The 144179-nt window shown below is 42.2% G+C and overlaps 5 protein-coding genes across 7 annotated transcripts; 4 read left to right on the plus strand and 1 right to left on the minus strand.

Annotated features, from left to right (window-relative positions):
* Positions 1 to 8364: 8364 nt before the first annotated feature.
* LOC144716145 (phenylalanyl-tRNA synthetase, putative / phenylalanine-tRNA ligase) lies at positions 8365 to 20348 on the plus strand. The gene is made up of 18 exons (XM_078591204.1): positions 8365 to 8587; positions 8675 to 8797; positions 8876 to 8968; positions 9738 to 9794; positions 14980 to 15035; positions 15233 to 15325; positions 15479 to 15569; positions 16168 to 16205; positions 16337 to 16375; positions 16608 to 16684; positions 16779 to 16863; positions 16936 to 17032; positions 17838 to 17934; positions 17994 to 18065; positions 18697 to 18763; positions 18861 to 18986; positions 19948 to 20002; positions 20093 to 20348. The coding sequence occupies exons 1-18, from the start codon at positions 8435 to 8437 to the stop codon at positions 20144 to 20146; spliced, it is 1473 nt and encodes a 490-aa protein (XP_078447330.1). The 5' UTR covers positions 8365 to 8434; the 3' UTR covers positions 20147 to 20348.
* Positions 20349 to 30236: 9888 nt separating this feature from the next.
* Positions 30237 to 33753, plus strand: LOC144716230 (cytochrome b5-like). The gene is made up of 3 exons (XM_078591327.1): positions 30237 to 30676; positions 32376 to 32442; positions 33338 to 33753. Exons 1-3 carry the CDS (start codon positions 30578 to 30580, stop codon positions 33586 to 33588), a joined length of 417 nt encoding a protein of 138 aa, XP_078447453.1. The 5' UTR covers positions 30237 to 30577; the 3' UTR covers positions 33589 to 33753.
* A 13887-nt stretch (positions 33754 to 47640) lies between these two features.
* On the plus strand, positions 47641 to 115641 carry LOC144715978 (NADH dehydrogenase ubiquinone complex I, assembly factor-like protein (DUF185)). Its single transcript, XM_078590942.1, has 14 exons — positions 47641 to 47974; positions 48106 to 48217; positions 57368 to 57450; positions 66478 to 66543; positions 82254 to 82354; positions 82616 to 82734; positions 88293 to 88333; positions 99796 to 99884; positions 101593 to 101761; positions 102539 to 102655; positions 108643 to 108687; positions 114743 to 114871; positions 115020 to 115193; positions 115324 to 115641. Exons 1-13 carry the CDS (start codon positions 47741 to 47743, stop codon positions 115152 to 115154), a joined length of 1440 nt encoding a protein of 479 aa, XP_078447068.1. The 5' UTR covers positions 47641 to 47740; the 3' UTR covers positions 115155 to 115193; positions 115324 to 115641.
* A 4708-nt stretch (positions 115642 to 120349) lies between these two features.
* On the plus strand, positions 120350 to 124907 carry LOC144716151 (Pentatricopeptide repeat (PPR-like) superfamily protein). Of its 3 annotated transcripts, XM_078591211.1 has the most exons (4): positions 120350 to 120524; positions 121070 to 123992; positions 124236 to 124310; positions 124456 to 124907. In XM_078591211.1, the coding sequence occupies exon 2, from the start codon at positions 121455 to 121457 to the stop codon at positions 122811 to 122813; it is 1359 nt and encodes a 452-aa protein (XP_078447337.1). In that variant the 5' UTR covers positions 120350 to 120524; positions 121070 to 121454; the 3' UTR covers positions 122814 to 123992; positions 124236 to 124310; positions 124456 to 124907. The 3 variants fall into 3 exon arrangements, with proteins under 3 accessions (XP_078447337.1, XP_078447336.1, XP_078447338.1); XM_078591210.1 differs by lacking the exon at positions 124456 to 124907 and having other exon boundaries at positions 124236 to 124420; XM_078591212.1 differs by lacking the exon at positions 124456 to 124907 and having other exon boundaries at positions 124248 to 124420.
* A 7075-nt stretch (positions 124908 to 131982) lies between these two features.
* LOC144716218 (uncharacterized) lies at positions 131983 to 143246 on the minus strand. Its single transcript, XM_078591311.1, has 4 exons — positions 142846 to 143246; positions 132595 to 132729; positions 132388 to 132474; positions 131983 to 132286 (listed from the first exon to the last, which is right to left on the minus strand). Exons 1-4 carry the CDS (start codon positions 142972 to 142974, stop codon positions 132071 to 132073), a joined length of 567 nt encoding a protein of 188 aa, XP_078447437.1. The 5' UTR covers positions 142975 to 143246; the 3' UTR covers positions 131983 to 132070.
* Positions 143247 to 144179: the final 933 nt, after the last annotated feature.

Below are 144179 nucleotides of genomic sequence, written 5' to 3' on the forward strand. Positions count from 1 at the left end.
GAAGAGAGGAGAGAGGGACAATTAGAGAGCAATAGGGGGTCGGAGAGAAGAGAGGGAGAGATGGAACTGTAAGTCAAAAAATTTCAGAGCGTGAGGGAGAATGAGAGAGAGATAGATAGAATTAGATTGTGGGAGAAAATGAGAGAGTGAGAGGGAGAATTGTAGAGTAAGGGAGAATGAGAGAGGGAGAAGAGAGAATTACAGAGTAAGGGAGAATGTGTGTGAGAGAGAGAAGAGAGGAGAGAGGGAGAATTTGAGAGTAATGGAGGGTGGGAGAAGAGAGGGAGAGGTGGAACTGTAAGTCAAAAAAAATCAGGGCATGAGGGATAATGAGAGAGAGAGATAGAATTAGATTGTAAGAGAAAATGGGAGAGGGAGAATTGTAGAGTAAGGGAGAATGAGAAAGGGAGAAGAGAGAATTACAGAGTAAGGGAGAATGTGTGTGAGAGAGAGAAGAGAGGAGAGAGGGACAATTAGAGAGTAATAGAGGGTGGGAGAAGAGAGGGAGAGATGGAACTGTAAGTCAAAAAATTTCAGAGCGTGAGGGAGAGTGAGAGAGAGAGAGAATTAGATTGTGGGAGAAAATGATAGAGTGAGAGGGAGAATTGTAGAGTAAGGGAGAATGAGAGGTAGAGGGAGATTTATATAGTAATAGAGGGTGAGAGAGGTAGAGGGAGATTTTGGGCGAAAAATATGAGAATGTTACAGAGCTTGAGGGAGAATGAGAGAGAGAGAGAGATAGAATTAGAGTGTAAGAGGGAATGAGAGAGGGAGAGGGAGACTTAAAAAGTAAGTTAGGATGAGAGAAAGGAAGATTTAGAGTGTAAGAGAGGGTGAGAGAGAATGAGGGAGATTTTGGGCGAAAAATATGAGAATGTTACAGAGCTTGAGGGAGAATGAGAGAGAGATAGAATTAGATTAAAAGATAAAATGAGAGAGGGAGAGGGAGCCTTAAAAAGTAAGTTAGAATGAGAGAAAGAGGGAGATTTAGAGAGTAAGAGAGGGTGAGAGAGAATGATGGAGATTTTGAGGTAAAAATATGAAAATGTTACATAGCGTGAGGGAGAATGCGAGAGAGAGAGAGAGAGAGAATTAGAGTGTAAGACGAAATGAGAGAGGGAGAGGGAGATTTGTAGAGTAAGAGAGAATGAGAGAGAGAGGGAGATTTATAGAGTAAGAGAGGGTGAGAGAGAATGATGGAGATTTTGTGCAAAAAATATGAGAACGTTACAGAGCTTGAGGGAGAATGAGAGAGAGATATAGAATTAGAGTGTAAGAGGGAATGAGAGAGGGAGAGGGAGACTTAAAAAGTAAGTTAGGATGAGAGCAAAAGGAAGATTTAGAGTGTAAGAGAGGGTGAGAGAGAATGAGGGAGATTTTGGGCGAAAAATATGAGAATGTTACAGAGCTCGAGGGAGAATGAGAGAGAGATAGAATTAGATTAAAAGATAAAATGAGAGAGGGAGAGGGAGCCTTAAAAAGTAAGTTAGAATGAGAGAAAGAGGGAGATTTAAAGAGTAAGCAAGGGTGAGAGAGAATGAGGGAGATTTTGAGGTAAAAAGATGAAAATGTTACATAGCGTGAGGGAGAATGCCAGAGAGAGAGAGAGAGAATTAGATTGTAAGACGAAATGAGAGAGGGAGAGGGAGAATTATAGAGTAAGGGAAAATGAGAGAGAGAGAGAGGGAGATTTAGAGAGTAAGAGGGGTTGGGAGAGAATGAGAGAGAATTTGCGGTAAAAATATGAAAATGTTACAGAGTTTGAGGGAGAATGAGAGAGAGATAGAATTAGATTGTAAGAGGAAATGAGAAAGGGAGAGGGACAATTATAGAGTAAGTTAGGATGAGAGAGAGAGGGTGATTTATATAGTAAGAGAGGGCGAGAGGGAATGAGGGAGAATTTAAGGTAAAAAGATAAAAATGTTACAGCGCGTGAGGATGAATGAGAGAGAGAGAATTAGATTGTCAGAGAAAATGAGAGAGGGAGAGGGAGACTTAAAAAGTAAGTTAGAATGAGGGAAAGAGGAAGATTTAGAGAATAAGAGAGGGTGAGAGAGAATGAGGGAGATTTGGAGCTAAAAATATAAAAATGTTACAGAGCTTGAAGGAGGATGAGAGAGAGAGAGATAGAATTAGATTGTAAGAGGAAATGAGAGAGGGAGATGGGAAATTATAGATCAAGGGAGAATGAGAGAGGGAGAAGAGAGAATTATAGAGTAAGAGAGGGTGAGAGAGAATGAGGGAGAATTTGATGTAAAAATATGAAATGTTACATAGCTTGATGGAGAATGAGAGAGAGAGATAGAATTAGAGTGTAAGAGGAAATGAGAGAGGGAGACTGAGAATTATATAGTAAGTTAGAATGAGAGAGAGAGGAAGATTTATAGAGTAAGAGAGGGGAGAGAGAATGAGGGAGAATTTGAGGTAAAAATATGAGAATGTTACAGAGCTTGAGGGAGAATGAGAGAGAGAGAGATAGAATTAGAGTGTAAGAGGAAATGGGAGAGGGAGAGGGAGAATAACAGGGTAAGTTAGAATGAGAGAGAGAGAGAAGAGAGAATAATAGAGTAAGGGAGAATGAGAGAGGGAGAGGAGAGGAGAGAGGGAGAATTAGAGAGTAATAGAAGGTGAGAGAAGAGAGGGAGAGATGGAACTGTAAGTTAAAAATTTTCAGAGCGTGAGGGAGAATGAGAGAGAGAGAGTTAGAATGTAAGAGAAAATGAGAGGAGGGGGAGAATTATAGTTTCAGTTAGAATGAGAGAGAGAGAGAGAAGAGAGGAGTGAGGGAGAATTAGAGAGTAATAAAGGGTGAGAGAAGAGAGGGAGAATGATTGAGATTGAGAGATAGAGTAAGGGAGAGAGAATGAGAGATAGAGCGTGAAAGAGAATGAGTGATAGAAAATGGAGAATTGGATTGTAAGAGAGGCAGAGAGAAGGAAAGGGAGAATTATAGAGTAAGGGAGAATGATCGAGGGCGAAAAGAGGGGCCATGGAGAATTGGAGAGTGGAGAGTAGGAGAGAATGAGAGGAGAGAAGGAGACTTAGAGGTAAACCGGGGAAAAAGATTGAGAGAGTAAGAATTAGAGATAAAAAACGTAGAAGAATCCGCGAATGAATGAAATAACTTCTTTAATGATCTCTGCAAATAACATCTTTTAATATCACTATAGCATTGGGATACAATGCTATAGTCATTTTAACTACAATTCGATTGTTGAGCAGATGAATTAGGAACAGAAAACAAAGATACGAGACTTAAATGGCATAGTCTAAGATTAAAACCGACAAAAAATACGAGTCTCAAATGGACGAAAATGATGGAACGTACCCGCGTAGTGTTCGCCCAACGATTCCGCCGATGCCGCCTTCTGCCAACGCCAAACATCCACCGTCCGCCGACCGCTGTCCACCTATTTCGCCGTCCGCTACCTTCAGCTGATCAGCTCTCTTTCCCTCTTTTGTGTATTTTTTATTCAAATTTTTGAATAAAAAATACACAAAAATTATTAACTAATTAATTTAATGAAATTCGATGTGGATATCAAAAATTGATATCCACACCCTATATCCGGTACCGTCATCCTTCCCCCTGAGACGGAGATGGATGCCGACATCGAGAAGGATATCGGTATCAGATATCGGCACTGTAGCAACCGATATTCGATACCGATATCCGATATCCGGATATCAAAAAAACGAATACCGAAAATTCCATTTCCAGTATCCGATACAACATCCGTCCCGATACCGGCATCCGGTACCGGTGTCGGGACAGGCAAACACTAGTCAAGATGAGATCATCCGCCCTCGGTATAAGAGGAGATTGACTCAAGGACGATGATGCAACAAAACTCTGGATAGGGTAGTGAGGATATTAGAGAAGGAGTTCTCTAATGATCCCCATTACGCATCAATTCTAATCGAATGACGGATTAGAGTTTGATGATCAACCATACCCTAAGTCATTCAAGAGTCTCGCGCGAATGATGGATTAAACATATACAGTAACCGACAAGGGTAAAGGTTCAATGAGAGAGTTCAAACACTAATCGGTATCTTCTTGAGCACGAGTTGTATCTTGGCACCCCACGGACTGGAAACTTAACGTATCAATTGAGTTAAATTGATCCTTAGTTAATTAGTCTATATGTTGATATAGTTAATTGATAAGGTTGGTTAATAATTTTTATTGGGCCACTAAAGTTATTAACTAGAATGACACATTAGATCATTGGGGCATTGGTAAATATATTTTACTTTATGGGTTTTTTGAGAAAAACTTAAGTAAAATATAAATAGGGAAGGGGCACTCATTCAAGCACCCAAGCAAGCCTGATTTGAGAGCCCCCTTTCTCCACTCTGCTCTCTTTTGCGCTCAACCAAGCAGGGTGTCTTTATGGTGAGAAGATCTTCAAGATTTTCAAGGAGAGTTGAAGAAGAAGAGGTAGAGATCCAAGGCCAACGTCATAGTGTGGATACTTCTAGAGGCCAGACACGTGAACGCCTTTAGAACAATCTCAGAGCGGAAAAGTCAAGGGTGGAACAAGTTCCAGATAAGGTACATATGATGTATTGATTTTATAGATCGATTGTGAATCAATTCACACACTTTCACATCATGGAATTATGTTTTTCATGGATGAACCACGACAGAGAACCCAATACTTCCCCGAGGAGTCTCATGTTCCCTGATACCTACTGAGCCATTGTCAACACGAGGCAATGTTGTATAAAGCTAGGGTGACTAGCCAAGGGATAGCCGTAAGCCAAGAATCATACTTAGGACTAATCGTGTCGTGGCCAACTATCCTACAAATCACTGGGGACATGTCTAGCCAGTGGTATTCCAAGTTAGTGTTTGTCCAACCGATATCTGTCCGATATCCGGAATCGGAGAACCAATATCTGATATCTGGAAAAAAACTGGGATGGTGTATGATATTGGATATCGAATATCAGATGATATTCGTCTGTTAAGTGCAGACGAATATCCAAGACGAATGCCAGAGGGGTAAGGGCGCTCTGGATATCGGATACCAGATATCGGATTTCGATATCTGGGTATCGGAACCTGTATCCGGATATCGATATCCGGTAGCGAGATAAAAAATTATACTATTCATCACCTTAAATGATTTATTTAAATTCAATGGCATAAGTTTTTGATATGTTATCAACCTCGGTAAATATATACAGTGCAATATTTTTATTTTCTTCCATATGGGATAACAGGACTTGGAGTTTAATGTAAACTCCAAATCCTGTTATCCCATATGGAAGAAAGTAGAAATCGTGTGATGTATATATTAAACGATATATTAATATAAATTGGTATATTTTAAGCTGGTTATATATATAATAAATTTAAGATATTAATAACTCATCCAATGAATAGAGCCCGGAATCTCTATTTTCTTCCATATGGGATAAAGGATTTGCAGTTTGATGTTAAACTCGGAATCCTGTTTTTATCCCATATGGGAGCAAAAAACATTTCGAGCTCTATATATTAAACGTGCCACTTAATAATTAAAAAGCTCCCAACTATCCTCTTCCACGCGATGATTCGTCTAACTTCTATTTAATAATGTTTAAAATATATTTGTATACAACCCTTCTAAGTTGGATATCAGAATCCAATATCCAACACCCATATCCGATGTCGTCATCCTCCCCCTGAGACGGAGGCGGATGACGACATCAAGATGGATATCGATATCGGATATTGGCACTGTAGCAACCGATACCTGATATCCGAATATCGAAAAAAGTGGATATCGGAAATTCCCTTTCTGGTATCCCATACAACATCTGTCCTGATACCATCATCTAGTACCGGTATCAGGATGGACGAACACTATTCCAAGTACACCATCACCTTCAATATCAAACGTATAATGAGCCACCTCACTTTGGCTGATATAAAGAGGCTCATGGGGTGGCTGATACACATGTCACCTCACTAGCTTATTTTGAAGTATGGCTTGGATGGCCTAAGGATGCATGATCTATAGATCCCCCCTAGTCTATCTATTGATATGCTTTTTTCCAATAGATATAGTGATGGAAGTGGGTTTGCTCTTGTTGACCCGACTGCATAAAGTGCACACAAAGGTGCTCCACAAATCTAAGAATTATGATGGGTACTCAGTGCATCACTACAATATGTAGTGGGATGCTCGTGAGGATGTGACATACCATTTTCATGGGCTCCCTAGGGGCTAGAAAATGAAGTTTCTATTGTTCAAGTTTCTTTCTCATATTCTCTAACATGACATCTAAATAATTGTACAATGTGGGATCGAGAAAGGTGGGACATCCGATATAGTCGAAAGATAGGCATCCTAATGAGTACCACGTGTAATGCTAGAAAATATGAGTGCATTCTAGAGTACTAGAGATGTCCAAAGGACCTCTCGTATAAACTAAATATAATGATAAGCCCCTTAATGGATTGTTTAGATCGAATAAGGAAGAGGATCACATATATGGGAATAGAGAATCCGATATGATTGGGTAGCTCCTTTTGAGAAATATAGTTGGATGAGACCCCCAACGATTGCTTGGGTGCGTGATCAGTTGAGGACCTCTTTTAGAAAGACGAAAAGATGGGTGGGATATGGTTACCTACCTGTAGACCTCATGTCATAGTGCAGGAGTAAGTAGAGTATCCATCCATCAAGAGAGAAATGATTCTTTTTAATACAAATGTCGCCGAGGTCGATAAACACATTAGTGAAAGCGAAATGCATTGAAACAATATGTTAGGAAAGTTCATTTGACTCTATCATAGGCCTTCTTCATTTCAAGTTTGATAATCACGCTCGATCCAACAATATGGTACTCTACATACTCTACTAATTTGTGAGCTAACATAATATTGTCATAGATATGTTGATCCTTGAAATAGTAGCGCTGGTAAGGATAGACGAGTCTATCGAGGAAACTACCAATTTGATTATTAATGACTTTAAATACACTTTGTAGCTAGATTATAAAGGCTGATGGGTAGAAAGCCTAAAAATTAGACTATATTATCCATTTTCGGGAGAAGTGCAAGGAAACTGGAATTCCCCCTTCTTGGTAAGCCGTTGCATATGAACATCTTTGACTCTTTGATATTATATTGGGTTATTTAATTTTATTTTTTAAAATGAATTAGTTAAAATAGTTTATTCAGGCATTTCTTTGAACACTTTGTGATGTTCCTTATTTCCAATTTTTATTACATACTTTCGCTAAAATTTTGTTTCAATCCTATCTCAAAACATTAAAAAAATATAAAGACCTAACCTGCTTATCTTAACCCTAATGTCACCCAAAAGAAAGTTATGAAACTGCAGCTTAATGGCACTATCTGGCCGAAAGCCCATCTCGTCGGCCCAATCCTCTCATCTGACACATAACATCCATCATATGACCTAAACCTCTTTCCTAGTTAAAAACCTGATTTCAGGGTCCACCAACATTCCTTCATTCGTTTCGTCTTCCCTTGCCCTATCCTTGCCTTCTATATCTTCCCCTTGAACAAAATGAAAGTTACAAAACTTCAGACTTGGTGATGGATGTCTAACCCAATCCCATAAGTTATCCATCACCCATCATCCCCTCACCCGTCGTCAATCATATGTCATCCCATCAGTAATCAACCGTCATCAATCATAGGTCATCCTGTCATTAACCACCCATCATCACATCATTCATCTTCAGTCATCCGTCATCAAACACCCATCATCACATCATTCGTCATCAGTCATCCATCATCGAACACCCATCATAACATCATTCGTCATCAGTCATCTGTCATCAGTCACCCACCATCACATCATCCGTCATCAATCATATGTCATACTGTCATCAACCACCCATCATCACATCATTCATCATCAGTCATCCGTCATCAAACACCCATCATCACATCATTCGTCATCAGTCATCCATCATCAAACAACCATCATAACATCATTCGGCATCAGTCATCAGTCATCCATCATCACATCATCCGTCATCAATCACCCATCATCACGTCACTATTCATCAATCATCAATCATCAATCATCAAACATCCATCATCAAACATCCATCATCCATCATCAATCATCAATCATCAATCATCAATTATCAGTAATCAATCATCCGTCATCGAACATCAATCATCAATCATCGGTAATCAATCATCTGTCATCAAACATCCATATTTAATCATCAATCATCAGTAATCAATCATCCATCATCCGTCATCCATCATCAATCATCCGTCATCCGTCCCCAACATGTTCTCCAGTTCAAAACGAGACTCCAGCATGCAATTAGAAGAGGGGTTTTGCGCTATTAATTAAGCGAACGCGCTAAATATCACATTTTTTTCACTACCCATCGGTTGATTTGGGCAGAGTTTGCTCTTCATCGCGCCGCCAGAGACGAAGGTTGAGAGATGTCGCGCGCGGAGGAAGCGTTGCTGGAGTTCCTACAATCCAATGAAGAAATTCCAGACTCGCATCAGTTCGCGACCGACTCTGGATTCTTGCATTCCGAGCTCGAAAACGTCATCAAGAGCCTCCACGGCTTCCAACTAGTCGTCGCCCAGGTACTACAATCCTCTCTTTGATTCAAGTTCAGGAATTCTCTTGTGGGTTTTGAAGGGTTTTTCGTTTGATTGATTGTAATCGCGCAGGATGTGAAGAGGGAGAATTGGGTGTTGACCGAAGAGGGTGCGGCTTACGCTTCTTCTGGGTCTCCTGAAGCGCGGTTACTTGAACAAGTGCCTTCGGAGGGAATTTCTACTGAAGAACTGAAGGTTGGGGGCTTGTTTGTGTTCTATTTTTTTAGGATTTGAAGGTGAGGACATTGTTCTTACTGTAAGATGGTCGTGCAGAGGAAATTGGGTGATGGGGTTTTCAAGATAGGTTCTGCTCAGGCCAGGAAGAACGGCTGGATTGACATCGGTAAACTGGGAGTAACGAGGAAGGTAAGTTTGCTCAGCTGATGTTAATAGGTGCGGGTGTTAGAAAAATGTATTCTTTAATTTGATATGAACTTAATCTATGCTTTTATGTTTCTTTCTAATATTTTGTTTTAATTCCTAAGGGATTAGGCCCCGTTTGAAGCATATAAATGCCAATTGAGAGGGTGGTGATTATGTTTACCCACTACATTGTCGAATCAGTATTTAGATACGACGAAATACTATTTTGATTTTTAATCTAAAATGGTGAATTAGCTAATATTCTGAAGGGTGGAATTAGAGAAACCTGTCCTCTTTGATTCGATGTGATTTTATTATGTGCTCTTATTTTCTATCTAACGGGTTGAGTTAAGTCTTAAGTGACTCGGCACTTAGTGTGAAGCATATAAATGCCAATTAGAGTGTGGTAATTTTGTGTACGCAGTACAGTGTGGAATCACTAAGAAGGTATGATAGAAAAATAATTAGCTATTTAATTTGAATAAATTACTAAATCACCCCTAAATAACTAGCCAGTGTTATGAGAAAATGATGTTTGCAAGGATTAGGGATCTCTTACCATGAATCTTATAGAAAACATTATCATCTTCTTTATCTCTCAATACATAGAAATCTTTCTTTTGGGGGAGGAGATGTTTGTTCATAGTTTGTGCCAGCATGATAACTAACTATTTTTCTTCATCTGTCAACTTTGTGCTACTCTTTGAGCCTTTTTAGGCCTAGATTTAAGCCAAGCCAGTTCTGATTTGTATATTTATTTTGGGTGGAACAGGTCGAACACATAGAAGATCGGGTCAAAGATTTGCTGAATAAAATAAAAATAGGAGAGGTGAGTTCTTCTTAATTGATGCCATCGATCTTGTTGTATTATTTTCATAGTTTTGTGATCTAGTCGTGTTCAGACCATCCTTCCGTTCCCTTTTTTCCTCTGCCAGTTATTGAGATTCATTTTTCGGGTCAAACTAAGAGCTATATGGATCTTATTCTCAAAATTTCCCAACGTTCTACTCTTGCTCCTTGATAAGTAGTAATGGTTTTTTGCTTTTTAATCGAGGACCAATGGAATAAAACCCATTTTCAAGAGATGGTATGAAACTTGATTTTCCAGGATGGTCATCATTTGTGTTATGGCTAGTTCATGTAGATCAAATCAAGTGCAACTAAAAATGGATTAGAAAGTGTTAAGATCCTGGTTGAGAACCGAAATCTAACTAGAAATCCTGGAAATAATCTCTTCAAGAACTTTCCAAAGGTTGCAATAACTGTCAGAATACAATCCGAAGAATTGCGTCTTGAAGGAGTGAAGGAATACTGAAGAGAGAAAGATGATAGAAGGCTGAATTCAAGGATTGAGAGAATCTCTCTCCTTCGTCCAGGAAGTTGCGGATCCAAGATCTTGAAATAACAGACATGCTTCCCTCGACCCTCCCTGATCTTCTTTATAAGCTTCCGCTTCCGCCAAACTTAGTTGAGCTTGTCATGTGTCTGTTAGGTCAGACATGTATGTTGATGCATCTTTTTTCTTGGCACCATGATAAATCCTTCTGGTTAGCAACCATGATAAGATCATGTAGATGAACTTATCCTTCTGAACATGATAAGTCCTTCTGGTTAGCAACCATGTTAAGTCCTTCTGAACGTGGGAAATGAAATAAGAGTGTGATTGTATATTGTTGATCTCTGGGGACATTTCGAAATTCTGAGCTTCAGAATACGAGAACTGACTGTTAGCGTCATGGATATGATGCTAACCCTAAAACTGTATGCTAACCCTAAAACTGACTGTTGATAGAAGATGACACGGATATGATGGTGCAGTGAAGATTCTCCGTACTAGCTTTGGCCTCCTGTGCTAGTTGCAGCACTGCCGAAGAGTTTCTGTAGTTTTTGATAAGGGAGCAGTGTTTTGACAAATTATTCTCATACTACAATAATTACGTCTTTATTATATCAAGCTCTGGTGTGTCCCTCTATTAGTGTCTCACATTCTCTGATTTACTCTCCCTCTGGTTGGCTTTTGATGAAGACCTTGATGTTGGTCTCCGTTGAGGGCAGACTTTTGATTGGAAGAGAGAGAATTTTAGAACTGTACAACAAGAAAATAGAAGATACTAAACTAAAAGTGGCGGCCGCAGACCCGGATCAGCACCTGTACTTTTCTAGGAAGCATCTCCTGTGCCAGATCAGTCCCTTTCTTCTGCATGTCCTGTTTCGTTCCTCGCCAAATAAGTCTACATCTTCTTGCCTGAGCTCCTTCAGGGAGGGCTACTTCTATATTAAGGGAATCTATCCTTTTTGCAAATGAATAAAATACACCTGACATAGGTTGGGATTCATAAACCTAAGGTTGTGTATAGTCTTTATGTTATTGGCATGATATTTCTTCTAGCCTCGAAAGCATAGAACTCTGGACATTTGACCTTGCTGATAGATCTTCTATACTTGATGCTAATTAGTCCAACCGAGAAGAATAGCAAGGCAATTATGTTCTTTGTGTAATGGGTATGAAACTGTGTCGCCATTAGATTGTTGTGAAGATGTTTCGGGCCTTTGATGTTCCATGGCCACCACAGAGTTGACCCTATATTTTTATTTTTATTTTTTGAATGCTAAAAGGCGGTCACCCAAAAAGATCGGTAACCACCCAGCGAATACATGACTCAAGCCCTAAGGCTCATTTACATGGGTATTTATCCTCTTCCCTCTCCGATCCCGGCTCTGGGGAACCATGCCGCCATAAGTCCCTCCACCTCGTGGATTAGCCCGTCCGTGTAGGCTGTTCCACCTCGAAATACCACTTCGTTCCTGTGGCGCTAAAGTCCCCAGAGCAGTGTCAACGCTCTGCCCCCCTCTTCATTTTGTCTGGTTCCAAGTCTCTGCATGGAGTCCCAGAAGGCCTCTTCTGATGTCGTGGTCACCACTGCCTGAGTTCGTGTGGCCCACAACGTTCGAGCAAAAGGTCATCCAAAAAATAGATGGTTACAGTCCTCGTCTCCTCCTGTGTACAGTACACATTCCGTTGGTGCGTCAGGGTACATTTTCCTCCGGAAAACTCGGGTCGCCAGTCTATTGCGAAGTAGGGGCCACCCAAAGATCTTCACTTTCAAAGGGATCTTTAGGCGCCATATCATCCGGCATGCCCGGACAGTCTCTAAATTTTCTGTGTTTCCCTGGCAAATCTCCTTGTAGGCTTTCCTCACTTTAAAAGGGGCATTGGTCCTGTCCCACCCATCTTTTTTGTCGTAAATGGGGCAAAGCTGGTTCAAAGCTTGTTGCATCTCCAAGAGGTCTGCCGCTCTTCTGTCTGATAGGGCGCCCACGAACCTCGTGTTCCATGTGCCGTCCCACTCCCCCACTGTGATCTCGGGGCGTTGCGCTAGCGCAAATAGCTGCGGAAGTGCTATTTTCAGGGGGCCATGTGACGACCAGTGGTCTGTCCAGAAGCGAAATACCGAGCCATCGCCTAGTCAGGCTGAGTAGAAATCTCGAACTCTGGGGAATATTTGTCTGAGACCTTGCCAAAAAGGTGACGCCCCCCTAACCAGAGCCGTTTTCTCTGCCAGTTAAGCCCTTGCCGTAGTTGTCTCTCAAGATTTGGATGACTTGGTCCTTGCTAGGTTGCATGATCCTTGTTACCCATTTCACTAATAGGGCTGTATTCATGCTTTGGATGCGCAGCACACCCAAGCCTCCCAGCTTGAGGGGTTTGCAAATGGTATCCCATGCGACCAGTGTTAGTCCTCAGCTCTGGTCATTAGCGGGTCCCTTCCAGAAAAAGCATCTCATCAAGCCCTCCAGTCTCTGGCTGATCCCTGCTGGCAGCTTGTAAACGGAAAGATGAAAGATAGGAATAGATGACAGTACTGATCTCAGGAGCACCAGCCGGCCGCCTCTGGATAGCACTTTAGCTTGCCATCCTTCCAGCCGCCGCTCAACTTTCTCTATCACCAGCTTCCAGTCCGCCTTAGTCATCCAACCTCGGGTCAGCGGCAGTCCCAAATACCTCATAGGAAGGCTGCCAATCGGTGTACCCAATGCCTCGGTACATTGTGTCACCTCCTCTTGGGGAAGATTCAGACTCACAAATGCTGATTTGGCCCGATTTATACGTAAGCCCGAAAAGTCTGCAAACAGGTCGAGATGCGTGGACAGATTTTTTGCCTCTTCCACCGAACCTTCGATAAAGAAAACGGTATCATCTGCGTACTGCAGTAACGGAATTCCCTCGGGGTGGCTCTGCATTTGGAAGCCCCTCAAGAGACTGTGTGATCCTATATTTTTATAAATGCACAAATTGTATGTCAGCATAGTCCCCTTGATCCATAGAAGAAATAGGACGCCAGAAGTTTCATCTGTGTACGACAGCATAGTTGTCTACAGATAATAAGATACCGGGTATGTGACAACATCCCATGGTCGGAATGGATCCAGGCTAGATGGGATGAATTTTCTTCTCAACAGACCTTCAAAATGTACTTTAATTCAAGTGGAAATCACCACAATCCTTCAATTTCCAAAGGGGACAAAGGAATCAATGGAGCGATGGAACTGGAACAGGGCAGAAAAGTATGACCAGAGAGGATGCCGCTGTGATCCAAAGAAGAGAGGGAATATGCATTAGCTTGGAGAAAAGAAAGAGAGTCCGCCGCAACCAGGGAAAGAGGAAAGACTGGGAAATGGGTGAACACTATTCTTCTCTATGTTCCTTAACCGAGGGCCACATCTACTTAAATGTTGAACAAACTGGAGAAAAGGACAGTATGTTGCTGGACTTAATTTTTGGCCAGTCAGCTGCTATATTAAATATTCTGAGGGAGAACTTCCTTACCCTATGGATTGTCCTGGAGATGCAAACAGTTTTCCATTTGAAGAAGAAGGTTCCAGCTAATTCGTTGAATTTTGTATAACCACTTAAGTAGGTCCCTTGTTAGTTGATAACTTCTATTCCCGGAAATACCAAAGAAGGAAGAAGCCAAGGTCGGGTCAACTGACCGTTGACCAAGACTAGAGAACAAGATGAGGGAAGGACCTTCCCCACCCTATAAATAAAGACCCCCCTCAGGTGGGGGATTCGTGTTTTTCTAATTCTTGAAGGAATACCCGATTGGTTCAAATCGGGAAAGGCCAGGAAGTGGGCGGGAGATCTCATCTGACTGACCGGAGGGAGGAGCTTGCCATCGAGGGAGCTGCCTGGAGGGAAGATCTCGTCTGACGGAGCTGGAGTCGTCTTGCTCGAGGAGAAGGAGCTCCCGAGAGGAGTCGTCTCGTCGTAAGAGGAGGAGCGTCCTGGAGATGCAAACAGTTTTCCATTTGAAGAAGAAGGTTCCAGCTAATTCGTTGAATTTTGTATAACCACTTAAAGTAGGTCCCTTGTTAGTCTAGTAACAACATTACTAATGATAATGCTTGCAATATGAGGTTGTAAACTCGATTAAAATCATAAGTGGGTATCATGACACTATGAGAGATTCGTTTAATCCTTGGCTTCAACATAAGCACCGTTATGCTTCGATTACCTGTCATTGTTTTTATGTCGATTTTAGTCATTCAATTTTTTAAAATTTTGCAAATATTTATGTTTCAATTTTGACGAACTTCTTTAATTTTCTTTATCATTCTTTTCTATTATTGTTGAATTATTGTATTAGACTATTATAAAGCGCAGACCAGCAAAAATCTATCGTTTGGGTCAAACGTAAAGTTTTTTGTTGCGGAAGTTTGTTCAAGGGGCATTTATATAGTACTGGGATGGAGGTTATTGAGGAAATGAGATAGAAGGATCTCGACAAAGGAAACAGGATGAAGTGAAGCTATGTTTTTTGACAGTTTCCACTATTGCATGCAAATTTCTTTCCAAAAAAAAAGTATCACATGCGAATCTTAATGAAATATAAACGCAGTCAAGTTTATGAATGTGTTAGCATAAAAAAACTAATGTTTCTATTTTTTTACAATTCCGATTTTTTATCTTTTGTGTCCCTACAAAACTGACGTGTTTGATTCTGTTTCACCAGGCCGTCAGTGATGGGGATGTTGCTGACTTGAAGAAAAGAAAGCTCATAGATCGACAGTAAAACTCTTTCATATTCTTTACCTTCTTTGTCCCCTCTATATCTCGTTGTCCATGGATTCATGATGTTCTTCGATCAATCTGTGATCTATGATAGAGGAGTGGAGAGCTGTGAAAAACCTACCGAATTTCATGATAGTTGGTGAATCTATTCAATGTATCTCTGACATTTCATCCTTTCTTTGGTTTCTTTGCAGAACTTGGAAAGGATATTCCTTGAAAAAAGGTCCCAATTACACTTTACGACGAAAAAAAGTTGTCACTGATTTGACCAGGGATATTTTGCTGAGGTAATTGCATGCTTTCAGAACCTGACACATTTTTCACGGTTGTGTGTTACTTAATGCTTTGGTGCAGCCATTATTTTTTCATAATTTACCGTGACTCATTTCAGCTTGTGGCAGTATTTCCTAAGGATACATTTTTTGTTTATTGAATTAAAGGGGTGACTGGAAGGACCTTGAGTTCAAGGAGTATAACTTGAACGCTGGAGCACGGCCTATCGAATATGGTTGTGACCATCCTCTTTTGAAGGTGGGGGAAATAGTGTGTAAAATCTTTCCAAAACATTTCATTCGTATCCTTGAGAGCGTCATTCATGGTTCTGCACGAATAGACTCCTAAACTTAAATCCCTGTAAATTAATTTGATAATGTTGGGCTAACGCTGGATGTATAGCAAGACAGAAATGGTAGGGGAGAACAGGGGGACAGAGAGAGAGAGAGAGGAAGGGAGGGAAGGATGAATTCTCCTATGCAACAAAATTTGTGCAGAAACACTTTTAAAGCTGTTATGAGTCCCTTAACTTTTAAAGCTTCAGCAGTCTGTCATCCTCTTCATCAAATACCCTAAAGCTATTCTGTCACTCCTGCCTAACCGAAGTTGACACAGCTATGGCCTGCTTTAGTCGTATCATTCTAGTCATCCCTCGAAGTTTTGGATCAGATCAGGTTGCACAAATGCTTCTTTTGTACCCTGAATATTATATGAGAATCTAGGATGAGAACCAAAAAAAAACCCTGGGTCTACCTGGACACTAGATGGCATTTCTAACATAAATAACGTTTATAGGTTATTGGGAAATTTATGGCGTGATGAGGGGTTAGTTATGCTGTTTTCTTTCTTATTTCAGGTCCGAGAGCAATTCCAAAATATCTTCCTTCAAATGGGGTAAAGGATCAGTTGACGCCTTTCATTAAGACCAGGACTGATTATTTTTGCACAATGTCAAAATCTCACGGGAGACCTTCTTGTCATCTCTAAGGCTGATGCTTACGAACTGTGATCTTCTTTTTATGCAGCTTTGCTGAGATGCCTACAAATAAATTTGTTGAAAGCAGGTAATAAGTTGCATATTCATTTTACTTGGTTATAGCATGGGGAAAAACTTTAAAATCTATTTTTTCTGCGATCTAGTCATGAATCAGTCAAGAATTAAAATGAGGTAACCAAATGAAAATTGATTTTCTGGGTCTTCATCATAGAGTGTGGCTACCTCAATTATCTTATTATTTCGTCATTTGCTGCATCGCTATTCTTTCTCACTGCATTAAGCCTTTTTTTTCTTTTCAGCTTTTGGAATTTTGATGCGCTTTTCCAGCCACAGCAGCACCCAGCTCGCGACTCTCACGACACCTTCTTTCTCCGAGGTCCATCTCTGTCTCCTTTTTACAAACTCAATTCATGTTTGATAATTCTTAAATATCACCACGTTGATGGGCACTATTTTTCTAATGAACTTAGCTCCATCGGTGACCCGGCAACTCCCAGAAGAATATGTTGAGAAAGTTAAAAACGTCCACGAATCTGGTGGTTTTGGGTCCAAAGGGTAAGTAAGACAGTCCTAGATTTTAACTATTGTGCACACTTAGCTTTTTCTTTCGAATATTTTCATTTTTAGGTATGGGTACGATTGGAAGAGGCAGGAGGCCAACAAGAACGTGCTTCGAACGCACACAACTGCAGTTTCATCAAGAATGCTCTACTTGCTTGCCCAGGTTTTAGAAATAATGACAAGAGTAGAAAATTTTTTTTTGCAATTAATCCAATTAACATTATAGCGGGTTGATGTATTACCATCCCAAATCATTGCCGTGAAATTCGTAGTCTTACTTGAAATAGTTTTTGCTATACCTTGTTTAATATTAATCAGGATTATCCAAGACATTTCAGATTTTTTATGGTTTTTTGAAAAACAATTTTTTTTTATGGAGAGAAATTAATGTTGTTAATTCCTTGAGATATATGCATCTGTTTGGTTAAATTTTATGGTTCCAGTTATTTCTCTTCGATAGGTGAAATATGTCACTCCTTTTTATTTTGTAATGTAAATAACAAATTAAAACGTATCTCTTTCTCATGTTACTTGGTTGGCCTTTTGAAACTTCGGGGTTGTAGGCTTGGGTTAGTTTCTTCTGAAAAATAAAACATCCATCGTATTCACTAGACTGTGTTGACTATGCTTGCGCCTCACCTGTAATTTTTCTTTTTTAATCGTCCCTTAAATTTCGTTTTTTGATCGATTCAACAGTGCATCCTCTTTTTCCCATCAATTTCTTGTTCCTCAAAGTTAGATTAACCTTTTTTACTAGGCACGATGCTAACTCTATCAAGGTTTTGGGCAAAGTGTTTACTTTTATTTCTTGATTGAATTTAGTTTCCAATGACTATTAAAAGATATCGTCCCATATTGTTATTAGGAAAGACTTTTTACATTTCCTTTAAAGTCGACCTTATTGATTATTATTTGGAGTCGGCTGATTACGCTGAGCTCCTGACCTACGATATCATCTTTGTTCTCAGGAACCCTTCTCGCCGAAGAAATATTTCTCAATTGACAGAGTCTTCCGAAATGAGGCTGTTGACCGGACGCACCTTGCCGAGTTCCACCAGATTGAAGGTCTTAATTTCTTCTTTATACTCATCATTTTCCACGCTTAACCCAGCGTCTGATTACAGGTCTCATATGTGATCGGGGCCTCACCCTTGGTGACCTGAAGGGAGTCTTAAGATGTTTCTTTGCCCGCCTTGGTATAAATCTCTCTCTCTTCTCTATCTCGCTCTCCTCCTAGCTCCGTCTTTCTCTCTCTCTCTCTCTATACATCTCTATCCCTCTCTGTGTATATATCTATATATCTTATCTCCCTCTTTCTCCCTCCCTCCCTCTCTCCCTCTATATATATCTCTACCCCTCTCTGCCCCATCTTTCCCCCCTCTCCCTCTCTGTCTATATATCTATACATCTTATCTCCCTCTCCCCCTTCACTCCATCAATCTATCTAATCTACCCTTCCTTTCTCTCTGTTCATCTCTATAATTTCTCTATCTATCAATCTATCTATCTATCCATCTATCCATCAATCCATCTATCCCCATCCATTCATCCATATGTTGATGCCTTTGTCTGTCCATCCATCCATCCATCTCTCTTTCCATTCATCTATGAATCAGTTGATATATGTATATTTTAATCGATCAATCTATCTAATCTATAGTACCTCCTGCAGTAATACGATTTGCTCTCTCGTGCTTCTTACCCATTCTCTCTCTTTTCCATTGGACCAATCTTTTAGTGCACTGCAGTTTCTCTCTCTTGTCATCCTCTTCATTTGAAGCAGATGACTTTCTCATGGATAGTTTGAAATTCCTTATGGACGTATAGGGATTTCAAAGTTGAGGTTCAAGCCAGCGTACAACCCATACACTGAGCCAAGCATGGAGATCTTCAGGTGAAAACAGCCTTTTCTTTCTTGTTGGTCTTGGGAAAGGAGACTTTAATCTTACTGAGGGTTTTGCGCTCTCTCTCTCGCTCTCGCGGCGGAGCAGCTATCACGATGGGTTGAAGAAGTGGGTGGAAATTGGCAATTCAGGAATGTTCAGACCCGAGATGTTGCTACCAATGGGCCTTCCAGAGGATGTCTCTGTTATCGCCTGGGGGCTTTCTCTTGAAAGGTAAGTAAAGTTTGGGTAGAAGATACCGATAAATGTATTATTCATGTTGATTGTGAGGCTCTTACTTGTGATCTCCATCCTCTTTATACACGTATTCTACAAGGTCTCTCTACATCCTGGTTCCTCTATACCTCTTTTTAAATCAATTTCTCTTCTCTCAACCTCTCTGCCTAATTCTTTTCTCCTCTTCCATTCTTATTCTTTCTCTCGTATTGTCTCTCTCTCTCTCCCTCCCCCTCTTCTCTCAATGTCTCTCTGTCTCTTTCTCTTCACCTATTCCTCTCTCGGTCTCTCTTTCTTGCTCCCTCCCCCTCTTCCTCTTTCTGCGTCTCTTTTCCATTTCTGTCTCTCTCACTTCTCTTCTGTTTTTTTTTCTCTTCCCCTCTTCCTCTTTCTGCGTCTCTTTTCCATTTCTTTCCTCTCTCACTTCTCTTTCAGTTTTTTTTTCTCTTCACCTCTTACTCTTTCATTCTATCTCTCTTTCTCTCTCCGTATTGCTTTCTTTTTCTCTCTTCCTCTCTTGTTCTTTCTCTCTTTGTGGCTCTCTTTCTCTCTCTCTTCCTCTTCCTCTTTGTCTATTTCTATTTCTAACTTCCTCTCTCATTCTTTCACTCTTTCAGTCTCTCTTTCTCTCTCTCCTCTCTTCCTCTCTCATTTTTCACTCTTTCAGACTCATTCGCTCTCCCCCCTCTTCTTCCTCTCTCATTTTTTCACTCTTTGAGTCTTTCTTTCTCTCTCTCTCGCCCCCCTCCCTTCTTTCTCTCTTATTCTTTCACTCTTTCAGTCTCTCTTTTCTCTCTCCCACCCTCTTCCTCTCCCATTCTTTTACTCTTTCGGTCTCTCTTTTTCCCTCCCTCTCTCATCCCTCTATCTATCCCCACCTATTTCCCCCAACGTATATGTTTATATCACCTTTCTTAGGGATCGCCTAAGAATTTTACTGCGTTTTCTTTGGAAATAGGCCTACCATGATCTTGTACGGAATTGACAACATCAGAGATCTCTTTGGGCACAAGGTTCTTGCTCTACCATACGTTTTCTTCATCTCATGGTCGAATTCATTTTTTTAAATTTGTCTGTTTAATCGTTCGCTTATTGTGTTGTAGGTGGATCTAAATCTCATCAAGGAGAATCCAGTTTGCCGACTTGGCATGGCCTAGTCCGTGGTCTCCGGTTCCCAAGTAGGGTTATGAGCATTAGATAGAGTTTTCCCCAAAGTGAGTAATTTTGCTTCTTCTTTCTCCAATTCAAAATTTCCAGTTTTTTATTGATTTTCGGGCAAGAATTCATGGGCACATGGATACAGAGTGCTGTTAGTGTTTGTTTGATAAATTAATTCAATATGAGGTACTATGATTGTTATACTTGAGTCCTTAGTCTCGCTCTTCCCAAGCAGGGGCACGATTTCTGGATGGAAGTTCGCCCAAAAGGGGTAATTTTGCTCCTATCTCCGTTAATTAAAATTTCTCGTGTTCCTTCTCTTTTTGCACGAATTCATTTGTATAAATGGAAGGAGAGATGCGGGCATTTGTTTTATAATCGTGTCCCAATTAGGGACATGATTTGTTCGGTAATGATTGTGCCAGAGTGAAAAAAAAATTCTTCTATCCCAGTGCTAAAATCTCATATGTTCCTTGATTTGTTCGGTAATGATTCCGATGTACTCCCAACATCCAGAAAACGAACTCAGGAACGAAACTCCCTTACTATGAGTAGCCAACGATTCCCAACCAAGATTTGATGAACTCAGCCTCCCTTGATCTCTGTGGATCCCATAGTCTCACTTATATTTGCCGCTCGCGGAGCCCGTCGCCAAATGCAGCTTCACTCCCCTTCTTTTGAAGGTCCTATCGCCAGTGCAATGCTCCCTTCGTCTGCCCCTCATTTCTTATGACTTTCTTCAATTGTCATTCTCTTCTGCACATGGCAATTCATTCCCCCTTCCGATATGAACAGTAGCATGATTTTGAATGCAAAACAGGTAAGCAATTTTGAATGCAAGATCTTCAAGGATTTCCCTGTATAGAAATATAGATCCAATTGTACATACAAAAGAATCGGTAGATACAAATGTTGAAGATGAGACGAGAAGATGTAGAACACCAGGACGAGTCGGTTCGACTCGTCTCTCTGCAAGAATCAAGAGGATCTCCCCCTTCTAGGCTGAGCCGCGGTCCACCCTTTCTTGTAACTGAATTTTCCTCCCTTTTTGATCCAACTCCTGCCCCTTTATTTATAGGCTTCTTTCTTCCACTATCAAAGTGTTTGAGTCAGCACGTTCCTGGACTCGCACACGTGGTGACTGATGCTCCCTTCTCTTCTTCTTTCTATTTTTCAGCCTCCTCATTTGATGTCGTAACAGATTCATGGGTACATAGATAAAAGTAAATATGTGCATTTGTTTGACAAACTAATTGATTATGAGATGTGGTGCTGTGTTGTTCTTGAGTCTGTAGTCTCTCCCTCTTCCCAGTATGGACATGATTTTACGATAGATGGAACTTGTGCCCAATTGAGTAATTTTGCCTTTTCTGCCTCTCATTCTGCATTTTTTTTAGTTTCCCTGGATTTTTTAGCTGGGATTCAAGGGTACTGAGTTGTGAAATGTGAGGTTTGTTTGAGTGCTTATTTTATTATGAGATACTGAGCTGTGTTAGCCTCGAGCCTGTAGTCTCTCCCTCTTCCCAAGCAGGGATACAATTGTTAGTTAGATAGAGTTTTTTCCCCAAATTTTAATTTTCTTATGTTCCCTGGATTTTTGTTAGCCTTTATGGTTTTATAGATGATGGGAGAGGTGGGGGGTTTTATGATAGCTCAACTCATAATGAGACATTCCTTTATGGTTTTAAGAATTCATGAGTACTTAGATACAGAAAGATGTGAGGATTTGTATGAATCAATTCATAATAAGACGTAAAGCTTGAATCACTAGTCTCCCTCTTCCCAAGTAGGGCTATGATTGTTAGATGGAGTTTTTCCCCTACTGATAAATATTGCTTCTTCTATCTCCCATTCCAATTAATCTTATGTTCCCTGGATTTAAGTCAAGATGAAGAAATATGTGGGCATTTGGTTTACAACTCAATTTCATAATAAGCTATTTTATGGTTAGTCTTTTTTCTTAAATGTTTTAAATCTTAATCACCCTATTTTTAATAGGTTCTGAGAGAAACGAAGTAAATAACTGAATGAAATAAGCTCGGAAACAAAATGTACTGAGATAGAGAACTTACATAAAGTCGAGGAACTAAGAAAAAATAAATGGCTTTTTTAAACATAGAGGAAAAATAACAACTCAAAATAGGATAAATTAAAATTAAGTCTGAAAGTTAAATCCAAAATACAGTAATCCTGATATTTTTTGTCTACGATTGAAATAAGTAAACGGAGGGGAAGCATGCTAGTGAAGTGGATGTTTATTATTTATAATGCCATGTTGTCTTTCTTCAGAAAGTTCGTACATTTATTTAGTGTTTATTCCAAATAATAACTTGATTACTGAATCTCCAAAACTATCCATTTTAATGTACATAATGTCGAACATTTATAATATAAATTGTCATTACAAATAATATATGTATAGAATGAAAAATCACATGTTCGAAATTTCTGGTGCTTACAGAAAGTTGTCATTAATATAGATGAAATAAGAGCCTTATTTTTCCATTTCGACATGGCTAAAAGTCTTAGGGACATTTTGATATATTTGATAAAAAAAATTATTTCTACTGCTTTATTTTGAAGATTTTATGTAAATTTTTTATTTATTTATTCTCACTTATGGATCCTAAAGTTGGATTCCCTTTGAGTTGACCACCAAATGTTAGGAATATATACACAGACAAAGAAAGGGAGATACTTAATTTTATCTATATTATTTGGGAAATTTCATTTAACCTTAGTCGTTTGGTTGACTACGACAAGATGGATGGAGATATTTATATACGGACAAAGAGAGGGAGAAATTGAAATTTTACACCACAGTGCTACACCACGAAATGGTTTCTCAATGCTTCTTCTCTTGTGCAGGGATCTTGGCTAATCTACATTTTGGAAAGTAATTTATTTATTATTTTCCCAAAATATGAACTTGCCAAAATCCCATAATCTTTTTAGCGAATGTCAATAAAGATATAATTTTGATGTCAAAAATTTCACTGATGGTGCTGTACTTGTCAGAATGGTAAAATTTATCAGACTAGTATAAAGAAAAAACTTCCTGTTCATTTAACCTCTTGATTCGAAGAAAAAACTTTGACCTAATAACTAGTCTGATTTAGAAAATGTGATTAAACTATAATATAAAAAGTTGATTTTCCATAAAATATGTTTCAGAGGGTATTACAAGAATTTTATAAACATTCTATTCATTAGGATGTTTATACATTCATAAAATGTTATAGATACAAATAATTATGGGTCTCTATTTGGTATTTTATGGTGTTTCCTGATTCAACCTAAAATTCCGTCCAGTCCAGTCATTGATTTGTGTTGTTGTATCTGACCTAATTTTGGTCATGTTGCTAAAAAAATGAATAAAGACCAACAAATTTTGATTTACAGCCAGTCCTCAATAAATTCCACTAATGGAAGAAATTCATACGAATATAATAAAGTAGTAAGGATATGACGATGGAACTAATGTGATTCTAATCTAGCTCATCAGATTTAGACCGAATAATAAAATTTTAAGCCAAGGAAGATATTCGTTTTTAGGGGAGAGAAAAACTATAATATAAGAAGTTGATTTTCCATAAAATATGTTTCAGTGGGTGTTACAAGATGGATTTGAGACAGATAAAAATGGGTACATAATATTTTCTAGGGTCTTTTTCCAGCCTATTGTTTAGGTGAAAAAGATAGAGTTTTATTGTTTAGGTGAAAAAATATGAAGAGAGATAGAGTTTTTGTCCAGTCTACCATCATGAAGTCAATGAGCTTCCGGTTCCCTCTTCACACTCACCAGCATTAAAGGTCTAATCTTGTCCAATCCTCTGTCAAAGTTATAATTTTACTTGATTGAATATCCTTTTATAGTCCTTCCCATCAGATTTAGACAACCTCCAACCTTATAATAATTATTAATTGTTGAGCTAACTGATTTTATATAACGTGTTTCATTTGACATCTCTCTTCATATATAACTGATTTTACGCGTCTGTCTTGTCTCGTGCTTATTTATCCATATTTACATTAGTTACATTTTATCTCTTTTATGTTGAGATTGGTTCTCTCTCTCCCTCTCTCTCCCTCTTTCTCTCTCCTCTTGCATGTCCTTCGGGCAGTAGGTCAAATTAATTATTAGTTTGTTTTCCATTTCTGCAGGATGTCATCTGTTATCCTTATTTTGATTAGCTAGGGACATATTTAAGTCTTCCAATTACTAGCTGACAACCCAAGTATTTTTTCCTTTTCCGATTTTATTTAGTACTATTGCAAACATCAAAATTACCATATTCTTTTTGAATCATTTATCTTATCTGATGGAAGATGAGAAGAAAACCCCATGGGTGCATAATGATTATTTTTCCTGAGCATCAACGATAAAAAACCTACCACAGATCACGTAAAATCCATGCTTGAATAAAAACAGAAAAAATATAAAGTCAGGCTTTCAATTTTCTCCAGATTTGGTAGAGGTAAGTATAGCTTCCTTTATATAGTTTCTAAAGTAATCTGAGAATGAAATAACCTAATTTCTGACAAATACCAATCAAATTCATTAATCTTTCTTTCATGCATTTTCACTTTAGGGAACACATTAATGGAGTATGTGGAAACAAATTGCATATTTTGTCTAAACTTGGATACATTAAAGAGCTTTATTCTCTTACCAAAAAGTTGCGGGTAAACATTTTTAGTTTACCAATTCTATCAAGTTTGATTTTTAAATATAAGAGTAACATTTTTACGTATTTTTCAAATATGTGAATATAAACATGGTAATGCTTTTAAAATGTAAAAAATTGTACCTGATCAGAAGATTTTGGAGCTTAATTCTTTATTGTTATTATTGGACCAAAATTGGAGATCAGAGAAGTATCTTGTTGGAAATATATGTGGCCTAAAAGCCAATCACACATTCATTGATATGATATATATCCACTTTAATGTAAGTGTGATGCTTATAATTGAAGTCCATGAATATATGCAATAATTTAATGAATTATTAATGGGAACATAATATGCAGATCACTAGTATGTAAACATGTGTTCTAAGACGGTCTTATTCAATGGATACTCTAAAAGGATATTGAAATATATATATATATATAAAATATCATTGTTTGGTCCCACTCATATGATGAGTATGCTGATCCCATAACCATTAGTGTGGAGACATTAATGACAGATCGTTGGTGATCTTTCGTAAAGAGTTTAATTAATTGATCTGTAAAAATGCCTAATGGTATTATACCTATTATAAATCAAGTTGATTCATGACATGGTTGTGAAAGTGGCCCTTAGACTGAGACACCAAAGACGCTTTGTTGATGGATGGTTATTGTTTTGTCTGTGCCTATGAGCCTCTAATGAGGGATTCCAAACAGTCTTTAACTCGGATGTAGCAACAAGTCCACAAAGGTTATTGTGTTGCAAGACGAGATTGTCCACCCTCGGTATGAGAGGAGATTGACTCAACGAAGATGATGCACTTAAATCCCTATAAATAGTAGTATAAATATTTGAGAAGTTATTCTCTAGTGATTTCATGACGCATCAGTAATAATTAGAATGACCAATAAGGATTTGGCAGCTAATCATACCCTAAGTCATTTGAGAGTCTTGCATGGATGAGGGATGACACGTACATCACAACTAATGACGATAAAGTTTCCTTGAGAGAGTAGATATTTTATTTTGTATCTTCTAGGCATAAGGTGCCACTTGAAATACCACATGCTAGTAACTTAACCAATCGCTTGGGTTAAATCAATAATTGATTAATTAATCTATATGTGATATAGTTAATTTATTGCAGAATTGGAGTTATTAACTAGGCTGATACATGGGCATGGAGGGTCACAAACACGGTTTTTGGACGTTGGTAGTTACACTAAGTTTGGGTACTTTATTAATTTTTCTCAAGGATAGGAACCATTATACAATTTTTCCTAAATAATATAACTAAGGGGGGGCACCATCATTTGATAACCATGCAAGTCATTTTGAGTGCCTCCCTCTTTCTTCTCTTCCGCTTCCTCGAGTGTTATTTCTATTGGGTTTGGATGGAGAGGTAATCATATTTCTAGCAATAGAGTTTGTGTAAAAAAGAGTAGATTTAGCATTCTGAAGAAACCATGGGTATGTCTAGAGGCTAGGCATATGAACACTTGAAGATTCTCACTTGAGGAACCAATAAATTGCGGACTCAATTCATGCAAAGGTGATGTTTTTGTTTTTCCTATGCTCTTGGTTTTTAGATCCATTTGATATTCTATTGCGCAATCTATTGGGTTCTATGAGCCTTGACATGGATGAACAATTCAAAATATTCCATAGGGAAAGACTTAAATGGAATCATCATGTCATCAATAAAGCCATTGAACGAAGTACATCGGCATGGATCACATCCGTGAATTCTTGGGTCTCCGAGCGAGACGAGTCGAACTACTCAAGTTTGTAGCCTCTAGACATATCCACACGATCATTGGCACATCGAATCTCCTCCTTCTCGTTGATGAGCCCATTCAATCTCCGTAGTCGTCGTCGTTATGCCGTCTAGATTGCATCTGACGTCCCTTCTCGTTGATGAGAAGTCATGGGGAGAAGGGAGAAGAAGGGGAAGGCCCCTAAACAATTCTGACATGGGTGAATTTCGTTCAGAACCTTACCCTATTTATATTAAGTTGGTATTTTTCACAAAAAACAAAAAGCTTAATTATATCTTCCGACGTCCAAAAGACCATTTGCGTATGAACCTCTAGGCCCATGTATTGGTCTATTTAATGACTCAAGAGGCCCAATAACCTTTATTGGCCTTCTAAATTAATTAACTATATCATCATATAGATTAATTAACATTGTATTGATTTAACCCAATCGATAGGTTGAGTCTCCAACACGTGGGGTGCCAAGCTACACCTCATGTTCTAGGAGATACAACGGAGTGTCATCGGCTACCCTGTATGTATAATACCTCATCCACTTGATGATCCTAGAATGACTTAGGGTACGGTGAATTTTCAAACCCTGATCGGTCATCCGAGTTACTACTGATGCATTCAGAAATCATCAGAGAACTCTTCTCTGATATTTCACTACCTTGGCCAAGGATTTCATCGCATCTTCCTTGAGCTGTTACCTCTGATAGCGAGGGTGGACGATCCCATCTTGACCACTCAATTGCCTTCATGAACTTCTTGATGTACCCGAACTAAGACTATTTAGAATCCCTTGATTAGGGACGTGTAGGTCATAGTAAAAGTACAACTGTTTGTCCACAAGACGTCATTGGTGTCTCAAGTCTAAGGACCACTTACACAACCGTGATGTTAATCAATGTGATTGACCGTTTGGTATAATACCATTCAGGGATTCATACAGATCAATTCAGTGAACTATTTCTGTTGGGTTTGGTGCCTTGGTTCATCCATGGAAAACATGTTTCCAAGGAGGTGGAAGCGTGTCGATCGATTCTCAATCGATCTATAACACAACATATTTGTAGTACCTTTTGGGGAACTAGTTCCACCCTTGACTTTGCTGCTTCGAGATCGTTCTGAAGCTGTTCACGTGTCCACGCGATCGCTCGGCGTTTGGATCTCCACGTCTTCTTCTTCACTTCTTCTTGAGAATCTAGAAGATCTCCTCACTATGAAGACACTCTTCCTTAAATGAGTGTAGAAGAGAGTGGAGAAAGGAAGGGCTCTCAAATTTGGCTGGCCTGGGTGCTTAAAATGAGACCCCTTTCCCTCTTTATATTTCACTTAAGGTTTTTCTCAAAAACCCTCCAAAGAAAAATATATCCACCAATGCCCTTATGACCTTGTGCGTGTGACCCTCTAAGCCTATGTATTATTCTAGTTAATAACTTAGTGGCCCAATAACATTTATTGACTAACCTTATCAATTAACTATATCAACATATAGATTAATTAAATCATTATCCATTTAACCTAATCGATAGGTTAAGTTTCCAACCCGTGGGGTGCCAAGCTACACCTTGTGCTCTGGAAGATACCGAGTAGTCTCCAACTCTCTCATGGAACCTTTACAATCATTGATTAACGTCTATGTATAATCCATCATCCGCGCGAGACTCTCGAACGACTTAAGGTATGTTGATCATTAAACTCCAATCCGTCATTGGATTAGTACTGATCCGTAACGGGGATCATTAGAGAATGCATTCTCCAATATCCTCACTACCTTGGAAAGGGATTTGCAGCATCATCTTCCTTGAGTCAATCTAATCTTATATCGAGGGCGGATGATCCCATCTTGACCACTCAATCACCTTAGTAAGTTTCTTACTATATCTGAGCTATGACTTGTTTGAATCCCGTGATTAGAGGCTCGTAAGTTGTAGTCAAATTGTAGTCGTCCATTTACGAGATGTCCTTGGTGTCTCAAGCCAGTGGATCACTTGTACAACCGTGACTTGAATCAACATGATCGACGTTTAGGTATAATACTATATAGGGATTCATACCTATCAATTCAGTGAACTCTTTCTCCAACGAGCACCCATTGTCTATCCTTAGTGTCGCCACACTAATAGCCACATGATCAGCTATACTTATCGTATAAGTAGGATTAGTTAGTGCTATTCTATTCGGATAATTCGATGTCCGTCTCGACTATCCATCGAATAAGAATATTTAGAATACATATTTAAAGACTAGTGATCACTGTATTATGATCTTATCATAATTCACTAAGTCATTGTACGTATTCATGGACTTCAATATAAACATCACACGGAATAATAATGAACGTAAATATTTTATTCAATGAACGTTCTGAAGCTAGTGTGATTAGCTTGCCGGCCACATGTATTTCCATCACAATGAAGTACGGATCTTGTCCATTGATACCCAAAAATTTCCCAACATGTCTATGAAATGGGATTGCAAGAGATAGAGAGAGAATAATAAATACGTTAAAGTGATATATATCGAATGATAAAGGAGCAAGGTTGAGACAACGAGACAAAAGGAGAACGATCAAGAAAAAGAGCGAAGAGTGTAGTATACACAGAGACATATAATCATGTAAACAAAGAATAAATAAATTTAATATACACAAAGATGTATAGAGAGAAAGATAAATAATATTTTACTGAAAGTTTTTACCATATTATTGTGGAAAAATCACTAAAACCCAAAACTGCTGGTAGTTGTTGTTTAAACATTTTTAAAACAGTGGCTATCAAATCATTATAGTTTACTAGCTGCGATGGTGAACAAAACAGATGACATTTTATTGGCCTATAATATATGATACAATTTTATTGGTCTATAATAAAAACTTCAATATATCATGTTACGATAATAAAAACTTCAAAATATCATTTTACGATATTAAAAAACCATTTGGGAGGATGGGCATGTGGTCCTGTTCCATTCCGTTCCAAAAAGTGGACCGACGATCAGGGTACAAAAAAATAATGTATTATTTTCTGGTCAAAATTTTATGGTAAAATAGAGGGATTTTTCAACAAACATGAATGACAGAATTGGGTTTTCCATCCCAGTGTCATCTGGACAAACGTGTTGCCTCGTCCCGTCTGTTCTCTGTCCTGTCTGTCCACAGCAAACACACGGGTTGCATCTGAATTGATTTCATAAAATGAAGATTCATCGACTTCATAACATTCATCTTCATCTTGCGCTGGGTTATTTTCTGGTCAGAATTTTATGGCAAAAAATAAAAATGGTTTTTCTGCAAAAAAAAATTGAGGGAATCAGAGTTTTCGGAACAGACATTATTTGGTTGCGTCCCCTCCAACTTGTTATTTGTGGTTAGAATTTTATGAGTAAATTTAAGAAGGGACTTTTCTGCAAAAAAGAAACACGGAATTGGGAGATTGTTTCTGAGCGTCATCCTAAGAACGAATGATTTCGTCCCGTCCCGTCCAGAATCGGACCGACGGTTTTGGTTCGAGAAACAATAATAATGTGTTTGTTTGGCCACAATGTTATCAAAGAAAATATGACGGGTTTTACTGCAAAATAGTACGACAGAATATTCTCCCCGCCACGCTCTTACGGAGTGTGACAGACAGTCCGCTTTATTTATACGCCTGTTCCTAAACTATTACCTTTCTCGATCCAGAATTTCCGATTTAGCAACCCCAGATTTCGATTCTCGCTGGAACCCATTCGCGATTTCCTTCTTCTGATCAATACCCATTTCTTTAAATTTTCGTTTTCGTGATCTTCTCCTCTACTTTTACACCTCTCGATCGATCTTTCAGATTTAGCAACCCCAGATTTCGATTCTCGCTGGAACCCATTCGCGATTTCCTTCTTCTAATCAATACCCATTTCTTAATTTTTTCGTTTTCGTGATCTTCTCCTCTTCTTTTCTTCTTTTTTTTCTCTCCGCATAGGCTTCTTCTGTTTTCCCCTCTTGGGTAGATCGAAATGGGGAGCACCGATGACGCCAGCGGCGCCGTTTTCACTCTTGCGGACGTTTCCAAGCACAACAGTCGTGAAGACTGCTGGCTCATCATCAATGACAAGGTGAGATGTTCTTTCATTGTTCGTGGGTGTCTTCTCAATCTCTGATCGATGCGCTTAATTCGTTGGTTTTTTTTGTTATCGCGTCTAAATGATCTTCTCCAACTGTTTCTGTGAGTTTGATCTGAAGTTTTTGCTCATTCCTGAGTGATGATTCGTTATTTCCGCGTTGCTTCTTAGCAGTTTGGATTGTTTTTCGTGGATTCTTGTCCATCTAGTGGTTGGCGAGAATATAAAACAGTTTAGCGGAGACTTTAAAAGCCGAGAAGGTCGTGGATGAACTTCTACGGATGATATCGATGATTATTAGTTTCTGAATAGCTTTTTCTCACTTTTTCCGATGAGTTATCAAGTGGTTATACTAATGGGGTCAAGTGAGAGAGAGATCAGTGCATTTTCTTATGTAATGATTATTGAAAAGTCCTGTCAGTTTTTTCTTTGTTAAATAGATGAAGGAACGTTTTATGGAAGCAGTTTAATTTACCCATCTTGTTTCATACTCGTAAAATAAAATTTCACTAGTTGCTGTTCTCTTAGATCAGAGTTTCTGATCCGGTGCTATCCTGACCTTGTTTTTTGAGTGGCTTCTTCTGGTTCTCTCTCCAGTTGGCCAAGTGGATGGCCTTTTGGTTTAATTTCTTGTGCTTCCTCCTTCCTCATCATTTTTGTAGTATGTGAGAATGCTCTTACACTCTGATGACTTGAACAAGGATTTCATCTTGTTTTCCTCTGTAACTGTCCTCTCCTCTACTTTCTTGCTGAAAATAGAGGTCTACTTGAATACTTGTTTCATGATGAGATTTAGCTATCGTATGTAGTCGTTTAGCATATCGTGGCTTGCTGTTGAAATATTTTTACTCTGTGTTCGGATTTCTTATTCCTTTTAAAATGTCATTGTTTATCGTGAGAGTATCAAAATCATTAGTTTCTTTGAAAGAATATAAACTTGTGTATTCCTCATCAAGCGTTCCCTAGTTGGCACTTTGCCTGTCCTTCGACTGATTATCTGTGTCTCTTTTTCCCTCTCTTTCTGTCTGTCCCTCTCAATATCTTTCTCTGTCTGTCTCTCTCTTGCCATGCCTTCGAACGTTGTCTTGCTCTCTCTATCTCTCTGTCTCTGTCTATCTCTCTCTTTATATACATTTTTCTTGTTTTCCTGTCATCTTTCTCTCTCTACATATCTATTTGTCTCAGTATGTTGCCTTTCTCTCGATATATGTCTGTGTTTCTGTCTCTGTCTGTGATACAATCCCCATCGTATCTTTGGGGTATTTTCATCTTTTGCTTCCCAGGCATGTCTTCCCGAAAAATATGGTAGCCATCCCTTTAGAAGGGCAGCCAAGAAGAATCATTTGTATCTCATTTTACGTTTCTTCCTTTTCCTATCTCTCCCTCTTTCTCTCTACAAGTTAGGCTGGAATTGAACAATTCAATCATCAACTATCAAGATTCATTTGAAATTATCAATCGCATTGGTCATCATCAGCCAATACATTTCAAGGACATATCATTCTATCTCTTGATATACATCTTTTTCTGTTTGTCTGTCATTTTTCTTTCCCTAAATCTCTGCCACTGTCTCTCTTTTGTCTCTTCCACTCTCTCCTATTTCTCTTAACTTACTTCTCTCAAGAACCCTGCCTCTGCTCCTCTCGTTGCGTGTCAAACATCATTAACTAAGCCCTCTGATGTTATCTGCCAGGTGTACGATGTGACAAAGTTCCTCGACGACCATCCTGGAGGCGATGAAGTGATGATCAATGCAACTGGTAACCCTAAACATCATCCTTTCATTTCAAGATAAGCATTAGAATCAGATATATCATTGTGATTGAAACTCAGATGAATTGGCCCCTCAGTGGCCAAATTATCAGCGGCTTGTTTGAGTCTTAACCAGTGAATAGACATGTTTAGGCATTCGAGAAATCATAGATAGCGTATCTAGTGTATCATGTCTTAAACTTAATCAGCCCTCGTTCCTCCTTCCCTCTCTATTTAAAATTGGGGAAACGAATTGGGCTGTTATTGTGATTTGCGGTTCATAGGATTCATGTTCCTGCTGCCCTGCTCTCTCTCTCCCCCTCTCTCTCTCTCTCGCCCTGCTCTCTCTCTCTCTCTCTCTTGCCCTGCTCTCTCTCTCTCTCTCCCTGCTCTCTCTTGCCCTGCTCTCTCTCTCGCCCTGCTCTCTCTCTCTCTCTTGCCCTGCTCTCTCTCTCTCTTGCCCTGCTCTCTCTCTCTCTTGCCCTGCTCCCTCTCTCTTGCACTGCTCTCTTTCTCTTGCCCTTCTCTCTCTCTCTCTTGCCCTGCTCTCTCTCTTTCTCTCTTCCCCTGCTATCTCTCTCTCTCTCTCTCTCTCTCTCTCTCTCTCTCTCTCTCTCTCTCTCTCTCTCTTGCTACCCCACGCGTGTGCTCGTCTGCTCACAATCTCTTTCCTGTTAGAGTTCAAAAAATATATAATTTATCTATCGTTTATGAGGGCCCAATTCATCTGGGTACATATACGAGCCCCAACCGATGAAAAGGACGTTCTGGCATTTGAGAATCATATCAAGGGCCTCACTTCCTTTAAAATTGTTCTTTCCCCTTTCTCTCCCAACTCCATTCCTTTCTTTTATGGTTCATAAAGCATTACCAGTGTCCTTACGATAGAACCCAACCTCTCAGGGAAGGATGCGACAGACGATTTCGAAGATGTCGGGCACAGCTCTACCGCAAGAGCAATGCTTAATGAGTACCTCGTAGGAGCCATTGACACATCGACGATAGCGTCCAGGCCCAAAACCACTCAGCTCAAGCAGGCACAGGACAGCCAAGACAAAGGTTCTGACTTATTGATCAGGCTGCTTCAGTTTCTTGTTCCCTTGGCAATTCTAGGCTTGGCAGTTGCAGTCCGCTTCTACACAAAGTCTGCCTAGAGTTGTGCTTTTCTCAATCAGCCAGGGCCAGTAAGTTTCTAATTTGCCTAGTTTTTGGCTGGAATTCATTGAGACTCTGCTGCCTATTTTTTCCTTAATGACAGACTTTTATGTTATTTACTCGTTTGACATTCATGAAAATATAATTTTCAGTTTTTCATGATAGGAGATATTTGCAGTATTTCTGTAGATACCATATTGATGACTTTTGTGTATTCCTCCCAAGTTCTTGGTCATGAGTTTCTTATTCCATGTCTAGTAAGTTCTAATATATTAACTTACAGTCTTCCAAAACCTGCGCAACTTACGTATTGTGTAATTAGTACGTTTTCTTTTTGGTTGAGAGCTGGACTAGTAATTTTAAATCCCAGCTTTTTGAATGACTTCAATAGACATTCAACCGGTTTTGCTTGGTGGGCTGGTAATGCCAGACTTATCAATTTGTCCTGTAAACTACTTGGAGCTCACGTAGCCCATGCTGGATTAATTGTATTTTGGGCCGGAGCAATGAACCTATTTGAAGTGGCTCATTTCGTACCGGAAAAGCCGATGTATGAACAAGGATTGATTTTACTTCCCCATCTTGCTACTTTAGGTTGGGGGGTAGGTCCGGGAGGAGAAGTTATAGATACTTTTCCATACTTTGTGTCTGGAGTACTTCACTTAATTTCCTCTGCAGTCCTAGGCTTTGGCGGCATTTATCATGCGCTTCTGGGACCTGAAACTCTTGAAGAATCTTTTCCATTCTTTGGTTATGTATGGAAAGATAGAAATAAAATGACCACAATTTTAGGTATTCACTTAATTTTGTTAGGTCTAGGTGCTATTCTTTTAGTATTCAAAGTTGTTTATTTTGGTGGTGTGTATGATACCTGGGCTCCAGGAAGGGGAGATGTAAGAAAAATTACCAACTTGACCCTTAGCCCATGTGTTATATTTGGTTATTTACGTAGCAATAGAACCCTAAGGTATGAAATCATATTTTGATTTTATTTTGAGAAAAAATAAAGAATTTATGGCTAGGTGTCCTGCATATTCTTTAAACTCTATTACTTGAATTATTACAAAAAAAACATTCATTATACCCAATTAAACGCCTCATCTAAAATGTCTGTCTTACTTGTCTTCCGCCGCCTCTTATATATAAGATAAGAGTTATGTTTATTAAATATTCTACATAATCCACTTATTTGATGAAGTTTTATATAGTTTCACCTTAAACTCAATTAAATAGATAGTTTAAATTGACATAACTTCATACATTAATCCTTAAGTTTTCGTTAGAAATAGAAGATGATGTAATATTCATTGAAAATTGCCACTGCACAATTTCTATAACTAAATAAAACATTTACCCATATTTGATCTGATAACATATTTACCGAATTTTCTTTATTCCTTATACTTTCCCCATGGTTAAATTTCATTTATAATACAAAACATATAATTTAAATGAAATTTAAAACTGTGGCATATAAAATTAAATTTCCTCGATATATCAAACTGATAAATAGATTCACAGGGGCAAGATTTTTTGTTGATATTTTAATCAGTTCTAATCATCCTTATGCAAAATTACATATCATTTTCAGTCCAAATTTCTTAGCTTACTTTTTTATGCTTTGAACATCGTTGAAAATCCCAACTGAAAAAAATCAGAAATTTTTTGTTGGATCATTCAAAGTGAGCAAGGTAAATGCTAGACAGAGAATTTGGGTGGGGGGTGGGTTTATATAGGAAAATACAATTCATCAAAATAAGTAACATATATGTTCTAAAACCAATATGACTGTGCCCTGCCACTGAATATGGGAAAAAATGAAGGCTTTTTAACCTTCTGATCAAGGGGTTTACTATTATTCGTCCAACCAAATTTCAAAATACACATAGATCCTAAACTCATCGATGTTTGTTTTTGGTATTTTATGTACAAGTGTCTATAAAAAAATAACAGACTTCAAACTATATGTTTATTTTTGAAATTATGATTTATACATTTAAAAATAAACACAAAAACTCACATTAAAATCAGATATATTACATAATACTTAACTCATTTTTTATGTGAGACTACTGTAATAGACTCATATCATATAAAGCTATTTAATTTAATGACAAAATAGAATTATTTAATTTCAAAATTAAAGGGGTAACAATTTCCCTATCTTCTCTCACTTTTAATACAACTTACTGTTTCTTGTCTTTATAACAGTCCGACACAGTTCTCACTTTAGAACCCCATATGTACAGGAAAATTGGGCTACAAGAAACAACGGGAAATATCACCCTTAGAATAATTCTATAGGGTTAATTTGAGTTTCCATTCCACACGAAGATTATCCCTAACCCAAATCCGAATTCATGGGATCCATGATGTAGGATGACTAGGAGTGACACAAAGTGGGTGACTAAGGGTGACCTAGGGTTGGATAAATAAAACAACAAACCAACATGACACTGTGAATCTTTAAATCCACAGAAAATAATGATGGTGCAACCACTTTCCTCATTCAAGGGCGGGAATACTGTCTTACAACCATCTTGGTGGCGACAACGACGTCTAGTACCAATGGCAGCCGTGAAGTACCCCATGCAATTTTGAGGAGGAAATTTCACTTAAAAAAAACCAAATGATCCATATAACAATGACCTATTTATAAGAATTGCAAGATGATGAATATTATGTGGCCATCAAGCCAATCACACCAACGCGTTTATTTAAGTTCATTAAAAACATAGATTCATTATTGTTATCAGAAGATGTTTATACTGATTTTTGTGAATACATGCAATGATCTAGTGAACTATGATGGGATCATATGATAGTGATCACTAGTATTTAGACATGCATTATAAAGATTCTTATCCAATGGATAATCAAGATGGACATCAAACTATTCAGATATAATAACAGTATCTAATCCTACTTGTGTATTAAGTATGATTGATTCTGTGGTCATTAGTGTGGAGACAATAATGACATATGGTACGTGCTCTTTGGAGAAAGATTTCACCAAACTGATCCGTATGAATCCCTGAATGATATTAAACATAAATGTCAATTATGTTGATTCATGTCACAGTTGTATAAGTGATCTATTGAGTTGAGACACCAAGGACATATCGTGGATGGATAAGTATATTTTGACTACAGCTTACGAGTCTCAAATCATTGGGTTCGAATAAGTTTTAGCTAAGATATAGTAAGAAGTATAGAGATGATATTCACTCAAGGAAGACAATGCAGATAATTCCCTGGCAATGGAAGTGAGGATATTGGAGTAGGTGTTCTCCATTTGATCCCCGTTATGCATAAGTCCTGAGTCATATAGGAGTTTTATGTGGAAGAAGGATTATAGATGAATAATAATTGATGACAGAAAGCTTCCATAAGAGAGTTGAAAGACTATTATATATATTTTAGAGCACTAGGTGTAGCTGGGCACCTCACGGGATGGGAACTTAACATATCTATAGGGTTAAATTGATCCTTGATTAATTGATATTTATATTGATATATTTAATTAATAAGGTTGGTTAATAAATTTTTGTGGACCTTCAAAGTTCTTAACTATAATGATATGTGGGCCTAGAGGGTCACACACATAAGACTAAAAGGCTGTTGAAAGATATACTTTATTATAAGTGTTGAAAATTATTAATAATTATAAATCAGGGGGACAACCATTTTAGGTGCTAAATCCAGGCACCCTTCCCTTTATTCTTCCATTATTTCTTCATTCACTCCACAAGCCCTCCTTGATGGTGAGAAGATCCAAAATATCTTCAAGAAGAAGTGATGAAGAAGGAGAGGAGATCTAGAAACCTACAAGTCACGTGGATACTTCTCGATCAAGGCAATTGAACATCTTGAAGGAGCTCTTCTAGGAAGCAAGTGAAGGGGGGAGAAAGTTCCCCACAAAGTACTTCATATGTGATGTGTTTTAGAGATAAATTCTGAGTTGATCTTAAGCTTCCATTGCATTAAAATTCATTTTTCATACACCAAACCATATCCCCAAAACCCAACAGAAGATAGATAAAATAATCCTAATATAAATAAACTTTGGATCCTTGGCCCAGGATTGATGATAAAGGTGTGTCATAACCTGGGTCATCTCCTCCTAAGGTGGCAATGTGGCAATAAGATGGTGGTCATGGTTGTGTCCTTCACCAATCCTGAATCATTTTCATTGGTCAAGGTTTATAGAAGTTACAAGTAAACAAAGTTTACTCTAAAGAAATTATGGGCCCATAGTTATGCTTAACATATGACTTTACACGGGTTTTTACGAACCTTTTCTGAAGTTTCATATCAGAAAAAAGTTTTTATAAAATTGAATATTCCATATAATACAAAGTTATATTGTTTAATGGGGGCATTTAGAAGGAATATCAGTAGGACACAAGGAGGGCGAACACATTATGATGATGTTATCAAGAAGTAAAATGAACGATAAGAGAACTAGAGATAATAATTCATATAGAGAAACATAAGATGATTTGTAGGGAGGTATATTTTACATTTCTATATCAGTTAAGTATTTTATATTTGAGTTCAGGAATTTAATTTCATCCAGAGCATCATATAATATTCATGATGAAGTCATTTTAAACCATCGAAGCATAATTTAAAACCATCGAAGCATAATTTAAAACCATCGAAGCATAATTTCATCCAAAGTATCATCTTATTTGGTTTATAAAAAGTATTCAAGTTTTTGATATGAATGGATATAAGGTTTTGGGGTAAAATCCAAAACATACTCTCAAGTCAAACTCAAAGGATATGTCATTCTGATGTTTGGTGGACAACATTGGGGGGTCTAGGAGGTTAAATTTAAATTTAAATTTATTTTCTCAATATCTATATGTTACCAAGTGGTTTGGATTTTGAAGCACTACACAAACACTTGTTTAAGAAATTTATCAACAACAACTGAATATCCATGGGACAAAGCTAATATCTAGTCTGATCTGTATACAAAATAATGAGCATACCTTACCCTTTTGAAATTTCATAGATAGGAAATACTTAAGTAGTTTAATATCTTGTATTAGACTTATAAACTTTAAAACCTGATTTACCTCCTTCCTAGTTCATACCTTATTCACATAAACCAATATATTTAATTTAAAATGATACCTTGCATACTTTTTATAATAGTTTACTATGAAAATGCCTATGTATTAGGATTTTCATACATGAATTAATTATTTGTTTATATTGTCTCTAAATTTTTGAAAATATTTATAGAACTTCTCTCAACTTTTGATGTAAATTATGCATGGCTATTTTAATTTCTATTTTATTTTTTTTCAATAACTTATTAATGGCATTTGCTATTGAAATGAGAGAGAGATGATGCATTATTGAAAACTTTTCGTCTGTGAAGTTTTTTGTTCTTTTCAATAATGAACACCAAATAAAATAATGTATTGAAAATTAATGTGTTTCAGTATCAGAGTGTTCAAATTTTTGAAAAGTTTTATTATATGAATGTAGGGAATTCCTATCAATAATGGGATTTTTTCCCACTATTTATGATATCAAAAATATTTATAAGTTAACACAATTTTGCCATCAGTAATATAAGGAGTGTGATTTATTTGTGGAAGGACTTGTAGTTACTTTTCAATGCATTAATATAAAAAGGTTATGTTAGCTAATCATGGAACTTTTAGTAAAAATAGTGTAGTCTTATTCATGCTTTTGTTATGACAAAATCCACAACATATTGTATTTGTATAAATTTTCCCTGTAATATTTTATAAAGGTTATGGCCACACTATGGACTGATATTGATAATGACATTGGTAAGGATGGTAATGACAACAGTGATAATAAAGATTGATTTTCTTGAAGTTTCAATGGCAGAAGATTCTAATCATATTTCTTATTGTCAAACTTCCTCACTGGCTCTGCCTGACTAGATGATGATCTATTCGATGATAATAAGACAATTATTTTTATTGTTCTCATTGCTCCTCCACATGAAAATATTATTTCAAACTTACTCTATGGGATGCATACAAAAATACTTTAAGAGTATAATAAACTTTGGTGTAATATGATTAGAGATGTTTTGATATTGATGTGGCAACAAGTGCTGGTTAGTGTATGGAGTATATTTGAAGATTGAAAGACCAGGTAAAGTATGAAGAGATGAAGCCACTATTAAGGTTACTGCATTTAATTCTAAGAATGTTTTACATATTAATTGTTGGGTTCAATCGTGATCTATAATATGAGAGGAGATTCAGACACTTGGAGAAACTATGTATCAAACCAGACCTTGAAAACTAAAATAAAAAACGTTTTGATGGCTAAATCACCTCGCAATGAGTCAAGTTTATAGCGTTTTGTTTATCAAATGAACCAGTTTCTAGACGTACTCACATAGTCTTAAACACATTTAATGTCTGTCTTCTCTTGAGACACCAGAGAGAACCTCATTGCCATTACAGTGAGACTTGGATGAGAGGGTGCTCCAAGGGGAAGGGAGAAGGGAGAAGGTTAGGGTTCCTGAGGAGAAGCTCATACAGGTGTTTATCACTTGAAACTTTATATCCTTCACACTTTTATGATTTTTTTATTAAAACCCTTACACTTTTAAGTATATCTTCCAATGTCTAGTAAACCTTATGGGTGTAACCCTATAACCCATATGTACGAGTCTATTGAATACCTTCATATGTCGAATAACTCTTCAAACGTTAACCTAATAAATTTATAATATATAACAAATTCTAATGCTTAATTCTAGTTCACACACCCATACATATTCTACATTCTAAGTACAACTCATTATATTTTTTTGGGGCACTTGGGGGTCCATGCATAATACACACAAAAGGCAGTTCTTTTACAATGCATCCAAATGGGTAGGATTTGACTTTGTTGGTTATCTAGACTGCATGTTTTTTTTTAATTTTTTGCCTTATCACAGAAATTCTCTAGTACTAATGGTCATGCCCAATATTTTTGAAAAATCTAAGCGGGATATTAACATTAATGTTATTCGTGTTCATTAATGTAGATAAACATTATTTGCTCCCTAAAAATCAATATTTTCTCCATAAGTTTTCATAAAAAAGAATATAATATATATTATTTTAATTTTCCCTAAAAATTATTATTTTCTGCATAATTTCTTAAATTTTTATGAATATCTGATAGATCATAAGCTGAAATTATTTTTTTTACATTAATTATTTTCTATCCGTACCAGTTAAATATAAATTCTAGTTGAGTTCTCTACACTTTATTCTTGTTATTTTTTACATGCTCTACCTAATAAATTCAATTTCCTTCAGTTCGCCTCCTGAAATAGATATATTATGACTCAAATCCATTATAATAATGTGAAAAAAGAGGTTTCGAGGCATTTAGACAAATATTTATTTTCACATCTTGAAGAATCGTTCATGTAGGTGTCTTGTATTAGCAACAAATGTGTATCATAAGCTCACTTTTCTCTCTATCTTCTCTCTATTCTCTCCCTATCTCTATTTTTCTAGTATCTCCATTCTCTCTCTATCTCTATTTCTCTCCTCTCTCTCTATATCTGTATTTCTCTTTTCTCTCCATTCCCTCTTTATCATTATCTCTGTCTTCTCTCCATTCTTTCTGTATCATTATCTCTCTCTTCTCTCCATTCTCTCTCTATTGTTGTCTCTCTCCTTTCTCCATTCTCCCTCTCTATCATTGTCTCTCTCTTCTCCATTCGCTCTTTATCTCTATCTCTCTCCCCATTCTCTATCAACCTTTCTCTTTCTCTCCATTCTCTATCTATCTCTCTCTTTCTCTATCTCCATCTCTTTTTCTCCCCATTCTCTATCTATCTTTCTCTTTCTCTCCATTCTCTATCTATCTCTCTCTTTCTCTCCATTCTCTCCATTCTCTATCTATCTCTCTTTCTCTCCGTTCTCTCTATTCTCTCTCTCTCTTTATCTTTCTCTCTCTTCTCTCCATTCTTTGTATCTCTATTTCTCCTTGTCTTCATTCTCTCTTTTCTATTTATCTCTCTCTCTTTTATCTCCATTCTTTTTATCTCTATCTCTCTATTTTATCTTCATACTCTCTCTATATTTTCTCTCTTACCTATTCTCTCAATCTCTCTCTTCTCTCCATTCACTCTCTCTACACTTTACCTCTCTCTTCTATCCATTCTCTCTATCACTCTTATTTTTTTCTTTCTTTGTTTCTCTCTCTCTCTCTTCTCTTCATTCTCTCTCGAACTCTATCTCTCCTTATTCTCTCCCTATTATCTCCATTCTCTCTCTACCTCTATCTCTCTCTCTTCTCTCTAGTTTCTCTATCTCTCTCTCTTCTCTCCATTCTCTCTCTATGTTTATCTATATTGTCTTTAGATTCTCTCTATATCTTTTTATTTCTCTCTTCTCTGTTCTCTCCTTATTTTTATCTCTCTCTTTCCTCCATTATTTATATATTTATTGCTCTCTCTTCTTTGTCTCAACTCCTTCTCTCCCTCTCTCTCCTTTCTCCATTCTTTATCTCTCTATTTCTCTCTCTCTCTCTCCTCTCTATTTTGTCTCAATTCTTAAGTCCAAGGCCTCCAGCCGGGACAGTCGTCCCACGGCAATAAAAATCATCCCGTTTGTAGAGTCAGACGAATAACGGGACAGAAAATCATCCCTAATACGAATGACGGTACGATTTTCTAGACCTCAAACGAGGTGATGATGGAAGGACGAAAAAGTTTATGTTATTTACTTATTTTTTAGGGATAATTAATTTTTCACTTACGTTGACTTTTGATGAACAAAAATCGTCCCCCTTCTTGTGTGGGAAGAACAAAACTTTCTCTTTATTTTATTTAATGCATTTATTTTATGGATGATTAATTTTATTTTTACGTTGACTTCTTTTCATGAATGATAATTATCCCCTGTCAGGAGATGATGGCCAGTAAGAAAGGATAAAAAAAAGTTTTATTTTATCTTACGTACTTTTTTTTGAGTGATAATCAAATATACATCAAGTTAAATTTACATGGATCTAAGACAAAAAGTGTAAGACCGAAATTTGATACCTCTTGCATCACTTGGTAAATAATGTCACAGCTTCAAACTTGGATTCATTTGTAGATGTCCCAGCTATGGGTTTATATGCATGCATGGATATGATGTCGATTCAAAAGCTAAGGTACCCATAAGTATGATAAGAACCAGAGATTTCTTGTTGTAAAAGATGGGGATAAAGAACTGGAATTAAGATCATTGTCAGGAAAAAGGGGGAGGCAGAAAGCCGAAAAGATCATCGGCAGAGAGGTAGGCGGCATGAAGAGTATCACAATAGGAGATATGAGAACCAACAACTTACACTTATTTATTGGCAACCCTCCTAGAAGGAGAGTTGACCTTTTATAGACGAATTCATGCCAAGAGGAAAATGCTTAAGATACCCCTGAAGGTAAAATAATGAAAATGCATATGATGGGAATCATACCAAAGTACATATAGATGTCATGGTGCTCGTAGAAGTTGTAATCAGTTTCGAGATTAATGTATCCATACTACATATGGATATCATGGGGCTCTTGGAAAGTAATCAGATGTCATATGGATATTACCAATTCCGAAAGTCATGTATCCGCGTGAATATGATCGGATGTTACATAATTATTAAGATGCTATTTTCTTGTGTATACATGGATATCATCAAGTCACTTCGCAAAGTTATATGGACACATTAAACCATGGATGTCAGCTCTGTTCCTATGATTACATAATATCATTACAGATCAAAGTATGATGGGACAGAGACATCAAGAAAAAAAGAACTTTACTAGCCTTTATAAAGCAGACATATTCTTCCCAGGATTATCATGTTTCAATCATGTTTCCAAAAATGTGCAAGTTGAAAAAAATACTCACCAAGATTATTATGATTGACCTATATTACATAGTATTACAACAATAAAGAATAATCCATTATTCAATGCTGAAAACAATATCCAAAAAACTTAAAGAAGCTTGGATAATGAGAAGAAATCATTCTTGAATTCCCTAGATTGGAGTGTTTATAGGAGTCTGACATACTCTATGAGAAGAGTATCTGAGTTGGCACTGGGCTCTTGTGACTCTGGACATGGTGGCGCAAGAGTCAGCGACGTCTCTGAGAGTAACAACAAAATAGAGATAGACGGCGCAAACAAATGCCAAAAGAATGTGCGAAGTTCGACTGTTGACTCAGACTTGAGTGCCCGACTGGGTCAATAACCACAACCCTCAAGAATGACGAGGATAATATCATTGACCACAAATGGTGGAAAGATCAAAGCCAAGAGAATTCCATATGTCGCGGACATTTATCTTAGCTGCAAGCAAGAATATGAAGGAATGATTTACAGGTTTGTGGAGATCATGTTAAGCCAAAGAGAATAGAGAGAGAAGAGAATTGAGATGGATAGAAATTTAAACATCAAAGGATAAGCAATAGATACATAGCTGGAGCGAGTAAGAAAGGAAAATAGAGAGAAGTAGAGAATGTTAGAGTGATATGGAAGGGATGCATATAAAGAGTGAGATGTCTGAGAATACAAATGGAAAGAGTAAGAGAGGAAAATGGATCCAATATGTTAAGACAAAGAGATAAGAAGATAAGCCATGCTAAGTTCTCAAATTCTACTTCTAGGCGGGATCCACAATATGTGATGACGCCTCAACTAATGGAGAAAATTTGGTTCACTGGTGTGCTAGTCGGGTTTACAAAAAGAAATTGAAGTGCAATCTTGGACGACTTTGGAAAGTACCGTGTGCCAACCTCCTTCCACCAACTCAAGGGAGTGTCTTCTTCCTCGCTACATGGGATGTTGATGTAGTTCTCTAGCTCTTGCGTGGGTGTTGAGTGTGATCGATGATGATAGCCCTGTCACATAAAATGATGTGTAGAGGTGACATGATGTGGTGGTCGTCGGCCTTGTAAATATTATCCTTGCTTTGACCCATAGACCCAAGAGTTTGAATCTGATGTATAGTCTGAGTCAACAGTCGAACTACCAAGATAAGAGAGCATATTTTGGTGGCATGACAGGTCCACTACCTCAAATTTTGAAAATGGATCCAATATCGCCACACTAGCAAATGTTTAATTGCGCCAAAGTAACATTGGATACTACATCATTGCATTGCAGATGGTCCATAATGCATCCTTCTGCTCTATTTGCAATAATTCCCCTGAATTCTGTATAGTGTCTGCAAGGTGGGTTGTGAGCACATCGACTAATGTTGTAACTTCAATGATGGTAATTTCTTCATTGAACAAATAAATTCAGAACCGTCGCACAATTGGTGGAGGATGCCCACATTGTTGGGTTCTAGTGGCCAAGATATGGACGAAGACAAGGATTCCATGCAGCGGAAAATTCATTATGGAATCCTAACGACATTGATAAAATAATTGAATTGAAGTACCTTTGCACGGATGACATCTGTGATTTCTTGGATCCCTGGAGCGAGATGAGTCCAGCTGCTCAAGTGTGCAGTATCTAGACGTATCCACACAGTCCTCGGCATGTTGGATCTCCTCCTCGTTGACGAGCCTTTTACACTCTTCATCGTTGTTGTTACGTTATCCTGATCGCATCGAGAGTGGAGAAGTGGTGTGGGGAGGCAGGAGAGGACGTGGAAAGCCCCTGAAAATTTATGGCCTGGGTGAATTTCATTCAGGGCCTTCAGCTATTTATACTAAGTGGGTACTTTTCATAAAAACACTCAAAACTTGAGTATATATTCCGACGTCCAAAAGACCTTTTGCGTGTGACCCTCTAGGCCCATGTATTAGTCTAGTTAACGACTCTAGCGGCCCAATAACATATATTGGCCTTCCAAATTAATTAACTATATCATCATATATATTAATTAATGTCATATTGATTTAACCTGATCGATAGGTCGAGTCTCCAACACGTGGGGTGCCAAGCTACATCTCGTGCTCTGGAAGATACAAAGGAGTGTGTATTGACTCACTAATGGAACCTGTTCATCATCGGTTACCGTGTATGTATAGTCCCTCATCCACTTGACGCTCCTTGGACGACTTAGGGTATGGTCAATTATCAAACCCTAATCAGTCATCCGAGTTAGTACAGAAATCATCGGAGAAATCTTCTTTGATCTTTCACTGCCTTGGCCAAGGAATTAATCACATCATCTTCCTTGAGCTGTCACCTCTTATACCGAGGGTGGATGATCCCATCTTGACCACTTACTCTTCTTCGTGAACTTCTTGATGTACCCTAATTAAGACCTTTTAGAATCCCATGGGTAGGGACACGTAGGTCATAGTCAAAGTACAACCGTCCATCCACAATATGTCTTTGGTATCTCAAGTCTCTAAGGACCACTTACACAACCGTGACGTGAATAAACCTGATTGACAGTTTGGTATAATACCATTCAGGGATTCACACGAATCAATGTAGTGAAAATTTTCCACTAAAGAGCACCCACTGTTTATCCTTGGTGTCTCCACACTAATGGCTACGGGAACGATCATACTCATCAGATGAGTGAGGCTAGACAGTAATATTCTATCCGGATACTTCAATGTCCTTCTCGCATATCCTTCAAATACAAATATTTAGAACACATGCTTTAAGACTAGTGATCTCCGTGTTACAATCTTATCATAATTCACTAAGTTGGATCATGTATTCATGGACTTCATTTTAAGCGTAACACACACACTAATGAATAATTTCTATTAATGAATATGGAACGAGATGTGGAATGTGTGATTGGCTTGCAAGCCACATATATTTTCATCACACTCTTCATCCAAGATTTTGGCTGATAGCCTCCAAATATTTGAAGATCGCCACGTTTGAAATAGTGATCCACCTCGAACCTTCTGTCTTGAACTGTTTGCGGTGCTAGCAATCTTGGAACATCCATATCGGCATCGATAGTGCCTTGATGGGCTGACATAGATGCCTTGTTCTTCATACTAGCAGAGATAGCCACCACTTCTTGCATCAGGTGATCCAGCACATTGGTCACTCTCTTTTAATATGTGGAAACTCTATTTGCAAGATCTTCAATTGTCGTTTCTAGAACGACATGGTAATCCGAAGACCGACTGATGCTTTGATACCAAAATGATAGTACACCTAATAGCAGAAATAGCGGAGATATCAGAATCTCGAATTGCACGAACTGTAACAATGTACGACCAGAATGCCCACACACGGTCAAAATAGATTCAGAGTCTTCTCCTAAGGGAACCGACAAGTATGGGAAGAGAGAGAGAAATAGAAAGGAACTGTGAAGAAGAAAGTAGAGCACAGGCCGGATCGGAAACAACTCCTCCCTTCTCTCGAGCTAGAGTATCTCCACCCATCGTAGAGACAACATCGTGAATATTCCTCGTGTCCTCCCATGATCGGCCACTGTCTTATTTAAAGGAACCCAACAGAAAATGTGAGTGTGCTGTTGCACGTGCGAATCCCACGGCACGTGGGACGTCATCGGACAAATGACTCCTCTTCATCCTCGGATATAGTGCTCTACAAGAGCTCAAAGTCTTAGACTAATAGGAATGAAATGGTGAGCCTAGAGGGAGAGTCGAGCTGTGAGCAGGAGACTGAAATTTTAGAGAGAGAGGTAGGCAGAGAAGAGCTGGCAAAATCATTAAATTAAATTACTGACCTATTTTTCAATCCCCGATGCGGGACTAGATGAGAATTTCTCGTCTGTGATGGTTTCTGGACGGGACGGACGTGGGCGAAAAACAGTAGGACGGGATGAGTCAGGAGAACAACTAAAAATTAGGACATAGGATGAGATGATCTTCGTCCCCTCCCATCCATTAGACTATCCTGCACTATTCTTTCTCTCTCTTTTCTCCATTCTTTATCTATCTCTATATCTCTATCTTCTCCCTATTTGGTCTCCATTCTCTAACTATCTATCGATTTCTCTATCTCTCTTCTTTTTATTTTCTCTACTTTCTCTCTCTGTCTCTATTCTCTCTATTTTCTCTCCATTCTCTCTCTCTATTTTCTCTCCCTATTTTCTTTCCATTCTCTCTCTCTCTCTCTCTATTCTCTACATTCTCTGTCTCTCTCTACTCTCTCTCTCTCTCTCTATATCTCCCCCCCTTCTCTCTCTCGTAAGCGGAGCGATCATGGCGCGCCTGGTAGATCAATGGCGCCGTTGTTCCCGGGCGTTCCCTACAACAACTTCGATCTCTGCACCGGAATCTTCACTCATCGCCAGACGACTTCTCCACTCTACTCTACTGATCCGCGCACTCTCGCCATACTCGCCATCCTCGTTCTTCTCCACGAATTCGAACCTCGCAAGAGCCGCCGCCGACACCTCTCCTTTGCCGCTGCCGCCGCCGAAAAACCCCGTTCTTGTAAGCTTCCAGTGATTTAATTTCGATCATTTGACGTCTGATGTTGAATTTATCGTTGATCTGTTGGTTGCAGATTCTGATAAGCTTCTGAAATTCGTTTTATGCTGATCAATTGAATTTGTTGGTTACAGGTTCGGGATTTCGTTAGGTCTGCCTTGTACGATCCTGATCATGGGTATTTCTCCAAGCATTCGGGTTCTGTTGGGGTCCTGGAAAGGAGCATCAATTTTAACAAGCTTCAAGGTAATGTGATTATTTCCATCTTGTAACCAATGCAATATCTATCCAGAGATGGAATCTCATGGAAATACGGATCAGATTTGGCTCATAAAATGGCACTTATTTCATTATGTTGGCGGACACTTGGACCGAGTGTGTCCTGTGCACAGATGGTGAAGAAGATTGCTCTCATCTGTTCTTTTGGTGCCCGTTTGCTCAGGCAATTTGGGGCAGCCAACAAATCCCAGGGGTGGACGTTACTTGAGATGAGGCGTTCGTGAGCTCTCTCTGTTGTGGAATATTTAGGATGGAGTCCGAGTGGAGAAAGATATTTGTGGTGTTATGGGATGTATGGCTGCACCGTAATGAGATCGTTTTCAAGGGCAGGACAGCTTCGAAGGAGGGCATCATTCACAAAGAGGAGGGTCTTGTTACATACTGGTTTAGAAAGACATGAAAGGGGGGATGAGTTTGGTTATGCTTGTAACACATGTTTATATCTAATTAGTATTGGATTGATCACTGATTCCAGGTGATCTTCCCCTTTCACCTAAAAAAAAAAATCATAATGTGGGGCATTGAATGGAGCCACTTTTAGGAGTGGTAGTTTTTGGTAGTATGCCCAGCTCAGCTACTGCTAGCATGTTCTAGAAGGTGAAAGTTTCTAGAAAGATCTAGAACTATCAAGGATTGTTAGTTTTTGACTTTTCCCTATCATTCTCACTGTTAGTCAGCAGCCCTCTCTTCCCTTTTCTCACTCTTTCCTTACATGTTTAAGTGGGCCAACATGGTTTTGTGCCATTTTGGGTTTTGCATAGGCAACGTCCAATATTCCAGATCTTGTTAAGCAAAGGGAAACCTGGACACCTTTCAGGATTTCCAGGATATAGTTATGATCAATTAATGGGACACACTATAAGCGGCCCTGGCATTCCTTTTATTTTGAGGTCTTGTATTTATATGTACGGGCCACGTATCAAAGTGGCTCACCTTTCTTTCTTTCTTTCTTTTAAAGTTGTGTCCAAGTCGCCTGATACATCATACATACTGATAGGCAATAGAAACTGTCGATTTAAACTGATGATAGTTGAGCAGAATGGAGCAGAAGAGAGCAAGAGAGAAAGAACAATTTTTTTCACAGAAAAAGGCTAAACGTTACACCAGTTTATTGGGTACATTTATACTAGCCTTCTAACGTCTAGTCTCCTAACGGCTAGTTAACAGCTAGTTTGACTAGCCGTTATCGATTCGATCTGGTACCTAACCAGATCGGATAATGGGCTTAGGGGCCTGATATCTGTCTGAATGCTTTTGGGCCTGTTAATACTTGTCTTCATATCATTATTCAGCCCATATATTCAACAGAAGCCAAAAGCGTAGCAGGAAATAGCTCCACCCTCTGTTCCTCTGTGGATCGCCTTCCACATTCCAGACCTCTTCTAGCTTCGTTGCTGTGCACATTCCAGGTTGAGAGGCAGTTGGAAGGTTGGCAAGCCTAAGTGTTGTCCAGAGGTGGTCGATTGATGCTAATGAGGTCTGTCTTGTCAGCAATTCCCATCTTTCAGCTCTCATTGTTCAAGATGCCAATTGGAATTGGTCAGAGAATTGAAGGCCTGATGAGACATTTCCCAGGGAAAGGCACCGGAACTAACCAGAGTCAAGGGCTGGCACTAGTTGCTTGGGATACCGTCTGTAGGCCCACCAAACAAGGTGGTGTGAGTGTATTGCATATTCAAAGCATGAATACGGTACTGCTAACAAAATGGGTGACAAGGATCATACAACCTTGCAATGACCTAACCATAAAAATCCTGAGAGACAACTACGGTCGGGGTTTTTATGTGGGATGAGAAAACAGTCCAAATCAGGGGGGCGTCGCCGTTTTGGCAAGGCCTTCAATAAATCTTTCCCAAAGTCCGGGTAGTTTTATTCAGTCTAAATAGGTGACGTTTCTCTTTTTCCATTTTGGGCAGACCACTGGTTGGCACGCGGGCCCTTGCGAGAAGCATTCTGTTGAGACCCACTGATACTCGTAATGAAAACTCCAAAATGTTGTCCTCAACCAAGTTCGAACACAGAACAAATGGGAAAAGGGGGAAAAAGATAGAGGGAAACAGAAAGGAATGGATGGAGCAAGCTTGCTCCACTTGTCGCCAGGAGGCTTGGTGGCAGGGTTGAAGGTCGTTATAGGAGCAGGAATGGAGAGGAGTTAGGGTCAGGAGAGAAGGGAGAAGACTCACGATAAGATTTTGTTCATGCCTCCCAGCTCCCTGGTCTCCTCTCTTAAATAGAGGGTTGGTCGGGAACCAAAACGTCCCCCAGGGAAGTCGAAGCATCCCCCGGGGAAGTTGAAATGTCAGGGGAAGTCAAAGAGTCCCCCGCGGAAGTTGAAACGTCAGGGGGCTTTTTCGACTTCCTTCTCTGGTAAACCCTTAGCGGGGTCTTAACACATTCCCTTGGATTTTTGCGCTCGCCCGATGCCCCGGGGCTATAGTGGGAGAGCGCTGGGACAGCATATGGAACCCAAGGGTTGACAGCACCCTGTCAGACCAAAGACTAGCCGATTTCTTGGCCATGCAACAAGCGCCTAAGCAGATCCGCCCACAACCCGCGAGAAAAAGATGGCTGGGATGGGATGAGTGCTCCCTTTTCTGTTTGAAAGCCCATGCATGGATCCACTAGGGAAATGTGGAAGACCAAGCTACAACCCAGGCGTGCCGAGCCGTTTGGCGCCTGAAGGTCCTGCTTAAGGTAAAGATTTTTGGGTGGCTCTTGTTCCGAAAGAGATTGGTGACCCGCGTCTTCCGCAAGAGGATGTCTCCAGATGCATCGGCAGCATGCGTATTGTGCTCAGGAGGCGACGAGGATTGTTATCACCTGTTTTTTGGGTGCCCGGTGCATGCACCATTTGCGCCACCCGAGCATAGCTGGTGGTGACTGCAAAATCAGAGGAGGCCTTCTTGGAGTCCATGCAGAAAATCAGACAAAGACGAAGAGAAGTGGGGGGCCAAGTGCTGACAGCACTTTGGGGACTATGGCTCCATAGAAATGATGTGATCTCCAGGAGGATGAAGGCCTCAACAGACGTGCTAGCCGGCGGAAAAGCAATTTTCGGGGCATAGTCGGAGATAGACTGGGTTCCATTGCAGGCTCTGATCGGGAGCCCGAGAGATGGAACTGAGCAGTCTACAAAGACGTCTTGTCCGTTTATGTCGCAATCTAGCCTTCCTTGACCGGAAACCCTAGCGCCCGAGGAAGAAGAAAGAAAGGACTGGGGACGAAGCTGCCGGTCGGTTCAGGGCGGCCGTTTTTTCCTGAAGCGGGGTTCCACCCCTCTCGCCGACGTGAAGGATCTGCTGAGGGTTTCCTTTGGCGCGATTGTGCAAAATACATGGCACGGATATACGTTGGAAACCTGGACGCCAGTTTTACTAAAAGGGAGCTTGAAGACAAGTTTGGACCTCTGGCGCTTTGAGAAGTGTATGGGTGGCCCGTAAACCTCCAGGTTATGCTTTTGTTGAATTTGCTGACAGAAGGGATGCTCTTGATGCTATCCGTGAGCTTGATGGCAAAAATGGATGGAGGGTTGAGATGTCTCATGGGGGAGGTAGCCATACTCGGGAGCGACATGTGGGGTCGGCTATGAAGTGTTATGAGTGTGGCGAGCCGGGGCATCTTGCCAGAGTGTGCCGACTTAGCATCGGCTCCAGAGGATGGGAAGTGGAAGGCGCCGAGTCCTAGCCCCAGGCGACGAAGAAGCCAAAGCTATGGCCGTAGGGCCTGGCGGGCCCCCCCGCGCCACGGACCGAATGACCGGGCGGGCAAACGGCGAAGTCCAGGCCGTGCGGAGTCGGATGCCGACGCTGGCAAACGGAGTACTTTTGCAGACATACTCCGAGAAGCTCCGCGTGGGGCTGGCTCTGGTGCGCACCCTTTGACAGCCCGATTTGCCCAGCGAGAAGAGCATTCCACACAACAGAAGCGACGGCTTGAACGAATCAACGAGAACTGTTGCTTCCGTTGCCTGGGACGCGGACATGTTGCAAAAGACTGCAGAGATCCAGTAATCTGCCGCCGATGCCGACGCACAGGTCACCGCCGATCCGAGTGCCCAATGAACCTAAAGCTGGGAGGCCGTGCTGACTCGAGAAGTTTCGCGGAGTTCAGAGTCACCTCTCATCGGGGAGGTTCAAGGAGGCGCTCCGACATTGGAGGCAGTTCAAGCAGGTTTGGCGGAACACTATGCCCCGCTTTTTCAGGCGGAACTCCAAATGGTGGACGAGAAACAATTCCTACTTAGAAGATTGCCTCGGGCAGCAAGAGAAAACATCTGTGGATGGCACCAGCAGATGCCGGCGCAAGGAACAGTCAAATGGTGGGGAGTCAAAAAGACAGACGGGGGATGCAAGATAAAGAACGGTACGATCTTGGTGGAGGCTCATGGCATTCCGTTCGGATATCGCTCAGTGGAACACGCAGCCCATATGGTGCGAAAATTTGCTCGCCTTCGCCGGATTATATCCACCGGGCTGGAGAGCGGAGACCCTCTAATCACAGTGCTTGAAGTGGAACCCCACAACGTCGGCATGCTCCCTCGATCAGTTTTATGCGGCGGCCCCAGGGGCCCCGGGTTGTCCAGCTCTTGGTGGTCCCACCGCCTCCTCCTCTTCCTCGATCGGCCAACTTTGTGATGGTCGGGAACCCCCCCACAGGCATCGAAGGGGACGGACAGTCCACCAGGGGAACCTCAGGGCCTCAGGCAGGCCGAACAGAGTGGAGGCAAAAGTCTGCGGCGCTTTCCACGATTGGCTCCGAGGGCGGTTCTTCGAGCATTCAAAATTTGGGGCGCAAACCTGCGACAACGCGCGATGCAGCTCATGAGCAAGCAGCCAAGAATGACTCATCGGAGGGGGGAGAAGCATGGACTCAAGCAACAAGGGAAGGTGTCATGGCAGGCGAAGGCCACCTCCCCAGCTGCCCCTATCGCGGCTGAGCCCAGCTCCCAGGGGACAGCGCCAGAACGTGTTGAACATCCCAAGACGAGAATGATTGCGGAGGCAGCAGGAGCTATGATGGCTTCGACAGTAGAGGGCGCCACGGTAGCCTCCCCATGAATTGCCTCTCATGGGCGTGCGAGGCCTCCGTGTGACGGCGAAGGCAGGAGTAGTGGGAAGATATATCAATGAATGGGGGGCAAAGGTGGTGTGCATCCAAGAGACTATGTTAGAGCAGGATCTACCCCAAGTGTGGGGCGCCCTCGGCCGGGGGGGTGATGGAGCACACGTAACCGGTGATGCAATTGGCCGATCAGGGGGTATTGCAGTGGCTTGGAGGGCGGAGGACTTTGATAAGCTGGAGGAGTGGAAAGGGCGGCATGTGGTTGCAGCCCGTTTGTCCAACCGTGAGGACGGGCGGACATGGGTGGTGGCCTCGGCCTACGGACCACCGGCCTCGCGAAGAGGGGAACTGTGGGAAGATATTTACTCCTTTGCCCACAAATTCCAGGAGCTCCCGATTCTCATTGGTGGTGATTTCAATGTGACTGTGGCGGCCGAGGACAGGCCAAATGGCTTGGGGGGGATGGACCCAGGTTCGGCGGAGTTCAGGAACCTACTGGCCAACTGTGGATTTCAAGAAATGGGGCCCTCGGACCGACGATTCACCTGGCGAAGCGCAGCAGGCCCTCTGGCGCGCTCTCGGCTCGATCGATTCCTATGCTCCATCGCTGCTGGAGATGTTTCCGCCGCAGAGGTCACGTCCCGACCCCGCCCTATTTCTGATCATACTCCTATTTCCTGGCAGGCACAAACAGGAACTGCAAAGCCCCCCTATTTCAAGCTAGATCGTTCCTGGTTACGAGAGGAGGGCTTCAAGAGGCGAGTTGCCGAGTGGTGGGGTACCGTTCCTGCTATCGGATCAGCGTCGGCACGGCTGGCTACTAAGCTGACAGGGCTCTGCCGACACCTCATCGACTTCCGCCGGAAGATTCGCGAGGACTGGAACCAAACCAGGGACGCTGCTCTTGCGGAGATACAACGATGGGACACAGAGGAGGATAGCCGGCCTTTATCAGCGGAGGAGTTGGCGACGCGTCCATCGGGGCGTAGTGGCTGAGGAGGATTTAAAGACTGAAATGGACTGGCGACAGCGATCACGGCAGCTTTGGCTGGCGGCAGGGGATGCAAATACCCGCTTCTTCCATCAAGCAGCAAGTGGGAGACGAAGAATGAACAAGATCAACCATTTACGGGTGGAGGACAGTGGTCAGCGGCCAGACGGAGGTTGGGCGTGCCTAGCTAACCACTTTCGGGCTTTCTACCGTCGGGGACCGCGTAACAAATGGAAGTGGTCTGGAGCCGACGCACCCAGGATCTCGGAAGAGCAACGAACTAAGCTAATCGAGCCTTTCTCAACTGAAGAGGCTCAGCTGGCCATTCGTGGGTTGAATGCTGAAGGGGCTCAGGGACCGGACGGCATGCCAATTTTCTTCTACAAGGAGTGCTGGGATATGGTGGGTCCGGAGGTCATGGCGACTTTGGAGGAATTCCGGAATGGTACCTGCGAGATGGACCGGCTGAACAAAGCTTATATCGTGCTTATCCCAAAATGTCTGGGAGCTGAACAAGTGGGAGAGTTCAGGCCCATCGCTCTCTCCAATTCGATATACCTGATCATCGCCAAGGTACTTGCCAACAGACTTCGCGAGGTAATCGGCTACTTAGTGAGCCCTCTTCAATTTGCTTTTGTCCCGGGTAGACACATGGTGGAGAGTGTGGTTGTGGCAGAGGAAATTCTTGCGGCCTGGAGGCGAACAGGCACCTCCGGATTTATGTGGAAGGTGGACTTTGCCAAGGCATATGATACGCTTGACTGACGATATCTCTGGAATGTATTGCGCAAGCGTGGTTTCCCGGAGGTTTGGGTGCGATGGATGAAGCTCTGCGTAGCGACCAGCACTTTTGCAGTCCTAGTCAATGGCCGACCTCAAGGGGGCTGGATCCACCCCCAATGGGGTATCCGGCAAGGATGTCCACTGGCCCGGCTTTTATTTATATTGGCGGCGGATACCTTGACGCGGTGCTCGGAACGGTTGTGTGCAAGGGGGCTGCTCAGAGGATTTCACACCCCTGGCTGGCCTAGCGGGATCCCACTCCTTCAGTATGCAGACGACACTACTTTTTTCATCAAGGGATCGGTGGAGGAGGCTGAGAACCTCTAGATCTTGCTGGACATCTTCTCCGATTTCTCTGGACTCAAACTGAATAGGGCCAAGTCTACACTCGTCGGTATCGGGCTATCTCCAGAAGATTTGTGTCAGTGCTCCCAACTTCTATATACGCCGATTGGCTCCCTGCCCATTCGGTATTTGGGCCTGCCTCTCACTGATGGCTGAGTTGGAGCACGGGAATGGCAACCGGTGGTGGAGAGGGTTGAACAGCGGCTGGGAGGCTGGCGAGGTCGTCTCTTGTCTCGAGGAGGGCGACTGGTCTTGGTGAAGGCTGTGCTAGCCGCGATTCCTCTACACTTCATGTCAGTCTTCAGGATGACGGTGAGCGTTCGTAGAAGGCTTGAAAGCTGCATGCGGCGATTTTTTTGGAGCGGGCCCAGTCAAGGGAATCGAGGCGTGGCCCTCGTCAGCTGGGACACTGTATGTCTCCCACGTCACAGGGAGGCCTCGGTGTCAGGCACATTCAGCACACCAACATGGCTCTGTTGATCAAATGGGTACGTCGACTGATGCAGCCTCCATCAGATCAGGTCACGGCGGTCATGCACGACAGCTACGGAAGGGGAATGGACTGGGAGCAATGGGCTACACCCCTCCGAGGGGACTCCGCTTTCATCAGGGGGCTGAGGGGGGTCTTCGCCAAGGCTCAGCCTCTCTTTCGGCCGAAGCTAGGGGATGGAACCAGCCTTCGATTCTGGTTGGACGATTGGACCGGTCTTGGGCCCCTGCGAGACCTATTCCCCAGATTATATGGTCTCTCGCCCGCCCCAGTGCCCGGTTCGGGGATGTGGGACAATGCGTGGTGCCCAACATTACCTGCCCATCTTTCCGAGCAACGAATGGAAGACTTCCTCAAGTTACAGCGATTGATTGCCTCTTTGCAGCCGCAAGAAGGGGCGCGGGACACCTGGGAGTGGCGAGGAGCCAGTTTTTCGGCCAAAACTGCATACTGCATTCTGCGGGGACAGGGGAGTCCAGCAGACCGCTCCCTCATACCCCGAAGTCGTATACTGTGGAGGCGGCGAATCCCACTGAAGGTGAAAATCTTCGGCTGGCTTCTCTTGCGGCGTAGACTGGTGACGCGACAGTTCCGTCAACGCTGGTACCCGGGGAATACTGCCGAATGTGTCCTATGCTCCGAGGCAGTGGAAGACTGTGGCCACCTGTTCTTCCGATGCCCGACGGCCCAGGCTGTGTGGCAGGCGGCCGGGGTGGGTAGCGTTGACCCCGCTACTGAAGATGACTTTTGGAACTCCATCAGTGGTGGGCTGTTCCGCCGGGAGCCGGAGGGGCAACGGATCTTCGCCCACCTTTGGGTGATATGGCTACACCGAAATGAAGTCATCTTCAAGGGGAGGCCTCCCTCCGTCGATGCTATTCTGCACGACGCTAGGGGATTGGCAAATTTTTGGAAGAGAGGTGGCTGTGGCCCCCTGATTTCGTTCCCCTTGTAATGCATGACTTGATTTTCTATGTCATTATATCAATGGCAACGGGGGGTCCCTATTCTGGGGAACTCTCTCTATTTTCCTCAAAAAAAAAAAAAAAAACAGACGTGCTAGCCCATGAGATCGAGGGCCTCATGGTGACATGGTTCCCTCAAGATGGGAATGGAGAGGGAAGAGGTTGAGCATACATTTAATAGATCTTTAGGGCTTGAGCCATGTACTTCTCGGGTGGTTACCGATTTATTCGGGTGACGGCCTTAAATGTTTTCCAAAAAAGAACTCTTTATAATGGGCTTGGGCTGTAATTATAGCAGCATTTCCTAGGTACTAGACTATATTTTCTTGGCCTAACAAGAAGGCAAGCAGAGCTGGAGATTGCGATCAGCTGGAGGCCGAGAAAACATTATCTTACATTTGAACTTTATTTTGCGTTAATTAATTATTTATTTTTGAAAGATATTTTGTGTTAATTATTTTGGGTAGTTTTAACTTTTACAGGTAGGAAGGCTTACACAAGACACCTACATCATCTTTACAAGAAGCATGACATTTCTTGGTTCACACCAGTGGAGCTGTTCAAGGTACAGATAACCTTTTCTTGTAATAGGCCCATAATATAATTATACTATGAAATAAAAAATCTTTCTTTTGAGTATGCAACTTCAGTCCAAAAAATATGGTCCCAATGATTTAATAAAAAATACTTCCGATAATCAAACACCCAATAGCATTATTTCTTCCTCATCATTACCTGTGATAATGATATCCTCCACATACACTAGGAGGATTGTTACCTGTCCGGAAGGCGAGTGCTTCACGAATAGGGTGTGATCAGGGTGCCGTTGTGTGTATCCCATGTCTTCTAAGCTCCGGTAGAATTTGCCAGACCATGCCCTCGGAGATTGTTTGAGACCATACAATGTCTTCTTCAGTCTGCATACATTAGAATCAGATGTGTCAAAATAATATCCTTCAAATCAGAGGCAATTGCATATAAATTTCTTCATCTAAATCACCATGTAGAAAGACATTTTTAACATCATATTGATGCAGTTGGCTTCCTAGACTTGCTGATACTGCAATCAATATACATGCTGTGTTCAGCTTTGCTACTGGGGTAGAAGTTTCATTATAATCGATTCCAAAACACTATGTATAACTTTTGGCCACTAACCGGGCTATGTATCTTTCTACGGATCCATCAGCTTTATATTTCACGGTATATTCCCATTGAGATCCAACTGTCCTTTTACCTTTTGGTAGATCAACTATTTCCCATGTGCCGCTTCTTATGAGAGCTTCCATCTCGACATTCATTGTTTCTACCGACCTGTCATCTGCTAGAGCTTTCCTTGATGGTTTTAGAAAAATGATAGAATCTAGCATAATGAGAAATGTCTGAAATTCAGAGGAAGTACGGCCATATGTCACAAAAGGCGAGAGGGGATACCTTGCACCGTGGGTACAAGTCCTCCAGCAGTAAAAAAATATTCTATCTCTACCATATGAAGTATAGGTGGAAAATTTTGTGCCATAAGGAGTCATATGGTTGGTGGCCCCAGAGTCAAGAATCCAGTCCAAATAAATATGACTTTCAAGGTATGATGAATTACCTGGTCTGGTAGTTGTTCTGGCCATGGAAGTAGAGCTGACTAAGGCTTTAAGCTTCTCAGGTTCTTCCTTGAGATTACTGACTTCATCAGTTTTGGATTTTGGCATATATTCGGTGTTTATTGATTGGACAACTCTCCATTGTCTAGGTCACTTCCAGTGCGCACAGAATGAGTGAATTTTGGGAGGTTGGCAATGCAGATCCCAGCAGTTGTCTTTTGTATGCCTTCATCATTTAGAATAGTGACGTAGAACATTTTTTCTGTAGACTTTAACTCCTTGACTCTTACTATTTAAATCAATCCCCTCATGCATACTAGCCTTATTCACACCTTTTGAGTCTCCTGCAGTCTTCTACCCTTCACCTTAGCCGTCAGTCATGTTCCATTCTCTTCCTTCCAAACACTAGATGCCACCTGTAGTCAACCTTCCTCTATAAGGTTGATATCCTGCTCAAGGTCAGGATTTTTTTCTTGATTAAGAATTTGGCTTCTTACTGACTTATATCCTGAATTAAACCCACCCGGGGTTTAAACATCCTATCCCTGAAAGTATGCTCCCACTCATCTGAACTTTAAATTGGACGTTAGTGATCCAATTCTAACCATATAGCCTGAAGTTCATTCACATATTCCATCAGAGTCCTGTCACCTTGTTGTAAGTACCGTGCCTTGATGACAAGCTCAAAGGTCACCTTGTTGTATTTAATTTTGTCCCGTAATCTAGTAGAACCCCAAGCAGGTGTCCCTTTAATCCCATATCAAAAAACCACAATGGGGGTACTAAAATGGTTGTGGCGTGCTAGTGTGATGCATGTAGAGAGATGAACAAGAGCGCGGTCAGGCAGATAAGTGTTACGAACCTGGTTGGTTCGTATCAGGAGAAGACGAGAAGGGAGAGAGAGGGCGCCGGGATGGACGTCGGCGTGCCGGGATGGACTATGGCAGGTGGGGGCAGGCGGAGTGGACGTCGCCTACGTGAGGAGTCCGGCGGAGTGGAAGTCGCCGGAGGGAGCCAAACTCATTTCTGAAATACTTCTTGGATGCCCTCCTCAAGGGAGGGCTGTTCTATTTAAAGAGACTACAAAAGGTCCAAATGACCTAAATGCCCCTAGTGGGCTAAATGAACAAAAAGGCCTAGATATGTCAGGGTCGTATCAATAAGACAGTGGTTTGAGAGGCCGCATGCTCTATCAGGAGCCAGTGAACTCTGAGCTCACAAACTTTTCCCCCTCTACTTTTCTGATAGATACCTTGTTGCTGGTCTCTGTTGAAGAAGGAAGTACTTGAAGAAAAAGGAGAACTACATACGAGGTAAATTCACGATCACCAAGGGAAGGGAGGCAAGAGGTGACCCATAATGTGGCATTCTAGATGCGAGACATTCATGATGAGGTTGGCGAGGATGTTGGCATCACAATGGAGGGCAAGGGAGTTCCGGCCATCACCAGGATGGATGGGCGATGGATGGAAGGGCGAGGAAAGACAATTTACGATAGCCGAGCTACACAAGGTCAAACAAGGAGAGGTGGCAGTGGCGCATAGGGGATTCCTCGTGACATTGCCAAACGATCGAGTGAGAAGGTGAGACATGTGATGTGTAGACGGAGTTTTGCAAGAAGAGATGATGGAGTGGAGACAAGCAGATGTAGGGAGGAGATGAGGAGCAGAGCGGAAGTAACATACCCCACGACAAGCACAAACAGTGGAGTTGGGGGAGAACATGTGGCAGAAATAGAGGAAGAGGACAGGTGGCTGAGAAATGGTTCGTGCGGTTTCTCTGCCTAACAGACACAATTTGGGTGGAAGGAGAGTGCAATCTACTGATGCTTGAAGTGAGACACGGAACAAAGGAATGTTGTAGCTTGCTGGTATGTTGCCAATGCAGGGGGATGGACCATTGTCAAATGGACTGTCCAAAGGGGTTCGTGCATATACCGCATGGTTGGCGAGTGCATCTGCGGTCTGATTGCCCTCTCGCAGCTGATGACGAAGGCACCCAAACCGGAGGCAATGAGCCCAGGATTTCTCCAGCAGAAAGGGAACACCAACATACAGAGGGGTAAGGTGGGAGCTATCATGAGGCCCTCATGGGTTGCCTAATAGGGGCAGATTTCGAGAGGAACCTCGAAAGTGGAGGAGGTACATCAAGGGCTTTGGAAAAATGGCCAGGTCTTGACAAAACAGAACTGTGGCCTTTTGAGAACGGGCATTTCTTTATCTGGGGAGCCTCTATGGCCTGCTTATATTGCATTGATTGGTTAGGAGCAGGAGGTCAATGGGGGCACATGGCTGAGGTGGCATCGGGTCCCTCAAAAGGATGGAGCATCATAGGTAGTGAACAATATATGTATATTTGAAGTCCGGACTGTCCAATTGGGATATAGGGTCCGACCAGCGTTGGAGACTTTGTTCTGACTGTTTGGTTCACTCTGGCACATCCTCTCATCCGGAGTGGAATTAGGGGTTCCCAATATTTTGTTGTTGGAAGTAGAGGGGTTTATGGAAGCACCAACTGTATTGTGATTTTGGTGCCCAGAAGGAACCTTTGGGATATGACTCGCCACACGATCGCTGCCATTGTCACTGGATGGAGACAAAAGGAAATGGATGATAAAGCACATGAAAAGAAAATCTTGAAGGTTGGGATCCTATGAAAGCGATGGAGTAGGCCTTCCAATACAGTGAGCATGAAGGACATGAAGTATTTCAACCCAATCCCTCCAGAGAGACTAGCCAGTGCAACAACGACGGTGCGACGATGACAACGTCCACCTCCTAGGGGAAGGAAAGCATAATGAGAGAGACTATCCAGTTTGAAGACGACGAGCAGCAGGCCTGCAGAGGGATCAAGAGGAAGGTGATACTGGCAGGAAAGATGAACAGCGCCGGATGGATTGCCCTCTCGACTTCTTCCTCCGAGGAGGGTCTAATCAATGTGGACTTGTGAATAGGGGTTTCACCTCCCGCAACGACGCTATCTGCCAACAGGTACTGAGGTAAAAATGCTGTTTGCGAGGGTCCTACCAACTTGCCAATCACCTTCCTCATCTATTCGCCAATACCTTTGCAATTATAAGGTAGATGGAGTTGGACAGTGAGATCGGTCTGAAATCCTCTATTTCCATCTAAATACTTAGAGACAGTAATGGTTGTGGACTGAACTGGAATAGGAAAGCAGCCCCAGTCAAAGGGGAATCACCATTTTGGCAGGGACTTGGACAATTTTCCCCCAGGTACGTGACTTTTCCTTTGGGTGTGGTGTTCCCTCGGTTATATGCGAGAACACAGTGCTCTCCAGGCACGGTGAGGGAATTCTGGGACGGCACATGGAACCTATTGGTAGACGAAGCTTTGTCAGACCAGAGGGTAGAAGATATCATGTCATGCAATAATCTCTAACTCAGAATTTCCCAGACACAGAGAGCAGGATGGTTGGGAATGAGTCAATGCTCCTGTTTTGGTCTGAAGAGCATACACGAGGATCCAGAAGGGCATGAGGAACAAACAATTCTACATGCATGTGGAGCTATATGGAGGCTAAAAGTACCACTTAAGTTACAGATATTTGGTGGCTTCTACAGCGAAAATGACTCCTGACTTGCGTGTTGCGGCTAATGATGTATCCGGATGCATTGTTGGTTTTTGTTACGCTCAAGAGAAAATGAGGATTGCAGCAATCTCTTTTTCGAGTGCTCTTAGGCCCGTACTATCTGGGCCACCTGAGTGATAACATCGGTGGATATCACATTGGCAGACGTCTTCTGGGAGTCTTTTGGGAGTCAAACTAGCCGTTAGAAATGGATTGTATAAATACCTATATTGTGTTAATGGAATGCTATGCCTCTTTTCTGCCTTTTATCTACTCTCCCCTTCTCTTCTCCTCTCTTCCACTCTCTGTTCCTCCTCGCCTTCTGTTAAGATCCCCATAGAGATCTAACAAAATCAAGCAATGGGACAAGGGGTAGAGAGAAGAATAGGAGAGATGGAAGAGGTGAGAGAAAATAAGAGAGAGCGATAGGTGAAAAAACTCTCAAGAACCTCTGAATCGGGAGTTCTTGTCCTCACGAAAGCTGGATACAGCTACTCGTGCCAAGAAACCACAGGGCAATCATTCATCACAAGTCCCTCTAATGACCTTACAAGGATATATAACCCTACAATTTCAAGAATCAGTTATCTCATCAGGACTCTAACAATACTTCCCCCCATCGGCGACAGCTTGTCCTCAAGCTGTTCAAGACGATCCCCTCGATCCATTATTGGACTGCCAGTTGACGTTGGAATGGGTCAAGCTGGATCCTAGATTGGGTTGATGGCTGCCTTGAAAACAGAGGTGGTGATGGCATTGTTTTCAGTAGAGGTGCATCCAATGGAGACGGCTGCAGCCATCATGTAGCGCAATGGTGGCAACAGTAGAAGAAGAGGGCTTGCGATGGTGACTTCGGCAGTAGATAGTGTGATGTGCAGGGCAGAGGCGGCTGACGGTGGTAGCATCTCAGCTGGATCATGATAGAAGAATGTTGGGTTGATTGTGGCCCTGGGTCATGGATGGTATTCTCCTGTAGGGCCTCAAGAGGTGGGCCCAATTTTGAGTGGCCAGTGAGGGCCTTTCTTTGCTCTGGCCCGAAGTTTAGCACATGGGCCAATCGTGCAGTCCGTTCTGGCAGATGGGTTTCACGAACCCTAGTTTTCGACAGAGTCATTGTTACAGGTGTGTCGGTGGCAATGGCGGAAACAGCAGCCTGTTGTCATGATGGCAGTGGCGATTTGGCAACAGTGGCTTGGCAACTTGATTTCAATTGGGGAAGGGCGAGGACAACGACTCTGTGATGGCATTGATGAGATTGGACGGAGCAATGGGCAGGGCCTTGGCCTCTGCAGTACAAGGCTGAGCAGCGGTAGCAGCCTTGGTTGCATCTCGTTGAAGGCGGAGAAGGAGAAGTCTCCAGTTGCAATTTTGGAGGTGTTAGCGATGGCGACCACGGTGGACTCTGCGACTAGGGTTGCAGGTCCAGCCATTGTGTTTCGCTCAGTTGCTAGAGTTTTTGCCAAGGCAATTACAGTTGCTTTTGTAGCAGGCAGGGTGACATTGGCGGACACCACTGCTACGGTGGTTGAAGCGACAACGGATGTAGCTTCTACTGTGGCAGATCTGGGCGTGATGCCTGATGCAGCGTCTATAAAGGATGAAGCAGCGGCAGATAAAACATCAGTAACACCAGAGTCTATGGCAGTTGTGGCAGCGGCAAAGAAAATGTCGGTGACGCCAGCTCTTGGAGCGGTGACGGCAGTTTTGGCATTGCCTAATGCGACTCCTGCAGATGATGCATTGGCAGCGGCAAATCTTGGAGCAACTGTTGGAATGTTGCCTAATGCAGCTTCTCCAGAGGATGTGTCTACGGCAGGAGATCTTGGAGCGGCTGTTGGAGCTTCGCCTAACGTTAGTGATCCAATTCTAACCATATAGCCTGAAGTTCATTCACATATTCTATCAGAGTCCTGTCACCTTGTTGTAAGTACCGTGCCTTGATGACAAGCCCAAAGGTCCTCCAAAGATTACTCTTCTTAAGTCTGTTCTTCCAAACATAATCCCAAATTTGTTTGGTGGTCTTCAGAAAAGACATCTTTGGAAGCTGGTCCTTGGTCACATTACTTAGTAGAAATACATGAACATTTGCATCATCATGCTTCCAAATCTTGTATGATCAATCTGATGGATCCACCTCTGCAAACAAGGGGTCGCCTAACTCCCGGCCAAGAAGAGTAAGATCCACAATTTGCCCCATTGGGCAAAGTTCCTCCCATTGTACTGAAGGGGTTCAGCAAGGGGAGGAATTAAAGATGGTAACAGGCTGTGTGATACCCCAGAGACTCCTTGAAGTAGACTTTCAGCATTAGACGAGGTCTCACCAGATGACATCCTGCAATACATGTACTGGTATTGGGGGTTTGATGACAAATGCAGAGGCTCAAATATGTGTTGATGGTGCGAAGGCAGCGACTCCTTGTTGATGCAGATATGTTGTTGATGACACAGTACGCGTTGATGGGGCAACTTTGGCAACTTCCAAGATGCTCATAGATGGCGCGACTGAGAGAGTCGCCGGTTACTTCTTTGACAACTTCACCTTGTTTTCTCGTCGTGACGTGAGACACAATTGTTGTAGACTTCGGTGTGGTCCTCACTGATCCTGCTCTGATACCATGTAGACTTCCCCCCAGCCAAGCCATAGACAATTGGTGAAGAAGGGAAGAAACAACAGGGAGAACCAAGAACCAAGAAACATAATAGTTGTTCTTGATACTAAATCTGTTTCAGTGTACCCCTCATATAATGGCATATGCAGATTACACATAGTATAAAGGTCAAAAGATAGAAAGATAAAAAATAGAAAGACATGTAAAGAGGAAACAAGACATTTAAAGAAAGTGCAATAAGGAAAGCTCGCTAGCTGACGGCAACTGAGGCTTTCCTAGAAGGTTCATTTGATAGTCTCTCTTTTGAGCATCTGTTAGCATCCCGATGAAACTGAAATCATGAGTATCTGAGAGAGATCATTAGGGAATCCCTGTATCAACTTTACGGTGAAACTGTATCAGATGGGGTTAGATGACAATGAGTTTTCTCATTTTTCATCTCCCTTGGATTTTTTGCACTTTCTAGTTCAGAGCATTTGCCTGCATAAAGCAGATAAGATTGAGTAAACTATAACACATTTTCTAGATTATAACACTTTTTTCTTCTAAACAAATTGTGTTTCATAGATGTAGAGATCCTTCCCTGCCATCCTGATCCCTCTTCTCATCTTCCTTAATTTTCTCATTCTAAAAAAGTCCAAAATATGGTTCTTTTACAGCTACTAGGTGGTTAATTTGTTAATGATGTGTCTTCAAAGTTCATTCCAAAATCTGTCTTTTTATCATGATAGGTTTCAGTCTGGGAAATCCATTTATATTTCGCTCTTTTATTTAGTTCAAGTCCTAAATGTTCTTTACATTGTTTTTTTAGAAATATAAAGGGTTGAACACCTGATGAATCAGTGAACCTCCTTTCAGGGTCTTACAGTCCCTTCACCATCTATCCGATCATATTCAAAACCTCCCCTCTCCGCCTGTCACACTCTGGAGCCATGTCGCCTTTAATCCCTCCGCTTCGTGTATGGCTCCATATGTAGAAGCTGTTCTTCCCTGAACAGCACCTTGTTTCAATGAAACCAGATGGCCCACAACACTGCCAATGCTCGATCACCTTCTTCATTTCCTCAGCCCCTGAAATTCTGGACTGAGCCATAAATGTTCTTTACTTTGTAAAAATACCCTCATGGAATTTTGGTACAAACCCCTAAGGTTATTTTATAATTTCATTTATTATGGTCTCCCTTTCAATGATGTAACTTCCTCCATTATGTTGGAGCACAGCGAAGAACATTTGGCATGGTGTTTTCCTGCATGATGTCCATTCCATTGTGTCCCTAATCGCGATGTCCCTTGCGCTGAAGGTCTACCCCCTTCCTGGGAGTTTCCATCCTGCCAAACTCCTCTCTAGTGAACATCCCTTCCACAGACTATCGTCGCCTTCCCACGTTTCACGATATGAACTTGGTGGGTTCATATCAGGTTTGATTTATAAATGTATCCACACAAAGGGTAAAATAGACAATGATCCAATGTGATCTATCCCTTTGATCCCCGTTTGTAAGATTAGGATTCCTATTGAATTGAATGTTATTTATCATGCATCAGGTAGGGCAACTACCGGTCAACGGAAAGACATTCACTGATGATAAGAATTTTACTTATTAAGACCAATTAATTTTTTCTGTTACATGTAATTAGCTTGTTTTGTTGAAGAATGATAATGAAATATGTTTAATGAGTGTCTCTTGAAATTCTTCTCAGTACTAAAAAATAGGTGTTGATACTCATTCAACATTTCTAGCTTGTTGTCGTCCCTGTAAAAAATGGTTATTATTTAATTCTGTCTATTTTCCTCAGCCGTGGTATGCGCATGCTATTGCAGAAGCAATATTACGCACGGCCAACCTCTCTGTTCCACTAAAGGTTAGCCTTCTGTTTGATGCTACGATCAAATTTAGAAAAATATTTGTGCAGATCGCATCACATACATGGCACAGATTGTATTTGTGAATGTGGAATATAAATATACCGAAGTGAATATTTAATTTTGTCCCGTATTCTAGTAGGACCCCAAGCAGGTTTCCCTTTAATCCCATATCAAAAAACCACAACGGGGGTACTAGAATGGTTGTGGCGTGCTAGTGTGATGCACGTAGAGAGATGAACAAGAGCGCGGTCAGGCAGATAAGACAGTGGTTTGAGAGGCCGCATGCTCTATCAGGAGCCAGTGGACTCTGAGCTCACAAACTTTTTCCCCCTCTACTCTTCTGATAGATACCTTGTTGCTGGTCTCTGTTGAAGAAGGAAGTACTTGAAGAAAAAGGAGAACTACATACGAGGTAGATTGAGGATGAGATGAAAAAGAAAGTTGATACAGTGGCAGTACAGACTTTGATTGCCACCTGTAGCCTTCCTAGGGAGCATCTCTCGTACTGACTTGGCCTTCAAATAGGGAGCACCTCCTGTTCCAGGTATATCCTAGGTTAAGGGATACGTCCGCGTAGATTACTATTTTGGGCCTGCCCTTACAGTACAGACCAAAACTAAGTTAAAACCCCTCACACAATCTCTGAGCTGCAGTGTAATGGTTACAAATGTACGGTTTACTCATCATTATAGTGTTGGGATCCAAATCACATTAAGTTGGCATGGTGATGCTACCCTGAGACCCACTTATTTGGGAGGTGACAAGTTGCTGAAGATCGTAGAAGTGCAGATAGTAGAAAAGAGGAAATTTTTATTTCATCAAAAAAAGGTTACATAAACACTGTTTTCTATCACTACTTATACTAGTCGTTTGGGCAGTCTCCCAACGGCTAGTTAACGGCTAGTTTTGAACTAGCCGTTAGCCTTTGCGGTGGGCCCCACTTGCTCTGATATTTCTCTAGTGGGCCCGATAGTTCTCCATTGGGCTTGGGCCATTTTCCTCTAGACTTGGGCTTCTGTAGCACATATTTCTCAACACTCCCCCTCAAGTGCAGGGATGTATACTTATCATTCCAAGTTTGGATCTCAAATATTTAGTTCTCTTGATTGGTAGCCCTTTTGTGAAAATATCTGCGCATTGTTCTTCAGAGCTCACGTAATCTGTCTTCAGGTCTCATTGTTCCAAGTGCTCCTGTATGTAAAATCTGTCTATGTTTACATGCTTCATTCGGTCATGATCGACTGGATCATGAGCTATACTGATAGCCGATTTGTTGTCGCAGCGGATAATAATTGGCTTTATAAAAGTAATCTTCAAGTCTTCTAATAAGTTATTGATCCACATTGCTTCATCAATTCCCTTTGACATTGCCCGAAATTCAGCCTCTGTGCTGGATTTTGATACTACACTCTGCTTCTTGCTCCTCCAGGTTACTAAGTTACCTCATAGGAATGTGCAATAACCCGTAGTTGACCTATAATCAAGTCGAGAACCAGCAAAGTCAGAGTCAACGTATAAAATAAGATCAATCTTACCTGTTTTCCGATGTGCAATACCCAGTCCTGGTGTTCCCTTTAGGTACCTGAGAATTTTGTTAGCAGCTTGAAAATGCGAATTTCTAGGTGAATGCATAAATTGACTTAGTACATTCACAGCATAACTTATATCTGGTTGAGTATGTGCTAAGTACAAAAGTTTTCCTATTAGACGTTGATATGAAGTAATTTCTACTTTAGGGTCACTTTCATTTGAGGTTAGCCTATGATTTACCTCAATTGGTGTCTCACTAATGTGACAGTTCACCTGTTTTGTTTCATTTAGAAGATCTAATATATATTTCTGTTGCGTCATTAAGATTCCCTCACTCGATCTCGCAAACTCAATGCCTAAAAAATACTTTAAGGGTCCTAGATGTTTAACCTGAAAATTCTTATTCAGGTGATCTTCAAGTCTCTTTATTTCTTCTAAATTATTCCCAGTGATTATTATGTCATCTACATATACTATTAAAATAGTTAGTAGATCCGTTAAGCAATGTTTAAAAAACATAGTGTGTTCCCCATTACATTGATTGTATCCTAACATCTTCATGGCTTGGGTAAATCTCCCAAACCATGCTCGGGGTGATTGTTTCAAACCATATAAAGCCTTTTTTAGTCTACATACTTTTCCTTTGTTCTGTTGATTCTCATATCCTGGAGGAATATTCATGTAGATTTCCTCCTTTAGGTCTCCATGTAAGAAAGCATTTTTAATATCATATTGGTTTAATGGCCAATCAAAATTCACTGCCACAGATATAAGGATTCTAATGGTGTTCATCTTGGCAACTGGGGCAAAGGTTTCCTGGTAGTCAATTCCATATGTTTGCGTATACCCCCTTGCTACCAGTCGTGCTTTGTACCTTTCTAAACTTCCATCCGAGTTATTCTTGTAGTATAAACCCACCGACAGTCCACAGATTTCTTATCTTTAGGACGATCCACAATTTCCCAGATTTTATTTTGAACTAGTGCTCTCATCTCTTCATCCATTGCTTCTTTCCAACTAGGATTGTTCATTGCTTCTTTTGTGGACTTAGGAATAGTAATGTTTTGGATTTTGGTGAGGAATACCTGATATTTGGGTGAAACTTTCTCATAGTTTAGATAGTTAGCTATAGGATATTTCACACATGTTCGAGTTCCCTTTCTGAGAGCAATCGGCCAATGGCCTCTTTCATCTGTATCGTTAGTATCTTCAAGAACTACTCCCCCTTCAGTGGATACCTCTCGCCCTTCGTGATGTGAGTCCTCCCTTTCACCCAAAAATGGAAATTTAAACTAACTGTTGCAATTGATTGCTGTAACGGATATCAAAATTAAATTTATGTGAGGCAATTTGTGATTACACGGCTTTCCTTAAGTCCAAATTACCAGAGTACATAGATTAAGCATGTACCATGTATTTCTAAAAAAAAGGAAGTGTCCTTGTTGGCCACAAAACAGAGATCAGAGCTCAAGGTGCTTATGTTTGAAAACAAATGAAGAAATATGCTGATTGAAGTGAGTATAGAAGAATAATAAAATTTTTTAGTTTAACAGAAGGGAAAGAAGAAAGTGCCAAAGACTTTTTAAGGGAATGAAGGATCCACGTATCAGTTACTCTGATTGAGAAAGGTTATGAGAGGCTCCAAAATATTCCCATCCAATACCAGACGTCCCTCTCCTACTACATTACAGGTTAAATGAAGTTTCTTTTCCACGATTTGATCCATAACTAGAGGAGTGGACAATCTATAGACATACCAGACCAAGAATCATGATGATTATGTTAGACCCTGAGTGTCAATCATGGGTTGCTCACGTTTTTTTTTGGAGGATGATTTTAAAGGATAATCACCAGACAGAACAATGATCACCGAAAGTTCACATACAAGCCCCTAAAAAACTATGCCATAATCAGCTCTTTCCCCTCCCTAGATAGCTCGAGGAAACCACGCTGCTGTGAGGTCCTCCACCTCGTGAGCAAGCCCGTTTGTAGAATTCTTCCTTCCTCCCTTTAAATAGCACTTCATTCTTTCCCCTTTAAATATCGCTAGCCGTTATATATCCGATTTTAAATAAATCGGATAATAGGCCCATAAGTATGAGGCCCATTAGTGATAATCTATTTATATAATTTATATTATTGATTTATACATTCAACACTCCCCCTCAAGCGCAGGAATGTATATTAGTCATTCCAAGCTTGGACACCAGGTATTGCATATTCTTGATTGGTAAGCCCTTGGTGAAGATGTCTGCACATTGCTCCTCAGAGTTGACATGCTCAGTTTTTGGGATTCCTTGCTCTAAATGATCTTGTATGTAAAATCAGTCAATGTTCACGAGCATCATTCTATCATGATCAAATGGGTCGTGAGCAATGCTGATAGCGGACTTGTTATCGCAGCGGATGAGAATTGGTCTTGAATACATAATCCTTAAGTCATCCAGTAAGCTTTTGATCCACATTACTTCATTGATCCCCTTTGACATAGCTCTGAATTCTGCTTGAGTACTAGACTTTGAAACAACATTCTGCTTTTTGCTTCTCCATGTCACTAGGTTTCCTCCAAGAAATGTGCAATATCCGGTAGTTGACCTATAATCAAGACGAGAACCAGCAAAGTCAGAATCAGTGTATAGAACAAGATCTAGCTTACCCGGTGTTCCTTTCAAGTACCTGAGAATTCTGTTAACAGCCTGAAAATGAGAATTTCTAGGTGAATGCATAAACTGACTAAGTACATTTACCGCATAACATATGTCCGGTCGTGTGTGTGAGAGATGTAGTAATTTTCCCACAATACTTTGATATGAGCTAATTTCTACTCTAGGTTCGTTTTGATTGATAGTTAACTTATGGTTAACTTCAATTGGGGTTTCACTTACATGACAATTCATATGTTTTGTTCGTTCAGGAGATCTAGTATATATTTTTGTTGTGTCATTAGTATCCCTTCACTTGATCCTGCAAATTCTATACCTAAAAAATATTTTAGGGGCCCTAGTCGCTTAGCTCTAAAATTCTTATCTAAATGGTCTTCAAGAATTTTAATTTCTCCAAGATCATTTCCTGTGATGATAATATCATCCACATACACTATCAAAATTATTATCAGCCTTTCAGTCTGATGTTTTAAAAACTTAGTATGTTCCCCATTACTTTGGTTGTAACCAAGTTTTTTCATAGCTTGGGCAAATTTCCCAAACCACGCTCTGGGTGACTGTTTTAGTCCATATAAAGCCTTGCGAAGTCGACATACCTTACCCTGATTCAATTTGTCTTCATATCCGGGAGGAATATCCTTATAGATTTCTTCCTTCAGGTCTCCACGAAGGAAAGCATTTTTAATGTCATACTGGTTTAGTGGCCAATCCAAGTTCACTGCCAGGGAGATATGGATTCTGATTGTATTAATCTTTGCAACTGGAGCAAAGGTTTCTTGGTAGTCAATTCCGTATGTTTGGGTGTATCCTCTGGCTACAAGACGTGCCTTATATCTATCTAAACTACCATCTGATTTACACTTTATTGTATATACCCATCTACAGCCTATGGATTTGTTATCCTTCGGTCGATCAATTATCTCCCTGGTATTATTCTGTAGTAGAGCTCTCATTTCATCATCCATTGCTTCCTTCCATCTGATGTTCTTCATAGCTTCCTGTGGAAACTTTGGGATTGGAATGTCTTGTATCTTTCTGAGAAATACTTTGTATCCAGGTGAGACTTGCTGATAATTTAAGTAATTTATCATCGGATAGGGTACAGGTTTCACACAAGCTCTAGTTCCCTTCCTTAAGGCAATTGGCCAGTCTGTTCCTTCATTATTATGTTCTATTTCTTTAGTTCGATCTACCTCTCCCCTGAGAGGCACTCCCCCTTTATCCAAATCCGTGAGTCCTGGCATTTTCTCCTTTTTCTTCCTTTATAGTATTTTGGATATGGAGTTAATTGATGTACTTCTTCCGATTGTCCTGTCTCAACTCCTGTTTCTCCAGATTGACATGGATCTGCATTTTCTGTTCCATGTTCAACTTCGTTTGGTTTGATGGGTATAATATCAATTCCACTTTCAGGTCATCTGTATTCCTCAGATTTATCTTGGTTGGTGTCCATACTTGTTGTTGTTGTTTCACTAGTCAGTAACTGAGATATGTCTTTATGAGTCTCAGTTCCTTGAGGTTTATAATAAAAAGACTTTTCATCAAACACCACATCCTGTGACACTATGTACTTACGAGTAACCGGATGATATAATTTGTATCCTTTTTGAGTAATAGAATACCCAATAAAAACACATTTCAATCGCTTTGAAGACCACTTGTTCTGTTTGTATGCATGGTTATATACATATCCAACACACCCAAATGTCCTAACAAGTAGTCCAGTCTTCAATCTCACATTTGGGTTATAAGCTTCCAATAGGTCTAAAGGGCTCTTAAAGTCTAGGGTCGTTGAGGGAAGTCGATTTATCAAGTGGGTTGCTGTCATTACTGCAAATCCCCATAGGTTTGCAGGGACATTACCATGAATTAGAAGAGTTCTCCCCTTATCCACTATTTCTCCTAATTTCTTTTCAGCCACTGCATTTTGTTGTGGAGTATAAGGGCATGAGGTTTCATGTCTTATTCCTTCAGAAGTAATAAATTCCATCAATTCATTGTTAAGGAAATCCTTGGCATTGTCTGTTCAAAGTCCTTGTACTTGATCACCAAACTGTCTCTTAATCAAAGTACACAATCCTTTTATATTCTTGGTCACTTCATGTTTGTGTTTTTGAAGAAACACCCAGCTATATCTGCTGTAATCATCTACATATACTAGGAAATATCGATGTCCTAGTATATCTTGTTGTGGAGAAGGTCCCCAAACATCACAATGGATCATTTGAAAAGGCTTGGTCATGTAGGTGTTACTAGGTGGGTAGGTAGTTCTTTTAAATTTTCCTAACTGACAAACTTCACAGATCAAATTCTCCACTAAAATATACTTGAACTAATGTGGGTACATGCGTTTTAGAAGATGAAAGGATGGATGACCCATTCTTTGATGAATCTCCATGAGTGGCTCCTTTGATGACATGGTTACGGCTGCCACCTTGGTTCTATCTCCTCCTAAGGATCCAAGGTTCTGCCAGGGCAGATAGTAGAGTCCTTGATGGACCTTAGCTAGTCCAATCCTCCACCTGAGTTCCTTACGACATAAATAGGCATCAATATTATCAAACAAGACATTATATCCTTTATCTTTGCTAATTGCTGTACTGAAACTAAACTTACAAAAAGTTTGGAACATGAAACACATTTTGCAGTTCACCAATTGGTTGTATATTCAAATTGCCAATGCCCACTACTGGGAGTAGTGTTCCATCAGCAGTTTGAACATGTTTGCCAAGAGTAATTTTTTTATATGTTATAAAGGATTCTCTCCTTGACGACATATGATCAGTTGCTCCTGAATCAAGGATCCATGCACTTGCTAGGTCCTTAGTAAATAAAGTGAGATTCATCAGGATTTCCTTTTTACCAGTATAAGCCTTGGAAGTAGATCCGATGATGGAACCAGAGTTGATAATAGACTTCAGACTTTGAAGTTCCTGCATCATCTTCTGGAAATCCTGGGCTGAGGGAAGATCATTACCAGAATTCTTTTCTCTTTGCTATGCTAGGTGGGCTCTTGCAATATGTGGAGGCTTTCCGTGAAGTTTCCAGCACTTATCTTTAATGTGTCCCTTTTTCTTACAGTAGTTGCAAGTTACCTCTTCCTTATTCACCTTTTCTGGATCAGGTCTTGATTGGCTCTGATCTTTAGTGATGTAGGCTGTACTCTCAATCATCCCTCGAGCAGCATTCAACCGACTTTCTTCTTGCATCACCTCGGTCACAGCTTGATCAAATGTAGGTTCTTCTTCCCGGTTGTACAGTTGACTCCTGATCATCTCAAATTCAGGTCTTAGCCCTTGTAAGAACTGACACAACCTGTTAGTGGCTTCATGAGCTCTGGCAACAAGATCTGTAGACAGGGGTCGACAATGATCTAACTCATTATGAATGTCCCTTAGTTTATTTCAATAGGTTAGGACATTCATATCCCCTTGTTTAAGAGTGTAGGATTGGACTATAAGATCAATAATTTTCATTTCATCATTCTTTTTAGAATGACACCGATGGATCGCCTCCCACAATGTCCTAGATGTTTCATAGGATGAATACCTGACTAGTTGCTCCTATGCAATGGAGTCCAGTAGCCAGGCAAACACAATTTCCTCCTCCATAACCCATTTCTGGTAGTTTGGATGAGTCTCACTTGGACAGTCTTCTGTGAGATGATGTATGAGCTTCCTAGGGCTTAAGGCAGCTTGGATATTTCTCTCCCATAGCAGGAGATTATTCCCATTCAATATATTGCACTTGGCGATAACTGGAAGATGAGTAAGCCATCTATCAGCAAAAGGCACTTGAGCTCCTGATGATGATGGACCATGCTTTTTGGTAAGCTTCATTGAGCCTTCTGCAATAGCCATGTAGCCAAGAAACTTGAGAGCTCCTCCACTGATCTCGTAGAGTGAACGGAAATCCTCCCGTAGGATGATTTTGCTTCAACAAGACTCCCAGGCACTCATAACACCAGCTCTGATACCATGTCGATGTAGCCTGGTCTCTTGAAGCAGAAGGCGAGGAGGAACAGAGAGTAGTAGAGAAGAGAAGAGAAGGGAAGAGTAGATAAAAGGCAGAAAAGAGGCATAGCATTCCATTAACACAATATAGGTATTTATACAATCCATTTATAACGGCTAGTTTGACTAGCTCTAACGGCTAGTTTGACTAGCCGTTATATATCCGATTTTAAAAAATCGGATAATAGGCCCATAAGTATTAGTCCCATTAGTGATAATCTATTTATATGATTTATATAATTGATTTATACATTCAACAATTCTGAAAAATAGTGCAAAGTATGACTTCGAGTTTCTTCATAAAAAAATTACACAATAAATCACTTAGATTTGTATAAATTGAGCGTTGGGTTCCGTCTAAAGACGCCTCATATCCAAAATCTTATGTTTTCTTCTACCCACCGATCAGACCATACGATATTGTAGTCCACAATTTGATTGCAAATAATAATAAAAAGTGTCAAAGAGAACTCTCCTCCCAACCCCCTTGCGGTAGTAAACAACGAAGAAGAGTTGAGCGGCAATGGTCATGCAAGGAAGATTTTTGCATCACTCTAATTCAACACCCCGTGGGGGGAGTGCCTATGACAGAGGGCGACGACATGGCAACCAGAGAAGCAGTGGGTATGGAAACAGGGGTCCATATATGAGGAGCAATGGTGGATACCACAGAGGCAGTAACGGCAGTGGATATCAAGGAGGACGAGGACATGGGCAAGACCATAGAGGAAGATTAGTGTATGTCCGCAACATCAGTGACAAGCGAGCATATCGGCAAAACTGGGAAGAGGACGGCAGGAGGACACACTGTGCAAAGCTAAGGGGGTCGACCTATGCAGATCAGGCAATGAAGGGGCGGGTAGAAGGGACACAGCTCCAAGTCTGCCAAAGGGGAAACAAAGAATTCTGGGAGAGACAACAGCGGCCGGAAGAAAAAGACGGAGGCAGGTGGGAGCCAAGGGGAGCTGAAGATATAGAGGAAGGATGGGTGACAGTGAAACCCCGTTGCGCCAAAGAAACTCGGCCCGTAAATCCAGTACCACATATGCGCCATTTCAATGAGGAGAAAAGGTGTTTTAGATGTCTAGCTCTGGGACATCATGCACATGAGTGCAGAGAACCGGTAATATGCCGCCGGTGTAAAAGGACAGGTCATCGTCATTTTAACTGCCAACAAAAAGGAGAAGAAACCAATGGACGCAAAATGCATGTGGAGATTCAAGGTCGGATCCAAAGACCACAAGCAAGTAGGCCAGCCATAGAAGAGCGGGATCAATGCAAAACCACTCTCCAGACGTGCTTGGTGGGAGAAGTGCTGGGGGGCCATTCAGACGTAGAGGAGACCCATAGGGGCCTATGGAAGAATTTTCTGTCGTTGGGGGCAGCGGAGTTGTGGCGGCTTGATACCAATACCTTGTTTCTCCGGGGGCTATCCATGAAGTCATATGTCGCTGTTTGCGGCTGGACACAGAGAATCGATGACGACACAGAGATAAGATGGCGTCGGGTTCTCCCCATGGACGGGATCAAAGGAAAACAAAAGAAGGAGGTTGTGGTGGAAGCGCATGGAGTCCCATTGTTGCAGAGAAGAAGCTCGTCACTGGCCTCTATGGTCGCATCATTTGGGAGGCTCAAGAGTATCATCTCGACGGGCTTGGAGTTGGGGGATCCCAAAATGGTATTCCTAGAAATTGAGATCACAGAAGGAGATCCGATACCAGAGTCGGTCCGACTACAAGCAGATGGGGACGTCTTTAGAGTGGAGTTCCGACCCAGGATCCCACCGCCGGCACCAGGAAACGCTAGGAATCCTGGGACTCGAGAAGACAAGATGAAGAGGATCTCCCCCATCTGAGCACAAACGGGGCAGAAGTCTTCCGAGAGAAGTCAAGCACAGGTGGGAGAAAGCAGTTCTGCAATACACAGGGCCCGTCTGACACCTGTCGTGCCGTCGGGTCCCGACAAGAACGTGGAAGTTATAGAGCGAGACGACTCAGATCTTCTGCACCCAACAGATGGTCCGGATGAGCCGAACATGGTGGCTCCCCAACAAGAGGAAAAAAACAAGGAAACCCAAAGTCCACCATGGCAGAGGGTAAGGGCGCCCCAGAGAACACGTCGAATCAAGAAGGCAGACCTACAATGCTTTACGGGCGTGGTGTACCGGCGAGGGAAGTTGGCCTTGACTGATGTAGAGGGCAAGAAGGCTTGGGTGGTGACCGGGAAAAACGGTCAGATACGGCTGCGAGAAGAAGGGCTGTCCAGAAAAGTGGAATCACGGCAAGTGATGGAAGGAGACAAAACTAGACAGCAAGACAGCAAGGGGAAGGAGATTGAAGCGTCACCCAGCCATAGAGTGGAAACTGAGATAGAGGAGAATCAGATCACGCAACAAATGGTGCATGAGTTAGCCGAGAAAGTGGATCTGAGGCCGGAACCGCGACAAGGGGGGAAGTCATCAGAACAATTATGAAATGCGTCTCTTGGAACGTGCACGGTCTCCGAGATGAAAGGAGGCGTGGAGTGGTGGGAAGATATTTGCTCCAATGGGGGGCCACTGTAGTTTGCTTACAAGAGACAATGCTGGAGAAGTGTGGTGCAAAAGAGTGGAATTTGGTGGGGCGTGGTTTCCTAGAGGGATGTGTCTCAGTCAATGTAGTCGGGAGGTCAGGAGGTTTATTAGTGGCTTGGAACACTGCGGTTTTTGCAAAGGAAGGGTCTTGGACAGGATAGTATGTGGTGGCAGTAAAATTGAAAAGGAGTGATAATTTTCATTGTGTTGTGGCGTCGGTCTACAGCCCAGTGATTGCAGCTCGGCGAGACAGACTGTGGGAGGTGCTGGAAGGAGTGGTCTCACTCTTTCAGGGGACTCCTTTACTATTTGGGGGGGACTTCAATGTGACGTAGGAGGCGGGGGATAGACCAAAAGGTGCTGGAGGCCAGGACCCAGGATCGGCGAATTTCTGGTCATTCATTTCAGGAGCCGGATTGCAAGAAATGGGACCGACTAATTGTACATACACATGGCGAAGCACAAGGGGACCTACCACCCTCTCTCGCTTGGACAGATTTTTGTGTTCAGTGGAAATGCTACATGAATACCCATTGGCTGATGTGCGAGCACTGCAGAGACCGCTGTCAGATCACGTTCCAATTATTCGGCAAGATAATGTCGGCCAAAATAGATCTACATATTTCAAACTGGATAGATCGTGGTTAAGCGAGAAGGGCTTCAAGGAAGAAGTGGTATCATGGTGGACGTCCCAACCCAATCGCGGCACGGCCACAGAGAGGTTGGCTACCAAACTGACAGGACTAAGACAACATCTTATGGGGCTCAAATGAAAAATTCGAGAAGGGAGACACCACAAACGGGAGGAAGCACTATCAAGAGTCCGACAACTAGATGACATAGAGGACATCGGTGCTTAGTGGAAGCTAAAGTCAATGAAAGAAAGGCCTGTCGAGAGGTGGTGGAAGAGGAAGACAAGAAGATAGAAATTTGACGCAGCCTTAGCACAGGAACGATGTAGGAACACGGCTTGAATCCACAAGCCTTGCTCTACTGGAAGGAGCCAAGTCCTGAATCCACAGAACTAGCTTCTCCAACCCTTGAGTCCACAAGGGGTTGTACTTGAATCAACAAGCACACAAGCACTCTCTAACAAAGAGAACACGCAGAGGGAAGAAACAACAGTTTCAACAAGACAATAGATTTCAATACTGCTCATTCAGGGTACATGGGGGCCTTATATAGGCCACAAGAAGTTCAGGGTCGTCCATAATGACTGTACCCATGATAAGACAACTCAAAACATTGAGAAAAACAAATCTGACAAGCTAAAACAGAGGATAAGCAGCTTGTCAGGCCTGAGCAGAGATATCCTGCAGATTCTGGGCCCTTTAGAAGCTGTCAGGAGATATTTGTGTGGCTCAAGAAGATCCTGATGGGACAAAACAGAAGATATGCAGATCTGACAAGATAGAGCAGAAATCCTGGCAGAAGAAGAATCTGGCAGAGGATTCTGTCAGAAGATCTTGTCAGACGAAATCTTGTCAGAGATAATCCTGTCTGAATATCTTGTCAGGGAAAATCCTGTCAGAAGATCTTGTAAGAGAAAATCCTGTCAGAGGATTTTGAGGGGCTCTAGGTATATATCTGCAGATTCTGTCAGTTAAGAATCTCCTTCTTGGGCCACAACTTGCTAATGGGCCTCAGAAATGGGCTTCTGGGCTACATCAAAATTGATTGGAGGCAGCGTTCACGACAGCTTTGGCTGAAGGAGGGGGACGCCAACACTCGCTTCTTTCATTTGATGGCGAATGGAAGGTGTCAATCGAACCAAATACTGAGGGTGCAGGCGGGGGACCATGAATATGCTGGAACATGAGCAGTGGGAGGAGCATTAACCGGTCATTTCAAAATGGTAACTAAATGGGGGCCTCGTAACCGATGGAGGTGGAGCGGGAGAAATGCATCCCAGGTGACACAAGAGCAAAAGATTGAGATAGTGAAACCATTCATTGAAGAAGAAGTGCGGGTAGCGATCCAAGGGCTAAATGGCGAGGGTGCACCAGGCCCGGATGGATTTCCGGTATTCTTCTTTGGTGAGTTTTGGGAGCTGGTCAAAGCCGAGGTTATGCACACGTTAGATGAATTCCAACGAGGAAATTTTGGCATGGAAAGACTCAATTGATCACACTTGTTTCTCCTGCCCAAGAGACCGGGAGCTACCAACGTGGGAGATTTCAGACCCATTGCATTATCGAACTCAATTTACCTCATCATCGCCAAAGTGCTGGCCAACCGGTTAAGGAAGGTAATTGGACACTTAGTCGGGCCATTTCAATCCGCATTCATTCCAGGGAGGCAATTAGTGGACGGAGCAGTGGTAGCAGGAGAGATTGTATCAACATGGAAGAGAGATGGGACTAAGGGCTTCATATGGAAAGTCGATTTTGCCAAAGCCTATGATTCTCTTGATTGGAGATTTCCTTGGTCTGTTATGTGAAAAAGAGGTTTCCCCGATGAATGGGTGGCCTGGGTGCGGCAATGTGTTTCGTCCCACTCATTCTCAGTCCTGGTGAATTGAAATGCTGAAGGAGGTTGGATTCATCCACAGAGGGGGGTCAGACAGGGTTGCCCGTTAGCACCTCTACTTTTTGTTCTAGCAGTGGACACCTTGGCTACTTGCACCCTCAGAGCCTGCGATCATGGCCTCCTCAGAGGCTTCCAGACAGAGTGTTATCCGACGAGCATTCCCTTACTTCAGTATGCAGGCGACAAAACATTCTTCATAGAAGGATCGGCAGAGGAGGCACGTACTTTATCTACATTATTAGATCTATTTTCAGACTTCTCAGGCCTACAATTGAATCGAGCCAAGTCGACATTTGTGGGGTTTGGACTTTCTGCTGAGGAGGAGGCCCAATGTGCTAATGCTCTCGGCACATCTAGAGGGTCGATCCCAATGAGCTATTTGGGTCTTCCGTTGACAGGGAGACGTATGGTAAATGCAGACTGGCGACCAGTGATTGAGAAGGTGGAGAGGAGATTAGAAGGCTGACAGAACAGAGTGCTATCAAAAGGGGGTCGTTTGGTACTGCTGAGATCGGTGCTTCTCAGCAATCCTGGTCTTTTATCTTTCGGTCTTCAAGATGCCAATTGGTGTGGAAAAACACTTGAATAGATTGTTGAGAAGGTTCTTTTGGGGAGGCAATGAATGCGAAGAGCGTAAGGGGGTGCCCCTGGTCTCGTGGAATATAGTAAGCAGACCTGTGATTCAAGGGAGTTTGGGGGTCCTCCACCTGGAGTCCATGAATTTGGCATTATTGACCAAGTGGGTAGTAAGACTTAGACCAGCAAAAGAGGACCTGGTCTTGAATGTCCTGAGAGACAGATATGGCTCTGAAATTGATTGGGAGCGGCGTTGGGCCAAAACTCGAGGGGAGTCTCCATTTTGGCAGGGTCTACGTCAAGCCACACCGCATATCCGCCGGTTTTTTGACGCCAAATTGGGAGACGGTGCTGATTTTCGATTTTGGACAGTTAACTGGTCCAATAAAGGCATCCTGAAGATAGAATTCCCTAGACTTTTTGCACTAGCGCGGAGCCCTCACGCTACCTCTGGTGAATGTTGGGATGGAGCTTGGAATCCAATCATGACAGGGGCATTATCGGAGCCACGGTTTTCGGAATTTATGAAGATGCAACAAGTTCTTCTCCCTCTTAGCCCGACGAGGGAGTCACGGGATGGATGGATATGGCAAGGGACAACATTTTCGGTAAAAGCGGCCTATATGAAGCTCAGAGGTGACGCACTGGAGGATTCAGCAATCACCACCACATGCTCCCTGTTGATGAAGCAAAAAATCCCGCTCAAGGTGAGGCTCTTCAGCTGGTTGTTGAGGCGGAGACGATTAGTTACAAGAGATGTACGCAAGAGATGGGTTCCGACGGCTTCCACAGAGTGCCCCTTGTGCGCCGGAGACAATGAAGACTGCGCCCACTTATTCTTCACATGTCCCTTTGCCCAGGGAGTATGGGCATCGCAAGAGTTGGCGGGGACAGATGTGTCGTCAGATGAGGCATTTTGGACCTCAACTGGTGATGGAAGATACAGGAGCAAGCTGGATTGGGGAAGACTCCTTGCGGTGCTATGGGCGATATGGCTGCACCGTAATGAAGTGGTATTCAAGGGAAAGAAGGCTTCCGTGGAGAATGTCCTACAGGACGTGAAGGCACTAATATTTTTTTGGTTTGGAGTGAAGTGAGTGGCAGACCATTTTGGTCAGGTTGTATATGGTTTGTACACAGCTTCTTTTCTTAATAGCATCAGGTTGACCACCGCTTCGGGTGGTCTTCCTTATTTTCTTCAAAAAAAAAAGTGTCAAAGAAGTGGGGAATGGAATGAGGGTAAAAAAAGGATTGCAGTATGTATTGGCGGATTCCTTTGGTTGTAATACCACTTAAAGAATATTTTGCCTTTTAGAGTTACCATCGAAAATATGTTGTTCATATCAACAATTTAAAACATTATTAAGCCAAAACACAATAATGCCTAAAATCAATACACTTTGAAGCTTCATCTGTTTTCCACTGAACAACAATGCTGCTTTAACATTCAAAATGTGCCAGTTTGATTCCCTTGATTATTTCTTTCTTCTGTTCTTAGCCCTGGCAAGGAGATGATTTTGAAATTTGGTCTTAAAATTCTTATCGGATCTGTGGTGTGGGGATTTATGAAAACTTCTTGACTGACGGGCTGGTTTATACACTTTTGAGTCCATTGATCATCAACTTCTACCCACATTTCTGTTTTAAGTGCGCAGATTCCTATGGAGAGCGGTAAACTTATGTGATATGTGATATTAGAAGTTAGAGTCCGTGCACTGTTTTCATCAATGAATCTTTTGTATAAGTGAATTAACACCCAGGAGATTGTTTACAGATTTTTCCCCTTTCAATTAGCATTGACCTTTTTGTGGACTTAATTACAGATATATGAAATTGGCGGTGGTTCGGGAACGTGTGCAAAGTGTATATTAGATTACATGATGTTGAATGCCCCCCCAAAAGTCTACAACCATATGAAATACATGTACGCACACTGGGACTTCTGTATTCTTGATTCAGTTGCATTTGGAACCTTTTTGGTTTCAAATGTTCGAAAAATATGTCTGGACGGAGAAATAAGGAATATTTAGGCTTATCATGCCATCTGAATGCTGGTTGAATATGATCTCTATTTATCATTCTAAGTTTTTGACTTTCATGTGAACTTTTTTGGCGATTATTCTGCTGTTATGTGACTGAGCCTGGTTTAAAGTTGGTAATATCTGAAATGCATTCATACATGTAGATCAGTGGAGATTAGTCCAGCACTCTCCCAGAAGCAACTAGAAACAGTTGGTGACGTCCAAAGCCATTTGTCACACTACAGTGTGGAATGCCGTGATGCATCTGATCGAAATGGATGGGGTAAGTTTTTGATTTTTAGGTAAATATAGAACCCTTGTTTACTTCAAAGACTTCCAAAGGCCAATGTTCAATGTGATCTTTATATCCACGCATCAATGTTGCATTTTTAACCAGTAATTATCACTCAACATTTTAAGTACAAGTGTGAAAGGGGTTTGTGATTCTGTTGAGGATCAAGCAGGAATTTTTATGCAAAGTATTTTCTTGAACAATATTCAGAAAAATTAAATCAAACATGCTAAGAGAGTTTTTCAGAAATCCATAAATATTCAGGAATTGGTTCTGGATCAGATCATAAAGGAATCTGAACGAGAATGTTACAATAAAAAGAAAGAGATTTGGAGATAACAGTTGAGAAGAATCAGGCGATTCTTCACCCTTCTGGTGACATGCCTCTTGTGTGCTCCAGCACTTAGTTGTAGCTGTCAAGTTGGGTAACGACTTTCCTTGAAAAAGGTATTTGATGTCTTCTTTCTCCTGCTCCCTCTGTATTTATAACATTTCAGTCACACACGCTACCGCTGTATTTAAAAAGGGATAAAGGAAGGCGATTAGTTCCCTTGACTAACTTCATGAAATATGGATCTTACCATGGGGTAATGAATACTGCGAGAATTTTCTTGGTATTTCATTGCCTGCTGCATCTGGGATTAACTGTGATAGCTGTTCTTGTGGTGTCTTGGGCAGCATGTGCGTGAGCAACTTGGACTTCCTGGATGGTCATCCTGATTCAATCCCGCAACCTCAAAGGGCATTTCTGTTACACCGCCCTCTTGGGATATTTTATTATTTCCCCTCTCCTAGCATTTCTCTCTAAATAGTGGATGCCCTCTGTTTAAGAGGGCACACATGGATGTCAAATCAAACTCCCGTGTGGTTTTGTTGTCTCTCTCTACTCTCAGCCATCCCCTCAACTCTTCTCTTGCAATTGTTTCTCTATCGCTGGATCTTCAGCCAGCTTATTTTGGATCGATTACTACCCTCTTTATCGCTTATCTTCTTGGTAGATCAATTCCTACAGATACTAATGCTTGTAACAATTGTTTTTTTTTTTGAAAAACAAATAGGCGGTAACCCGAAAAGATCGGCAACCACCCGACGTTTACATGCCTCGAGCCCTAAGGCTCCTTTACATAAGTATTCATCCGCTTCCCCCTCCATCTCCGCCTCAGGGGAACCACGACGCCATTAGTCCCTCCACTTCGTGGTTTAGCCCGTCCGTAGAGGCCGTCCCACCTCAAAATATCACTTCATTTCTGTGTCACCAGATTCCCCAAAGCACTGTCAGCGCTCTGCCCCCCACTTCTCTTCGTCTTGATCCGAGTCTCTGTATGGACTCCCAGAAGGCCTCCTCTGATGTCGTGTTCACCACTGCCTGAGTTCGAGTGGCCCAAATCGTTTTAGCGAAAGGGCACCCAAAAAAATAGATGGTTACAGTCAAATTGGACGTCCATGAAACAAACGAGATTATATTAATTTCAAAGTAGAGAAAGAAGTATGGCCCAAGCAACGGTGAAGAAGCCAAAGATGACGGTGTGGCGTACATGAGAGAGCAACTCAGATGGTAGAGACCAAAAGAGAGTGATGGAGGATGTAAAGATGATCTTGTTTCTCAACAAGTGTAGTCATCCGCCCCAACACCTTATCACAATAGAAACAATTATTAGGTGTGAGGGATAAGTGCTGACCCAAGTATTGAACAATGTGGCAAACGGTAAGACATGGAACATGAAGGAGATGGGAAAATTGAATAATTGGCAACAAGGGGAGATGAAAATTGAATACATTGTTTCAGATAGACGTGAGAATGCACAGGAAACAATTAAGAGGTCACCCAATGTAGTACTAGCTGGAGGGAAACATTGCTTGTGATAGACGTGAGTGAGAGACAGGGATGCTCTGTGTAGGAGATTGGGAGAATGCACCTCCAGTCAGGCTGCAATGCAGTAGCTTTGAGAAGTTCTATGGAGCAGAAGAGGGCAAGAGAAATTTTGTGTCTTACTATGGGAACAAGCCCTAATCTTTGTACAGAAAGATGGGTCGACTAGCCGGTAGTAAGACCTGTTAGTGGCACAACAGTCAAAAATTTTTAAAAGGACATAAATGCAATTTACAAACATCGGGTAAAATAGTAATAAACATACAACTGGCTCAAGCCAACGCTAACTTTATGAGACTTAGGAGAGGGGGTGTAGGTGAGGAAACAATAGGATTTAGGGGTCATGTGGGCAGTGACACTTGAGTCAATGATTCATTGCATCTTGGAAGATAAGGGAGAGGAAGTGAAATAAGTGACGGAGTTGGTCAATTTCCTCATGCTTGAGCTGATTTCCCATAAAAGATGATGCATCGGCTGGTGATGGTTGGGGCACTCGTGGAAGACGACAAAGTAGCATAGGAAGAGAGACCATGGCCAATGATGGTGCTGTATGCGTATAGGCGTGAGAAGCGAGAGTGATTATCCAGTGACTTTGGTGGGTATCCTTGTGCTGCAGTTTGTAGGAAGTCCCCTTGGCATGACCAGGTTTCTTGCAATAGTTGCAGAAAAGAGAAGGATTTCCATTGGTCCCTTGACAAGGGGGAGTCAACTTCAAGACCAAGGGAGCAATGCGTGGTTGCATCACTGCAGAAGATAGCACATGAGAGGGCCTCCCTGGATAGGCGCAGGACCTGAGTTCCCAAGCTATTGAAGAGCCTTTGCAGAGGTTGGTTCAGATTGAAAAATGCGAAGGCATCTCTCCTCAGTTCAATATGAAGGGCCTCCTAATGGGCCAGTATTTTTTCTGGCTGAGCTGGCTGTGTAGAAACTCAAACTTGGGATTCAAACCCACGAGAAATTTAAACACTTAGAGTTGAAGAACGTACCCACAATCAACCGAGTTGGGATCAAGGAGTATATAGTGATCCAACTTAGCCCATAGAGAAGTCCTTGTTATATTCCTGAACAAACCATGGACCTTGGACCAAATTTGTGGAGCGAGTCACAAGATCATATTTTATGGCTAAATTCTTCTTCGAATGAGATTGTTGTGCAGCATCCCATATCTCGGCTGAGTCGAGAGATGAGAATTCACCAACAAAGGATGGACTGATGCTGTCAAAGAGCTAGTAGTGAACAACACCCTCAACAACGGGTTAAGTATCGTAATGGGAAGTAGTAGGAAGTGGCGGCTCTTCCAAATGATGCTTCATATTTTAACTTTCAAGGTAATTTGAACATACTGACACGATTGAGGAAGGTTCAATCCTGTAAAACAGAAGATCAAGAATGATAGTGTCAATGACTCAATTCTGGTGTTAATGGATTTTACATCCTCGATGGCAAGTTGGAAGAGGATATAGTTGAGTCATTAGTGGCCATGATAAACCCATCAGAAGATCAAGAATGATCAATTGAAACATCTATATGCATAAGAACAGGGTCAATGTTGACGGCGCCGACATATGACGACAGAGCTGATATAAGCATTGGCAGAAACAGAGAGAGTGGAGTCGCCATTAGCGCCAACGTCAGTGGAGGTGGGCAAACGGAGGCGTAGCCAGAGCAGACTTCGACAGAGTTGGCTGGAACAACCATGGACTGATATAGACTGCTGTAGAGACAGAATGAATGGCGACAGGCCTGAGCAAACGGCAAGAGCTGGTGGAAAAAGTTCGGTGATCAAATCTGAAGAACTCCAAGATCTGGTTCTGATACCATCAAGAAATGTAGAATAAAAAGAGGCTCAACCCTCATAATCAGTTGTAGGTTCATTACATGGTACTTACAGTGGGGAGGAGAGTTCAAAATGGGCCCATGCTAATGGGTTATTACATCTCCCACACAGTTAGGGCAAGCTAGAACTCCGTTGAAAATCAGGGGAGAAGAGAAATCAAGGAGTTTCTTTGAGAAATTTCCATCGGCATGGTGGCGACAGCTGAAGCCGTCAGAGCAGGCAACATCAAGGAAGACTGGAGGCTCCTCCGCCTCCTTCCAGAGGGGGGGGGGCCTCCTGCTCGGCCACTATTTGAGGCCGTAGATCGGGAGAAGACATGCCCCCTGTTGCTCTGAGTCTTCATGAAGATTGGCGGCCACCATGAAAAGAAGGACGTTGCAATTTGAGGAAAGGAACCAAAGGACAATGTTCAGATCTACATCTGGATGGATGCCTCTCTGTGAGCTAACAGAAGAGGTTGCTTCTGCTGCAAGAAGGGATGCAAAACTTTCATTTGCTTTCGTCTACCCAGACAAGCAGGGCCGCCATGTGGTCAGACCGGTGGGCATGACTTACTCCTACCCAGGAAATGGGAGACGGCAAGATGACATGAAAACGCTATCCGAGCTGAGCTTTCAGATTGGAGACTATTTGAACGTGGGCATCCTCTAGAGCAAATCGTACCACCTGGCATCTCTCTCTTTCTCTCTCCCTTCATAGTACTTTGGCTCGTTTCCTTATGAACAGAAACAAATAGATGAAAAAATGATGTGAATATTCTAAAAAAAAAGGTTATTACATAGAGATATAAGAGAGAAAGGGAAAGAAGCCAATTCAACATCTCGCTTTATACATTTGGAGACAAATGTTCCTAGCTTCTAATAAACGGTGAAAGGTTTTACCATTATTAGTCTTAGTTAAGTCCTCATCTGATTTCAACTGTATTTTGAGCTTTCTACAAAATGAGTTTTTTTTTGTTTGCAATATATTTTCGAGATGGCATTTTTTTTTATTCCACATTTCTTTGGAAGTTAAACTGCTTCTTTAGAATTCAATTGAAGGTGTTTTCAGATTTGAATAATTTATTCTCTTAGAAACAGTTATTTTATGGGTGGCAATCTTTTTTGGAGTATATTAATGCTAAAACTAGATCTCAAGTTTTTCATAGTGCAAATATTATTCTTTGACTCGAATACTCAATTGTATAAAGTGAAAAAATTCCTAAAGTTAAACCAGTTGGACCTTTCCACTTGTTTATGATGTAGTTTTTTTACTAAATGCTTATTTTGTTTTTCAGAAATCTAATGTTGGAAAAGTTTGACCAAATCCCTAGGATCATTTCTTTAAGTGTCTAACATTTTGATATGATCAAGAAAACAAAATCGGAAATATGACCTTGTGTCTTCGTGAGAGAAGACCTGATTAGTTCGATACAATGCGTAGTAGAACGAGAGAATTATAGGAAGTTTGTACAATGTATACAAGATACCAGGAACCAGGGGCATGTAAACGTCGGGTGGTTACTGATCTTTTCGGGTGACCGCCTTTTTGTTTTTTTAAAAAAGGATCTAGAGATCCTTTCTTCTGGACTCAGGATTCTCCCGCTCTCCAGCCTCTCCCCGTACTCCTACACGGGACCCCAACAACTTCTTGAAAATTCCCTTCTGTAGATCTTTCCCTTTCTTTTTTAATAGGGTCTTTGGCCCTCTTATTTCTCTTGAGCTGACGTGCACCTGGTTCTTTGGTTAAATTGCACTCTTTTATATTTTCTTGAAAAGAACATATCACGTTTCTGAAGTCTTACTGATAAGGTACCAAGTTAATATTTTGACCTCATTTTTTTTTTTTTTTTGGCTTCTGCAGGTGATGTCGATGCACAACCTTGTTGGGTTATAATGCTTGAGGTACATTGACACGTAAACATGTCTGAAATATTTTTACTTTTTTATTTAGGAAAAATATTGGCTGCAACTTGAAGAAAGACTATCGATCACTTGACTCTTATCTGCTGTTTGCAAGTCAACAGACAGCAGGGGTTTATTGGCATGAAACTTCTCTTATTGGTAGGAATTGGACCAGTCTTTTGCCATGTACTTCAAGTGATCTTGACATGATCCCTGTCGTATCTAGGACTAGTTCATCATTCTAGCCCCAATTGGGGCATTTTAATCATTTCCATTCTGATTGAATTTTCTTTTTAATTTGGCAGCCATCCTTTAAAGAGGGAAGACAAGGAAGTATAATCAAGTTGGTTTCTCTGTCTCCCCTGTGCGATATCCATCCCTCTGGTGATCCCTCCCTAAGTGATGTCCTTTCCTCTCACCAATGAATGCTTCGGCATATTTTGGCCCTTTGTCGTTGGCCACTCAGTTGTCTTCTCGCTCACTTCTTGTCCTCTCTCCAATAAGGATCGACGATATCGGAGGTAGCTTGTTCCGCTACCATCACTGCCACATGACCCCCGAGCACAACTCTCAAACAGCCCCGCAAACTGCCACTTCATCAGGAGAAATCTACCCATCATTCTACTAAGGCTTCCTCATGGGCCACCTCATGTCCTGCCTCCTCCCGTCCGATCAACTTGGGGTCAATGTGCAAAACAGGAATGACCTCATCTACTGCGTCTTTGAAGTTGAAGCCATCATGTAATAAATTTATGACCCCTCGGCTCTACCCCATGTATCACATGCACTCAAGGATCAGAAGGGCCCAGCACCAGCAAAGAACAGTGTTGAAAGAACTGCCACCCACTCCTGCCTGTTCAACCTGACTGCAGAGGAATTTCTAATACAATCCCTGTCTCCCATTCTTATCTAGGACAAGTTACACCATTCAGCCCAATAGGGGCAGTTTGGTCTTTTTTCACAATGCTTGTATTTCTCTTTAAATAGGGTAACTGTCCCTTTAGGAGGACAGACAAGGAAGTATGATCATTTTTTTTCTTCTGTCTCCCCCGTGTGCTGTCCATCCTGCCATCCTCTCTCCTCTCCGGGGAGTCTGTTCTGGCATCTCTTGTCCCTCTGCAGATGATCATTCCAGCATCTTCTCCCTACCTTAACCCCCTCACAAAGATAGGAATTCGCTGGTTCCTATCATTATCATAAGATTGTAACAATATTGGTTGGTGCACGTCGAAAAAATGCTGCCGTTATTGCATTGTTTGAAATGCACTTTTGAAACAATAGTAGTTTTCATTGGAAATTCTCTTATATGCTTAACCGTGTTCTTTTCATTATATCTTTGAGGGAGAATCTTATCATTGCTTACCTGCCTTGAGACTGATTGGTCTTTCAATTTGAAAGCTTGGAAACTACCTTTCAATGATGTTGATATCTTCCGATGTTGGCTCATAGTTTGGAAATATCTTCCATTGACCTAGAGTTGTAGACAGTCCCTGTTAAGGCTGTACGATAGGAAGCATTCAGGATAATCCAACCATACGCAATCATTAGAGAGGTTACTTGGGGACTACCATGGCAATTTGAGTTTCACCAATACCAGATGAATTTTAGCTGATTCAGACAATTTTACTGTACATGCAACATCCCATATTTTCTATTCAATGTTGCAGGGACTTAATAGTTTTGGCGATAGCTTTTCCGAGGTCCTCTTGGCCAAGGTCTTCATGCGATAAGGTTGGATTTTCTACTATAATTGTCTCCTTTATTGAACTGGGCATCACATCGGTACTTATCCGCTTGGCCCTTCATATGTAATGCCCCTTGGCTTGTTGAGATTTCAGTTGTGACTGAATAATGTCCCTCTATAGTTGGGGATCGTTTAAGGAAACTGAAGGGGTTGGTGCTTGCCCATAACACAATAGGGTAGGGGGATCCCTTCCATATACAAGCCTGAAAGGTGCCATTTTAGTTGTGGAGTGGAAGGAGCTGTAATAGTTGTATTGAGCCTAAGGAAGTTATTTTACCTTCTATATCAGGTATTCTGAAGAAAAACATCATAAATAATTTTTGGCACCTTTGTCAGTAATTTTGGTTTGCACGTCTGTTTCTGGATGATATGCGGAGCTAAGTCTAAGTGATGTACCCTGGAGCTTTTCGAACTCTTTCAGGAAGAACATAAAAATATGCGTCCCTGTGAAACCCTAGAAGGGTTGAGGGAGAGGAGAAGAAGGATGATCGATGAAGGAAGACTAACAGAATGACATAAGGACCCAAAGGGTTACATGGAGGGTATTTATACCCTAGGAGAGTAAGTAGGAGAGAGAGAGTGATAATAATAATAAGTCCACACTAACACCCCCCCGCAAGCGAAGTATGGATGTCGTCCATGCCGAGCTTGGACACTGCACGTTGAAGGAGAGGCCGGGACAGTCCCTTGGTGAGGACATCCGCGGCTTGATCGGCGGAAGCAACAAAGTCGAGGTCGAAGATCCCTTCGTCCATACGCTCCTTGAAAAAGTAGCGGTTGCGCTCCATGTGCTTGATCTTTCCCTGCTGGCCAGGGTTCTTGGCCAACGCAATCGCCGACTTGTTGTCGCAGTAGAAGTGGATCGGGCCGGAATACTCCACACGAAGGTCATGGAGAATCCCGTAAATCCACTGGCCCTCAGAGGCCCCATCGGCGAGTGCTCGGTACTCGGCTTCGGCACTAGAGCGGGACACCTTGTCCTGCTTGCTGCTCTTCCACGTGACTAGACTGCCAAACAGAAACGTGCAGTACCCGGTAGTGGAACGATAATCCACTGTCGATCCAGCAAAGTCAGCGTCGGTGTGCGCCTTCACTGTCCGATCCGTGCTGCAAGGAAATAACAACCCCTTGCCGGGCAGCCTTTGAGAATGCGCAAGTACCCGATATGCTGCCTGGCGGTGGATCTCGCGTGGTGAGTGCATGAACTGGCTGAGGAGGTTGGCGAAGCTGATGTCGGGTCGGGTGTCGTCAAATAGAGGAGCTTCCCACCAGCTGCTGATACTGGAAGGAATTCACGGTGGTGAGTCCTCCCCGTGCCCAACTTCACGTTGGGGTCAATGGGAGTACTCACTGGCGCACACTCCGTCATGCCGCCAGGGCCAGCAAATCAACGGCATATTTCTGCTGAGACACGAAAATGCCCCGTGGGGCGTATGCCACCTCAAGGCCGAGGAAGTAGCGGAGAGGCCCAAGGGCCTTGATCTCGAACTCCTTGGCCAAGGCAACACCAAGGCGACCAGCCTCTGCAGAATCTGAGCCGGTGATAAGAATGTCGTCAACATAGACCGCCAGGATGGAGACACCAGCGGGAGTATGGCGGAAGAAGAGAAGCGTCGCCGTTGCTCTGGGTGTAGCCCTCGGCCTTCATCACAGAAGAAAAGCGGTCGAACCACATCGCGGGGACTGCTTCAGTCCATAGAGGACTTCCGCAGTCGGCGAGCGGTGCCAGGAGGGCCGAGGCCATATCCCGGAGGCTGCTGCATGTCCACTTCTTCCGTCCAGTCGCCATGAAGGAAGGCGTTCTTCACGTCGAACTGCCGGACGACCCAGTGAAGATGAGCGGCCACTGCCAAGAGGAGACGGACGGTGTCCATCTTCGCCACCGGAGAAAACGTCTCAAGTAGTCACGCCATAAGACTGAGTGAACCCGGGCCACAAGGCGCGACTTGTAGCGCCGAGGTGCCATCGGCACGGTGCTTCTTGGTGTGGATCCACTTGCAATCCACCGCCCTCTTGCCGGAGGAGGAGGCGAGATCCCAAGTGTGGTTCTTGAGCAGGGACTGCATCTCCTCGTCCATCGCCGCTTTCCAATGAGGAGAAGCAATAGCATCGGCTAGGCGGCGTGGGATGAGATCCGACTCGTGCGAGTGAGAAACAGCCGGTAGGGAGTACTCAGCCGGTCGAAGGAGATGTAGTGGGACAAGGGATACCGCGGAGTGCGGGTGCACTCGCGGACCCCTTTCCGAAGGGCGATAGGCCAACCCAACTGATCGTCATCATCGGGAGGGGGCTGGGAGGACTCGTCCGACGGAGGAGCGGAAGCATACGTGGGAAAAGAGGACCCCTCTCCGGGAGAGAGAGCGAGCTCACCGGGAGGGGAAGGAGAAGAAGCCGCAGATGGAGTGATGGAGGGTGTCTCCCCGAGAGGTGTGGATGACGACACACCGGGGAAAGAGGGAGACACGGGTGGAGGCAATGCGGGCGGTAGTGGCAGAACCGCCAAAGGGGTGGAGGAAGGTGGCAAGGCTGACGGAAGGGGCAATGGGGTAATGGAGGAGAGCTCCGAAGACCCCTCATGAGGCACGCCACTGGAGCGGAGGTAGGTCAAGTGGAGGTGGAACATGAGTGGATGGTGAGGGAGCAGTGGGCTCCGCAACGGGAAAGGGCTCCAAGTGGGGAGCCACAGGAACCTCATCCAACGGGAGGCGGGAAGAGGTGTCACCGAAGTAGGGCTCATGTTCGGCAAAGGTGACGTTTGCCGAGATGAAATACCTGCGAGACGGCGGATGATAACACCGGTAGCCTTTCTGGAGGGAGGCATAACCCACGAACACGCACCGGAGGGCACGGCGTCGAGCCGTGCGAGTGGGGGAGGTGTCGTGCACATAGGCGGTGCAGCCGAAGACCCGAGGAAGGAGGCCGGTCCGAAGAGGAACACCAGGAAATGCCGCGGTCAGCCGATCGATGGGACTCTGAAACCCAAGGACATCGGAGGGAATGCGGTTGACGAGTTGGGTACCCGTTAACACCGCGTCGCCCCAATATGGCCATGGCACGTGAGAGTTCACCAAGAGAGTTCTGGCCGTCGAGGTGACATAGCCGATGCGACGTTCGGCCATGCCGTTCTGCTCCGGTGTCGCCACGCACGAGGATTCGTGAAGAATTCCCGTTCGGCAAAGAAGGAGGTGAGATCGGCATTGATGAAGTCGCGGCGTTGTCCGACCGAAGCGCTGGATGCCGCGTCCAAACTGGGTCTGGACCAAGGTGCAGAAATGCGGACCGAGGCGAAACTTCAGACCGCGGCCAACAGATACGTCCATGTAGCGGGTAGCCTCGTCAACAAGGATCAGAAAATATCGATGGCCTTTCAGACTCGCCTGCGGGCGGTCCCCAAACATCACTATGAGCGAAACAACGGCGTCGAGGTGTGGGCCGTAGATGGAGAAAACGTAGACCGGCGATGCTTGGCCAACTGACAAGCTTCGCAAACCACTGTCTGAAGATCTAGTCCAGTACACAACGAAAGAGTCGCTTCAAAGTAGAAAAGGGAGGATGGCCCAGGCGCTGGTGGGCCAAGTGAAGTCGGGCACGACGCTGCTCATCAACCGGACGGAGGCCACGAGGTACCAAGAAGCACTGCGAGCGACCCCCATCATCCAACAGCAGCAGCCCGTTCTCCCGTCTAATGGCTGTAGTCCGCCCCCCCTTGTCAGAAAGGAACATGCCGTCAGGTTGGAGATGGAACGAACAGAAGACATCATCAACCAGACGCTGTGGTGACATGAGGATAGCTCGCAGGTCGGGGACATGAAGGACGTTGCGGGCGACACCGGGCCATCTACCTAGACTGCCCCGATACCAGCCACGCGAAGACGCCCGCCACCGGCCGTGAGAACTGTACGACGCCCACTGTGCCTCTCGTAGGATACAAACCGGTCATTGAACGGGGTCATGTGGTCGGTAGCCCCCGAATCAAGTACCCAGGTTGTATCCGAGACGATAGGTGAGTGAAGTGCCGTATGACCACAGTACCACTGATCAGACACCAGAGAGGAGAACGCACCGAAACCACCAAAGTGAGCGGAGGACTGGGACTGCATAGCGGCCAGCTGTTCCCGAAGAAGAGCCATGTCGGCCTGAAGCTGATCCATGGGAGACGGGGAGGTACTGCTGGCAGGAGCGGACGAGGTGGCGGCGACCATCGCCTTCGAGTCGACCGCCTTCTTCTTCTCTTGATCTAGCTTGCGGCGCCCGGCAGAAAGCGACTGCGGTGACCGGGCTTGTTGCAGTAGTTGCACACCACTGCAGAGGCCGGGTCGGAAGTAGAGGCGGAGGAGGAAGTAGACTGCCGAGTGAGAAGAGCCGTCGAATGAGGAGAAGGCTCGGCAGAGGAACCCTGCAGCTGGAAGTGGCTCTCCTCCTCCTGGAGTTCCTTGACGAGATCATCAATCGACGGGAGGCCTTCGCGTCGGTGGAGTGCTCGACGACGAATGTCATCGTATTCCTTGTTGAGGCCGTTCAGGAATCCCAGGAGCCGGAGACGAAGTGTGTTTTGATAGGACACGCAGGTCGGGTCGTCAGTCGGCAGGTAATAGTCGACCTCTTCCCACAGCTTCTTGTGGGCCAATGCGTAGTCCGAAATGGACAATTGTCCTTGACGGAGGCTGTTGGCGCGCTGAACGAGGCTGAAGAGACGCCAGTTGTCGCCATCACGACCACAATAGGCGGCGGCCTGGTCCCAAAAGCCCTTCACAGTAGTCCGATGCGGGAACCGGTCACGGAATTCGGGAGCGAGGGTATGAATGTACAGCCAGCCCATGATGAAGTTCTCTTCGGCTTCCCAGGCAGCGAAGTGCGGATGGGTCGGCGTGAGCGGTGCGGCAATGCAGTGTTTAAACAGTTGGCGGGCCTTGAGAGTTGTTTCGATCAAAATTGCAGTTAGGGTTTCCCCTTCCTGCAGGATCGAACAGATCCTTGGTTCACCGGAGTTCTGCCGGAACTAGGGCGATGTCAAACCCTAGTATCAGATGCCCAAGGGCTCTGATACCATGTGAAACCCTAGAAGGGTTGAGGGAGAGGAGAAGAAGGATGATCGATGAAGGAAGACTAACAGAATGACATAAGGACCCAAAGGGTTACATGGAGGGTATTTATACCCTAGGAGAGTAAGTAGGAGAGAGAGAGTGATAATAATAATAAGTCCACACTAACAGTCCCTGTCTGGGATAATTGATAGAGGTATTCTATAGTATTTCGCTATTTCTTTGAGAAATAACTTGGCATATCTAGGGCCTAAAATGTGTGTTAAATCAAGGAGTGATAATGATACACTCCCTCAGATAGTTGCGTGATATAAGCAAAAGTATGTTGAGTCAGTAATCAAGGACAAGATCTCCAAGAACTTCCAAAAAACAGAAACGAAATATGTCGAGTCAAGAGTTCAAGAAGAGGTAGATCCCAATGGGGAAAGAGCACAATGAAGATGAAGTAGGTAGAGCGAGATTGGCCGGATCGGCCCAATCTCTACTGGGAGGGAGGATCTCCCTATGCCAGGCACTGAACAACAGAGAATCTGCTGTCGGTCCCCAAGTCACCTTGGTTGCAAAATGTTGAGTACCTCCCTCAGACAACCTTCCCTGTTATTTATAGAATGCGGGCTCCATCTTGTCTTGCTCTACACATATCATTGATCAGCACGCGTGAATTTTTCTTTTTTAAAGATGATTTAAAGAGGGTGGTCACCCAACAAAGCTGTAACCACCCAAAGTACGCATGTATACCCATAAAGCTCTATCTGTACATGATCTTCCCCTCCCTTATCTATCTACCTATTTAGGAAACCATGATGCCATGAGACCCTTGATTTTGTGGGCGAGCACATCCATAGAAGCCATCCTCCGCCTAAATACCACCTCATTTCAGTGAAGCCAAATTGTTGAGAGCACTGTCATTGCTCGGCCCCCCGTCTTCCTCCTAGACTGCGTTTGGTTGTATGCCAGTGGAAGAGTCATATCAGATAGTCAAGCTTCAGTTTGACAATTCATCCATAGAACGAGCTAAGCATTAGCTACCACATTATTTTTGCCTGCTTTTATACTTGATTTCAAAATCATAATCCAGCAACTTGAATACCCAATAATGTTGTTTCTGTGTAATTTATTTGGATCATTACAGAACTTCAGGCTGGTTTGGAACATAAATTGAGGGGTCCAGAAGATGAAGGCCTTTGAGCCAAGCATTGATGGACAGGAGCAAAGAAGAGGGGACCATTCTCAAGTCTTCATTGGTTTGCATTAAGGCTTCATCATCGTCATCCGGGACTTGCTGCTTGTCCCTTCACTAATCAACATGAGATTTAAGTTTTTCTTACAACAATGCCCCAGAGTAAGTCTGCCATTGCAGGAGTAGCATAGACCTTTATCCTTCTTCTGCTGATATGCAGAGTATGTAATTCTCAGATTTCAGTGCCTGTGATTCGATTTATAATTTGGAGCATAAAAATATCGAACCTGTGAGGATGAACCCTTTGTATTATCAGGATATGACTTCCAATGATTAGGTGTAGCTTGCACTTACTTGTGTAAAGGAGTCGCAATTGACGATGGATTTGTGATCCATTGAGCTGGTAGGTATGCGTAAGAAGGGGGAGAGTTCCAAGCTCTGGAAAGAATTTCCCAATCAGACTCAGCTCTCATTGATAGATGCGTAATTTCTTTTATTTGGTAAGGTCTGTAACACAACTCTTTGCACCTAATTTATGGCCTTAGTTCCCTTAGGTAAGTACTTTATTTTATTTCAGGTGCTAAAAGGGGTAATTGAATAACAATCATTTCCAATTTGGATTGATATTCATGGACCAAATTGATTTGTTGTATCTTAAAGATTTATCAATGAAAAGCATGTGGGACATTCTATGTCTTCCTTAAAATGTGCCTTGAAATCCAAGCATCTAGTCATACCAAAAGTTTTTTTATGAATATATGAACCAGGTCAAAGCCAAATTATCAAGATGATGCACAATTAAATTTAATTTGTTGCAGGCTGGCATTGTGTGAAGACAAAAAATTATCTAAATCATGATTCCGGTCAATATCTACTGAAAACAGGATGATCACCTTGCTTAAATTTTCTATCTAATCCAAACCTTTCATGAACTTGTTCGGGCACGGCTTCAGTTACAACCGGTGGAACAGGGTACTGGCCCTGATGGCAGCCACTCCTTGAATTAGGTGCTCCAGCACATTGGTGACTTGTTGTTGATTAGCCTCAACTTCATCAGACAATGCTTCCATCCTATCTTCATATCTGACATTGTTGCCTAAGATAGATCAACTATGATACCAAACTGTACTGATCCTGGTTGAGAAATGAGATCGAACTACAAATCCAGATGAGAATTTCTTCACGAACTTGTCAAAAATTGAAAGATCTGAAGAATAATGTCTAGGAGTGAAGGAACATTGAAGAGATTTTTTTTGAAGAGAAGAACATTGAAGAGATAAGGACTATAGAAGCTAGAATTCGAGGATTGAGTCAGATTGGCTCTTTCCCATCTGGGATCGAGAAAATCTATCTCCTCCAGCGAATAAACTGCTGCTCCTCTCTTTGAACCAATGCCTTGACCTGCTCTCACTCTTATTTATTTGTTGGCCTCTTTTTCCTGCCACTTAATGCATTTTGACTTGCATATGTCAGGTCAGTTGCACGTGCTGGGTGGACCATTTTCCTCTTCTTCTCATAATAAGTATGAGAGAATCTTATCAGCCAGCACACAGATTCAACCCCTCCCTGGGATCTTTACCTAGGAGGAGTAACGAGCGGAACCCGCAACTCTCTGTTGCTTCAGGCTGTGCCCATGGGTCCTTGAGGTCCTGATCGAGTGGAAGCATCTCCTCTTTTGAAGCTATATGGGACTCCACCCTATCATTTTGAAGAAATTCCCCAACTTCCAGCTTGAGGACAAGCTGATCGCTTTGGGGAACATATTGAAGGCACATACCATTGGGTGCACCCTCAAAAGGAGAACCAGCACAACAAGGAACAACAACCCTGGAAGTTTCCTATATTGGTTGGGCCACGACCTGAGGAAACTACAAAGAACATCCAGCCTAACATGGGAGGCAGTGCATAGTACATTGTGAGTCTCCCTCCTTCCCTTCACCCCTCTTGGTCTAACCTGAGGGTGAAACCCTCTCTTCCCCAGGGCGAATCTGTTACGCCCCTGGCTGTAATCTATAGAAGAAACTTGTACCCAGGACAAGCAAAAGTAGTTCAAATCGTAACACAAGTCTCAACAACGTTTGCAGAGGTAAAGAAAGAAGAAAGATAGCTCGACCCCCAGCAGGCCGGTAGGTCGTGGTCTTGAAGGAAGGGGAATCCCCTCCCAGCCTCAATCAGGTGGAGAACCTCCACTTTTCGCCCAAAAAGCCCCCCTTCCTTAGTCTCCTTCACCCAAAAAGCCCCCCTTTATCTCCCATTTTCGTGTCTGTTTGTCTCCCCCGTCCTGCTCCGCACGTTGGGGACGGTTACGTTTCCTCCTTCACACTTACATGCATAGGAGGGTCGTAGCAGAATCACACACTGCTTCCTGGTCACCACCACTCTTCCCAGGGCAAAGCTCCAGCAATATAATCATTCCTGATGATCTTCTCTCTTATCTCACTCACTGTTCCCTCTCTCTCTTCCTCCCTATTGAATGATTGGATTTCTATGTAGTACATTAGGGAGACTGGTGTGATTCTCATGATATAGGAGAGGCAATACACCCAAGACAACAAGAACATTACAGTCTTCCCTTCTGTCCGGCTTCTTGAGATTTTCTCTATTGGTCTGGATTTCCAGCTGATCGATACCTACTATTGAGAGAAACAGTGAAGTTTTTACCGTTAGGAGGCTCTTCAATCTGATTCAATATGGTGTTTCATGCACACACCAAACATGTTTTGGTAGACTGTCATTTTATCCGACTGTACAATCAGACTCACTTGGTCATCCCTCATGGAATTTCCTTTCTGACCTCTTCACAAAGGTTTTACCTTATGCTCATGTGGATCTCATGAAGTAAGCTTGTCACATATGATCTGTATGCTCCTACTCGTGGAGGATTATTAAATATCATTATTTGTTGATGATCCTGGGACATTGGGCAAGTAGTTTCTTCGTCTTTCTTCCTTTCCTCTCCACTTGCATATGGCTCTTTAGTACTTCTCTCAATGGATAAAGAAAAATTGCAATCGATTTTGCGAAAGAAGAAAATGTCTCATTCCCATTTCTCCCAAGGTTGAATATTTTCATGTTTTCTCTTCCCTCTGCATCATATTTTCATGTTTCACCTTATTTTCATAGACTACCTGACCATTTATCCTTATGCGATCAGAGACTTTTTTATTTTTCTAACTGATATTTTTGTTATTGATCTTACAATTGTCCTCTCCATAAGGTTGACATTTTCTCACAGAAATGCCATTTCATTGTCATTTTTGTTGTGGTTTGCTATTCAAATGATGCCAATAAATACTTAATAGCACTGTGATTTCTTAAATGGAAGGATTTCATTTGCAAGGAACTTATTCACATTTTGGGTACCTAAAAATCAAATGATGAATTTACCCTCTCCAATTTTGAAATTTTTACCCAGAAAAGTGTGTGCGGAATCTTATTTTAGATAATTGCTATGTGAAATTTTTGCCCTGGAGACAACTTATTTCGCTTTTTTCAGGTTCTTGACAATCTTCCTCATGATCTAGTATTCTCCCCTGATCAAGTTTCTCCATGGATGGAAGTTTGGGTTCAGAATGAGCCTGGGAGGTTTGTAATCTCTATAATGGTGTGAAATCTTTGATGTCAAACGTATGTTACATTTTTCTCCATATTATTTTGTCAGGTATAACATATGCTTTCTCAAAAAAATGATTGGGGGAGATATTTTGAGCAACGTTTATTTTAAAACTGTTGGGGTGCCAAATATATATAATGCCTTTTTTGCGATCCCTATGTTAAACTATGAAAGCGAGAAAAAGAAACGGGACCACAGAACAGGAACCATGACTACATGAAGGGTTAATCTACACGTGCTGTAGCATGAGTTGAGTGGGAGACTGACCACTTGTTCTTTGGCTGGAAATAAGTGGGTTTGAAATAATGAAGCTTTAAGAAGCCGATAGGGGGATGGAGAAAAGCTTCGAGACAGAACCAAATTGTGGGTGAGAGGGTGATACGTTCTTCTCAAGAACGTACTGCAAACATGCCTCCAAGAGACCTTTGCAGCAGAAGCTGAGGCTGGAGCGGGGGAGTCTTCCATGACCAGACGGGGGGAGGGAGCTATCTCCATTCTCCCATTGTTATCAATCTCCCATTCATCTCATCTACCGTCTATGACCACTCATCTCCTCTATATCAAAATCTTCTTCTGTTTGGTTCCTGGCATTGACATTCAACATTTGATTTTTTGTACATTTGGCTAGTACAATCACTATCTTGATCGACCTACACCACTGATGGTATCAGGGGGTGGTGTGAAGGGACTGGTAGACTGGTAGGGCAGTTTTCAGTCGAGGCGATACTCCGGGTTGCAGGAAGCTGCTTCTGGCTGGCTTGTGATTATAAAATATCTTCTTGGCAGGGAGCCTCATCTGTGAGAGGGAATTGTTAACATCTCTTATCAGACAGGCATCTCGTGAGTGCTATTGAGGCATACAATACGTGGAGGCAATTCTTGATTCTTATTTTCTAATGGTGGAAATGTTGGGGCGCATTAGTTTTCTTTGGAGCTTAGGGCCCAGTCGTATGAAGAGGATGAAATAAAACAATGGAGAAGCAACAATGAACATGGAACATGTTATAACATGGTCCAACAGAACAAACTTAAAATCCAATTTTGTGACAGTATTTACTATTTATCTTCGTTCTCTCTTTACCATTTAGCTGTTGAGATGGTATTTCCCTTCATGTTTTTCATCAAGCATTTGGATCAAGATGCTATATATTTTAACAAGATCTATGTTTTCCTTGACATTAATCTTTTTAGTACTTATAACATATGACTTATTGATATGACCCCAATCATATCTAGGGGAATTTCACGCACTTTGTCCTGTAGGGGCATTTCTATCATTTTATGCACTATTGGGGAGGTTTCATTTTCCTTTTAGGTTAGTTTTCCCTTTGGGAGGACAGCCAAGAAGTATGGAAGGCATTTTGGTTCTCGTATCTACTCCATCTACCTCTCTTTGTGCATGATATTTCCTGCACCCTCTCCCCTCTCTCTCTCCTTCTCTCTCCATCTCTCTCTCTCTCTCTTCCTCTCTCTCTCTATGCGACAATATTACTGTTAGATTGACATTCCTTCTCCTCTCTCTCTCCTTCCTGTCTGGACCGATCCTAAATCAAGGTTGCATTTCAATGGGATGCCAGTCAGGAACCCATCTCATATCAAAAAAATAAGACTGAAATATTCAATTACCTCTGAATGTCGGTCTCTTTTCTGATGTGGTTCTTTTATTTTCATTTTCAACAGTGAAGAATTATCAGAAATTTATAAGCCAATCCATGATCCATTAATTACTCGATGTCTGGAGATTTCTGGCATGGACTGGCAGAATTCTGGATCGGCCAACATGATGAAACTTCTATGGTCAAAAGCATTTCCCAAGTCTCGAAGATCTTGGATGCCAACTGGATGTTTGGTAAGAAAACACCTCACCATCTATTTGTGTGGATACATCTTAGTTCATTCGAGGGATGGGGCTTGTGTGTTGAAAGTGAAAACCAAAATTTGATATAAAATAACTTACGTAGAGGAATCCATGAATTTAGTGCCATTGTCACATCTGTGGTTGTTTCCTTGAAGAGACAATGCCATGGAAAATAATATGTGTCATAGAGTAAAGTCAATGAAAACTAATTCTATCTTAGTGATTACTTTTTCATCTGTATCATTAATCCTTGATTTCAACATCAAACTATCGTTGGCAAAAGAGAAAATGAAAAAACCTATTTCCTGGTCATACATAACTTAAAAGATCAGGTCAACGAAGGTAGAAACTGTCTTCTAAGTATACTGAAATCGTTGTGCATGTTTGCCCATTATGTCTGATCATCTTTATGAGAGTTTTTAAGATTATGCCCTTATTTTATCGGCAATAAGTGAAAAGTCTCCTTTTGAACATAATGTCAACCCTTCGTTCCATAATCTCTTTTTCTTTATTTTCTGTTGCTTTTGCCGTGCATGAAAAAATTATTTGGTCATCTAACATGGGACATAATTGATTATTTGGCCATGTTTTCCATAACTGTAAGGCATCTTTAAACCATGTGATTCTTATGCTGTTTCTTTGGCTGGTAGCCAGCAGTAACTGCTTTTCATGTGGAACCCTTGTCGGGTTCAAGGTATCTGAAATTATTTAAGAAGAAAAACCTTCAATAACTAATGAAGATAATTGTTTCACCTTCTCTATATGTAGCAACTACTTGAGGTTCTTCATGGGGCCTTACCGAACATGTCTCTCATCGCATCTGATTTCAGTTTCCTACCAGACGTAAGAATATTGGGTGAAAGAGCTCCTCTTGTTTCCACCAAGGTAAGTCACTGTCTTTTGAAGCATTTTAGTAGCCTTGTATGAAACTTTTGAATAGATTATTATGACAGTTGCATTGGTCTCTCTTGTAGCAGTTTTGGTCATTCAGGATCAAGCATCAGTTTTATTGAAATGTTTATTCATTGGTTATTTCCTCTTAAAAATTAATGAGGGCTCTGATGCTGTTTCTTTCCTAACTTATTCCTTCATTCTTGCTCAATTCATTATTGTCTTCCTGGAGCACATTATCTTTTAACTGTTCAAGTTTCCAAAGAACAGAGAAATAAACCTTATTGTTGAGCTAAGTAGTTTCATTTCTTAACTCGTTTCTTTATTGTAATCAATTTTCATTTACTTCCATATACCATTAGTTTTATATTGTTGTAATGCCCTTAAAAGGTCCACTTGTGATGGATCCTTATAATGGCCTTTTGATCGTTAACAGGATATTCCCTGTTAAGGTGTGCCTGTAAACCCATATTTGAATGTGTTTCTACTGATGAAAGTTATCCTTTTGGGGGACCCTTGAAGCCATGGCACTGGTGACCTTGGGTGTGGTGGTGTTACGCTCCCCCGGCCCAAGATCTTCTGTAGAATGAGAATATTTCCAAATACCGCAAGGAATCCAAGAAACTCTCGTCCAAGAATCGGATGCAAGAAACAATTGGAGAGGAAAGAGTTCAAGAACAATGGTGTGAAAAGAAAAGGAAGAAAGAAACTAGGAGTCCCGCATTCGGAATCTCCTCCCTCCGGATCGGGCGTCTCCCGCTCCAGGCTCACGACTGCCGGTATTCAAAATCAAGAGTGCGTTTCTTTCTCGGCGGCCCTTTATTTATATGCTCTTGGGTTGACCACTACGACTTGGTTGACCGGCGGCGCTTAGTCCTCTGATATGTTCGAGGATGGCTCGTATCACTACTCCCTCCCTCCAAATCCAAATTGTCCCCAATTTGGAAATCTGGAAATTGGCGAGTGATTACATCAAAGTCTTCCCAGGTTGCGTCGAAGTTGGGCAAGTCTTTCCATTTGATGAGTAGTTGCATCCCGGTTCTGTTGAATCTTCTCTTAATCACTGCTTCAGGAGAGACCTGCCATTCCCAGTCATCAGAGATGTTAGTAGGGACCAATAAAATATTGATGTCATCACCCACGACTTTGCATAAGTTTGAAATATGAAAAACTGGGTGTTGCTGTTTTTGGAAGATCCAATTTATAGGCCACAGGCCCAATTCTTTTAACAACTGTGTAAGGGCCGAAATATTTAGGAGCTAATTTCTCTGATAAACGTCTGACTAGGGATTTCATCCTCTATGAACGTAATTTCACAAACACTTTATCTCCCTCTTGGAATTCAATATCCTGGCGATGTTGATCTGCCTTTCTTTTCATTACTGCTTGAGCTTTGGCTAAATGGGATTGTAAATGGGACAGTATACGGTCTCTTTCTGTGAGTAGGTTGTCTAGCGAATCAATAGGACTTGGTGGTGACCCATAACGGATGATAGGAGGAGGATCTCGCCCATATACAGCTTTGAATGGTTTCATTTTGGTTGACGAGTGGAAAGAAGTGTTGTAACTATATTCCGCCCAAGCTAGCCAGTTTGCCCATTTTTTTGGATTTTCAGACGCGAAACAGCGCAAGTAACATTCTAAACTTCTGTTCATGACTTCTGTTTGCCCGTCCGTTTCAGGGTGATACGATGAACTGAGCTTTAGCGTTGTCCCTTGTAACTTATGTAGTTCCTTCCAGAATTGGCTGGTGAAACTACTGCCCCTATCAGATACAATTGAGCGAGGAATACCATGTAATCGTACTATCTCCTTAATAAATAGGTTAGCAATTTCAGGAGTAGTAAATGGATGTTTGACCCCAATGTAATGACAGTATTTGCTTAATCTGCAAACCACTACCAATATCGTGTTATAACCTCCTGATTTGGGTAACCCTTCTATAAAGTCCATGGACACGTCCTCCCAAATTTGGTTGGGAATGGGCAATGGTTGTAACAACCCAGCAGGAGAAAGTGTGGATGCTTTGTGGCGTTGGCACACCTGACAGGCAGCCACATATGTTCTGATTTTCTTTTTCATACCCTGCCAGTATATGTGTTGAGAAATTCTCTTGTACGTTTTGAGCACTCCCCCATGTCCCCCGATTTTGGCATCGTGAAACTCTTTGAGGATCAAAGGAATCAGTGAGGACTCTGCAGGCAGTACCAGCTTACCCTTGTATAGCAAAGTATTATTATTCAGAGTGTAGTGGGTCGTTGTAGATGGTTGAGAGATTAGTGCACTTTTGATACCAGAGAGTTTTGGGTCTTGGTTAATCTCTTTGTCCAGTACCTGCCTATCTAACCAGTGCGTCATTGAGATATTATGACAATGAGGTTGTTCCTCTGTCCTGGAGCGTGATAATGAATCTGCAACTGTATTATGTCGACCTGCCTTGAATCGGATCTCAAAATGGACGCCTAGTAGTTTTGATACCCACTTGTGATAATGCTGCGGTACCTCCTTTTGCTCATTTAGGAACTTTAGACTGAACTGATCAGTATGTAAGAAAATTTTCTGAAATAAAAGGTAGTGTTTCCACTTGTGGACTGATAACACCACTGCCATTAATTCTCGTTCATAGGTGGATTTGAGCCTTGAGTTACAGTTGAGAGTTTTGCTAAAATATGCAATAGTGTGTGACTCTTGTATTAGTACAGCTCCCAATCCAAAGCTGGAGGCGTCCGTTTCAACGATAAAAGGTTTGGTGAAGTCAGGCAATTTGAGTATAAGAGTAGAAAGTGCACCTTTCATGTTGATGAATGCTTTATCTGCTAAGTCTGTCCAATGAAAGAGTTTTTCTTCAGCAATGATGTCAGTGGTTGAGCCTTTTGAGCATACTGTGCAACGAAACGCCTGTAATAATTGGTCAATCCCAGGAATGACCTGAGCTGTTTGAGAGAGTTTGGGGTTGGCCATGATGTAATAGTGTCAATCTTGCTTGGATCAGTCTCCAGCCCTTGCATCGATATTCGGGGACCAAGGAACTCAATACAATTTTGAGCAAATAAACACTTCTTGGGATTAACTCCTAAGCAGTGTTCTTGCAAAATTTGAAATACTAGATGTAAGTGTCTCTCATGTTCTGCAATAGTTCTGCTGTATATTAAAATGCCATCAAAGAATACCAACACAAACTTGTATAAGTATTGTTTAAAAATGGTATTCATCAGAGCTTGGAAAGTAGCAGGTGCATTACTTAACCCAAACGGCATGACCAGAAATTCAAAGTGTCCCTGATGTGTCTTGAACGCCGTTTTGTGGATGTCATCTTCGTGCATGCGAATTTGATAATACCCCGATTTGAGGTCTAATTTAGTGAACATGGTAGCTCCTTGCAATTCCTCAAATAATTCATCAACAATGGATATAGTATATCTGTTTGGAATGGTGACTTTATTGAGGGCTCTATAATCAATACGAATTCGCCATCCTCCATCTTTCTTTCTAACAAGAAGTGCAGGGCTAGAATAGGGGCTGGTAGAAGATCGAATGATTTTAGTGGAGATCATATCATTGATAAGCTTTTCTAGCTCATTTTTTTGGAGGTATGAGTATCGGTATGGTCTCAAATTAATTGGGGATGTCCCAGGCTTCAAATAATTTTTGTGATCTATGTCTCTTTTGGGTGGAAATTTGTAAGGTAGACTCAAAAACAGAAGGATGTAGAAGACTGAAAGTTTCAATGTAAGAAGATTTTGAGATGGTGAATACAATGGGTTGGCTTGTATCACATGCTGCGTATAATGCTCGGAACTGTCTTTTACTATTGATGATATCTTGTGCGCTTGGAAATGGTGATGTAGAAGCTGATAAGAAACACTGGTCGGTCTTGAGATTGTGAACGACTCCTTGCAATAAAATCTTCAAAGTCCTCAGATTATAATTGCTTAAAAACCACTCCAGGGTCTGCAACCATTGAGCCCCAAGCACCACATCTATGGCTCCCATGGGTAATGGTATAAATCTTGGACAATATCTATCCCCTACATATAGATAGGCACATCCAAGCAGATACCTATTGATGACTGCATCGTCCCATTAGCTAGCAACACATCAAAGCGCCCCCCTGCTACAACTTGGAGTGAGGCTGCGGCTATGATCTCTGGGTCAATAAAATTATGGGAGGCCCCACTGTCAACAAGTATCCTCACAGGATAACCGGCAACATGTTCCCAAAATTTGATGGTGTGGTTTCGAGATGGGTCCTGTGATATAAATGTCGTTAACTGGGCAGAGAAAACAGATTTTCCCGTAATTGGGGCATCATCTGTTTGCATTGGTACAGCTTCGTCATCTGAATCCTCAGCTGGTTCAGATCTATCCACCACCATAATAAGATTCAAGTCTTTTTTGCATCGGTGACCTGGCAGGAATTTGTCATTGCAATGAAAACAGAGCCCCGTTTCCTTCCTCTGTTGAAATTCAGCTTCTGTAAGTCTTAGATTTCTTTTTCTTTGTGGTTGTGTTTGACTGGTAGAAGGGTGTATAGATTGGTTGCCATGAGGTGGTGCCATAACATGATTTTTCTTGGGAGGTACATAGACCCTTTGATGATTTGGCAGGTAATTTGGAGAATTTTGTCTTTGAGCTGAACTTGAGTATGGCGCTTGCTGATGATAAACAGGGGAATTTTTCCATGCCGTGTAAAGGACCCCCAAATCTATTTCAACTTGTACTGAAAGATCCATAATTTCTTGCAAACCAAAAGGTCTGCATTTACTCACCTCTGTACGGATTTCTGGCTTCAATCCATGTAAATAGGCGTATTCTTTTGTTTCAGCCGCTATTTTGGGGAGTTGTGATAGAATGCGTTCAAACTCATCTCGGTACTCAATAACAGATCCAGTCTGACGCACATCGAATAATTCCATATAGAGTTTGTTGAAAGATATACCATAACGATTTGCAAACAGAATCTTGAAATGCTCCCAATCACGAAATCCTACTTCTTTTTCTGTGTAGATAAACCAGTTCTGAGCAGCATTATCCAAATGCAAAGAGACCAAATGCATTTTATCTTTGTCATCTATAGGATGTAAGTAAAAGAATCGATCCACGCATGCAATCCAGCCGTCTGCATTTTCACCTTGAAAACGGGGCAAATCGCCACGCTTAAACTGAAGATTTTGATCAAACCTGGGATAAGGTTGTGGTGGATCTGGTTGAACGCGTTGATGCCGATTTTCTCTTTCACCAGTAGGTGTCGCCTGTTTGAATTCTTCCAGGTGCAGATTAATGGAGGCGATTTGCTCCATCACATGCTCCAACACGTTGGCGGTACGGCGTTGAAATTCCACTGTGCTTTGATCGGCCCTGGGATCTTGCTCCATCGAGAAGTGGATCAAAATCAAGAAGGACGTGGTTCTGATACCAGTGTTACGCTCCCCCGGCCCAAGATCTTCTGTAGAATGAGAATATTTCCAAATACCGCAAGGAATCCAAGAAACTCTCGTCCAAGAATCGGATGCAAGAAACAATTGGAGAGGAAAGAGTTCAAGAACAATGGTGTGAAAATAAAAGGAAGAAAGAAACTAGGAGTCCCGCATTCGGAATCTCCTCCCTCCGGATCGGGCGTCTCCCGCTCCAGGCTCACGACTGCCGGTATTCAAAATCAAGAGTGCGTTTCTTTCTCGGCGGCCCTTTATTTATATGCTCTTGGGTTGACCACTACGACTTGGTTGACCGGCGGCGCTTAGTCCTCTGATATGTTCAAGGATGGCTCGTATCAGGTGGAAGTCTAGACTATCATGTTTTTGATATCCATCTTTTCCTTTTTCCAGTAATAAATACCATCCTTTGCATTATTTTCACTTCCTTGGTCTTCTTGTATTTTTTTTGGGTATAAATGTGGTCCTGTTTTATTAGTTTAATTTTGTGTCTCAACTTCAGTGAAACGGTTGCAATCAAATTTACATGTTGTGTTTATCTCTTTGTAGAAAGATGGATGTACAACTGACTATGACAGTTATCTAGATGCAAAGGTCAGTTCCCATTCCTAGACTCTATTTGTTGTGTATTTGAATGTGTGTGCTAACTCAAGTTTTCCTTAAAAGGGAAAATCTCTTTATGATGGAAGATAAATGAGAAAGGTCCCACAATTAAAAATCGAAGAGCAGAAAGATTATGTTATATTTGCGAATGTAGATTTTGGTTTTGGTATTCGTCTCCGATAAATGAAATATTTTCATCTCCGTTAAGAACATTTATTGATCCCAATGATGGACCAAATTAAGCAATTTCAGTTTTTGCTGCCTGTGGAAATCGACAGGTGGAGATAATGTATAGAAGGGATTGAAAAAAGAGAGATTGAGAAGAGAAAGTAAAAAAAACTCTACAAATCAGACTTTATTATGGTAGAGGTTTTGTCAACTCCAATGTTGGGACCCCAGTCGGAGATCCCTTCAGTTCACTGTTGAACAGCTGCCAAGAGATTAGAATGGCTGTTGAGAGAGTGAGTGGGATTGGGGTTGAGAGATAATGGACATGAGAGCGATGGAGAGAGAGGGAGGATGAACAAAAACACTAGGTTAGGAACCCAGGAAGAGCTTCTGAATATGTAGTTTCAAGTAGAAGCGGGAGCAAAACCAGGCCCTAAGCCGAACATGGGAGTTAAACAGCGCCCATGTCTATTCCCAAAGGTTCCATTTTGAGCCAAGGAGAACACCCCTCAACCATCCTACAAATAGAGGGGGAGATGATGGGATAAATCATTCAGGAAGGAATCAATGGGGGAGTTGGGTGACCTTTCAATCAAACATCCTTGTTTCTCTTTCCATTGATCCATTTTTTAGCATCTATCTCTCTCGCGTGCTGCCCATACCCTTTTACCTTTTGTTTGGGGTCCTTACACACAGTTACATAGATGAACATAGATAAGGTGGTGGCTCAAGAGGCTACTCCCTCTCCTTGGAGTCCTCAAACTCTCCTCTGAACTCACAAACTTTTCGGCCCCTTCTGCTCTGTTTACCCTTTGTATACCGGTGTTTATGTTAGTGGGCCAATGCTACTTAGTGACGTGTGATCTGATATAGGCCTCAGTGTCTAGAAACGTCCTAAGAAAAGGACAAGAAGAATCGAAAAGATGAATCATGCCAAGTCTATGTTTGGGGTCTGTACTGAAATATCGAAAGAAATCTCCTTTGTCATGGAACCCCAGATGCGAAACCCCCAATATCTCCTCTCGTACGTCTCCCCCTCTTGTACTGTCCCCTTTAGCATGTAAGTTGCTAGATATTGTCAAACAACCTATCCATACCATGCACGATGTTTGGGTCCTATAAACTTTTCATATGATTTGGGAGGTAGATATTGAAGATTTGAAAAATGATATAACCTATTTTACAGTTCTCTGCATCATGTAGAACTGAGTCTAGTGTCACAGCCCTTCCCTTAAACACCACCTCATTGCTGTGCAGCCATGAGGAGCCTAGTGAACTTTTTCCTATTAACTTTTCATAGGAGCCTTTTCCACCCCAAGCGTCATCTGCACGCACCCCCCTGGAGCGTGTTCCAGCATGTGTTGTCTGACGTCAGATTGGCCCTTTGTGTAGATATCAGCACATTGTTGAGGAAATCATGTGTAGAGAGTACAGAACTGTCCACTATGCAGCTTCACTTTAATGATGTGACAATCCACCTCAATGTGTTTGGCATGATTAAGTTCCACTGGATAAAGAGCAGTACTTATGAGCTTCTTGTTGCAAAAGAGGCAGATAGGATGATCAAAGAGCACTCACAATTCAGCCAAGAGATTTGTGAGCCACAAGTCGTCATAAAAACATCAAGCTAGAGCCAGAATTCTGCCTTGACACTGAAACTTGCAACTACAACCTGCTTCTTGCTTTGCCACTTGATAATATTACCTTCCACAAAGGTACGGTAACTGAAAATGGAGCCACAATCAAACTGAGAACCAGCATAGTCAGCATCAGAATAAACCTTCAAGTGAAGTTCACTTTGGATCTTTAACTCAATACGGAGACTGACAGTACCCTTTAGGTACCAAAGGAGACAATTGACTACAAGTGGCACACCTTTGGAGGATGCATGAGCTGACCAAGAATACCCCCTGTGGAAGCAATATCAGGATGAGGAGTGGGTGAGTTATATAAGCTTACCAATGAAGTGGTGATACTGTCCCAGGTCAACTTGGTCCTTTATCTCAGCCAATGATTAGCTTCAATGGAGGTGTTAAGTTGCTGTGAATCATCTTTCCCAAGTTCTTAAAGAAGCTCAATGCTGACTTAAGAATATACCCAAGGACAAATAATACAAGGGCCCATGATGCGTGGTGTCACATTCGCTTGCCGCATTAAGAAAACTTGGATGCTGTAGAGGTATCATTCCCGGAGATAATTATGCCATCGACATAGACAAGAAGAGTGGTCACTCCCTTGGACAGAGAATGACAGTGAAAAAGGATGAACTGGGTGAAGCGACCAAAACAGGTACGAGGAGATTGCTATAAATCGTTTAATGTCTTATTCAACTACAGACCAGGGGACAATAGGCAAAGACTGGCACTTTATAAACAGGAGGCAGGGACATAAAATGCCTTCGGGGAAAAAGCCTCCAAATAATTGATCCCATAACGGTTGGTTGTATGCTTTGACAACAAGATGGGCCTAATACCATTTACGGGAACCATCAGTTTGATACTTAACAGTGTAAACCCAGAGCAACCCACCTAATGTCTGCCAAGTGGAACGGGAACAAAATCTCAAGTATGATTTTAGCCAAGGCTTGAAGTTCCTCTTCTATGGGTAACCACCATATGGGGTAAGCGAGGGTAGAGCAACAAGATCAAGATTTATGAGGAAGACTCAATAGGGAGAAGAAATGTGGCGCGAGTAAACATATTGAGCCAATAAATCTAGAGGCTTGGAAGCACAAGAGCAAGGGAGTTCGTGGACAACCAAAGGGACGTTGTGGAGATACAAGAGATGGACATTCTGCAGCTGAGTGTTGCAGCGACAATGAATATAACTGTTATATGCAAATTCAATACGCAGAAGTAAAGAATCCCTAGTACCATGATGTTCATGTAAAAGACACCGAAGAAGATTTCCGAGACTCCGATTAACAACTTCAGTTAGCCCATCGGATTGAGGGTGAAAAGTAGATGTAAAATTTAATTTGGTGCCCATGTGATGCCATAACGTTTCCCAAAAATAACTCATGAATTTAACATCACAGTCAGAAACAATAGTTTTAGGAATACCATGGAGACGGATAATTTCATCAAAAAAAATTTGAGCAATGTGTGTAGCATCCGAAGTTTTACGACATGCAAGAAAATGAGCCATTTTTGAGAAACGATCGACTATAAAAAAAATAGAATCAAATTTCCTTGGAGTTTTAGGGAGTCCTAAAACAAAGTCCACACTAATATCTTCCCATGATCTGTGCGGATTCACACTTTTGTTTGAGAATTATTATGTTGTTTGTGAGAAAAGAGTGATTCCTTGGTGATTTTTCTGGCAATAGCGGCAACGGATCGTCAACGGAACGACTACGGCGGCTTCTCTTCTTCGGTATCGTCAACTCCTCTTGGATTCCTCCTTTATTTTTCTCCAAACATTAGCCTCTCCATCATTCTCCTATCAACTTATCCTCATCATCCCTTATCATTGAACACATTCCTTCATATTAATCCACCATCTTCGCCTAGTTCCATTTGTCTTCCTTCTTCTTCACTTCACCAATTCTCATGCTTTATCCAATCCAAGTCATCCAATTTCACACGTCACCTCTACCCTTCACTTTACCCATCAATATCCTCTTGTGCCGGTCAAATCACACACTTCCACTTATCCGTTTTCCACACCTTCCCCTCTCTTCGTTTGCATGCGCTCGTGGAGCTGCAGATCAACGTCAATCAAAGCCATTCAACATCAAGATATTCAAGCTATTCACTCCCATCTCTGAGACACCCCAACTTTTGAGATAATTCTGGTTCATGATAATGATTAATTTGCTCCAGTGATAGTTACTTTGGAACTTCCGGTGTGAAACTTTAGGCGACCATTTCAAATATCATATTTCCATTAGTTGGTACATCGAAAGTATTACCAAAGTGTTTCGTCGAATCCCTGCTCTTTTAGGATTAAACCGAATTCGGATCACCCTCAAGGAACACATCATTAACAATATATTTTTATTAGTTTATTAAATTCACGAATCCATTTTCGTGTCCCGAATCAAGTGGTATCAGAGCCGAAAGGTCTTGCTTGCTTGTTTGATTCTCTTTCTCTTAAAAATTAAATTACTTTCTCGTTTCTTTAGTTAAAAAAAAATTACTTGCTTGTTTGTTTTACCTCATTATGACGAATCGATCGGGTCTAGATTATTCTCAAAGGGATAAAGAGTCAAGTATTCCCGTAGAAGAGTCTATACCTCCTTGGATAAAAGTAATTATGGATGGCCTCAAAGATGTAACACAACGTTTAACCTTCCCAAAAGCATATCTTTGGTTGTCTAACCATAATTAAACGTTGTGTCAGCTCTCTTGTTAGCATTTGCACAGGAATCACCAGATTAGGTGAGTCAAAGTGGAGTATCAGGTAACAAAATTAATGCCAACACTCCCCCTAAATCTTGTTTCGAGACACTCAGCTTCGATATACCTAAAATGATGATTCCTCTGCAATTGCCGATAAGAAAGTTGACTGATGTTGCTCCTCTGCATTAAGTTGACTTTTTCCTCGTCATCACTGCAACACTCAGCTGCATTATATTCATTCAGAGAATTATAGCTCTTTATTTGACTTATCTCGGGACATGTTTTTGTTATCCTTGTGTTGGCATCCATGACCTCGGCCTTGATCATGTGTGCCCTCTCCCTCTTTCACGGTCTTCCTATGTCTAGTGATTCAATGACTTCTTCTGAGATCATCACATCTAGATACTCAAATTGCCCGATGGATTACATCATTGGATCATTCAGGGCCAGTGCTGAACGGACCAGCTAGGCAACCATGTCGCGTTCATGATTCATCTTTCCCAGACTATGCTTATAAGTCACCACTTGAGAGAGCTCCCTGGGAAATTCTGCTTGTGGCTCTTCCTTTCCCATCGTGAGCATCTCAAACTAATGATTTGGGGCTTGGATCTTCACCTTCTTTGATGCAAGTCACTCATATTCATGATGTGCAGGGCTTCCAACATCGCCCTGTTCGTGTTCTTGTTGTCAATTTGTGACAAGTTCTCCATCAAAGGTCCAAAGATAAATACAGCACAAAGAAGATATTTTTTCTGCACCACATTCCCATTTTTTATTGCCTCCAACAGACCATGTGCCTCCAAACGCATCGCCCATAGAAGATAGTTGTTCCAGGAATAAAAGTGGAGATCTCTGCCACATCCCTCACTCTGGGAACTGTGGTGTTGGCAATATCTCTGACCACAAAAGAACTCCCATCATCTTGTGATGCAATCACTGCATACCTCAGCATTTCTCCATGTACCTCAGATCAAATAAACATGTGCTGGTGCCACATGTAGAAAAATAATGTCCTCTGATGTCAAATGTGGCCTCACCTCATTTTTAGATAATGGAGAATGGGCCTTTTCTTTAAGCTTGTGTGGAAGTTACAAATCCCTGTCTATAAAAATACCCATGTGATAGATGAAAAGTATTTTTTTTGGTGCTCAAATATAAAGCTACAGAATGTTGATCTCACTAACCCTATGAATCACTATCTATAGTATAGGCTATATCTAGTCAATGCAGATATCTTGATCGTCCATAAGTTCAAAATTGAGTAGCACCTACCAGATCAGCTATATTTTTAAGCACAGTGGAAGGGGATTGAATCTTAACATGGTATCAGAGCAAAGGTTGAGGGTTTGAATTCCAGGAATCTTGTATGTGACAAATATATGCATAATAGTACTAAAAGTGAATCTCTAAAATTTATTAAATTCAGCATCTTTTATTTGATGAGGCATCATTTTTGGAAGTCTCTTGGTCACATCTTTCTGGAACTTTGGATATATCTCTGAGCCATCTCTGCGGCTGACTGTTCTTCATCACAGGGGGATGCAGACATCTTCTTCCCAACAGATTTTATTTTGTTGGAGATGATGGACCTTTCATGTGGAGGGCTGAAATCCCAGTCAAGTTTGAATTCATCAAAACCTTTCAAGAAAAGGAGAACTATGATTGTATGTCCCTTTTCGTAACAATTTTTCACAGTTTTCTTTCTGCACAGCGTAATATCATTTCTCAATTTTAAACCAATAAATGAAAAAAAAGTGTTATCATGTTTTTCCATGGGTTTGAGTTCACTCCAGTAATGTCGTCATGATGCAGTTAGATACAGCTTCATTCGTGGAGGAATTTGGTTTGCCATCAAAAACAAGGACAATGGACGGTTATAATCCTCTTCTCAATGACTTCAAAAATACCAAGTTTTATTTGAGCGTGCCTACACATAACACCAAATAGGCGAGCATCTTGGAGAAAACAGAGGACCCTGCATTCATGGTAATTATATCTGAGCACAACATTGATGTCCTCTTTTTTTGTATTTTCTCTCATAGAAATTGATTTCTTGTGAGGGGTCTATCCATTACTACTTTAATTGATCAATGGAGGTTTTATTTTTCATTGGCAGATACTACGGATGCTTTAACGTCCCATTTTTACATTCAGGCCCTGGAAAATCATTTTTCTCTTAGTTTCCGGGACCCATGTCAAAAAGGGTTTGCAACTGGAGCTGAGAAATTTCACTCAATGGAGGAAAATCATTTTTCTTGGATGTGTTCCCATAAGTGATCTTTTTCTTAACTTAACCGTAGAAATCCAATTCATTTATCCTCAGTTCTGAGTCAAAATTTTCTAGGGACTATTTTTTTTGTTGGGTTCATATGAGGTTTGTCATCAACAGTTTTTGCGCCATTATCAATGAACAAGATTGACTGTATGCAAGGTAGATTATTTTCATCTCTACATTCAAATAAGTTGTTAAGCAACAAGGACATTTCATGGCCGAATGATTTACCTTCTTGGGCGATTATGGTATTTTGTGTTCACATCAAAAGCTGTAGCATTGGAGGAATGTAACCAGAATGAATGGTGTAAGCTAACATAACAGTGTAAGGTATTGTATGCAACACAGATCAATGGGTATTAGAATGAATTGTGTAATGTACGGTATTAAGTATAGCTTACTTACTCGAGAAAATTCTAATTATTTTCATCACTATGTAGAATCAAATTGTTGAGCAACTGATATGATCCGAGTCATCTTTCTCTCGCTCTCTCTACCTCTCTCTCTCTCTCCACCTCTCTCTCTCTCTCCACCTCTCTCTCTCTCCACCTCTCTCTCTCTCCACCTCTCTCTCTCTCTCTCTCTCTCTCTCTCTCTCTCTCTCTCTCTCTCTCTCTCTCTCTCTCTCTCTCTCTCTCTCCCTCTCTCTCTCTCTCTCTCTCTCTCTCTCTCTCTCTCTCTCTCTCTCTCTCTCTCTCTCTCTCTCTCTCTCTCTCTCTTGCTTTCTCTATCTCTTGCTCTCTCCCTCCCTCAATCTCTCTCTCCCTCTCTCTCTCTTGCTCGCGCTTTCTCTGTCTCTTGCTCTCTCCCTCCCTCAATCTCTCTCTCTCTCTCTCTCTCTCTCTCTCTCTCTCTCTCTCTCTCTCTCTCTCTCTCTCTCTCTCTCCCTCTCTCTCTCTCTCTCTCTCTCTCTCTCTCTCTCTCTCTCTCTCTCTCTCTCTCTTTTGGATGATGATAGTTTGATTTCTTGATTGTTCTTCTTGATCCTGATATGAACTTCTAAATTGCTTGAGTTGAGCGGCATGTACAAGCCCTTACTTGCATTGAGAGGAGAAATTGAGAGATTTACGTAGCTATTCCAAGTGCACATTAAAACAAGACTATAAAAAAAACCTTAAATTTCAAGGGGGGTAAATTTCACTTTTTATTATCCAATAGAGTAGTTATTTTTGAATTATGAAGCCTACAGAACCAACCAAAACAAATTAAAATATTCTCCTCTCAACCTCTCTAATTGACCCCTTTGACCCTTTTCTTAAGATCAAAGAAGCCACTATAGAGCCCATATTCTTCTATTCCTCTCTCTCTCTCTCTCTCTCTCTCTCTCTCTCTCTCTCTCTCTCTCTCTCTCTCTCTCTCTCTCTCTCTCTTGCTTTCTCTATCTCTTGCTCTCTCCCTCCCTCAATCTCTCTCTCCCTCTCTCTCTCTTGCTCGCGCTTTCTCTGTCTCTTGCTCTCTCCCTCCCTCCGTCTCTCTCGCTCTGTCTCTCTCTCTCCCTCTCTTCCTCCCTCCCTCTCTCTCTCTCTCTCTCTCTCTCTCTCTCTCTCTCTCTCTCTCTCTCTCTCTCTCTCTCTCTCTCTCTCTCTCTCTCTCTCTCTCTCTCTCTCTCTCTCTCTCTCGCTCTCTCTCTCTCTCTCTCTCTCTCTCTCTCTCTCTCTCTCTCTCTCTCTCTCTCTCTCTCTCTCTCTCTCTCTCTCTTGCTCTCTCTCTCTCTCTCTCTCTCTCTCTCTCTCTCTCTCTCTCTCTCTCGCTCTCTCTCTCTCTTGCCCGCTCTTTCACTGTCTCTTGCTCTCTCCCTACCTCAATCTCTCTATCTCTCGCTCTCTCTCTCTTGCCCGCTCTTTCACTGTCTCTTGCTCTCTCCCTACCTCACTCTCTCTCTCTCTCTCTCTCTCTCTCTCTCTTTCCTTCTCTCTCTCTCTCTCTCTCTCTCTCTCTCTCTCTCTCTCTCTCTCTCTCTCTCTCTCTCTCTCTCTCTCTCTCTCTCTCTCTCTCTCTCTCTCTCTCTCTCTCTCTCTCTCTCTCTTTCTCTTTCTCTCTCTCTCTCTCTCTCTCTCTCTCTCTCTCTCTCTCTCTCTCTCTCTCTCTCTCTCTCTCTCTCTCTCTCTCTCTCTCTCTCTCTCTCTCTCTCTCTCTCTCTCTCTCTCTCTCTCTCTCTCTCTCTCTCTCTCTCTCTCTCTCTCTCTCTCTCTCTCTCTCTCTCTCTCTCTCTCTCTCTCTCTCTCTCTCTCTCTCTCTCTCTCTCTCTCGCCTGCTCTTTCTGTCTCTTGCTCTCTCCCTCCCTCAATCTCTCTCCCTCTCTCTCTCTGTCTCTGTCTCTCTCTTAGGCATCGGGGATCAGATCGGATCGGATCATTCGAATTTTGATTGAAAGATTCGAATGAACAAATGCCAATTTGAACAATCTGTTCGAATCTTTCGATCGAACAGACCATTTGTTTGTGTTCTATCGAAAGATTTGAATGAACAATTTGGTTCGTTCGTGTTCGATTGCCATTTGTTCAAACTTGTTCGAACTTATTCAGACAAGTTCGGACAAATGGCCAGCGGCGCCCGTGGCCGCCAGCGACTTTGTCTCTGGCGGCCGCTGGACGGCGCTGGCGGGGGCTGAGGGCCGCTGGCCAGTGCTGGGCGGAGCTGGGCGGGGCTGGCCGCAGGCGTCGCTGGATTTGAACATTCGATTCGATCTGATTCGAACAACGTGTTCGAATCGGATCGCATTTAAACATTCAATCCAAACAGCCATCTTGTTCGAACAATTCGATCCGCGCAGATCGTGTTCGGATTCGATCGTTCAAATGCCCGATCCGATCAAACATTCGAACGATCTGTCCGAATCCCCGATCCCTACTCTCTCTCTCTCCCTCCCTCTCTCCCTCTCTCCCTCTCTCTCCCTCCCTCCCTCTCTCCCTCTCTCCCTCTCTCTCCCTCCCTCCCTCTCTCCCTCTCTCTCCCTCCCTGTCTCTCTCTCTCTCCTTCTCCCCCTCTCTCTCTTTCTCTCTACCTCCCTCCCTTCCTCTCTGTCTCTCTCCCTCCCACCCTCCCACCCTCCCAGAGGTTGGTCCAAATACAATCCAAGAGTCAATCTGGGCCTTCCCCCAGTTACCACTTGCCACTCCCCCCCTTCTCTCTTATTATTTTATTTTAATCTTCATTTCTTCTTCTCTTATTTTATTTGTCTTTTCTTCTTCTCTTATGCATCTTTTAATCTTCCTTTCTTCTTTTCATATTCTTCTCTTTTTTGTTTTCTTCTTCTCTTCTACTTCTTTAATTAATCTTTACACATTCCTTTCTTATTCTTCTCTTTTTCTTTTCTTCTCTCTTCTAGTTCCTTTATTAATCTTTACACATTCCTTTCTTACTCTTCTCTTTTTCTTTCCTTCTTTTCATATTCTTCTATTTTTGTTTTTCTCTGCTTATCCTATTCTCTTCTTTTTATTTTGTTAATTTTCATCTTCCCTTCTTCTTTTTGTATTCTTATCTTTCTTTTCTTCTTCTTTTCTTATTCTCTTCTTCTTATTTTGTTAATCTTTTCATCTTCCCTTCTTTTTTTCATATTCTTCTCTTTTTCCTTTCTTGTTCTTTTCTTATTCTCTTCTTCTTATTTTGTTAATATTTTCATCTTGCATTCTTCTTTTCATATTCTTCTCTTTTTCGCTTCTTTTTATTTTGTTAATATTTTCATCTTCCCTTCTTTTCATATTCTTCTCTTTTTTCTTTATTGTTCTTTTCTTATTCTCTTCTTCTTATTTTGTTAATCTTTTCATCTTCCCTTCTTCTTTTCATATTCTTCTCTTTTTCTCTTATTTTTATTATGTTAATCTTTTCATATTCCCTTCTTTTCATATTTTCTCTTTTTTTTTCTTCTTCTTGTCTTATTCTCTTCTTCTTATTTTGTTAATATTTTCATCTTGCCTTCTTATTTTCATATTCTTCTCTTTTTTATTTTCTTCTTCTTCTCTTTTTCTCTTCTTATTGTCTTAATCTTTTCATATTTCTTTCTTGTTTTTATTCTTCTCTTTTACTTCTCTTCTTCATTATCGATTTCTTTTCTTCTCCTCAATCTCCTCTTTTATTCTTCTTTTATTAGTCTTTATCAATATTTTCTTATTCCTTTTCTCTTTTCTTATTCTCTTCTTCTTTTCATCTTCCTTTCTTCTTCTCTTGCTCCTTTTTGTTCTTGTGGTATTAATCTTTTCATCTTTCTTTCTTATTATTTTCATATTTTTTGTTTTACTTTATTTGTCTTTTTATTTTTCTTCTCATCTTCCTTTCTTCTGTTTTTCTTTTCTTCTTCTTTTATTTTCTTTTTATCTTTCTTTCTTCTTCATCTTTTATTCTTATTTTCATATTCTTTTCCTCTGCTCTTCCTCTTCTGCTCTCATTACCCTTTGCGTGTTCATTTTTCTCGCCTCTTTCTTGTCAGCTTCCTTTCTTCTTTTCTTTTTCTTGTTATTTTATTAATTATTCTTCATCCTTTGTTCGTGTTTTCATATTCTTCTTTTCTTCTTATTTCATTAATTTTTTCACATTCTTCTTTTCTTCTTATTTCATTAATATTTCATATTCTTCCCTTTTCCTGTTCTTTTCTTCTTCATCATCTGTTTCTTTTCCTCTTCTCTTCTTTTCATCTTCCTTTCTTTTTTTTCTTCTTTTTTTTCTTCTTTTTTTTTGTTCTGTTCATCTTCCCTTTTTTCTTTTTTTTTTATTTTTTCGATGACATTTCCTTTTTACTTTTCTCCTTCGACTTTGACGGGTCCGTCAAACTCCCTGTCTAAGAAGGCGAACGGGACGGGACGGGGGCGCCTAATGCGTCCCGTCCCGTCCCGCCCCCTCCCAACGGACTATATAAACCCCCGCCCGGCGGCCTTTCTTTTTTAAATGGCTTGCTCTTCCGGCCAGAGAAGGGGGCGGCGCCGCCACGCACCGCCGTCCATCTCCGGCGCCGCTCAGTCGATCGTCGCCGACTGTCGAAGAACTGCTAAGATTCGATTCAGCGACGCCATTCCTCGCATCTTCATCTTGATTCGGATTCCGCCGGCGAGGTGATTGTTTTGATTCGTTTGTTCTTTTTTATTTTGATGCTGCAAGGCGAACTGAAGCGCTGCGAGAACTCGACAATTTTAGATTTTTCGTCGTTTCTTCTCAATTTTGAGGCAGAAGGCATGGTGATTGTTTTGGTTCCGTTTCTCATCTCGTCTTTTTTATTTTGATGCTGCAAGGCGAACCGAATCGCTGCGAGAACTCGACAGTTTTGCATTTTTTGCTGAATTTTTCATCCTTTCTTCTTAATTTTGAGGCCGCCGGCATGGTAATTGTTTTGATTCTGTTTATCATATTTTCTTCTTTATTTTGATGCTGCAAGGCGAACTGAATCGCTGCGAGAACTCGGCAGTTTTGCTTTTTCGTCGTTTCTTCTCAATTTGGAGGCAGCCGTTATGGTGATTGTTTTGATTCCTTTTATCATCTCTTCTTTTTTATTTTGATGCTGCAAGGCAAACTGAATTTGAAGAAGATATTCTTTGCACCATCCTTCATCTAAATTTTGGAGCCATTTGACTTCATTCTTCATCTCTTTTGCAATCCGCAGATCGGATTAACCTACTCCAATCCTCTCAAATTCGATTTCCCCGTCAAGAAGCCAGCATTCTTCATCCCTTCCGCTGCGCAATTCTGATGCCATCTGACTCCATTCTTCTTCTCTTGCTCAATCCACAAATCGGATTAAACTCCTCTCAAATTCGATTTCCCCGTCAAGAAGTCAGCATTCTTCATCCCTTCCGCTGCGCAATTCTGATGCCATCTGACTCCATTCTTCACCTCTTCCTAAATCCACAGATCGGATTAAACTCCTCTCAAATTCGATTTTCCCTATCAAGAAGACTACACTCTTCATTCCTTCGGCTGTGCAACTCTGATGCGCAACTCAGATTAACCTTCTCTCAAACCCAATTTCCCCGTTCAATCCCAACAAAATGTCCTCGCGCGTGGGCACGAGGCTGATGAACATCTCCCTGTCGGCCCTCTGCCGAGCTCAGCGCCTGGATATGGCAGAGACCTTGCTGATCGACGCCATCCGCCTCGGCTCCCTCCCCGACGCCATCTCCTACAACACATTGATCTCCGCCTACTCCCACCTCGTCAACCTCGACGCCGCCTACGCCGTCCTCTCCCGCATGCGCCACGCCGGCCTCTCCCCCAACCTTGTCTCCTACAACTCCCTCCTTTCTTCCGCCGCTCGCCTTCGCCTCCTCCCCCTCTCCCTCTCCCTCCTCTCCGAGATGCGTAGCCACGGCCTTACCCCAGACCTCTCCTCCTACAACTCCCTCATCCACTGCCTCTTCCAATCCGGCCGCCCCGAGCTCGTCCATGGCGTTCTCTCTGCCATGGAAGCTTCCGGATTCCCACCTTCCCCCACCACCTTCAACATCCTCATCAACGGCCTCTGCAAGTCCGGCGACGTCGACGGCGCCCTGCAGCTCCTCCGCAGGATCCAGAAGATCAACCCTGATGGCGCCGATCCGACGGTCCTCGTCTCCTACAATGCCCTGATCGACGGCCTGGGGAGATCCGGGAGGTTGAAGGAAGCTCTAGCCCTCTTCCAGGAGCTCTCTTCTCTGGGAATTTCCCCCAACGCCATCACCCTCACCGCCATGATGAAGAGCTTCTTCCGGCGGAGGCGGTGGCGGGAGGGGCTCCGCCTGGCGGAGGAATTTGAATTCCAGTTTTCCCGCCAAGACCCGTTCGCCTGCTGCGCCGCCGCCGCCGCTCTGATCAAGATCCGACGGCTGGAGGAGGCCGCCGCGCTCTTCAAGAGGCTGGAGAAGTCCGTCGTCTTGGACGCGGCCTGCAACAATCTCCAGATCGATCTCTGCTTCAAGCGGGGGGACGTCGCCGCTGCTCTCCATCTGCTCGACCAGGTGCGCCAAATCGACGATTACACTGTTTCCATCGCGGTGAATGGGCTCTGCAGGAACGATCGGATCTTGGAGGCGCACCAGATCTTGATGAGATCCAGTGGTGGGAATCTGGTGGCGTGGAATTGCTTCATCCAGGCTCTGTGTAGAAGAGGATCGGTGGATCTCGCTATGGCGGTGTTCAAGGGATTGGAGAAGAAGGATTGCTTCACTTATTCGGCGTTGCTGAGGGGGCTTGCTAGAAGTGGGAGGTTTCTTGAAGCTTCCACGGTGATGGTGTCTGGTCTGAGGGAGGGGGTTCAGTTGCCTCGCGCTGTTCGTCGCCTGGTTCTTGCCGGGCTGCGGTTTTCAAGGTGCAAGGTCCTTGCAAGGAAGCTCAGATGGGAGATTGTGAAGGCCAAGTTCCGTCTGCCTTGATCAGAGGAAGAAAGCAGAGAATTTTGCTGATCTCCTTGGATTTTCCTTGCTTGGAAGATCAAATTCGTTGCATCTCTGGGGAATCATCTACCCTGATTCTCGGTTCCAGTTGGCTCAGTTGAGCAGATTGTCTTGCTTAAGAATCGCTGATGAACGAGCAGCCATGGATTCTCCTCGTTCAGAATATCAAATCTGTTGCCCTGATTATCCAGTCCGTTCAGAAGAAGTGGATTAAATCAAATCAAAAACAGATGGTCTTGGTCGATCATAATCTGAGAATCACTGATGAACGAGCAGCCATGGATTCTCCCTCTTCAGAAGATCCAAAATCTGTTGCCCTGATTATCCAGTCCAGTCCAGTCAGTTCTAAGAGGAAGTGGATCGAATCAAAAACAGATTGTCTGGGTCGATCGTAATCTGGGAATCTCTGATGAACGAGCAGCCATGGATTCTCCTTGTTCGGAAGATCAAATCTGTTGCCCTGATTATCCAGGCCAGTTCAGTCCGTTCAGAGGAAGTGGATCGAATCAAAAACAGATTGTCTGGGTCGATCGTAATCCGGGAATCTCTGATGAACGAGAAGCCATGGATTCTCCTCGTTTGGAAGATCAAATCTGTTGCCCTGATTATCCAGGCCAGTCCAGTCCGTTCAGAGGAAGTGGATCGAATCAAAAACAGATTGTCTCGTTCGATCATAATCCGGGAATCTCTGATGAACGAGCAACCATGGATTCTCCTCGTTTGGAAGATCAAATCTGTTGCCGTGATTATCCAGTCCGGTAAGTTCAAAGGAAGTGGTCCCGATCAGAGGAAGCATTATCTGTTATTTCCTGATGAACACAGCCTTCGGTTTTCCTTGCTCAGAAGATTATGCTTCAAGTTTCATCAATTCTTGTTTCCAACTCTTCAAAAGGATAGGATTAAATGAAGAACGGGCTCTGTGATGCTTGATCATTATCTCATAACTGCTGGCATTTATGGATTATCCTTGCTCGGAAGATTGTTTCAAGCTTCATCGAGTCCATTGAATCTCCGAAGAACGTCTGCCCGAGTTCTCGATGCTGCTCGGTTCAAGGAAAAGGAGAATCAGATCAAGAATACCCTCTGTCTCTCTCGGTCATCATCCGAGGGTTGTTGATCTCCATGGATCTTCAAGTTGGCGGCATCTCAGCCGCACGGGTACGTCCATTTTGATTCGCCTCTTTTAGAACATAGATCAATCTATTAAAGAATGAAGCTTCATGCTCTTAAAATCTTCGAATACGATCTTCCTCCTGGATTTTTTACGGTAGTAATGATGGATGGATGAATTACCGAAGCATTCCTTTCTTTTTGACTTAATGAAGCATGCTTGTTTAAGCTTGACTGAAGCTTTCTCCTTGTTTCTCATGAAATCTGAGTAGAATATTTTTTCGATGCTAGGATTTCTCGCAGGAATCAGATTGCATTTTAGAACCAAGTTATTTTCATGGAATTGGATGTGCTCCCATCGCCCAGGTTTGATGATTTCTAATGGCATTTGGGCCACCCTTTTTGCTAAATTCCATGCTTTTTGTGGTTTGATAGCATTTTAGTTAATTTCTAAATGATGAAATATCATTTTTTTATGTTGATAATAACCTGGCTATTATCCTTGGGAAAGAGGGACGCGGTGGATGTCATCTCCTAGCCTAGAGAGAGGCGGGAGAGCGGCAAGGTGGACTCCGTAGGGGCGGAGTTCAACTTCACTTCAACTTCTTGATAAAAACTTCTTTGCTTCCCTCCCAAAAGGAGGTATGCCCATTGGAGAGGAATACCTGTCAAACCCCAAATGACTAAAATACCCCTAGAGGACTAACGTGATGAAACTAACCCTAGGATGAGATGTCTGTGAATATATACATTTATATCTTCGTGGATGACACTGTTTTGGTATGGGCGTGCTCCAGCATTAGGTTCCTCGAGGTGTATAGCTCCGGATCGTCCCGGACATGGACGAAGGATGGGACGGGGATGAATTTCGTCCCACCCTACATCCGATGTTAGCTCAGGGACGAAGCACGGGACGGTTTTTCGTCCACCGACAAAAAACCGTCCCGTCCAATAACCTCGCGACAATTTTTCGTCCCGTTCAGTCCTCCCGGGACGAATTTTCGTCCCGAAATTCGTCCCAGACGAAAAAATACATTTAATATGTTTAATATATTATAATAGATTATAATGTGTTATAAATTGTCCTAACGAGGCCATGTGGCAGCATCTCAACCGTCGTATGTGAATCCGCGGTTTTCCGTCCAGGTTCGTCCGTCCATCGTCCGAGCCATCCGGACGGATGGTTTTTTCGTCGCACGGGATGAAAACCGTCTCGTCCGGTGGTCCCTGAGACGAATTTTTGTCCCGGACTTTGTCTGTGCCCCCGCACGGGACGATTTTTTCGTCCCGGGTGAAAAAACCGTCTCGTCCGCGTCCCGGATCTATATCGAGGTGTAGTGAATGATTTCTTTTGTTGGTCTTATTTAGTGAGCTTAATGGGGGTCCCATGTTCTGAGGTCACTTCACGAAGTGAACAATGAACGAAGAACAAATATAAAATCTCGTGGTCAGCGGTGTTATCCGCAAAGGTGTCATTGTGTCACAGTAGAAAGTCGAAGGCTGAAGGTCTCGAAAATGAGCACAAACTTGTCTGAAGGTGAATAATTAATTGGGTACCTACTCAAAATATTACATGCTGCATATATATACATATCTGTATCTTAGAGGTTGATAGTATCTTGGAAGCATAGTCTTCATTAATCTGAGCATAATCTGTGATTTGTTTTTGCCAAGTTTGATAGCAGGGTAAAAAAAGCACAAATTGTGATCAAATGAATGAACACTATGTTTCACCTAGACATTCAAAAAATGGGCATTCAAAAATAATGATAATACTGATACGAACCGAAACATCATTTCGATCTTTTCCCTTCATGTATGTTTTCTCTAAATTAGGGTAGCCCACATTTTAGGTGAGCAGTCAAGAAGAATATCGAAGTTACAGTTCTTCCCTCTCTCCCAAACCTCAGCAGAAGATCTTCCCTGTGACAAATAAATAATATAATTGTGAGTAAAGCAGTATTTTATAATAAATGTGTTTTAACTATCATTAAGAGTTAAGAGGAAGAGGGACTCTAAACCAATTACATTCATTAGAGATGAAGTTCTTAAATAAATATTTGGGGAGAATAATCATTTTTTCATTATTTTCGTAAAACAATTTCTCCTGAAGATCAAGAGAAGATCAACATAACATTCTCATTTCAGAGCCCCATTTGGAATGTGTATGTTGGATTCTGATGGCTATGATCAACAATCTTAAGATTATTTGCAGTGGAAATCAAACCAAAACTATAGCAGACCTTTGAAACAGACCAAAAGTGATCATCAAATCACCTAAAGCATTATCAAATTTGATATGCTATTAGTATCTCAAATATTTCACTAATCAATGTATTACTATATCATCATAATCCATTAATCATTGAATATATTATTGAACTTCATTAAAATCATGTCACATGAATTAAATAAATTAATATTAAACAAGACATTTAATGTGAAATTGGTTTCCAGCCCATATATTCCATTAGTGTAATCCTCATGGCATATGTCAAGGTTACATTTAGTATAACTTGAAAAATCAACAGGAAATGATAGTAAGGTATTCATATTTTTATTTCTTTATACTAAATTACTCATTAAAAATTTAAATAAAGATACTTTAATATTAATGTCGGAAAATAATCATTGTTGGCATTGGGTCACAAGGAGAGAGAGTTTTTCAGAATTATATTACACTAAATTCAATTGTTTAAAAATCCTGCCTCATACTTTTATGTCAAGTATAACCAAGTTTTCCTAATTGCTTTTGGGTATGATATAATGTTTATAAAAAATTTTATCAAATACTTTTAGGCTATTAAGTGAATTACTGAATAATTTTATAATATATTTTAGAAATATGTAATTTTTCCTTTAGTCGGTAAAGATGCCCCATAATACATTCCATCTAGAAAAGTTTTTCATTTGTCTAGAAATTTGGGAATCATGTATATTTTGGGTAATCAGTGAGAAAACAAAATGGTTATTCAATATTCTAGTAAAACCAAGATTGACTTGAATATTACGTGTAATAAAAATCAAAAGTAGTTTTCTATAGTTTTTTGATAGATGGTTGTGGATAATGTATGAAATGTCAAATATTACTGTATATTGTGACCATGCTGCTTTGCAACCAGGAGCCCAAATAATTCCTAATGAGATAATCCTAGAAATTAATGATAATAAAATTTCAAACATATTTTAGATTTAAGTGAATTTTACAAAAAATACAATATTAACAACTGAAGGATAAATTTCCAAATCGAACATCATGAACCTTCATTCCTAGCCTCACACATGGTATTTGTATTAGATGCAAATCCTGGTCTTTGGGAAAAATCAGATTCATCAATTTCAATGTATAAAGTGCATATATTTGGAAGATAAACTTCTTCAGATGAATTATGCCATTCCCTTTTTGTGTAAGAAATGTTATAAAATAAAAAAATCGAAAATTATTTACTTTTATTTCCATTTTATGGTTAATTTCTTTAAATCATAAAAAAGTTAAAAGCTTTCTATCCAAATATAGCATTATCCTCTTCTTTATTTAGTTGTTGATGTATTTTTTTAAAAAAAATAACTATGAGACAGTTTCCAGATCCAATTGAACATGAACTCAGTATCAACGAAAAAACTATATAGTATTGAGATTTTAGCTAGTAGAAAAAATGAGTAAAACCAATGACATCGATTGGATTTGGATGAATGTTTTCACTGATGTATTTATTTACATGATTAAGTTATTAAATTTCAAGTGAATTTCCATTAATAAGTAGGTAATGAATTTTCAACTTCTTGATAAATTACTGTTACAGATAATATTCAGTTATCATACGTGATCTAATTTGGAGAGAAAGATATGAGATTTGATTAATCTTCTCCACATATATAGGAAAGCGTTCAATTTGACGAGTCAATAAGATATTTGGAACAGTATTATAAGTATGCAAATTGATAAGCCCTAATTTAGAGTATTTTTAGGATGAATTATTTCATTATTTGAATATTAATTTAACCAAAAATAGTTATATGATATTCCCTTAAATTATTTACAACAAATATGGGGAGGAAATTTTGATATCATAGGGATGTATGGTTTGATCTGATTATCTTTTTTAAGGAGAGAAAGAAAGATAGGGATAAGGAGAGTCTAATGGAATGTGTGTGTGAGAGAGAGAGAGAGAATCAAAATAGATAGGATGAGAAGATCAGAATTGTAAACGTATTGGTTACAAGTCCTAGGGTAATGAATATAGATGAAAATAGGATATAGAGGGATAAAGGTGAATGGTATGTGATAAGGGAGCGGATGGACAAAAGAGGAAATGGGGAATGTAAGAATAGATTATATGAAAATGATATAGGATACTAGATGATAATTTATATAGCTTCAGGTACGAATGATTTTCATGCTGGATCTACATGTCCCTAATCACCTGAGTCTGAACATTCTGCCCAGACCAGGCATTTTGATAGTCTGACCAAGAGTATGACAAAGAGAAATCACAAAAAAATTAATTTTGCAGGTTGAGCAACCTGGATCTTGGAGAGCTTTCTTCTTCTGGCCAGCCTAGGCTGGAGCATGTCCAGAATGAGGAGAGAGAATATGATGAAATCTAATGTGGGGTGTTAATTAATCATCAATATTTGAGTTAATCAATACACTTTATAAGACCTTGACTCGTAGAAGGATATGACTAGCTTAGTGACGATCAAGGGTCTTTTCTACGGGGAATGGATATAAGGGATTTAATGCATTCTTAAATGGTGTATTGATGATGCATTCTTATATGAATTAATTCCTTAATGCATTCTAATATGCAGATGATCGACTTATATCTGATACTTCTGATTCATTGACAGCTGCAGATGAGGACACTGAAGCCACATGGATGGTGAATCTGACATCGGCTGACTTGCAGCTGATGGGGCTGCCGATGTGGCACGGGGTGCACCAAAGTTTAAAGGGGTCCATTTTTGTGATTTAATCATAGCTGTCATTCTGTATTTTAAACCATTAGTTCATCCTATCACTCACCTTATCACCTTATTTTCTCAAAGCCTAATTAAAGTATTAGACCTGCATCTACAGGCCATCCCTGTGGAGACGACCTCACTCCTATTAAACATATTTGAGTGAGCTTCTATAGTTACAAATTATATTTCATTTAGGCGAATTAAATAACACCGTTGCCCAATTTTGTCAACAACATTAAAAATAACATTGTAGTTTGCCTCCTTCCGATGTACACTTATAATTACAGGATTCATTATGGGAATTATAACAATTTTCTCAAAAAAAATATTTTAATGGAATTGGATTTGCTTCCATTGCCCAATTTTGATCATTTACGAAGACAATTGAGTGCTAAGCTTTCTAAAATCCTTCGTCCATTAACTTTCCTTCCAATATTTTTTTCAATCATTTAACTTTTTATTTTTGTATTCAGAAATTTAAAATCTTTTGATTATCCCAAGGCAAGTATTATTTTTAGAATAATAAAGCAAAAATGAAATCTATATACTTTTTTATACTTACCATTTTGCCACCATAGGATTTTGAAATATAAATACTGAGAGCTTTCGGCCCGGAGTTAGAATGCAAGAGAGAAAGAGAGGGAATGCAAAAGAAAGGGGGAGAGAGAATGCAAGAGAGAAAGAGAGAGAATGCAAAAGAGACAGAGAATGTAAGAGAGAGAGAATGCAAAAGACAGTGAGAGATTGTAAGAGAGAGAAAGCAAAAGACAGTGAGAGAGAGAATGCAAAAGACACAGTGAGAGAATGTGTGAGAGAGAGAATGCAAAAGATAAGAGTGAGAGAACGTACGAGAGAGAGTGCAAAAGACAGAGTGAGAGAGTGTAAGAGAGAGAGAATGCAAAAGATAAGAGTGAGAGAATGTACGAGAGAGAGAATGAGAGAGAATGTACGAGAGAGAGAGAGAATGCAAAAGACAGAGTGAGAGAATGTACGAGAAAGAGAGAGAGAATGCAAAAGACAGTGAGAGAATGTACGAGAGAGAGAGAGAGAGAGAGAATGCAAAAGACAGAGAGAGGGAGAATGCAAAAGACAGAGAGAGGGAGAATGCAAAAGAAAGAGTGAGAGAATGTAAGAGAGAGAGAGAGAGAGAATGCAAAAGAAAGAGAGAGAATGTAAGAGAGAGAGAGAGAGAATGCAAACGACAGAGAGCGCGAATGTAAGAGAGAGAGAATGCAAAAGACAGTGAGAAAATGTGTGTGAGAGAGAATGCAAAAGAATGAGAGAATGCAAGAGACACAGATAAAGCAAGAGAGAGAGAGAGAGAATGAAAAAGAGAGAGTGAGCGAGAATGCAAGAGAGAAAATCCAACAGAGAGAGTGAGAGAGAGAATGCAAAAGAGAGAGCGAGAGAAACGCAAGAAAGAAAATAAAAGAGAGAGAGAGAGATTGCAAAATATAGAGAGCGAGATATATAGAGAGAGAGAGAGAGAGAATGCAAGGGGGAGAGAGAGAATGCATATAATCGTCAAGGCCTAAAGGCTGAAGATGAATCGAAATGCTTGCAAAGACAGAGAGAGGTAAAGATACCGAGAGGAGGAAGAAAAATCATGCGAAGAACCCCCCGAATCAGACTCGATACAGCCAAAATTATTTTTCGATAAAATGATAGTCTCCACCTTTCAAGCCAAATAATGAGACCAGCATCATTTTAATACTGCGCAAGTTAGGTCCATGAGATAAGAGAGATATATACATACATAGATAGAGAGAGACATGACAGATGCTCAAGATAAATCAGCAGACAGGGTAGAGAGAGAAATATCCTCATGAATGTCAAGATGCCATGGATGAATGAGCACGCCGAGCCCAGAAAGAGAGAGAGAGAGAGAGAGAGAGAGAGAGATGGAGAGAGACATGCCCTCATAAATCAGCAGACAGGGTAGAGAGAGAAATATCCTCATGAATGTCAAGATGCCATGGATGAATGAGCACGCCGAGCCCAGAAAGAGAGAGAGAGAGAGAGATAGAGAGAGAAAGAGAGATGGAGAGAGACATGCCCTCATAAATCAGCAGACAGGGTAGAGAGAGAAATATCCTCATGAATGTCAAGATGCCATGGATGAATGAGCACGCCGAGCCCAGAAAGAGAGAGAGAGATAGAGAGAGAAAGAGAGATGGAGAGAGACATGCCCTCATAAATCAGCAGACAGGGTAGAGAGAGAAATATCCTCATGAATGTCAAGATGCCATGGATGAATGTGCACAGAAAGAGAGAGAGATTCTCCAGAATGCCAAGGCCTGAAGATGAATCACCAAGATTGGATGAGAGGGAAAGCTGAAAATAGAGAGGGGGAACGAGAAAGAAAGAGACACTGAGACAATACATTAAGAGGGAAGAAAGACAATCGAGACAGAGATGGAGAGTGAAAGCAATAGGCATGGAGATAGAGAGAGAGGGAGAGTGAGACATGTAGACAGAGAGTAAGAGCTATAGATATAGAGACATAAAGAGAGAGAAAATAAATGACAGAAATATACATAGAGAAAGAGAAAATAAGAGACCGCTGGAGAGGGCACAAGGCAGAGCGAGAGAAAGGCATGCAGACTGATAGAGAGAGCAATAAACATAGAAAGACAGTAAAAGACAGATAGAGAGATATAAATCAACAGACACAGATACATGAATAGAGATATGGAGAGAGGGAGAGCAATATAGAGAGAGAATGAATTAATTTTGCATTTAATGGACTTTAATTATGTTTAATTCTGTTTATAATTAAGCAAAATTAAGTTAAAATTTAATTTTGATATTAATATTTTCGGTCAAGATAATATTGATTATTTTATCAAATCAATTCAGATTTTCACTATTCAAATTAGGCTGATTTATGAAGACAAATTTTATGCCTTAAAAATTGGGAATTAATTAGCAAGAAATGGATTTTTAAAATTGGACTTGAAGATGGACGAATTTTTCTATGAAATTTTAGATTTCGGTATTTAGATGTTTAAGATGGAGAGAGACATGCAGAGTTTTTTCTTTTTTCGAGGAAATTAAGGAAGACATGCAGATAGATAGAAAAATAAGTAGATTGATAAAAATTATGGATGGATTGATAGAGAGAGAGTGAGAGACTTACAGAGAGAGGGTATGTGTGTTCCTCATGAAGGCCCCGAGGCAGAAGATGAATCAGCAGGTTCGGTTTGGGGCACATTTGACCTGATGGCAGCAGTTTTATTGCTATCCGTGGAGCTGCCATGACGGAAGCCGAAGATGCCAGCAAGACCCCGGCCTCTGGCAAGCTTCTCTATCTCAGCAAGCCGTTCATTGAGAACCTCGATCTCTCTCAACAACTCCTCGTCTTTTTCCCTCAGTGCCTGGATTTGAAGATATAGTTTATAATCATCTAAAATTCCCATGAATGTACAATAAATATTTGAGTCAGAAATAAAATATCGTAGTCTGTCTCATTACTTACATTTAATTCCTGTTTGCGCATCTCCTCTTTCCTAGCTTCTGACCTGGCGCTTCTTTGCACCTCATAAATTACAGCTCCCCCGGCAACCTACGTAATCATACAAAATTGATTAATTTTAATTTGGATCGGATGAAATATTATCGAAAATGAAATTCTCAGTTTAATTTTTTTGATAAGAACTCCAGAGGATTTTTGTTTTTAGCTCACCACAAAGACAAAAATCTCCCCGAAAAGATCAACAGCCGCCTGAACTGCTTTTTCCTCATTTAGAGGGCGAATCTCAACATCCGTCGCGTGCCCATAAAGTTTTCTTTGGATGTTAGTACTAAAACGATGGTTGGCCTGAAATAAGGAGGAGAAAAGATGAGTGAGACAATATATGAGAATCAACTTATTACCAATATGAACTAAAAAGTAGAAAAAAATAAAGCAGAATCTATAAATTATGGTAGAATAAGAAGATACAAGGAAGAGGAGAAGAGATGGACTGGAGAAGCCAAGAGAGACAATCCTCTTCTGGATCACGCGTGAACACCATTAGCTCCCAGCCTTCCGTTGTGATATGAACCCCCAAGTTTGTATTGGGGAGAGGACGAAAAGGGAGGAAGAAGACGCCGGAATGGATAGTGGCATGGGTTAAGGGAATGACGGGTGGACTTTGGCCAGACGAAGAGGCAGGCGAAATGGGTGTTGCCAAGAAGGTAACAGCGGGAAGAACATCACCGGAGAGCCAAACAACATCCATTGATACTTCTTGGCAGCCCTCCTAAAGGGATAGAGGCCCTATTTAAAGGAATTACATAAGGGCCAAATGACTAAATGCCCCTATTGGGATGAAATGACAAAATAGACCTAGATAGGATGGGGATTGTATCAGGTTGCAAGCAACTGCGCCATCTAGAACTGCTTGAGTTCAAATCTTGTTTCCTAAGTTCTCAGCTCTCTTGTATGTATACACTTCCATCAAGTTCTACCTTTTGAGCATGTATATTTGACAGCCTGGATGCGCGTTCTTTCTTTAAGTTCTCTTGAAAAACTTATCAGTTTCCCTGACGTCAGTTTATGATTCATGCATGAACTCTTTCATCAAAGTATTTGCCTTATGTCAGCTAAGAGTGATGAATTCTTTTTCTCAAAGAAGAATGATAAGAGGATTTGAAACGAAGATTGATCCACATAAATAATGTTTCCTCAATGAGCCGAATAAGTTAAATGATTTTATGATAGGATCTGGAGTCGAATATACGACTTATGTCCACTCTTGCTCTACAGGCTTGATGTTATCTTCTGGCGAGCAGAGACCGTCGTCGATCTTTCGTCCTCCTCTCCCTTTCCATTTTTCTCTCTTAACCCAGGAATCCTCTCACCTCTCCCGCAACCTCTCTATCTTATGAATGTGGAACAATCTTTGAATAGAAACGTTAATCAAAGTGAACATTTTGGGCAATCCTTGAATTTGAAGTGTTAGGTCATGGAGGATACTTAGTAGGGTTTAAGCTAACTACTGGGCCCGAGGCCTTGTACTCTGTAATAGCCTAACCCTAGGAGATATTAATAAAAATAACTACTTCAGGCCCAACATGGGCCTTAACTTCCACTACGCGCCCATTAAGGGCCCATTAGTGTAGGCCCAGTAGGGCCTAATATATGTTGGGCCTGACCACAGTCAGGCCCAACTCTCCAACAGCTGAAACCCAGCCGTTGGAGAGTCCAGCTGCTTTAAAAGCAGCTGGACCTCTCTGTTTCAAACAGTCATATTCAAAATATATGACCGTTGGAAACAGGGAATATTCCTTAGGAATATTCCCTTTCTAACAAGTCAAGTTTTTCTTCTATAAAAGGGGGCCCAGTTCAGCAATAAAAATTATTCCTTCTTGCCCCAAATTCTTCTCTTCTTTTTTCTCTTTCCATTAATCACATGGTATCAGAGCAAGGTTTGATCTGAACCTAGTGCAGCCCTGATTGAAGCCCTGATTGAAGTCTCCATTAGAGCGATTTTCGGGTCTATGATCTCCGCGAGCAAGAGCGGACGCTAAAGCAGGGAAATCTGACGGTCTACACCTATTCGGCCAGGCTGAAGGCGATTTGGCGGGAATTAGATCTCCTGTGGCCCACAGGTGATAAAAATTCCCCCTCATACCTCCGTGAAGTAAAATTCAGAACTCTGCAGTTTCTGATGGGCCTCAATTCCGAGTACGAGACCCTCCGAAGTCAACTGCTACACCGGGAAAGATTTCCCACGCTAGCAGAGGCAATTTCAGAGCTCCAAGGAGCAGAAAGCAGGAAGAAATTGGGTAGCAAGGGAGGGGAAACCTCCAAACCTACCGTTGCTGCTCACTTAGCGAAAAAGGAGTCTCAACCTGGGGCACCACCACAGCCTGTGGCACCATCTTCTCAGCAAGCCAAAGCCCCTCCAAAGGAAGGTAACACCTCAGAACTTATCTGTGGGTACTGCAGAAAGCCAGGGCACATCAAGCGGGACTGCCGAAGGCTGGCGTGGAAGGAGGAGCAGATCAAGAAAGGGACCTGGAACCCAGGTCAGAAGAAGAAGGCCTACGTGGCCAGCGAAGGCGACCAACCACCCTCCACCGAGAAGGAGGAATCAGGGAGCGACATTCAGAAGCTTATTCAAGCGGAAATAAGCAAAATCCTGCAGAAGATGAGCTCAACATCCCTCGTGCAGTCTGGTAAGTGTTTCGCATTTACCACTTTTACAAATACTAAATCAATTTCAGTATCATGGGTGTTGGATTCAGGGGCGACAGATTACATGTCACCCCACAGGTCCTTATTTCAGACTTATGAGTCTGAGAAGGGGAATCTTAAAGTTTTTACCGCCAATGGTGGAGTCCTACGGGTAGAAGGAAGAGGAACAATCCTCATTAAAGGAAAAATCTTGCAGGGTGTTCTTCACGTTCCTGAATTAAAGGCAAATCTTTTGTCTCTAATTCAGCTAGTGGAGAATACCGGGTGGCGGTTCTCCTTGGATTCTGACTGCTGTTTTTTATGTGTAAAGGACACCAGACAGAAGATTTCATCTGTTAGCCGGAGAGGTGGTCTTCTCATGCTAGATGAATCACGGGAAGGAGAAGGGCAGTCGATGGTCTATACTGCCCAGAGCGAGGAGCGGGTCATACTTCTTCATAGGAGACTAGGACACCCCTCATTTCATATCTTAAAACAGTTGCATCCTCATATGTTTAAAGGAATTCCTTTTGAAATTTTAATTTGTGAGAGTTGCCAATTCGCGAAACTCAAACGATCCCCATACGTCAGTACGAACCACAGAGCCTCCTCGGCCTTCGAGTGTGTTCATAGTGATGTATGGGACCCCTGCTCCATATCTGGTTTATCCCACCAGAAATGGTTTGTTCTCTTCGTAGATGATTTCACAAGGTATACATGGGTATATCTAATGAAATCCAAGGCAGAAGTACCATCTATTATTCTGTTATTTTGCGAAGTGATTCAAAATCAGTTTGGGAAAAGGATTAAATGTTTGAGATCAGACAACGCCAAGGAATACTTCTGTGGAGAAGTAAATAACTACATAGAAATGAAGGGAATTGTTCATCAATCTTCATGTGTGAATACTCCTCAGCAAAATGGGCTTGATGAAAGGAAAATTGGCCATATTATGACATCGGCCAGGGCACTCCTATTTCAGGGAAATTGCCCTAAACATCTCTGGACTGAGGCAGTAGCTACGGCCACACACCTCATAAATAGGACAGCGTCAAAGACATTGGGACTCAAGGCCCCAATCGACCTATTATCCGCTGAATTTCCTAACATAACATTAAAGACTAAGCTGCCGGCCAAAGTATTTGGCTGTGTTGTGTATGTTTATGTCCACAATGCAGGTAAATTGGATCATCGGGCAGTAAAGTGCGTATTTTTGGGCTACTCTACCACGTAGAAAGGGTATAAGTGCTACCATCCGGAGTCAAGGAAAGTGTACATCTCTGCAGATGTAAGATTCGACGAGGTCAGGATGTTTTATGAGACAACAGACAGATCCGGGGACTACTTGGAATCAGAGGAAGGAGATGCCGAAGGTATGTAGTTTAGTTGTTTTTCCCATAGGGATAGTGCAGAGGAACTTGAAGAGGGCACTGTGCGGTTGTGGAAAATGAGGGACCACGCCCGATAGCCAACGCCATAAGTGAAGAACAAATACCAGCAGAAGAACCAAACCGAAGCAACTATGGATGGCCGATTGCGGTTAGTAAAGGAACCCGGAAGTGTACGAAGACCAAACTCTATCCGGTAAGCAACTATGTCTCCTACAGTCGTTTTTCCCCAGAATACACTCAGGTTGTGCAGGCTATGATAGCTGTGTCTATCTCAAAGAACGTCAGAGAAGCTCTGACATCCTTAGAATGGAGAAAGGCAATGGACGAGGAGATGGAAGCACTTAAGAAGAACGGCACCTGGGAAGTAGGCCCTCTCCCTATGGGAAAAAATGTAGTAGGTTGTAGATGGGTCTTTACGGTTAAGTACCATTCAGATGGGTCAATTGCAAGACACAAAGCCAGATTGGATTGACTACAATTGCAAGACACAAAGCCCAGGGGTATACGCAATCATATGGGATTGACTACAGTGAGACGTTTGCCCCGGTCGCAAAACTAAACACGGTCAGAATTCTGATTGCACTAGCAACAATCTACAAATGGAAACTACACCAGTACGACGTGAAGAATGTTTCCTACATGGAGAACTTGAAGAGGAGGTATATATGGCACAACCTCCTGGATATCAGGTAAGCGACAAACCCAGCGACGTCTGCCGCCTCAGAAAGTCCCTATACGGACTTAAGCAGTCCCCCAGAGCATGGTTCGGTAAGTTCTCTCGGGCCATGTTGACAGCAGGATACTTGCAGAGTGAAGGAGACCATACACTTTTCATAAAGCACGGTAAGGAAGGTAAGGTAGCAATATTAATTGTTTATGTGGATGACATAATCATAACAGGGAACGATGACGAAGAAATTCAGAACCTTGAAAGGTACCTGTCTTCATCATTTGATATTAAATCGCTTGGACTTCTAACGTATTTTTTAGGAATTGAAGTGGCATACTCAGGGACTGGGATTGTACTGTCTCAGCACAAGTACATTCTAGATTTGTTGAAAGAAACCGGGAAGCTGGACTGTCGTCCAGCCGCCACACCAGTCGACATTAATGTCAAACTGAAGGCACAACAGCATGAGAAGGATGCTCCGGTGGACAGGACCTCGTTTCAAAGGCTCATTGGTAAACTCCTATACCTCAATCATACGAGACCTGATATTGCGTTTGCAGTTAACTCCCTGAGTCAGTTCATGAACGATCCACGGGAGTCTCATCAAGGCGCAGCAAACAGAATTTTAGCCTACCTGAAGGGAACTATTGGACAGGGACTGTACTTCCGGACAGGAGGTGAGCCTAGTGTTACTTTATACACTGACTCTGATTATGCAAGGTCCTTTGAAGACAGCCGCTCTACCTCCGGGTACTGCAGCTTCCTCGGTGGCAACCTTGTTACATGGCGCAGCAAGAAGCAAAAGGAAGTTTCCCTCTCAAGTGCCGAAGCAGAGCTTCGAGCCTTGAAGAAGGGAGTCTGCGAGGGCATGTGGCTCCAAGGCATCCTGAAGGACCTACGCTTATATGACGGTAAAGGTATGATTTTGCAGTCAGACAGCAAATCAGCCATTGCGATGGCGAAGAACCCCGTCCAACATGAGCGCACGAAACACGCACGAGTGGCCAGGCATTACATCAAGCAGAACATTGACGAAGGACACATAGTCCCGCAATATGTTCCTACGTTGGAACAGACCGCGGACATCTTCACGAAGGGCATCCCACGCCCACAATTCCAGGTGTTAGTGTCCAAGTTGGGCATGATCAACATCTATACCCAACTTGCGGGGGGGTGTTAGGTCATGGAGGATACTTAGTAGGGTTTAAGCTAACTACTGGGCCCGAGGCCTTGTACTCTGTAATAGCCTAACCCTAGGAGATATTAATAAAAATAACTACTTCAGGCCCAACATGGGCCGCCTAACTTCCCACTAAGGGCCCATTAAGGGCCCATTAGTGTAGGCCCAGTAGGGCCCATATATTAGGCCCAGTAGGGCCTAATATATGTTGGGCCTGACCACAGTCAGGCCCAACTCTCCAACAGCTGAAACCCAGCCGTTGGAGAGTCCAGCTGCTTTAAAAGCAGCTGGACCTCTCTGTTTCAAACAGTCATATTCAAAATATATGACCGTTGGAAACAGGGAATATTCCTTAGGAATATTCCCTTTCTAACAAGTCAAGTTTTTCTTCTATAAAAGGGGGCCCAGTTCAGCAATAAAAATTATTCCTTCTTGCCCCAAATTCTTCTCTTCTTTTTTCTCTTTCCATTAATCACATGAAGAGATACTCCCGTCAGGGTCATATCATCCAATGGATATGATCTTCTGGTGAAACATGGATTGCATCAGGACAAACAAAGAATGAACATTGATTGCAGCTCGATCGAAGAAAATTTACCCTTCACTAATGAACAGAAAGAAAATTGTGTCCCGAGTTCATAAAAAGCAGACTTATCTTGTAGGTATGATGTAAGAGCCCGGCCTAGGCCTATATCGGACCATACACCGATCATGTGGCAGTCCCATGAGGGCCATGGGCGGACCACATACTTTAAATTTGACAAGTCATGGTTACGAGAAGGGGGTTTCAAAGAGGAGGTAAAGGACATATGACGGACATATTCGGAGCAGGAGCCAGGGGCGAGCAGATTGGCATCTCGCATTGATGGGCTGAGAGATCACTTGAAAAGCTACAGAGGGAGGATAAGGGAGGCGAGATGTAAAGTGAGAGTCGAGGACCTCACAAGAATTAGAGAACTGGATGAGTTGGAGGACGGTCGGACATTAATGGGTGTGGAGATTCAGGAGCGAAAGAAGTGGAGATGTGTGGTGGCAGAGGAGGATAGGAAGGAGGAAATGGATTGGAGACAAAGATCCCGGAAGCTATGGCTAAAGGAGGGGGATGCAAACACGAGGTTTTTTCACCTTGCAGCAAATGGCCGAAGAAGAGTGAATCAAATATTATCAGTGCAGGTCGGTTGGCAAAGGGTTACAGGGACACAGGCAGTGGGTCGAGCAATGGCGGAGCACTTTAGATCGATGTCACGGCAGGGGGGTCGGAACAGTTGGCGGTGGACGGGACAAGGGGCGTCTCAGTTATCGCAAGGGCAGAGAGATGGTCTGGTGCGGCCTTTTGATATGGAGGAGGTTCGGGCAGCTATGGCAGGGCTGAATGGCGAAGGCGCCCCAAGACCGAACGGCATACCGGTGTTTTTCTACAAGGAGTTCTGGAGTGAGGTTAAAGATGATGTGTTCGCCACATTGGGGGAGCTCAGGAACCCTCAAGCTAATACGGAAAGGATAAACAAATCCTTCTTATTCTTACTGCCGAAGCGGCAAGGAGCAGAGAATGTAGGCGACTACCGGCCCATATCGTTATCCAACTCCATATATCTTATTGTGGCAAAGGTACTGGCTAATCGATTACAAGGGGTACTTGGGGACTTGGTTGGGACGTTTCAGTCTGATTTTGTTCGGGGGAGACAGCTGGTTGATTGTGCAGTCCTGGCAGGGGAGATTATTGCTTCGTGGAAGAAGAATGGAACCAAGGAGCTCATGTGGAAGGTAGATTTTGCGAAGGCATATGATTCTTTGGATTGGCGGTTCCTATGGGCAGCGTTACGAAGGAGGGGTTTCCCGAAGGAATGGATCAAATGGGTGAAGCGATGCGTGACATCTCAGTCGTTTGCCGTGTTGGTAAATGGACGCCCAGAAGGGGGGTGGATCAGACCGCAGAGAGGGCTCAGACAAGGGTGTCCACTAGCGCTGATGCTTTTTGTTCTGGCAGCTGATGTACTAGCCATAAGTACTTATTTGGTATGTGGAAGGGGTTGTACTAAAGGTTTTCAGACGCCGAGCCAGCCATTGGGCATCCCTCTGCTACAATATGCCGATGATACACTGTTCTTCATCGAGGGATCGGTGGAGGAGGCCAAGAATTTGGCAGCACTCTTGCGGGTGTTCGCAGAGTGTTCGGGACTGCACATCAACAGAGGAAAATCGGAATTTGTGGGTTTCGGCCTCTCGATGGAGGAGGAGACCCGGTGTGCAAGTGCGCTTGAGACGCCAGTGGGTTCACTGCCTATGAGATACCTGGGGCTACCCCTGTTGGTTGATAGCCTACAACAAGCAGACTGGCAACCAGTGGTGGAGAAGGTGGAGAGACAGTTGGAGGGGTGGAAGCAAAGAGTCTTGTCGCAAGGGGGGAGACTAGTGCTGCTGCGATCGGTATTATCAGCAATTCCAACTTTTTATCTATCTGTGTTTAAAATCCCGATGGGTGTTGAGAAACGCCTGAGCGGGATCATGCGGAGATTTTTTTGGAAGGGGGCAAATGCGGGGGAAGGACGGGTCATGGCGCTGGTGTCATGGAATGACATCTGCATGCCAACTAAACAGGGGGGACTTGGGGTGCCTGACCTAAATACACTAAATGTGGCATTATTGACGAAATGGGTTAGACAGATTGTGGGACCGGAGGATGACTTGATTAAGGAGGTGGGGAGGGACAGATACGGATCCAATTTGGATTGGGAGAAGATGATGCGTAATGTGCGAGGGGAGTCGGCTTTTTGGAGAGGGCTGAGGAAGGTATGGACAGTGGTCAAGGAGTTTTTCCGGGCTCAATTGGGGAATGGCACCGGCTTCAGAATCTGGACGGACAATTGGTCGTCGCATGGACGACTCTGTGATCTGTTTCCTCGCCTATATTCCCTTACCCGTCACCGGCATGCCTTGGTGGAAGAGTGTTGGGATGGAGTGTGGTGTCCAACTTTTGCGGCCATCTTATCTAGTCAACGGGTGGAGGATTTCTTACGCCTTCAGCAAACTCTGAGCAACTGGAGGCCAATGGAGGGGACGACAGATGGGTGGGTATGGGCATCGGGTCCGTTCTCCAGCCGAGGTGTTTACCAGATTTTGAGACCACACCACTATGAGGACCCAATCATCTTCAGGGCAAGTCGCTCAATTTGGAGGCAAAAGATTCCCTTAAAGGTTAGGGTGTTTGTATGGTTGCTCGCCAGGAAGCGGACAATGACCCATGTGAGACGGCGAAGGTTCTTCCCTGCTGAATCCCACTATGCCTTGTGTGTACGGAAGAGGAAGAGGAGTGCGATCATCTGTTCTTCCAGTGCCGGCTTGCTCGGGCGCTGTGGGCTAGCCAGGGGCTGGCAGAGGTTACGTCGAGCTCGCAGCTATGGGCCACACTGCCGCGGTGCAAGCAGGGGACTGACAAGGAGCGGAGGCTAAGATTCGTGGTGCTTTGGGCGATATGGACTCACCGCAACGAGGTCGTTTTCAAGGGGGCGGCAATGTCGGTGGAAATGGCAAAAAATGATGTTGAGAGACTGGTTTTTTGTTGGTTTGGTCCTGGATGAGGGGATGGATAGGGGCGGAAGGATGGGCTTTTTGGCCTAGACCCGTCCATGTGTACGGAGGGTCACCAAGCTGGGTGATCTTCTATATTATTCAAAAAAAAAAAAAAAAGTCTTGTAGATATGATCAAAATATGAGAAAGAGATGGCCTTTGAACTAACAAAGAAATGATTGCAGATTGATCGATTCCACCAACGAATGAAATGAGAAGTAAAGAGAAGAAGAATGAATTGACGATTCGATAAAAAGGCGAAACAGAAATTTCATCTGAACTAACAAACAAAGAACTTCTGTCGCAATTTGATCCATAAAAGTCCATTTCAGGAAAAATTACGTTTCAGTAATGAACGGAATGAATTTTGTCTCCTGAGTTTTAAAAAGCTGAATGATCCTGAAGATAAGATCAAAAACCTTTGGACTTTGAACGTAGCTTGATCCATCAAAGTACATTCATGAAATTGTAACTTTCTTTCTCAAATGGACAAAATGAAAAACATCTCCCGAACTTAGTATAAACAGAATGATGCTAGTAATATGATAAATGTGAAACGGACATTCGCATCTGAGCAATCAAAGAACCAATCACAGCTTGATCCTTAAAAGCACAGTCATGAAAAATTACATTTTCACAAATGAACGGGACGAAAATTATGTCCTTAGTTTAGATAAGGCAGAATGATTTGAAAGATATGATCAAGAAAGGAAACGAAGATTGCACCTAATACCGAACAAAGAACTTCGATCTCAATTTAATCTAAAAAAGTACATTCATGAAAAATTTAACAAGTGAGAAGTGCCTCCGGAATTTAGACGAAGCAGAATGATCCTGATAATATTCACAAGGGAAATCCCAAAAAATAGGAAAAGCGATATTTTTATTGAAGAGTTTCTACCTCAATGAACTTCGTAGAACAGATACGTGGGCAGAAGTGAGGAAGAGGGGTCCGAAGGAATACCTGGGCTATGGAGATGATTAAGCTGCGAAATTCGGGGTGCTTCCCGGCTTCCGCTTTGAGCCTACTAGCGATGGGCTTGCTGACCGTCTTCAAAACCAGCGCGCCGAGCTTCACCAATGGCAAAACCATGGTCCACCCGCAAACTCAGAACAGCGACGATTCCGAATCCGTTGACCGAGGAAAATGAAACAAAAGGACCGATTCCGAGGTTTTCTTGGGGGAAAAGACAGCGCAGAATGAAGATCTTTGAAAGATCTGATCGAAAATCAAGGAACTTTTCGCTTCTCTTGCGATCTCGACGCGCATCGATGAAGATTCGAGCTCCCCGGTCGCGATCAATCTTCTTCCCAGACGACCAATCAGTTGAAGATTTTTCCCAAAATCGTTGACTTCAGTGGCCAAAACCCCTAAACTACTCAATTTATACAGTTGGGATCCGTAATAGTAGAGGAGGACGGATGACGTTTCGTCATCCGTCCATTCAAAAAATGTCATCCATCATCGTCATTTGTCATTTATCATTAGTCATTCGTGATTCTACGTGGTTGTTCTGTTCTGTTCATTTTAAAAGAACAAAAAGTTCGCACAAAAGCATCGCACATGTTTATTTTCTTTTTTTAAACACGAACAAAATTCGCACAAATTCACTCATCCGCACGAAATTAGAACAATATTCGTACAAAGCGAACAAAAGAACCACACACGGGTCTGTGTGATGTTCTGTTCGAATTATTTTTTGTTCTGTTCAGAAAACCGAACAGAAGTAACAATGCTCACAAATTTGCACAAAACAAAACAGAACGATCACGTCTGTTTGTGATGGATGATGGATGATGAAAAGGACTGACGAAAGTCGGCGGACGACGGATGACATTTTTCGATGAAAAATTTATAAATATATTAATAAAAACTGTAAAATGACATCCGTTATCTGTTCCCAAGGTCCGAGGTTATGGACTTGGACGGAGGCGTTGGTCGAGCTGGTGTAGAGCATGGTGATGTGCCCGTCGAGGAGGAGCGTGGCGGAGCCAGTCCAGATGTCGTTGGCATCATACCAGCGGTCTGGGACCAGGGTTAGAGGCAGGTGCAGCCATTGGACCAGGTCGGGGGACACCGCGTGGCCCCACAAGATGTTCCCCCACACAGCCAAGCTCGGGTTGTACTGGTAGAACATGTGGTACCACTCCTTGTAGAACCGTGGCCCTGCATAGCTCCAATTTTTCAAATCTCTCCTCTGCCCAGAAAATGGCAGGAAATTCTGTTTGAGGATAAAGTGTACCGTCTAGAGATGAAGAGGAGGAACTACAACCGCCATGGAAAGGGGAAATGCATTA

The sequence above is a fragment of the Wolffia australiana genome, chromosome 20 (genome assembly GCF_029677425.1).
Source record: "Wolffia australiana isolate 7733 chromosome 20, ASM2967742v1".
Taxonomy (NCBI): domain Eukaryota; kingdom Viridiplantae; phylum Streptophyta; class Magnoliopsida; order Alismatales; family Araceae; genus Wolffia; species Wolffia australiana.

Excerpts from the sequence above, each read along its gene's own strand:
- LOC144716151 (XM_078591211.1), top strand. The coding sequence starts at position 121,455 with ATGTCCTCGCGCGTGGGCACGAGGCTGATGAACATCTCCCTGTCGGCC.
- LOC144715978 (XM_078590942.1), top strand. The coding sequence starts at position 47,741 with ATGGCGCGCCTGGTAGATCAATGGCGCCGTTGTTCCCGGGCGTTCCCT. Across the intron at positions 82,735-88,292 it reads ATCTGATCGAAATGGATGGG|GTGATGTCGATGCACAACCT; the intron begins GTAAGTTTTTGA and ends TGGCTTCTGCAG. Across the intron at positions 114,872-115,019 it reads AGAAAAGGAGAACTATGATT|TTAGATACAGCTTCATTCGT; the intron begins GTATGTCCCTTT and ends GTCATGATGCAG.
- LOC144716218 (XM_078591311.1), bottom strand. The coding sequence starts at position 142,974 with ATGGTTTTGCCATTGGTGAAGCTCGGCGCGCTGGTTTTGAAGACGGTC. Across the intron at positions 132,475-132,594 it reads GGGAGATTTTTGTCTTTGTG|GTTGCCGGGGGAGCTGTAAT; the intron begins GTGAGCTAAAAA and ends ATGATTACGTAG. Across the intron at positions 132,287-132,387 it reads TGCGCAAACAGGAATTAAAT|GCACTGAGGGAAAAAGACGA; the intron begins GTAAGTAATGAG and ends CTTCAAATCCAG.
- LOC144716230 (XM_078591327.1), top strand. The coding sequence starts at position 30,578 with ATGGGGAGCACCGATGACGCCAGCGGCGCCGTTTTCACTCTTGCGGAC. Across the intron at positions 30,677-32,375 it reads GGCTCATCATCAATGACAAG|GTGTACGATGTGACAAAGTT; the intron begins GTGAGATGTTCT and ends GTTATCTGCCAG. Across the intron at positions 32,443-33,337 it reads AGTGATGATCAATGCAACTG|GGAAGGATGCGACAGACGAT; the intron begins GTAACCCTAAAC and ends CCAACCTCTCAG.
- LOC144716145 (XM_078591204.1), top strand. The coding sequence starts at position 8,435 with ATGTCGCGCGCGGAGGAAGCGTTGCTGGAGTTCCTACAATCCAATGAA. Across the intron at positions 8,969-9,737 it reads AACTGGGAGTAACGAGGAAG|GTCGAACACATAGAAGATCG; the intron begins GTAAGTTTGCTC and ends TGGGTGGAACAG. Across the intron at positions 17,033-17,837 it reads TGCTCTACTTGCTTGCCCAG|GAACCCTTCTCGCCGAAGAA; the intron begins GTTTTAGAAATA and ends CTTTGTTCTCAG.